At 44.0% G+C, this 144,179-nt stretch overlaps 3 protein-coding genes across 3 annotated transcripts; all 3 read right to left on the minus strand.

Moving 5' to 3' along the window:
- Positions 1-14,255: 14,255 nt before the first annotated feature.
- LOC126017559 (vomeromodulin-like) lies at positions 14,256-24,250 on the minus strand. Its single transcript, XM_049779496.1, has 12 exons — positions 23,682-24,250; positions 23,262-23,363; positions 22,171-22,329; positions 21,121-21,211; positions 20,762-20,816; positions 19,963-20,036; positions 18,573-18,719; positions 17,685-17,807; positions 17,303-17,370; positions 16,959-16,992; positions 16,238-16,298; positions 14,256-14,260 (listed from the first exon to the last, which is right to left on the minus strand). The coding sequence occupies exons 1-12, from the start codon at positions 24,248-24,250 to the stop codon at positions 14,256-14,258; spliced, it is 1,488 nt and encodes a 495-aa protein (XP_049635453.1).
- Positions 24,251-25,477: 1,227 nt separating this feature from the next.
- Positions 25,478-69,218, minus strand: LOC126017560 (uncharacterized). Its single transcript, XM_049779497.1, has 22 exons — positions 69,107-69,218; positions 67,766-67,970; positions 66,840-66,944; positions 65,488-65,619; positions 64,535-64,619; positions 64,381-64,444; positions 63,907-63,992; positions 63,239-63,415; positions 60,666-60,719; positions 59,406-59,558; positions 58,083-58,153; positions 57,603-57,648; positions 55,107-55,170; positions 53,220-53,299; positions 51,337-51,535; positions 50,729-50,809; positions 33,479-33,546; positions 28,044-28,144; positions 27,732-27,840; positions 26,596-26,674; positions 26,210-26,485; positions 25,478-25,656 (listed from the first exon to the last, which is right to left on the minus strand). Exons 1-22 carry the CDS (start codon positions 69,216-69,218, stop codon positions 25,478-25,480), a joined length of 2,526 nt encoding a protein of 841 aa, XP_049635454.1.
- Positions 69,219-74,221: 5,003 nt separating this feature from the next.
- BPIFB1 (BPI fold containing family B member 1) lies at positions 74,222-90,959 on the minus strand. Its single transcript, XM_049779498.1, has 15 exons — positions 90,845-90,959; positions 89,852-89,993; positions 89,198-89,305; positions 88,131-88,277; positions 87,119-87,200; positions 85,212-85,275; positions 83,990-84,075; positions 82,754-82,933; positions 81,841-81,894; positions 81,079-81,237; positions 79,949-80,016; positions 79,013-79,058; positions 77,943-78,006; positions 76,983-77,059; positions 74,222-74,254 (listed from the first exon to the last, which is right to left on the minus strand). Exons 1-15 carry the CDS (start codon positions 90,957-90,959, stop codon positions 74,222-74,224), a joined length of 1,425 nt encoding a protein of 474 aa, XP_049635455.1.
- Between the last annotated feature and the right edge of the window lie 53,220 nt (positions 90,960-144,179).

Genomic DNA, 144,179 nt, shown 5'->3' on the forward strand with positions numbered 1-144,179 from the left:
GAAGGGGGGAGATGTAAATAGAGGCCTTTGAATTTTCATTTGTATCTTAATTAGTTTCCATTGGTCTTGTTTCCCCATTGCCTTTTTATTTGGATTTTTCCCCTTCCCTTGGGGGCAGGGGCTTTGTTTTTGATCTCAATACATTATATATTTATATTATATTATATTATATTATATCTATATATTATATATTTTGTATCTCAATACAGGAGGCCTTAGCTGGGAGCTGCCATCTGGGCTTATGGATCCACGTGGTAGAGTGACTAGCTTGTGGGTAAACAGCTTGCAGTGTGAGTTTCTAGCCTGCTAAAACCTCCATATCTGTGTGGATTATTTATTTTGGGGAAATCCTACTGGACTAGCTTCTCCTATCTTACACAGATAGGAGGTATAGTATTTCCCTTTCCCTACTGGGGATTGTGGAACATTCAACCCGACATTCAACTGGGGTAGATATTTTGTACCTAAGACTCTGATTGCTTAGTAACATTGCTTAGTAATGTTGGCTTAGTGATTAGTAACATTGACTTCTTGGGAGGAAACCATGTCTTCAGAAATCCCTGTGACTTTTGTCTAGTTACACATCCCTGCCATGTGGATATGTCTCTCCCAACCACACCAATAAATGCAAGAAAACATGGGTAAACCGAGGAGGACCCTAACAGCTGGAGAGAAACCCTAGTAAGTTCTCAAGTCCACCAAAACGCACAGATCCAACAAAGATTTAAAAGCAGCCATGAGAAAGGAAATGCAAGTCATGATAAATCACTAGCAACTGAGTACAAGAAATCCATGGAAGAACAAATTAGCCAAATTAAAGAAGATCTGATACAGAATATGAGAGACTCCATACAAAAGGAATTCAAGAAATTAACAGATACCGTAAAAAGCCATACGAGCAGAATCACAGAGTTGAAGCACATAGAACAGGGGTCTCAAACTCACAGCTCGCGGGCCGTTTGCGGACCTCTGTACACATTTTGTGGCCCATGGCTGGCCTTCAAATATTGCAGCATTCGCGATTATTTGCTTACTAAATAATTGTAATAAAAATTGCATTGGTAAAAAAAATCACATTAAACATTTGCATACCCCGAGCAGTTCCGTTCAGGGTATGCAAATGTTTAATGCGATTTTTTTGCGATTTTTTTCACTAATGCAATATTTTATTGCAAATATTTGGTAAGTGAATAATCGTGAATACTTTGCGTCTACCGCAGACATCATTTCCGCTGCTCCTGTCCTCTGTCCCTTGCATTATCCGAGGCCTAAGCGAGAGAAGTTTATTACAGAATTAGTTTTTGTCATACCTTCATCATTACTTCATCAAAGCCTGCAGTGAAGAGAAAGATTGGTGATGAGCACAGACAATTTCAGGAAATGTGGGAGATGCAGTATTTCTTTATTGAGCACAGGGGCATCCCCACATGTCTTATTTGCTCAGAGAAAGTTGCAGTGCACAAGGAATACAACTTGAAATGCCATTATTCAACTAAACATGCTGAGGAATGTGCAAAATATCAAGAAAATGAGAAAGCCAAGCGGGTTGCTAGTCTTAAAGCATGTCTAATGAGACAAGATTTCTTCAAGAAAGCAACCAAAGAGAATGTTGTCTCAGTCGAAGCTAGTTACATGGTTAGTGAGATGATTGCTAAGGCAGGGAAACCATTCACAGAAGGAGAGTTTGTTAAAAAATGCATTTTACAGGCTGCAAGTATTATCTGTCCAGAAAAGAAAGGTCAGTTTAGCAAAATCAGCCTTTCTGCCAACATGTGGCAGAGAACATTTCTGACATGTCAAGTGACATTTATCATTAACTGTGTGAGAAAGCCAAATGTTTTGATGCATACTCAGTTGCTCTTGACGAGGGCACAGATATAACAGACACTGTGCAGCTCACAATTTATGTCCATGGTATTGATTCCAATTTTGAATTGACAGAGGAGCTGCTCACAATAATTCCGAAGCATGGCCAGACCACCGCTAATGAGCTATTTCGGCATCTGTGTGATGCCATTGAGAATGCAGGTTTGCCATGGAAGAGGTTTGCTGGAATAATAACCAATGGAGCGCCATCCATGACAGGGAGGAAAAATGGATTGGTGGCACTTGTTCAAAAAACTTGAAGAGGTGGGTGTAGAGAAGGCCATTGCTCTTCACTGCATTATCCATCAACAGGCCCTTTGCAGTAAATGCCTGCCGTGTGACAATGTGATGTCTGTTGTTGTGAAATGCATCAATCAAATCAGATCCAGGGGCTTAAAGCACAGGAGGACAGGAGGTTCCAAGCTTTTTTTTTTAATAGAAAATGGAGTCAGAATATGGAGATGTGGTCTATTTCACCGAGGTATGTTGGCTTAGCAGGGGAAATGTCCTGAAAAGATTTTTTGAGTTGAGAGAAGAAGTGAAAGCCTTCATGGAGAAGGATAGGAATGCTGTTTCTGAGTTGAGTGATCACAAATGGCTCATGGACTTAGCTTTTCTTGTTGACATCACACATAAGCTGAATGTACTAAACAAGATGTTATAAGGCCTGGGACAGCTTATCAGTGCTGCCTATGACAACGTGAGAGCATTCTCCACAAAACTTGTGTTATGGAAATTCCAGCTCTCTCAGAAACCTTTGCCATTTCCCAGCATGCAAGGAACTTGTGGATGCAGACATACCATTCAGTGGTGAGAAATATGTTGATGTATTTTTAAGCTAGAGAAGAAATTTGATCACAGATTTGCAGACTTCAAAAAGCACAGAACCACTTTCCAAATTTTTGTGGACCCCTTTTCCTTTGATGTGCTAGATGCCCTTCCTGTGCTTCAAATGGAGCTCATTGACCTTCAATGCAACTCTGATCTCAAAGCCAAGTTCAGGGAGATTAGTGGAAAATCAGACATGCATGGGTAATTTTTGAGAGAATTGCCCCCCAGCTTCCCTGAGCTTTCCCGAATGTTCAAGTGCACCATGTGCCTTTTTGGGAGCACATATTTGTGTGAAAAGTAATTTTCCACATTAAACTTCAGTAAGTCAAAGTACAGGTCTAGAGTTATGATGATCATCTTCCAGCCATACTGAGGGTATCAACTGCTTCCTCTCTAAAGCCAAATGTGGTTCAGATTTGTGAGAAATGCTGTCAAGTCTCTGGCAGCAAAGAATAGGCAAAAGATGCCATGTTCAGAAGAACTGTTCATGATCTTCACTCAATGCTCTATTCATGTTCAGAAGAAATAATTAAAACTGTTAATAATGACGGGTTTTTTGTGTGTGTTTGGGCCTCACCCGGTGGTGCTCAGGAGTTACTCCTGGCTGTCTGTTCAGAAATAGCTTCTGGCAGGCACGGGGGACCATATGGGACACCGGGATTCGAACCAACCACCTTTGGTCCTGAATGGGCTGCTTGCAAGGCAAACGCCGCTGTGCTATCTCTCCAGGCCCTAATAATGACGTTTGAGGACTTTTTTTTTTTTGTGAAATCCCTTATGCGGCCCTGCCTCACCCTGACTTTGCCTCCTGCGGCCCCCAGGTAAATTGAGTTTGAGACCCCTGACATAGAAGCACTTGAAGAAAAACTGCATACAAAAACGACAGGAAACCAACAAGGAATTAAGAGGCAAAGCACTGGAAGAAAAAGTCCAGTACTTAATGAACAAAGACAAAAGAAATAATATGAGAATTGTAGGTATACCAGAAGGGGAGGAAACAGGGAAAGGGGAAGAACAAGTAGTTAGGGAAATAATAGCAGAAAACTTCCCCACCTTTGGAAAGAGGACTCTGCAAATCCAGGAAGTGAAAAGAGTCCCTAATAAAATAGACCCTAATAAACCAACACCACGACATATAGTAATCCAAATGGCAAAAAAAGAGAGAGAAAGATGAACTCCTTAAAGCAATAAGGGAAAATAAGAACCTCAAGTAAAAATTACAAAGGAAGGAACATAAGAATCAAATCAGATCTCTCATTTGAAACAATTCAAGCAAGAAGACAGTGGAATGAAATATTTAAATGACTGAATGAAAGAAATTTTCAGCCTAGGGTACAATACTCAGCAAAACTGTCATTTATATGGCATGGTAGCCTAAAGACACTCTCAAACAAAAACGATCTTGTATTATTTGTGCAAACAAAACCGATCCTAAATGACCTACTCAGAGATGAACTACACAATCCAAACCCCCAATTGTAACAACAACTACCCTACACAACACAACTGCACAACTGCCCTCTCAGTCAATAATCTCCCTAAATGTTAATGAACTAAACTCTCCCATTAAAAGACACATAGTAGAGAACTGGATTAGAAAACATAAACTGGACTTTTGCTGCCTGCAAGAAACACACCTACAAGTACAGGACAGGCATAGGCTTAGAATAGAAGGATGGAAATCAATTTTACAGGCCAATGGAAAACAAAAAAGAGCAGGGACAGCCATTTTCATATCAGACCAATTCTATTCAACCTTGAGAAAGTGATCAGAAACAAAGAGGGTCACTACATACTAATCAGGGGAACACTAGATCAAGAGGTACTAACCCTGATCAATATTTATGCACCTAATGTAGAGTCAGCTAAATATGTGAGGCATTTGCTCACTAACCTGGAGAAACACATGAAGGGAAATGTGATAATAGTAGGAGATCTCAATGCTCCACTGTCACCACCAAACAGAAAAGTAGTAAAGAAATAAGAGCCCTAAATAAAAAATTATAAGATCTAGGGCTAATAGACTTATACAGGGCCCTCCACCCCCAGAAAACAGAATACACATTCTTCTCAAGCCCTCATGGAACCTTCTCCAGAATAGATCATGTCTTAGGACACAAATATAACCTATCTAAGACCACAATTGTAAGGATCATTAGGAGCACCCTATCAGATCACTATGCAACAGAGTTCAAAATTGACTACAAGAAGAAGCAATGGAAAAAAACTAATACCTGGAGATTAAACAACATGCTGCTCAACAACAGCTTGATCAAAGAGCAACTCAAGGAAGAAATAAAAAGATTCTTGAGACAAACAATAATGAAGAGACAACTTGTCAAAATTTGTGGGACACAGCAAAAGCAATAATTAGGGGAAAACTCATAGCAATACAGGCCTATGTCAAGAAAGAGGAAAATGACAAAATTAACAGTTTAAAGGACCATCTCAAGAAATTGGAACAACAGCAGCAAAGAAATCCAACCACAACCAGAAGGCAAGAAATAATAAAAACCAGAGCAGAAATAAACAACATAGAAACTAAGAAAACAATACCAAAAAATCAATGAGACCAGGAGTTGGTTTTTCGAAAAAATAAACAAGATCAACCACTGGCAAACTCACCAAAAAAGAGGGAAAACATCCGAATCAGTAGGATCACAAATGAAAGAGGAGAGATTACAACAGAACCCCAAGAAATACAACATATTATGAGATCACATTATGAACAACTATACTCAGTTAGGCTAGAGAACCCAGTAGAAATTGACAAATTCCTGGAAAGTTACCATCTTCTGAGACTGGAAAAGGAAGCCCTAGAAAGCCTAAACAGACCAATCACTTCAGAGGAAATTGAAGATATAATTAAGAAACTCCCTAAGAACAAAAGTTCAAGTCCAGATAGATTTTCAGGTGAATTCTATCAAACATTTCTTTTTATTTTTATTTAAACACCTTGATTACATACATGATTGTGTTTGGGTTTCAGTCATGTAAAGAACACCACCCATCACCAGTGCAACATTCCCACCACCAATGTCCCAAGTCTCCCTCCTCCCCGCTCGACCCCCGCCTATACTCTAAACAGGCTCTATCAAACATTTCGAGAAGACTTACTACCACTTTTCCACAGGCTCTTCCAAACCATCGAGAAAACAGGAATCCTCCCCAACTCCTTCTATGAGGCTAATATCACACTCATTCCCAAAGATGGCAAAGAAAACTACAGACCAATCTCACTAATGAACATAGATGCAAAGATACTCAACAAAATCTTAGCAAACCGAATCCAGCACTTCATCAAAAAGATCATACACCATGACAAGTGGGTTTTATTCCAGGAATGCAAGGTTGGTTCAACATACGCAAATCAATTAACATCATACATCACATCAACAAGAAGAAAGACAAAAACCACATGGTCATATCAATTGATGCAGAGAAGGCGTTTGACAAAATCCAACACCTTTTTATGTTGAAGACACTCAGCAAAATAGGGTTAGAAGGAACCTTCCTCAAGATAGTTACAGCTATCTATGAAAAGCCCACAGTCAACATTCTCCTCAATGGTGAAAAACTAGAAGCATTTACACTAAGGTCAGGAACTAGACAAGGCTGTCCACTCTCTCCACTTTTACTCAATATAATCTTAGAAGTCCTTGCAATAGCAATCCGACAAGAGAAGGGAATCAAAGGAATCCAAATTGGGAAAGAGGAACTCAAACTGTCTCTTTTTGAGGACAATATGATGATATACATTGAAAACCCTAAAGAGTCCACAGTAAAACTCCTAGAAACAATTAACCATTATAGCAAAGTGGCTGGATACAAAGTCAATACACAAAAGACAGTAGTGTTTCTATATACAAACAACGAAGTCGAGGAGAGAGAGATTAAAAATACAATTCCATTTAAAATAGTATCAAAAATAGTAAGTACCTAGGAATCAACCTTACAAGGGAAGTGAAGGATATATACCAGGGGAATTTCAAAACAATTCAGAAAGAAATTGAAGAGAATCTAAGGAAATGGAAGAACATCTCATGCTCATGGGTAGGTAGAATCAACATAAACAAAATGACTATCCTACCCAAACTTCTATATAGATTCAATGCAATCTCCATTCAAATCCAGGCATCATTCTTTCAAGACTTAGAACAATCAATCATAAAATTCACCTGGAACCACAAAAGGCCCAGGATAGCCAAACAGATACTAAAAAACAAGAAGCTGGGTGGCATCTCTTTACCTAACCTGAAGCTATACTATAAAGCCATAGTGATCAAAACAGCATGGTACTGGAACAAAAACAGAGCCTCAGACCAGTGGGTTGGAACAGAATTTCCAGACATAAATCTCCAGATATATAATCAACTAATATTTGACAATGGAGCCAAGAATTTGAAATGGAACAAAGAAAGTCTCTTCAACAAATGGTGTTGGTACAACTGTAAAACCATCTGTAAGAAACTGAAAATTGACACATACCTCACTCCTTATACAAAAGTCAACTCAAAATGGATTAAAGACCTTAATATTAGATCAGAATTTATAAAGTTTATTGAGGAAAAAATAGGCAGAACACTCAAAGACCTATATATTAAAAATATCTTCGAGGATGGAACACCAATGGCAAGGACTCTAGCATCAAACATAAACAAATGGGATTACATTAAACTAAGAAGCTTCTGCATGGCGAAGGAAATGCAACTTAAAACAAGAAGACAGATAACTGAATGGGAAAAAATTTTTGCACTCAACACATCAGATAAAGGATTGATAACCAGAATATACAAAGCACTCAGAAAGCTGAGTCCCCCAAAACCAAATAAAGCCATAAAAATGGGGAGATAAAATGAATAGACACTTCTCCGAGGAAGATCGAAAGATGGCCAACAAACACATGAAAACATGCTCACCCTTCACTCATCATTAGGGAAATCCAAATCAAGACAACAATGAGGTACAACCTTACACCAGTGAGGATGGCTCACATCAAAAATAATGGGAACAATCTCTGTTGGTGGGGATGCGGTATGAAAGGCATTTTTATCCACTGCTGGTGGGAATGCCCCCTAGTCCAACACCTATGGAGAACAGTCTGGAGAGTGCTCAAGGAACTCAGAATTGAGCTGCCATTTGACCCATCAATTGCTCTCCTAGGTATCTACCCCCAAGTTGGAAGGACATTCATCCCAAAGTATGTGTACACCCCACTATTTATTGCAGCATTCAGTATAATAGCCAAGTCTTGGAACCAACCTCGATGTCCAACAACAGATGAGTGGATCATTACGATGTGATATCTATACACAATGGAATACTACATGGCAGTCAGAAATGATACAATCACAGACTTTGCAGCAACGTGGATGGATCTAGAACATATTATGTTAAACAAAGCAAGCCAGAAGACGAAAGATAAACACAGAATGATAGCACTATTCTGAAGTACCTAGAATATACTCCAGATATACAACCAATACCCCGCGATTAAATAACAGGATGTAACAGGATAGAAACCTCAAACACTGTAATAATCACCATATACTAGGGAGTAGAGCCCAAAAACAAAGGGAAGAAAAACAACACAAAGCCCGACTACACATTATATCATAAAGAAACCAGCAACAGCAAAAACAGCAGCATAGAGAGAACAGGCATGTAATCATCGTTTTACTACAAAGGCCCATAATAATTTACTAGGGATCTTATACAGGATTACAGGTAAAGATTATGATGGGAAATTACTGAGTCCAATGGAAACATTTCAAAACATTATGTTTGAGTGCCTTAACCTTACCACATTTAAAATAACCTCTCAGTTTTTCTGTCCATAGGGGTTCCTGGAGACAAAGGGTGAACATACTATAGAGGAACCTCAGTGCTCAGTCACACGAGGCACCATACTCAGCTTGAATCATGAAAATGGCCGGATAAAACTCTTTAATATATCCTTTATCTTTAGATTATGCCTTCGTTTAGGACCTGAAGCACATGACCAGCCAGATCACTGAAGTAACAACCGTGATCTACAGATTTTTACTACAGGGCCTAAGTATTGAACATGTTCAAGCAAACTAACAGGCTCTTGCTCTTGTACCCTCTGTTCTCATTACTTCGTATTTTTGTTGTTGTTGTTGTTTGATTGTTGGTTTGTTTTGTTTTGTTTTTCCTTCTCTCACTTCTTGTCTCCCTCTTCTTCCACCTTCTCCTCCTCCTCACTATCATCAATTCAATCTATGTCAAATAAAAACCACACGGTTACCTCCTCTATAGGAAAGAAAAGCTGACTTATAGGGTGCTGTGGACAATACTGCAAAGGGTAAACACCTATACAGATAGACCGCACTAACACAGCGGTCAGTACTTGAGACACAAAACTTATACATATCCAAAAGTTGATCTTTTAGTTTTCTTTCCTTGCAAGTACTATACTTACCTATCTTTCTGTACTCAGCACACCTCTTGCCCTCCCCACCTCTCTACATTAATATACACCTAAGCTAACCTCTATATGTTTATATGCGGGCAGGAGCACACAGAGATAGGAATCCTCTTTAAGAGACAAACCTAAACCACAAACAACCCATACCTATACCCCATATAATCCCTCCCATATATTATTCCTTCCCCCTCCTCCAGAAATCCAACTATCCCTTCACCCCTCAATCCCAAGCCCGATATCCCCACCACATTGTAACTCTTCATCCTCAGTTCTTAATCCATTAGGCATCAAGACCGACCTCCTACCCCAACGAACCAGTACCCACTACCCAAGTAAAGAGACACCCACTCAAGCTCTCACCTCATTCCCGGCAAGAAATAACAACTAACACCCTGACTGACTCATGCAGTGTGGCCCTCCTATTCACCTCTCCCTAACAGGGACTGTAGCTTGATACCAGAACTAGCTACAAGAACACCACTGCAAGAACTCTACCCAAGATCTCCCTGCCTGGACTGCACACCTCACAAGGAAATCTCAAAAGACAATGGGGAAGCCTATACTTTCATCATAAGTATAGACCTATATAACACTATCTCCCCAAATGTAAAATAATCTTCTGTTTCACTTCCTCCCTTTTTGGTTTTTTCTTTCTTTTTCTTTTCTTTTTATTCTTTTATTTTATTTTATTTTTTATTAATTTTTTTATTTTTCATTATGAGAACAAGGATGCAGAGAAAGAGGACAAGGTAAAGTTACAGTGGAAAGACAATCACCCATAACATAATTCTCAGAAGTCCCCTTGCTGATATCTTAACTTTGAAATTTCAGCCAAAGAACATTAAGATAAATAAGACAGAATCCATGTACAATTACTTTGTCCCTCAAGTCCCCAGATTGTAACACATTATAATATTTCTTAACAGCACACAAGGCAATCTAAAGCCATAAAACATACGTAACTCCTTAAACATTATAGGTATAGTATTTTTTTACATTTCCATATACATGCATATTAGCTTAAGTTAACCTCAAATTTTAAGTGGGTTCTTTTTAAGGATTAGAGTCAAAGGAGCACAGTAAAAATGGTGTTAGAGTGGCAATTGTTGTTTGCATAGGCCCACCAAAATATGAGGGACATGAAAAGAAATAACCTTGGCCTAAATACAAAGAGACCCGACCCCTGAAGTTTCCTGGCACAAGACCAACTCTAGGCTCCAAGCAAGCTAGATCGTCCAATCCAAGACACTGTCTGTAGTGCCAACACACTTTTATTTTTCACACAGTCTCTGTTGTTGGTATCATGTTTCTGTATTAAAGATCCTGGAATCTTCATATCCTACATTGAGGTCAGGATGTGGAGCGTCCTCTCGTTTCACCTCACAATCAAAGGGCAATGCAGGGAGCCCTGTCCTGTAAGCAGGTCGTTGTTGTTGTTAAGTCTTCTCAGTGTTAAGGGAAGTCTATTTTGAGCAGGTCAATGTCTGAGCAGTGTAGGGTCTTCCGTGGTACAGGATTGGTTCCAGGTGATGTTATAGACTAGCCTGGATGTTTCGTGGATGGCTTCCCTGGTTCAGGGGTGAATGGAAAATACCCTTTCTTCAGAGGTCTGTGCCAGGTCGTTATGTCAATGTTCAGGGTGTAAGGTCCCTTTGCACTACAAGATTTGTGTGTTCCAATCTCTATTAGATAGGATCTTATTTGTATGTATAGTATTTTCCCATTTTAATGTGCCTATGCAAAAAAGGAGCAATGCCACATGGTGTTATTGGTGCGTATGGGGGCCATAAGAACAATTCCAACGATTCCCATGATATGGTTCAATCATAAGCATTAAACTGGGGGACTCTTTCACCAAAATTCCTTGTTAAACAGCTCAAAAAGAGAAGATAAAAAGTGGTTAGAATCGTCACTGCATAAGACAGCATTTAGTAAGAATTATAGCTGTCAGAGAAAGAACACAAAATATTCTAAAGAAATACGTGTCCATTTTATGTATCATGAAACAGTTTGGGGTTGTTACACACAATGCATGGATTTGGTCTGTGATTAGGATTGTATACTACTGAAGTTAAAAAGAGTAATGTAGGTTAGTGAAGTTTGGGGGGGGGTTAGAGACTTAAGGAGTAAAAAAGAGCTTTGTAGGGGTGTGTGAAAGGGCAGAATAAAAAATGAATATTCTGGATATGCAAAACATAACATAAGAATAAGGAATACTCTCAATACATGAAGTATGCGCGGTCTTTTTTATTCTTGTCCATTTTTTGTTTTGCTTTTGTTTTGTTTTGTTTTAGTTTTTGTTTTTTGATTTGATTTGTTTTTGCTTTTTTTTTTTTTGGGTAACTCCAGGCAGTGCTCAGAGGGTGCTCCTGGCTTTATGCTCGGAGATCACCCCTGGTGGGCACGGGGACCATGTGGAATGCTGGGATTTGAGCCACCGTCCTTCTGCAGGAAGGACAGACACCTTGTCTCCATGCTATCTCCTGGACTCACTTTATTCCTTTAATTACGTCTTTTATTTAATCATTTTTTAAAAGAAACTTTTTTTTAGATATGTGTGAGCATATATATTTTTAGTTTTTGGCGTGTGTCTGTTTTCTTCTCTCTCCACCCTCAAAAACCCACCAGCAATATAATGTAGCACCACTTCTTCCTGCAAAGGCATATTAAACAAAGGGGAAATTTTATGTGTAAAAACAAGCTTTTATCTACTAGGGATAAGAACTCATACTTCTTTACAACACAGGGACATCTCCCACCCTGAACATATGTCATGTGGAACCAACTTAGATTCCAGGGAACTAGACACCAACTGTCCAGCCCTGACTCCTGGATCCCAGACATAGAAATGACAGAGTTCTTCACAACAGCTCCAGGAACAAAATCCCCTCCAGGGCATTCATAATGCTGCTCTGATGCCAACATGTGCCAGTTCTAAATTTATAACCTGACAACGAGGAAATGGGAAAAACTTGATCTAAGAGCAAGTTGTCCTTCCTCATCAGCTAACGATAAGACGAAATCAGAAAACATGTCACCTTTTGACCTGAGCAAAAACCAAGATCGCTATATATAGATGACTGGTTGTTACAACCAGGACTCGACAGTATGCATCCCGGGACCAACAACAACAACAACAACAACAACAACAGCAACGAAAAGCTCTAGCCTAGCTTTTGGTCTACGATCTGTTCAACAAACAAGATCTCCAACTCCAGAGGTCTGACTGAGACAACTGCACTGAATGGATCTTCCGGAAACATTATGGAAGACTTTATCCCAGGCTCCATCCTAGGAGCAACATAATGACCAAGACCACCAATTACAGAAGATGGATTAGATTGACACTGAAGAAGCAGAAATCCTAGAACCACAAAGAAAGACTCCATCATAAGCTCCATTCCTTGAGCTGCACAGTCACCAAGATCTCTAGATACAGAGGTCTGATTTCACCATCTAAGATGAAGCGGAAGTCTTCCATACACCACAAAAGCACCGAGGGGAGTGTATATGATCATGCAAGGAGTCTACAATTAATCCCATGACAGTATACTTCAGGGGTGGAGAAACCCTATAACTCCTAGGCCAAGGGAATTCCATCTATAATATCCCCAATACTTAATGTGCCTATGCAGGGGGAAAAAGAAAAAAAACACAAAATAATCATCTTTCCACACATTTTTTTATTGATTGATCAATTTTTTGACTTCTTTATTTTGGTGTAGATATTGAAGTTGATCTCCAATTTTATTTTATTTCATTTTATTTGATCTTACCTTTTTCTTTTTTGCACTCTGGCATGATTTGATTTCAGAACCGAGACTATTGTGTGGTGCTTGTCTTTATTGCTGTAGTGCTCACTGGATATTTAATTTGATATTTCTTTCTGTATTGTTGTGGTGTTTCAATTACTTTTTTCATGTCCTCTCTCAAACTGAGGTTGAAAGCCTCTAGAAGGTCTCCACCCATTTTCAAAGTATTTGACTTCTTTTATTTATTTTTTATTTTTTCTTATTTTGTACCCCATTCTATAGCTTTTCTTTCCTTCAAACAAAACCACATAACTCGATTTATCTAGCTCCGCCTCTTAAATAGAGGGGGAAACAAGGGAGGGTACCAGGACCAAATAGATATATGACCACTAATAGTAAGCTAGACAAAGAGGGGTCCACCTACTCTAGCAGCCTGAGGGGTGATGGTGGGGTATATGGGTTGCAGAAAGGGAACTGGGATGGGGAGGGGACAAATTTGGTGATGGGTATTCCCCTGATTCAATGTTATTATGTACCTAAAATACTACTGTGAAAGATATGTAAGCCATTATGATCACAATAAAAATGTAAAAAAAAATCACAGTTGTATTTTTAATCTAATACTTGAAGTTTTTATGTGTTTTCTATTATCCTAACCCTAGAATTTATTATTCTATTTTCCTTCTGGGTTTTCTCTAGGGCCCTTGTCATGGCCTGTGGTCAAAGTGCAGGGAACTAACTTCTTCATGACTCTCTCTGCACTGTGCTCTAGGTTCTATACCCTGTGTCCTGTTTCAGACACTTGGATGATGCCCCTCACTACCCATGGGGAAGAGAACATCTGGCCTCTGTGTTTGTGTTTTTGTGTTGGACCATGATGCAAAAGAAAGCATTTGGAGACATAGAGGAGAGGGTGAAAGTTATAATCCCTGTCTTGTGATGCACACCAGCCTTTACACAAGTCTTCCTAGGTATCCTTACCTTAGTATTCTTAGGATTAATTTGATGTCCTTAGGAAGGAGTGCTTTCACTTAGCTTAGACCTATGCCACAGCTCTTGTTTGTAGGAAATAAAGACAGTGACTCATGCAAGTTTTTCATGAAAGAGGTTAATTATTACAGAAGCGATTACAAAATGCCCCAAATCAAAGGATGCATGTCTTTCTTGCACTTATTAATTCAAGGTCAGGCTGGTAGAATGCAAAAGAAGAGTTGAAAACATATTTAGAACTTTATTCTAGTTGCTACTTTAATCAGAAGGACAGCTTGGCTCAAAATTTGTTGAAGAAATTTCAAAGTGACTTGATTCTGGAAAAATCTCTGGCCACTGGCTGCTGAGTTTATTTTCCTGCATGCAGATCATCCTGTAAGGAGACAAAGCACAGCTGAAATTTGTCAGATCACTATAGTCTGGGCTGTCGTGATAAGCCACTGTGCTCCATTCTGCTGAGTACTACATTCCTTTCAAGGATGAGGCTAGTGAGCAGGTCATGTGGAGGAAACCCCAGAAGTCACTCTGGGGACAATAGCAACTGGAGTATTTCTGAAAAGTTCTCATGGGTGAAGCTTCAAGGATGTTGGGAGCCTTCATGCAGAGCCTAAGCAGAACCCATTTGGAAATGGTTAGAACCCAGAGATGGAACCTGGGATTCCTGCTGGGACTGGAGTCAAGTCCTTATAGAAGCTCATTTCATCCCTTGATATGAGTCCCTATGAACTTCTTGCTGAGTATTTTTGTCCTATGTAGCTAAAAATTTGTCGCTGGTCTCAGGGACAAATTGGGGGAGGGTATGGATATCAAAAAATGAGCCCACTTAGGAGGTGTGAGACAGAAGATAGTCAACTAACACTGATGCACAAATGATGGTTTTCCCACTAGATGCTTTTGTCATAGGTTTGGCAGAGATTTGGGTGCACTTGGGGGTTATTTCAAACAGATGTATATGACCTCTGAGATATGAGTTGCTTTCCAGGCATATATTGTGTATACTTTTAAGGTATATTTCTCCAAGAATGTACACATAAGGGCCTTGAAGTCCGTTTCTATCTCATGAAACTCTCACTCATTTCACCTATCTACCTCTATTCCCCTCCTCTCCCCCATCGCACTCCACCATTCCTCATCCCACCTCAGTTTACCTCACTTCACCCCACTCTCACTTCACCCCACCCCACCCCACCCAATCCCATCTCATTCCACCCTACCCCACCCCATCCCATATCATCCCATCCCATCCCATCCCATCCCATTCCATTCCATCCCTTTCATCCCATTCTGCCCCAGTGTGACCCTTTTTGATTTATTAGTGGTGTGTGTAATTGAAATTTCCATCCCTTGAACCCATTTTTTTGAACCAAGTTCTCTCAAAAGATCTTTGGGTTCTGGGACCAAAAGATGGGAAGAACGAATAAGGAGAGTCTGGGTTAATGTGGCAATGCCTAAAAGTAAAAATCTTGGCAGGTATCAGTGAGTGTTGATAGATTGGACATATGGAGGTGGGGAGAGGTAAGTAGGGAGATGGTATATGTCCCAACAGTTTTGTAGCATGTTAAAATACTTGTGTGAAGCAAGGAACCATATTTTGATTTCTTATGAAAACACTTTCTTCTCTGGGATGAGTCTTGTGTGTTAGTATTTATCTGCTAAGGGAGATGTGGGGGAGAGAGAGAATATAAGGGTTGGTGTTGGATAGAGGAGGAAACATTGTCCTGAAGGACAGAAATAATGGCGCCTCTGTACCCCATTCTCTGCTCTGAAGGTTTAAGCAATCAGTGTGTGCATTGGTAGCACAGAAACTATTTGCTTATCTCCATCTTACCGTCTTAAGTACTGTAATCTTGGCAGAAGACACAGGATGTGAGCTTAGTCCAGTTGGAAAGTTCCATTTTCCCAAACATTCTGAAAATAAAGGGAGCATCTTGTGGAAGGAATTGAAAGAAAGCATGAGCAAACTGGATCATTTCAGCCACCAGTGACAAGAGCACCTTTGGCAGGCCATGGATCAAGGAGCTCATTCTCTTGCCCGTCTTAGGGCATATTCCAACAAAGATCTAGCCTCTCAGCATTCTCAAAGTCTGCCATGTTAGATTTCAAGGCTCAAAGGTGATCCTAGGTCAAATGTGAAGAGGCTGCGCATAGAATCTGTGTTAGGAGGTAGAAGGGCATGTCTGGCTTCACTAGGCATAAGAACACTGGAAATAGGCCCTATGTTTTGTTGTGCTTTGCGTCCCTTTAGAGCTCAATGTGTTTATTATCCAGAGTGTCGGGAAGAGAGTTTGTTCAGTGATTCAACACTTTTCTTGTAACTATGTCTCAACTAGAGGGGAACAAAGTCACATACCAGTTACAGAAGAAACTGTTTTATCAACCACTGGTTTCATTGCTTCTGTCATATCACCCACCTGGAAGAGAGAGAACAAAATAAGTGTTATATCTAGTTGACGCATCAGGGAGCAAGAACTTGTACTCTATAGACTTGGAGTATATTCACAGCATCTGTACTGAAATCCCTTCCCAAATGTAAAACTGTGCCACAGAAACTCAAATAACACCACAATGTAAAAGGAGTAAAGGTAGAGAGTAGACTTTTCTCTAAAGCAGACAAAGCAACTTGCTAACACATATTGGTCACAGTAGAGTTTGCCTTACACCTGCCTCAGGAAGGCTAAGGAGGACGGGTAAGTGTATGGAAACAAAAGAACCCTTCCTGCTGATGGTGGGAATGCAAAGTGGTTCTGTTTCTATAGGAAGCAGAATGGGAAGTGTCCAGATGCTCCTAAAGAATTAGCTGTTAGCAAGAATTGTATCCTAGGAAACTTTCTGATGAATGCAAGACACAAATTGAAAATGACACCAGAACTCCTGCATCATTTCTAGCATTGTTCACAGTAATTCTGATGTAGAAACTTCCCAAGTGTCCAGTAACAGAGAATAGGACAGAGAATAAGGAACCTGGAGCTACAAAGAGCTCAAGGCTTGGAGCACACACTTTGCCTGTAGGAACACAACAAAAAAGAATTTCCCATCTTTAAAGAAGCATTTTGAAAATGAAATCAACTTACAGTCTCAGGAATTGTGCTGCTTTTCAGAGAGGTGCTGTTGAGGAAACAGAAAAAGGAAATATTATTTTCCAATATAAAATATGAGCTAAGTGTAAGATAAAGATTGTTACCCCAGTCTCCCCTGAGACTAATCAAACAATACTGAAATGAGTTTGAACAAGACAATTTCAGCCAAAAAGTTTATATTGCTTTCCTGGAAGTTTTTCTGAAGATATCCAGAAGGCCATTTCTGTGACAATTTTTGATGTCATTTTATGAAGAAATTCTTGATATTGGCCCTCTCAATGCCCAGTGTCAGTAAGGTGTGTATGAGAGAGAAATAGAGAGTGACAGAGAGAAAGTACCTTTGCAACTTGATGTCTGCCACCAATTTACCATTTTCAATTCTGCATTTATGGGAGAACCGGGCACCCTAAATCAAAGAGAAATAGTATGAGTGACCAATACTAACTTGACTAACTTGACAATACTAACTTGTGCATCAGGCTGTGATCAGACTCTGGGGCCAATGTCAGATCAGGAGCAGACACCAGCTGGTTTTACCCTGCCCCAACTCTGGTGGCTTCCCTTAGAGCTCCACAGTATGTCCATTCTCTTCCTCTGAGACACTTAGTCTTCGGGTTGGACAGTGATTCTTTCCGGAGAGCATACTATCCCCTTCTTTTTAGGGTGCCTCTGCCCCCATCACCCTCCTGAAAACCAGCCTCCTCAGTAGTCAGTACTCACTAACACCACGATGCCAGAGTCCATGCCATTCATCTTCAACTGAAACTTGAACAATGCTTCTACAATACCAGCTGAAGGGTACTTGTAGGAGAGTTTGAGGATGAAGGCCTCCATGTTCCCTTCCTGTCACGAGAGAGGGCAGAAAGGATGAAGAATTGTTCCCTGGTTGTATTAGAAAACACCTTTTCACCCATAGACTATGTATCTAAGAGGTGTCACCTTTTGGAGTGAGTGGGTAAGCAGAGCAGTTGCTGGAATGCTGCTCACCATAGTAGTTAGGACCTAAAGCCCAGACATTGCCTCAGAGACTATTTTCTTTCCTGAAGAGCAGTGGGGCTCAGGCTCAATCATAGAAAACCTGACTTTTCTCCCTCACCCTATTCAAGGCCCTTTTGTATGACCTTGTGTCACTCTGTTGTGCCTGTGTTTTCCTGGGTAGCATTCAAGGGCAGATGGTGTATGCTGCTTAAGCCCTGGGGAGGAGTGAGGAACATAACTAGGTCATAGCTATCCTGTGGCATTGCTTACAAGTGTGCTGCTTTCACCTGGATGTAGCTCTGTCTTCTCCCCACACACTTGTGTATGCTTCATGGGAGAGAAGCCCAAATGCCTGCTCCTGTAGCACTCTTAGTCCTTGATTTCCCTCACAGATGATTTTCCCTCATCTCTCAAGTGAGGACTGCATTCTTCCCCCTGGTACAAACCCACTTCTGTGGTGCTTGCGGAAAGCAAGCACTACACACCCCAATCTATAGCATTTCCTCCTATTGATTGCTCTTGGGAAGAATGTTCCAGCATCCACTGGGGTTCAACACACCTCCTGTTGAGTTTGAGTAGGCTGAAGCTAGTAGGGACTGATTGCAGGGGGCCCATATAGACAACTCTCACCTTGATATCGACCTGTGCAACACACCGAGTGACATGTTCTCTGACAGCTTTGTGGGACACGATGACGGAAACACTGTCATTTTTAGGGTGGTCCGCAAGTTTACTTCCAGAAACCCAGCTCGAGTTATTTATCCCAGAACATTTGGCCTATAAAAGCAGAAAATTCTCTGTCATGGGGAGACACTCAGCAATGATAACCCCTTGGATACCCTAACTGAGAGGTTGAGAAGGGGTGTGCCCAAGGGAGTTGGTGGTGACCATGAAAAGAATAATCACTGATTATTCTTCACTGGGTAGCCTCCCAGTGGGGAGGGTGGGCAGGGTCAGCTGTTTGGGGGCTGCAGAGCCAAAGCCCCATGAAGGGTGTTTCCAGTTCACCCACCCAGAGGTTGTATCTTGTGCCCAGAACCCTGGGCATCCAAGGCAGCCTCTTCAGGTGGATCCTGCTATTTCCTTTGTACTTCATGTGAGGCGGACTGTTGCCTGACAGACACAGCTCACACACTTACCTTTCTGACATGTTCTGGACCTGGAATAACCCTGGTCAAGCTTGGGCCCTAATTGGCAGGAAAATGTTTGATAACTTTTGTCCTCCATGAAGAACTGCCCTTCAGGTCTAGTACCTGCCATCTCTGACCTTAAAATGTAAATGCCATGTGGCAGGGAAAGGGGAACACTAGAAAGACAATAATGGGGGACCTGGAATTTCCAGGACATCTCTGCAATGTCCAATTCTTTAAATTGTCTTTAGTTTTGGTCCAAAAAAGTGAATGTTCTCATCCTTTTTGTTTCTCATAGCACCCCAACATCTACAGGCATTTCTGTCCTTCTCTGTCCATCTCATTCCTCTTTGACTTACTCATTTCCTTCTTTTTATATTCTGATTAATTCTTCTCCCTTTGTTGACAGGTGATAGTTGTATTTCTTTGTTCATGAATACATCTATACTTAGCACATGTTTAATGACGGAGTCTTCAGGCAAATTGAGGGGTTCCCTGACCTGTAGCCTGCCTGAGCTGCATTCCCTAGTTAGGACAATAGAGAGGAAATGGGAGGGAGGTAGGGTGGGGATAAACCCTGTATGTTTGCTGTATTTGTTATGGAGCATCTAGACCTGGGCTGCACTTGCTGCTACTCAGAAAATGGTGGCCACGGTTGGAAAGGCTCCATGGCCATATGTACTGGAAGTAAGTGGATGGGAGGAAGAGATCATAGGTCTGATGCAGGAGCTCAGGAAGGCCAATTCTAGAGGAATTCCCCTGTCAGGTATAAGAAGTGGGGGTGAGACATGAAGTAAAGCTGTCTGTTCTTACTGAATGTGTATGTGGCGGGCAAGTTTGGACATCTAGGGGCTACACAGCACGGCTGCAAACATGCAGAGAACACTTACACAATAGTAGACGGACAGGCCTTTAGCAGACATCTCGGTATAGGCAATGGTGTAAAGGCACATCACACCAGTCTCTGAAGAATGGAGAAACAACATGCACACCCATCCAGGTCAAAACTCCCAACCCTGGTGATCCTAGTGATTCGGCAGTGTGCCCCCAGATGGAGAGTGAGAGTATACACTAGTCTCACTCTGTATCCCACCTAGAAAGCACCTACCTCACAGATTCTTCCTGTGCATCTGCCTGAGGGCAGCAGGAAGAAGAAATGGGAAAACTATGCCCTGAGCCAATGAAGCCAAACCTCCAGAGGGAAGAAGAGACTTGCTGTTATCCCCCATCCCAGCTGCTCCAGAAGCAGAAAATGTCCCCAAATCTCTTTGCTGGGCCATCTCTGCAGCTGCAGTGCCCGCATTTCCCTCTCTCCTGAAGGTGAGAGGTTTGGAGGTTTGAGAGGCAGGGAATGGGGCTCTGGGGCCTCTTTCCTGAGAACCCATAACTCCTCCTTCATGGCCCCTGCCAAATGACCCCGGCAAGCTATTGGGGTCTGGGAGTTCAACAGAGACCCCTAGTGGGGTGAAAGGCCCATCTCTTCTGGACAGAGTCACACTGGCCAAAGAAGTGGACCTATTTCTGGGCTTCTGTGCAAAGTGTGTGGAGAGCTGGTGGCAGGTGATTGGTGGTCCCAGGTATTTCAGCCAACCCTTGCTGCCCACCTAGTGTTGCCAGGATGAGCTACTGGGGGCCTTGGTCTCCTTCTCAGGGGATCCTCAGCCCAGGGAGATCAGAGGCTGGACTCACCATTCTTGGCCGAATCGATCTCGGAAAGTAGGATGCTACAAGATGATTCTTTGGCCTGTGAATTCAGAACTCTGAGCTGTGCAGGGCAGGAAGAGCCCGTCCTTCCCACCTCCTCTGCTCCCTTAGTCTCCCAGTCCTCTTTCCTCACTGCCTTTGTGGCAGACCTTCTAGGCTCCCCTCCTAGGCTGAGGCATTGTCCTGTTCTGCAGTGGGGACTCGGGCTGCTCTGTGCTGGCTCCATGAGACCTCAGGTCCCCTCCAGCTCTCAGCAGCACCTCTAATGTGTCTCATCCTTGTCCCTGCCTCCCCCAGGGCCTTCCACAGAGCTTGGATCGGGCCTTGCCTTTCTCAGGACTTACATTATCACTCAGTTTCACAGACAGGGCCATCAGCACAACACTGTCCAAGGGCACAGGCACGGGCACAGGCAGAGGCAAAGCACTCGTGATCCTGGAAAGACAGTGCAGGCCGGTCTGAGCCTTGCTTGTGTGTTTTGAGAGCACTATGGGACCAAAGCACTTAGGGGACAGACAGGCTGCACCATGGGCCTCCTGAGGCCTTTGTCTGCCCTACTCACATTCACCCAGATCCTGCAGCATGTGGAAGGTCAGGAGGCATTGCCTACCCACTGAGTTTATCTTCCTGCACAGGGACTCTCAGATGCTTCAGATTTCATGCACCCAGATTGGCCTGGGGCCAGACCCATGCCAGAGGGGACAAGTCTGCTCACTGGATCAAATCACCATCCCTGCATGGGACTGCTGATATTTGTCACTGTGCTCTTTCTGTGGACTTCAGGGTCAGACAAAACAGGCAATCATCTGATCACTGTCCAGATAGGGCATCAAAGATCCTCAATATTTTGAGCATGCATGTGTGCGCATGCGCACGCGTGTGTGTGTGTGTGTGTGTGTGTGTATGTGTGTGTGTGTATGTGTGTGTGTGTATGTGTGTGTGTGTGTGTGTGTATGCGTGCCTGCGTGCACGCACTTGCCATCAGGCAGTTACTTACAGGGGCATATCAGTTCTTCCTGAAAACTATTGTGGAAGTAGATCAGTGGGTGAAAGAGGGCTGGGTTATTCTCTAGCTGCTGTGTGTGGAGGACTGGATGGTTTTTTTTTTTTTTTTTTTTGTCTCTGACATGTGGATGAGGCAAAGTTGTTGCCTCAGCAAACTAGTGAAAGGAAATGGCAAAAGTAACTATAGGAGACTGGGTAAAGAGAGAGAGAGAGTGAAGGAAGGTGTCAAGAGGGTCAGTGTCATTGCAAGAAAGATCCCTCTTTGGGGCCTCTATTTATTTCCCATCTGAGTTTTGGGGATCCCCCTCGCTCATCTCTAATGGTAGAGAACAAGGGACTTGGTGGCTGTCAGGAGAGTGGGGGCAATAAATAAAGAAGGTTTCACATACGTTTCCACCAGCTTGATGGTCACTTTTTTGACCTCCATGGTCTTCTGCTCGACTTCGAGTTGGACAGTATTGTTGGTGTGGTCATGTGTACTGGTGATCATCATTGTTAGGTCGAGTTCTACCTGGAACCCAACTGCAGTGATCACAGCTCCAGCGACTCTGTGGAGAGAGATGCAAATGAAATTAGATGGTCTCCTTGGTGTCCTGCTCAGGTGAAGTGACAGATAAAGGGGAAGAGGAATGTTCTCGAGGTAAACTGAGGTAGATCAGGAACGAATTGCTGGCTGGGTGTCTATGGTAAACTCACTCTTCTCCCCATATCAAGAAATGCCTGTTCCAGGGTTCCAACACCCCTGCTGAATGGGGTGAGTACAGGACAGGAACCCCTCCATGGACAGTGCCAGTTCTGATTCCTCTGGGACACGAGGGACAGACCTGAGGTTCTTCAGACCCAGCTAACTGTGGGGCTTTGCCAGGCCTGTGAAGTGAAGTTGGGGTCCCTCATGCTATGTGTCTCTCTGGGAAAGGCATCATGCCTCAGAGGGCAGGTGCTGTCCTTGCTAGTGTGTGTCCTGGGCTCGCCTGTTCTCTGTCCCTCCTGCACATGATTCACACTATGTGTGGGTCTTTCCATGTCTTCTCTCTGGGCCTGGCCCTGTGTCTGACACAGCAGGGCTTTCCCTCAGCCTGGGTCCGAGGGCAGGTGCATGCATTTGCCTATACTCGTGCTTCTGAGATGGCTTCACCACTGTCTCCCCGGCCTGCCTGAGGATACAGTGGGCTGAATTCATGGGGATGTTGCCATACTGGCCAAGTAGACATCCACAGGAGACATGTTCTTGGTGGTTTGTCTAGAGTCTACCTCTCTGCTCGTTTGGGCAGGACTCACTGCAAAGTTGCCATTCTGCCTGGCTGTCACTGCCTGCGAACTGGCTGCTGGTCTTCCAACCTGCAGTCAGAGAGCTGTGGCCTCACGCAGGCTGAGGGTGCCCATTCTAGGAGACTTTACCCCTTGGCTTCTTCCTGGCTCTGCTACTCAGGCTTCGAGGTCAGTCTCAGCCATCCCAGGTGGGGAAGGGGAACCTGCTCACCCTTCAGACTGCACATCAGCGGTGGCTGTGGCCTGGACTTCCACCCCGTCGTTTGTCATCGAGTACTGGATGTTCTCTACGGTGACTTTCCCCACTTTGAGTCTGCAAAGGGACAGCATGAGAGGTCGGTGCTTGTGCCAGAAACTGGCCTGGGCAACAATAGACGCTTTGGAGCAGCCAGAGAACAAATCAATCTGCCCCCCCCCCCCCACCCTGGCACACCCCAGCACACTCTATCCCCTATTGAGCAATCATGGCCTGAGGTCTCTGCAAGGAGACCCCACTGGAACACAGAGCCAAAAGATGCTTTTAGGAAATGGGGTACCCTGTCCCTGGGATTGTCATGCCAGAAACTCAGCGTCCACAATAGCAGTTTTCCTTGTGTGGGAGGGATCCAGCCACACTCAGGGAGAAACTTACGCCAACAATAAGCCGCTCACATCCAGGCCTCCCTGGCCACCTGAGGCCTCAGTGGGGTTGTCGGATGGCAACACGTTGCTGACGAGGTCAGTGGACGTTTTAGTCAGGCCCTTGACTTGGGAAACCACATTGCCCAGGTTCTTGCTACCTGCACTCTTCAGCAAATCTCCAACGGAGCCTGTGAGCTTGGAAGTCACACCGGACACACCATTACTCAGCACACTTTTAACGGGTCCTGGTCCTGGGATGTCGTTGACCTTTGAACTCACTTGTCCTGTGAGTTCGGAGACAGGCTCGGCAGCAGCCGCACCAGGAAGGAAACTAGATACAGGGCTGGCCAGGGCCTCTGTTTCTACAGGTGCAGGAGCTTCAGGGGCATCTGCGTTGCCCTTGGGCTTGGCGGCATCCCCCTTGCCCAGGACATTATCCAGGATTTTCAGGTTCGTGAGGGCGTCCAGGGGCACCAGGCTCGGGATGTCGAGGCCAGTCGCTGTGTTCAACACCGAGCCCAGGACCCCAGCCAAGTTCACGTCTGAACACTGGACCAGCTCCTCGATCTTCTGGGGCATGGTGCTGTTCAAGTCTGCAGAGATTCAGGAGATGCATGACCTCTGGCCTGTGCAGGCGGAAGACAGAAGACCCTCCCTGCCCCTGGGGATGGTGGATCTAGGCTTTGTATAGCTTCTCTTCTAGCACAGTGACCCTTTACCACCTTCCACTAGTACAGCCTGCTTTGACAGAAATCTTTACTCCCTAGGGCAGGCCCCCCAGCAGCACCTTCCTTACAGTACTTTCCATGGAAGTGCTGAGCAAAAGCAGTAGGTCCTAGACTGGGTTTTCCCTCTGAGGCTATAAACCTATGTTGTCAAAACTCTGTCCCTAGAGTCCAGTAACCTGGGCCAGGCTCTATCATCTAAAGATCAGGTCTCTACTTATGCAGGACTGAAAGTAGGTCTGAGCCCAGTCTGAGCCCCATAGAATCCCAAGGCTGTAGTACCTTTTTCACTGTTTCCAAGGCCTGCAAAAGGGCCTGGAATGATGTGGTCACTGAAGGATGACAGGAGAGGGGCAGAACACAGGTGAGAAGGAGGGTACAGAGGCACAAAGCAGATTCTGGCAGGGGAGGCCCTTGCTCCCTGTCTTTTTTTTTTGGGGGGGGGGGCCACACCCAGCTGTGCTCAGGGGTTCCTCCTGGCTGTTTGCTCAGAAATAGCTCCTGGCAGGCACGGGGAACCATATGGGACGCCGGGATTCGAACCAACCACCTTAGGTCCTGGATCAGCTGCTTGCAAGGCAAACACCGTTGTGCTACCTCTCTGGCTCTATGCTCCCTGTCTTGACACCCATTTGGACACAAAGAAAATGATACGGACAGGGCACACCAGGAGATTTCTTTATACATACAAGCAGAGGGAACAGAAATGGAAAATCATTTTTCAGAACTGCATAAGCCATCCCAGAAGGTATAAAAATGGGTCTGTGGGGAAATAGGGAGCCCAGGACTTGGATTCAAAAGAGGAGGATCCATCTCAGCTGAGAGGCTGTGGCCCCTTGCATTCAGATCTGTGACTGGGCTTTCCTGCCCACTCTCCATTCTGCCATGCCCATGGGACTGATCTTTGTCCTCTTACAAGGTCTCTTCTCTGTGTAAATAGGGAAAGAACCTTATCCCACCTACTCTCTCCCCCTAGGATGTGATGGGGACACAGCTGCTGCTGTTTGAGACCCTGCTTAAACTTCTCTATGTGTGGCCCAGTTTGAAAAGGTAGGGGAGGGCAGAAGAATCTTGCTAGAAGCTAATCAGCACTGTAGGCTGTGCATGCCAAGGTGAGTTCAAAGGAAGGTGGGAGTTCTGTGCCCCCATCCTGATATTCTCGGAGATCCAGGTCGTGGCTGCTGAAGCCTTTCATCGAGCTCTGTGGGCCTGTCTGCATCTGTGCTGGCTGACTGCTCCTTTCCCACTCTCCTAGATGCCCTTCTCAGAGAATCATGACATCGGGGACAAAGTGGAAAGGACATGGAAGGAGATGGACACGGACACCAAGAGAGGGTCTTGATATGTCTTGCAAGGGACTGGGTGGTGACTTTAATTTCCTGTTCTCCACTCATGGCCCAGCAGGATAAGCTGACCTACTGTGGATTTCAGGGACACAGCAATGAAAATCTGTGATCCCTTCTGGCACAGGGGCCTGGTGGTTGGTGACAGGATATCATGGGTCCCTCATGACCAGGCAGGTTATTCTGGCAAAAAGCTCCTTTCTCCACATACTGTTACACCATGTCTGAGCATATCGGGGACCACAGACCAAGGCACAGTAGCACTGTGGAGCTGGTCAGAAATGCAGGGTCTCATATCCCTCTTGTCCTGCTGTGTAAACAGTCAGGAGTGGGCCTGAGCAGCTGTCACCAGGCTCCCACTTCCCACTTTAGAAGTGTTTGTCTAGAGATGGTGCAGCTGATGTATGGCTTGGCTATGAGATGTGCTTTTGGAGGGAGATGTTGGGGATGAAAGGTCAGAAGGTACTCACATTCTTGTAACTTTTCAGCTGACAACAAGTAGGAGGCCATGACAGGACATTTGCCTCTTGCACTCCCAGCAGGATGCCCTTTGGGAGGCTGCCCTGTTGGGCTGGAAGGCTTTGTAACAGGAACATTGTGGGGCGGATCGAGAGCAGCTACAACGGTATCTACTGGAGGTTGGTTGACAGGAAGATTGTTAAGCACTGATTGTGGCTCTATCACTCCTGCCAGGAAGGCCAGGGTGAGGACCGTGGCCCCGAGGGTCAGCATCCTGGTGGCAATGTCTGCAAAAGAAATCTTGTCACACACCACCCTCACCTCTCACCATCCAGGGTCACTATACTATGGTGGCTGTGGTCAGTCATGGGTCTTTGCTTCTAAGCAAAGATGTTACCACTACTTGGTGATTCCAGCCCCCAAATCATTTCAAGGGTCCAAATTTCCACCCATTGCCATGGCTTTTTCTGTTCAGCCTAAAGATGTCCAGAGTTTTGAGGCACCTGCATGAGAGCTGTTCTGGGCCTACCTTGTACAGAGGTCTATCTCAAGGGTCCACATCCACCTACCAAGTTTCCTTTCTTGTAGTTGCCTGGAACTGACTCAGTAACTCTTGGAGATCTGGATTATTGTGACTGGTAGGAACATGAAGGGTCTTTCCCAAGCTTCAGCAGGGGCCCAGGTAGAACTGTCCAGTCCACATAATTATCTGTAACTGGCATTCAGGGATCTCTCCTGTGTGGATACATGTTTGGGGCCAGCCTTTCTTTGCTCCCTAGAGTCCCTTCCTGTGTTGGGCACATGTAGTTCCCCTGTGGGGAACATGTGGTATCTTTCCCTTGGGCAGGTTTCCCCAGAAACATAGTTGAGTCATGATCCTTTAAGTGATGATTCTTTGAGTATTGAGCTAAGCCACAATCCTTTGAGTGATGATCCAGTGACGAGCCTTTTAGTCTCATCACTGGCATGTGCCCATCTGTCACTACTAGGAATCTAGCACTGCACACATTGCAGTGTTTCTCTCATTGCTGTATCTTCTGTTCTATCTTCCTGTGGGCTACACTGGGGGTGATCTTCCACCCTGTATCATGAGGAATCTGAGCTTTAGAGGAAAGGCCATGAAGGCCATTACCCAGGCAGGAAGGTGCCTTTGACTTCTGTTCCTGCTGTGAAATTCTCTGGCCTCACTTTCCTCCTCAGCAGCTGAGTCCTTCCTTCCCAGGATTCTCTTCATTTTTGTCTGACTAATTTTGGGATTTGGGTAGGGCATGGGGTTTGTATCTTAGTCCATATTTCCAGAGGAAGCAAGTAGGCTCTGGAGTTTCTAGGTGTTTGCCACATGAGGACCTAGAACCTTGTCCCCTTCTCTTTTACCTTGGTCTGCAGCCCAGACTCACCTACCTGCCGTGTGCAGCTTCTGAAGAACCAGGATTGTGGAAAGGGTGAGAGAGTAACTGGCAGCTGTGGTGGACTATTTGACTTTTTACTCCTATTCTCTTCTATTTAACCTCAGCTCAATAGCCATGCCTTTACCCAGTCAGTCTCATCTGTGAGACTTGGATTTTTTGTCTCAAGGGATGCATCTGTCAGGAGCCCTGCCAGGAATACCTGGTACAAAGCTGGGTCTGGGTCTGAGCAGAACCTGTGGAAGATGCAGGTCCACATGTCTGCCAAATTTTTATATCCTGGACTTGGGGCTGCTGGTGGGCACCGCTGGTGTCAGTCACGTTAACTCTCGGGAGGTCCCAGGCCAGGGAATACTCCAACATCCCTACTCTGGGGTGCCCTATGCTTGCTCCTCCTACACTTTCTTTTCTTTGTGGATTTGCTTCAGGGGGTTCTTACCTTGCCCTCTGGTGAGAGTTTGGTGTGAAAGGTGAAGTCTTCCCTGCTCCTGTCTGGCTGGGAACTATTGGAGGGAAGGCTTTGTCCCATTTTATAGGCCACTGTTTCAGGGGAGAGGCGTCAGATGTGCAGAGACGAGGTCCAAGGCTGCTGATAAGGGGAGGGCGTGACATAGGCCAACTTCCAAGATCAGCACCTACTAATGGCTGTGACATTTGTCTCTGAAGTTCATGTTAGAATGTTGGAGCTCCTTCTGAAGAACTGCCGGGCCATCTCTGTCCTATTCTTAGAAAAATATCTTCCCAGATATGTCAGCCTTTAGCTGTGTGGGTTTCTTTGTGGGAGGCAGCAGGGAGGGGTCTGATTGATTGTGCTAATCTTTGGAACATCCTCTGTGGTTTCCAATTCCCGGACCCTTTCTAATGTCAGCACTACAAATCCCTTTTGTGATGCCACATTTTATGCCAGATGCCATTGATTAGTTAGTTTGCCCAGACTCAGTATGGGGAACAAGTCAGGGGTACAGAACCATTTGTGGCAGGTAGATGCGTAGTGAGAGGGTCAGGCATGAAAGCAGCTTGAGGTTTTGGTGAGGGTTCTCACTTTCTCCAACCCCCATTGATCTTTCTGAAGGTCCATGGTCCAGTGCCTAAATAGTCTTGCAGGCTGCCATGTGCTCATTGGTGCTCCAAAATTTTATCTAATCTCGCTTCCCTCTTGTTCTCCATAATTCTAGAGCCTAGTGTTTGGACCATCATCTTCTCCTTTGGTTTAGGAAAGGCTTTATTATTTCTAGATTTCCTATCTCAAGTTTGTGATTATTATTATTATTATTATTATTATTTTGATTTTTGGGCCACACTTGGCAGTGCTCAGAGGTTACTCTTGGCTCTCTGCTCAGAAATCACTCCTGGCAGGCACGGGCGACCATATGGATGCTGGGATTCGAACCAACATTGGTCTTAGGTCAGCCACTTGCAAGACAAGTGCCCTACCACTGTACTATCTATCCAATCCCAATTTTGTGATTATTTGTGCCATGTTTATGCTATGTGTGTTTATCTCAGTTATACAGGCAAGAGAGGGAGAGCTAGAAGATCATGAACACAGATGCCTTTTCCTCTTCCACCTCTTCCTCCTCATTCTTGTCCTCTTTCACCTTCTCCTCCTTTTCTTCTTCTCTTCCTCTCTTCCTCCTCCTCCTCTTCTCTTCCTGCTTATTCTCTATTCTCTTGTTCAGCAGGGATTGGGCTGCAACCCTTTGTGTTGGCCTGAGGGCTCTCTTGAACCCTGACCCTTAAAACACTATGAACTCAAACTCAGTTGCCAAAGGACACATTTGGGGTTCTGCTGAAATATCAGGTGCATAGAACAAATGGCAGTTGACCTTTTCACCAAGGCAGAATCTAGAGTTTTAGGTATCATGATAAATTGATGACAAAACCCAAGTGTCCCGGATTTTGTTTTCCTTGGATATTTGAGGGAAAAGAGTCACCTCTATAAAAAAAAATGGTGACACCTGCTAGAGATTCTGCTTGGGTTTGGTGTCTCAGTAGTTCTTTGGAACCAAAGAAAAAACTTGGCTTCAGAGGTTTTGACAGATACATCTGGTTGCCACTTTCTGGTCATTTGTCTTTCAGTCTTTATTGTCATCAGAGGTGGGCAGCCATGCATCTACTGATCCAGGATGCACACGTATGAGTCTCCTGCAGTTGAAGAACAGCTGAAGGCCTAGACACAGGGACTATCTGTTGCCAAGCTCTTAGTACTTTGTTCTGCTGACTTTTCAAAGACTGGGATGTTCAAGATTTTACTTCAATCACAATATCTGATGATAAGACAGGTACCAAATTTTAATGGTCTTACTGAATATGTTCCAACAGGATCAGGATTTTGACATTTCCTGGAATCTTTTGATGACATGCACACAGCTGTGTACACATTCATATTTTTCATCTCAGTATGCTTTTCTGTGTCTCTCTTATCTTCTGGAACTTCCCATTGATTTCCAACTTGCCTTCCTTTTCAATTATGACTTTAGTTCATCTCTGACTTTCCAGTAATAGAAAATACCTGTATCTCTGGCCATTTCCCTTCCTAAATATTCTCACTTACTGGGACAATTTAGATTAAGTTTGCATTTCTAAGCCTTTGATGGTTCTATCTGCAACTTTTCAAAAGTAGTTTGTAACAGGAGACCAATATTCTGTGCAGGTTTCATGATCAGACACAGATGGAGATGAGTCCTGGTTCAGTTATCTACTGATGCATGTCCTTGTGATGTTTAATTTTCTGCATCCTAGTTAATTACTCTTGTAACAGGGATATTACTGTGTTGAGCACAAGGCTTCTATGGGGATGAAATGAGTTAAATCATGTCACTTGATTCACAGCAAGCATGACAAATGCAAACAATCCATTTTTACTGTCCTTAGAATTGTCACAATGTTTATAATAGCTACTTTCAATGTTCTCTCTCATCTTTTGGCCAGCTTTTATCTCATTTTCCAAGATTATTACTACATTTTGGGAACTAGTCACATCTTTTTATGCAAGAAGAAAATATGGGGGTTTTGGTTACATTCTTTATTCAAAAATAAATAATTTACTCTAAATAATCCTACCAGAATGAAGGCAAAAATGAAGGCAAAATGTAATGTTACTCTAAAAAGTTTTATTTTTAATGAGAAAACTGATGTTTTTCAACATGTTCTACTGTAATTAAACATGTGAATGAACATGGATTCCCAGGTTTCAAAAGTTCACTGATTTGCTATAAGACAAGTTTTCTGATGTCTCTGCTTCTTATCTACCCAAAGGTCCCAGAGATGTTGATCCAGTGTTCCCCCTTTATCCTCTGCTTTGTATGTCAAAGCTGAATATCTATATGTGAAGAGGAGCTGTTTGTTCCTTTTTAGAGGGACAAGAGAACAGTGTGTGCGGTTTTTCCTTTGCCTCATGCCACTAGCCTTCCACGGTCATGCATTGTTACTGGAGAGGAGTATCATTTAGAGATTCAAATAGCTGGATTCATAGATCCAGATATTACTATTGTAGTATTTGCCTAACGATCCAGCCAAACTATGTTTCTTATAGGAGAAAAATAACTGTGCCTGATATGGGCACAAGAGTAGTGTTATGGAAATCAAGATAAAACTTGACTCATAGGACTGCAAAAAGTTACCAAATACCTATCAATTAATGCTTAGAAAATATTTCTCCACCCCTTACAATTATCTGCTGTGAGCCAATTCTGTTGCAGTTTTCAGTGCCTGCAAACAGATCCTTCGTGGAGTTCGGGAAAAAATTCCACGGGGAGAGAGTGGGCACACAGAATGGTGAATGACGGAACAATATTGTAGAAATGAATGAGACCACACAGATTGCATGGGGACTTACGTCTGAAAAGACGAAGACAAATTTATTTTTTGAGCCGGCTGCTTTTAAAAGGCTGAGGCTTGGAATGTAGGGTGCAAATTCTTGACATCAAAGAAACTGGGAAAAGAATGGAGGACCCTGGCTTAAATTAGCATATTAAAGAACCAATACTGAAGGTGAAAAGGCAGTTTGTGTTGGGTTTGCTTTGTTTTTGGGTAAGCAAAAGGGAAACAGGTAATTTTCAGGGAAGTGGGAAGAGAGAGAAATGTTTTAGAGTTTTGGGGGAAAACTGAAAATTACCTTGTTTTGAGTAAACAGGGGAAAACTGAAAATTGCTTTACTATGAGCTAAGTTTTGGGAAAAACCTGATCTTGGTGCCAAAGTAGCAAAAATCACAGGGAGCTGTTAAGTGGGAGACTTTTGGCGGGATTTGTACTGTCCTCCTTTGTTAGAAAGAATTTACTAAGGCCTGATTTTTAATATTGGTTAAATATAAAGAGAGAGATAGTTACAGCCACTATTGGAATTATGGCCAAACAATCCACGCAAAAGGTCAAGTGATTTTGACTGCTCTAAGCGGGTCTTTTTGGCAATTAATTCCTTTTCAGGAGAGCACTATACCTTTTGGGTATGTGCCCCTCCTGAGTGGGATGTGGCAATTATCTATCATAAACTTCAAAGCTGAAGCATCCCCATTCTTATCATCTATGTTTCAAAGAAGAGATGAAACAACTGTGGTTCAGAGAGCTAAAGTGACTCTCTAAACATGGCAATACCAGGATTTAAGATCCAATATGTCCAACCCAAACTTCTTTTTTTTTTTTTTTTTTTGGTTTTTGGGCCACAACCAGCAGTGCTCAGGGGTTACTCCTGGCTGTCTGCTCAGAAATAGCTCCTGGCAGGCACAGGGGACCATATGGGACTCCGGGATTCGAACCAACCACCTTTGGTCCTGGATGGGCTGTTTGTAAGGCAAACGCCACTGTGCTATCTCTCTGGGCCCCCAACCCAAACTTCTAACTTAGCCCATGACATCTGTCTTCTTTTTTGTCAGTCAATGAGATTTCTTTTAGGATTAGGCCACATTAAACTTGTTTTGTTCATCCTTGTCTGCACTTAATGTACAATTACTATTGAACAAGTAAATAAATAGAATGTGGATAGCTTAACCTGAGTTTTAATTTTTCTGTTAAATAGGCTAGCCTGCTTCTCCTTCATAGGGTATAGGGGAAACAGATACAGTAGTAACTGTAAGAGCCTAGGGATCATGAGAAAGCAGAATATAGTCCTGTCAAAAGGGATGAGATTTTTGAATTGAAAACCAGTGCCCACCTTTGCTGACTGAATCTGGAAGCAATACTAAATCAGGCAAACTATTCTGCTTTGGCACTGACAGAGGGTAAACACAAGTTCTAGCAGGCAGCACAATTCTGAGCCATTTTGGAATGAGAAGCAGACTACAGATAAATCCTACCATTCTCAAGCCAAGGATGCAGCATAGCCTGAGTGGTATATGCCTGCCTGAGACTAAAAAAAACCAACCCCCTCCTAACCTAATCTGGTAGTTGAGGTAGTGGAGGAATGAAACCATGCAATTAGAAAGAGGTTTCAGAGTCTAAAGAAAGCAGGTAACAGACTTATCATTGTCTGTTGTGCCCATGTTGAGTCTTTGTTTGAGCCAAGACTTTTTGTTTGGAGCTTAGGTCTGGTTCTATAGATCTGATTTTAGAGGAGGTCTATTGGATACTTCCAAGGTTGTCTTGAGTAAGGTCATGTCCCAGCCAATATAAGGTCCTAGCAGATACTTGGTCTGCTTGGTGTTATAGGTGCCATTGAATGTTCCTGACCACAAACTTCCTATACTCTGGTCAAATCTGTTGGACACTGACATTATAGCCACTGTTAGATACCAGAAACTTGGAACTCAAAGATGTTGTACTAGTCTGCTGTTCTTGGGTATGATATGGAACTATAAATTTCCAGAAGTAGTCTAGAGTGACACAAAGTTGGAACCACATTTTTTAGGAGAAAGTAGTGTGAATCATAGGTTGTCAGACCTGCATAAAAAGATCCTCATCCTTATTCTCATATTTCATCAGACACAACAAGAAGCAGATGGATTCACCTGTAAAAATAGACAAATCAAAAGAACTCCAGCACACAAGAACACTTTTAACTCCCTGACAGAGGATTCAACGTGACATGACTGTAATAATGATATTTGTTGTGTGCCAAAGTGATAGTACAGCAGGTAGGGCAATTCTTTGTGTGGAGCCAACCTGGGTTTGATCCCCGGCACCCCTAGAATCCTCTGTGAATGTCAGGAGTGATTCTGAATATAGAGACAAGAATAAACCCTGAGCATTGACAGATATGGACCCCCCCAAAAAAAACAAACAAAAAAAGATGTTTGTGCTATCAAAAGCTCAGAATCATGATTAGGAGCTGACATCTTCTGTTGTTAAGAGGCCATGAAACCATCTGAAAGGGAATCGTGACCTAGATGTTTCTATCTGAATACTGCTGGTGGTTTGGCATTTAAGTTTCTGAAATTGATTTTTGTGTTCACTGAAAAACATTCTTTTTTTTTTTTTTTTGGTTTTTGGGTCACACCCGGCAGTGCTCAGGGGTTACTCCTGGCTGTCTGCTCAGAAATAGCTCCTGGCAGGCACAGGGGACCATATGGGACACCGGGATTCGAACCAACCACCTTTGGTCCTGGATCGGCTGCTTGCAAGGCAAACGCCGCTGTGCTATCTCTCCGGGCCCTGAAAAACATTCTTATAGATCTTTTTAATGTTCTTCCTTGCTCATTAAACTCAAAGAGAAAGGACACCTTTAAAATGCCAATTTTTATGGTAATAACATCCAAAGACAAAAGAGACAAGGGCTAGGAGTAACATCCATGATAGGAAGCAGCTTACCTACCATGAAGGGACCCTATGACAATGCCAGTTGAAAAAGACCATTCTGGACAAGAACTGGTGCTGAAAGATAAAGTGATATTCTGATACCCCTTCAGTAATAATATTGTAGACCACAGTTTATAAAATGGAAAAAGGGAAGGAGAGAGTTGTGGGGAAGGAAGGAACAAAGGAAAGAGAGTAGGAAGGAAGAAAGGGAGGAAGGAGAAAAGGAAGGAAGGGAAAGAGAGGTTAGGGTTAGAGAGAAAGAGATAGAGAGAGAAGGAAAATATTCGCCACTGACTACGGGTTTAATTCTCAGATATTCAAGATATGGGTGTGGGCCAGCACTGTATACCCCATATACCCTGGTCTTTCCCCTCTGCCACATGAAAACCCAGCAGCTTCTGCCCACATCTGCCATCTTCTCAGCAGAAAAAACGGCCCAACTCTTCTACTAAGCTCCAAAGAAAATAATGTCCTTCAATTGTTTTTTTTTTTTTTTTTTTTTTTTTTTTTTTTGGGTCACACCCGGCAGTGCTCAGGGGTTATTCCTGGCTCCAGGCTCATAAATTGCTCCTGGCAGGCACGGGGGACCATATGGGACGCCGGGATTCGAACCGATGACCTCCTGCATGAAAGGCAAACGCTTTACCTCCATGCTATCTCTCCGGCCCCCTTCAATTGTTTTTTATAGAGTCTGGTCGATGCTGAAGGCTGTGTGTAGCCTTCACAAAATATTGTGGAGGCAGATTCTTCTTTCTAATCGACTTCTTAGCAGTCCACAGTACACTCGACATTCTCTGACAGAAACAGCCCAGCTCCACAACTTAACCTTATCACACTGCCAAGTCACCAATTCGTTCCAGATCTATAGATTCTGCTCAAGTGGCTGCACGACTCCTCAAAATTTTATGGTAGTGTCAGCCTAGTCAAATCGCAGCACCCCTTTAGGGGAAAAGTCACACAGAAGACCAGAAAGCTCAGTGAGTCTAACCAGAAACACAGAAGGCTCTCAAGTAGCACCAGCCACAGCCCAGTAAATCCTCCGATGATGATCAGTAACAATATTGAGTGATATAGCAATTATTTTAAATTGATCCTTACTGATCTAAGTTTTGATCATTCCATTTGCTTTTGTTTGTAACAAATAATATAAAGTAAATTTGTTGGTGCCGGCAAGGGCATAGGCTATTGTGGTGAGTGGAGAACTTGGGGACACTGGGACACTGGATGAAAGAAGGTCACCCTGGGGGTGGGATTGATGGTTTTTTAATTATCTTTATTTAAACACCGTGATTACAAATATAATTGTAGTTGTATGATTACAGTCATGTAAAGAACACCTCCCTTCACCAGTGCAGGATTCCCACCACCAATTTCCCAGATCTACCTACTCCCCACCCCACCCACACCTGTACTCGAGACAGGCTTTCTTTTTCCCTCATTCATTCACATTGTTACGATAGTTTTCAGTGTAGTTATTTCTCTAACTGCACTTATCATTCTATGTGGTGAGCTTCATGTCATTAGCTGCACCTACATGGGAGGATGGGGGGAAGTAAGGGTTGGGACTGAGGCAGTAAAAGATTAGAAATGAGCTTTGTAGGGCAGTATTATGGTCCCAATACAAGATGGATATTATGGATATATAGAATATATGCACACAATACTATCAATATGAAAACAAAGAGAAAAAATTTCCACTGACTGTCCCAATTTAAACCAGTGCTAGAACAGCCTGCCCTCCTCCCAGAGTGCATTCCCATTAATGTAGGGAGAGATAGGGGGAAAGCCTGTTGACCCCTATAGAGTCCACCTAGACCTGTGCCCAGGGAAAGACTGAAGTCTAGGGGAGAAAAACCCTATACCTGGCAAGAGCTGGTCTCCAGAATCAAAGACGAAATTGGAAGCCAGATGTCTGCCCGCCCTCCTCCCCATGCACCTCCCCCCTGGAGTATGGAGGGAGGGGGGAACCTGAGGAGCACTAAGAGTCCACCTGAACCCACTTCTGGCCATCTGAGCTGGCACCCAGGGAAGTCCTGGAGTCAGGAGAAAAAGACAAGGATGGCTGGGGGCCTGCCAAGCCTCCCAGCACTCCCCAGGCTAGGGAGAAAGGCTAGGGATTGATGTTTTAACAGTTAATGCCTGAAACAACTGTATAATGAACAACTTGATAAATCACGGTGTTATAATAGCAAATTCAACAAAGAAAATAAAAATGCCATAGAGGCAGGCAGGGGGTGGGGGAAAGAAAACTGGGAACATTAGTGATGGGAAATGTATACTGGTAAAGGAAAGGGTGCTGGAAAGTTATATGACTGAAACTCAGTCATGAACAACTTTGAAATAGAATGTTATGGTGATTCAATTAATCTTTTTTTAAAGTGTATGACTTTCCTCTTTTTTTTTTTTTTTTTTTTTGTAATTTAATGTAGTGTGAGGGCCATCAGGGCCACACCTGGTAGTACTGGGTCTTGTGATACTGTGGTCATGGGGAACTCAGTGTCTCGTGAAGGCCAGATTGTAGCTGCAGTTCTTTGAATTATCTTCCCTGCTCCATTCAATTTCTTTTATTATAGACTAGAAACTCTGGAAAACATGTAAATTAATCAACAAACGCAGATGAAGGGGCCAGACAGATAGCATGGAAGTAGTGTGCGTTCCTTGCATGCAGAAAGATGGTGGTTCAAAACCCTGTATCCCATATAGTTCCCTGAGCCTGCCAGGAGCCATTTCTGAGCGTAGAGCCAGGAGTAACCCCTGAGCACTGCCGGGTATGACCCCAAAACAAACAATCAAACAGACAAAAATGCAAAAACAAACAAACAAACAAAAAACCAGATAGATATTGTTTCCTCTAATTTTATTTTATTTTTATAATAATTTTTATTTTGATCAAGTGGATTACATATCTTTCACAATATTTTAGGTACATATTAACATTGAATCAGGGGAATTCCCCTTACCAAAGTTGTCCTCCCTCCATCCCCGTTCCTAGCTAGCATCCCAATTCCCCCACCCTAACCCCCCCCCCCCCCCCCGAGCTGCTAGTATGAGTTGTCCCCTCTGTGTCTAGCTTACTACTTAATGATCATACAACTGTTTGGTCTTGGTACCCTCCATTATTTTTCCCTCAATTTGAGAGGCAGAACTAGATGGTTCAAGTTATGTGATTCTGTTTGAAGAAAAGAAAAGCAATAAAATGGGGTAAAAATCAAATAAGCTGAAAATGGGCAGAGTCCTTCTAGAGGCTGTCAACATCAGTTTGAGAGAAGAAAGGAAAAAAGGAAGAGAAACACCACAATACAAAAAGAAATATCAAACAAAAATCCAATGAGCACTACAGCAATAAAGACAAGAACCACATAATAGCCACAGTCCTGAAATAAAAACAAAACAGAGCACAAAAAAGATGGAAACAACAATACCAACCCCCCCAAAAGAGATAAATAAAAAAGATTACTTTGTGCTGTTTTTTGTTTGTTTGTTTTTCTGCACAGGCACAATAAATATTGGGGACCTAGAAAGAGAATTCCCTTGGTCTAAGAGATACAAGGTTTCTCCACTCTTGAAGTATACTGTCATGGGAATAACTACAGACTCCTTGCATGTTCATTTACTCTCCCCTAGGTACTTTTGTGGTGTATGGAAGACTTCTGCTCCGTCATGGGTGATAAAATCAGACCTCTGTATCTAGAGATCTTGGTATCTGCACAGGTCAAGGAATGGAGCTTATGGTGAAGTCTTTCTTTGTGGTTCTAGAAGTTCTGTTCCTTCACTGTCATTTTAATCGGTCTTCTGTATTTGGTGGTCTTGGTCATTGCGCTGATCCTAGGATGAAGTCTGGGATAGAATTTTTTGCTATGTTTCCAGAAGACCCATTCAGTTGCAGTTTTCTCAGTCAGATCTCTGGAATTAGAGATCTTGGTTGTTGTACAGATCATAGACCAAAACCTAGACTAGGGCTTTTTATTGGTCGCAGGATACATTCTGGCCCAGTCATGGTTGTCACAGTCAATCATCTGTAGATAGCAATCTTGGTACAGATCAAAGAATGATAAGTCTTCTGATTTTGTCTTATCATTAGATGGTGAGTTAAGACAACCTGCTCTTCAATCAAGTTGTTCCCATTTCCTTGTTGTCAGGATATCATATTAAAACTGGCACATGTTGGTGCCAGAGCAGTATTAAGGATGTCCTGGAGGAGGTTTGGTTCCCGGATCTGTTGTGGAGAACTGTGTCATTTCTATACTTGGGATCCAGGGTTCAAGGTTGGACAGTTGGTGTCTAATCACCTGGGGTCTAAGTTGGGTCTACATGACATATGTTCAAGGTGGGAGGTGCCCCTGTATTGTAAAAAGTCTGAGTTCTTATCCCTAGTAGATAAGAGCTTGTTTTTATAAGTAAGATTTCCCCATTTTTTAGTATGCCTTTGCAGAAAGAAATGGTGCTACATTATATTGCTGGTGTATTTGGAGGTGGAAAGAGAAGAAAACAAAAACTAGACAAAAAATAAAAAATATATACTCACATATATATAAAGAAAAAAAGAATTTTTTAATTAATTAAAAAAGTAATTAAAGGAACAAAGTGATGCAGGAGACTACCTTACATTTGAGAATATATATACCATAATTCTTTTTGAGATTTTTTAAATTATCTTTATTTAAACACCATGATTACAAATATGATTGTAGTTGTATGATAACAGTCATATAAAAAACACCCCCCCCTGAGACTTCAACACAGCCCTATCAACACTTGATAGGTCAACCAGACTGAAACCCAACAAAAACATACTAGCCCTGAAAAGTGTTATGGAAGAAAGAGGACTAGTAGATATATACAGGACACTCCATCCCAAAAAACCTGGATACACATTCTTTTCCAATGTACATGGGTCATTCTCCAGAATAGACTACATGCTGACACATAAAACATACCTCCATAAAATCAAGAGGATAGAAATCTTGCAGGCTACCTTTGCTGACCACAAGGCTCTGAAATTAGATGTGAACTACAAAGCCACACAGAAGAAAAACTTTAACAATTGGAAATTAAACACCCTGCTACTGAACAACCAGTGGGTCCGAGATGAAATCAAAAAGGAAATCAAAACTTTCCTGGAAACAAATGATAATGAAGACACAAACTGCCAGAATCTATGGGACACAGCAAAAGCAGTCCTGAGAGGAAAATTTATAGCTCTACAAGCACACATCAGGAAGGAAGAAGGAGCATACCTGAATAACTTAATGGCGCAGCTTAAACAATTAGAAAAATGACCAACAGAATGAACCAAAAATAGGGAGACAGAAGGAAATAATAAAGCTGAAAGCGGAACTCAATGAAGTGGAAAACCAAAAAGCAATCCGAAAGATCAACGAAAGCAGAAGCTGGTTCTTTGAAAAAAATAAACAAGATTGATAGACCATTGGCAAAACTCACAAAGAAAGAGAGAGAGAGAGAAATCTGATAACCCGTATTAGAAATGAAAAGGGGGAGATCACAACAGAAATTGCAGAGATCCAAAGGATAATCAGAGGCTACTTTGAGAAACTTTATGCTACAAAACATGAGAACCTAGAAGAAATGGAAAAATTCTTGGACACTTATAACCTTCCACATTTAAGTAAGGAGGATGTAGCATATCTAAACACCCCCATCACTACTGAGGAAATTGAAACTGTAATCAAACATCTACCAAAAAAGAAAAGCCCAGGCCCAGATGGTTTTCCTAATGAATTTTTTCAAATCTTTCAAGAGGAGCTACTACCAATCCTAGCCAGACTCTTCTATGAAATTGAAAAAAAGGGAACTCTCCCAAACAGCTTTTATGAAGCCAACATTACCTTGATACCAAAACCAGACAGAGACGCTGCCAAAAAAGAAAATTACAGACCAATATCCCTGATGAATGCTTATGCAAAGATCTTCAACAAAATCCTGGCAAATAGGATCCAATGCATCATCAAGAAGATCATACACTACGACCAAGTAGGCTTCATCCCAGGAATGCAAGGATGGTTTAACATCCGTAAATCTATTAACATCATACACAACATCAACAACAAGAAAAATAAAAATCACATGATCATATCAATAGATGCAGAGAAAGCATTTGATAAGGTCCAACACCCATTCTTGATCAAAACTCTCAGCAAGATGGGAATGGAAAGAACCTTTCTCAATCTAGTTGAAGCCATCTACCACAAGCCAATGGCAAATATTATCCTCAATGGAGAAAAACTAAAAGCCTTTCCTCTAAATTCGGGTACAAGACAAGGCTGTCCTCTCTCACCACTCCTCTTCAATATAGTACTGGAAGTTCTTGCTATAGCGATCAGGCAAGAAAAAGATATCAAGGGAATTCAGATAGGAAAGGAAGAAGTCAAACTCATTGTTTGCAGATGACATGATACTCTACTTAGAAAACACTAAAGACTCTACCAAAAAGCTTCTAGAAATAATAGATTCATATAGCAAGGTGGCAGGCTACAAAATCAACCTACAGAAATCAATGGCCTTTTTATACACCAATAATAATAGGGAAGAGATGGAAGTCAGGAAAGCAATCCCATTCACAATAGTGCCACACAAACTCAAATATCTTGGAGTCAACTTGACCAAAGACGTGAAGGACGTATACAAAGAAAACTATAAAGCCCTGCTCCAAGAAATAAGAGAGGACACACGGAAATGGAAACACTTACCCTGCTCATGGCTTGGCAGGATTAACATCATTAAAATGGCAATACTCCCCAAAGCATTATACAGATTTAATGCGATCCCCTTAAAAATACCCATGACATTCTTCAAAGAAGTGGATCAAACACTTATGAAGTTCATCTGGAACAATAAACATCCTCGAATAGCTAAAGCACTCCTAGGGAAAAGGAAAATGGGAGGCATTACTTTCCCCAACTTTAAACTGTACTACAAAGCAATAGTTATTAAAACAGCATGGTATTGGAATAAAGACAGACCCTCAGATCAGTGGAATAGGCTTGAGTTCTCAGAGAACATTCCCCAGGCATACAATTACCTAATTTTTGACAAAGGAGCAAGAAATCCTAAGTGGAGCAGAGAAAATCTCTTCAACAAGTGGTGCTGGCAGAACTGGTTAGTGACTTGCAAAAAAGCGAACATAGACCCCCAGTTAACATCATGTACGAAGGTAAAATCCAAATGGATTAAAGACCTTGATATCAGACCAGATACCATAAGGTATATAGAACAACATGTCGGTAAAACACTCCATGACATTGAGACTAAAGGTATCTTCAAGGAGGAAACTGCACTTTCCAAACAAGTGGAAGCAGAGATTAACAGATGGGAATACATTAAACTGAAAAGCTTCTGCACCTCAAAAGAAATAGTGCCCAGGATACAAGAGTCACCCACTGAGTGGGAGAAACTATTCACCCAACATCCTTCAGATAAGGGGCTAATATCCAAAATATACAGGGCACTGACAGAACTTTACAAAAAAAAAAACATCTAATCCCATCAAAAAATGGGGAGAAGAAATGAACAGACACTTTGATAAAAAAGAAATACAAATGGCCAAAAGACACATGAAAAATGCTCCTCGTCACTAATCATCAGAGAGATGCAAATCAAAACAACGATGAGATACCACCTCACACCACAGAGATTGGCGCACATCACAAAGAATGAGAACAATCAGTGCTGGCGGGGATGTGGAGAGAAAGGAACCCTTATCCACTGCTGGTGGGAATGCAGTCTAGTACAGCCTCTATGGAAAGCGATATGGAGGTTTCTTCAAAAACTGGAAATTGAGCTCCCATTCGACCCAGCTATTCCACTCCTAGGGATATACCCTAGGAGCACAAGAATACAATACAAAAACCCCTTCCTCACACCTATATTTATTGCAGCACTATTCACAATAGCCAGGCTCTGGAAACAACCAAGATGCCCTTCAACAGACGAATGGCTAAAGAAACTGTGGTACATATACACAATGGAATATTATGCAGCCGTCAGGAGAGATGAAGTCATGAAATTTTCCTATACATGGATGTACATGGAATCTATCATGCTCAGTGAAATAAGTCAGAGGGAGAGAGAGAGACGCAGAATAGTCTCACTCATCTATGGGTTTTAAGAAAAATAAAAGTCATTTTTGTAACAATCCTCAGAGACAATTAGAGGAGAGCTGGAACACCAGCTCACTCCATGAAGCTCACCACAAGAGTGGTGAGCACAGTTATAGAAATAACTACATTGAGAACTACCATAATCAAGTGAATGAATGAGGGAACTGGAAAGCCTGTCTGGAGTACAGGTGGGGGTGGGGTGGGATGGAGGGAGATTTGGGACTTTGGTGGCGGGAATGTTGCACTGGTGAAGAGGGGTGATCTTTATATGACTGAAACCTTATCACAATCATTTATGTAATCAAGATATTCAAATAAAGAGAAAAAAAAACACCCCCCCTTCACCAGTGCAAGATTCCCACCACCAATTTCCCAGATCTCCCTCCTCCCCACCCCATCCACACCTGTACTCAAGACAGGCTTTCTATTTACCTCATTCATTCACATTGTTATGATAGTTTTCACTGTAGTTATTTCTCTAACTGCATTCATCACTCTATGTGTTGAGCTTCATGTCATGAGCTGCACCAACATGGGATGATGGGGGAAAATAAGGGTTAGGACTGAGGCAGTAAAAGATTAGATATGAGCTTTGTAGGGCAGTATCAAGGTCACAATACAAGTTGGATATTATGCATATATAAACTATATGCATACAATACTGTCAATAGGAGACCAAGGAAAAAAAATTTCCAGTGACTGTCCCAACATAAACCAGTGCTAGAACAACCCGCCCTCCTCCCAAAGCACATTCTCATTACTGTAGAGAGAGGTAGGGGGAAAGCCTGATGACCCCTATAGAGCCCACCTGGACCGGCGCTCAGGGAAGGCCTGGAGTCAGGGGAAAAAGAGAGGGATGGATGGGGGCCTGCCAAGCCTCCCAGCACTCCGAAGGCTAGGGAGAAGGCCTCCGGCATGGGGCCTCCCTAAACCCTATACCTGGCATGAGCTGGCCTCCAGAATCAAAGAGGAAACCGGAAGCCAGATATCTGGCCGTCCTCCTCCCCATGCACCTCCCCCCTGGAGTATGGAGGGAGGGGGGAAGCCTGGGGACCCCAAAGAGTCCACCTGAACCCACATCTGGCCATCTGAGCCGGCACCCAGGGAAGGCCTGGAGTCCAGGGAAAAAAGGGGATGGCTGGGGGCCTGCCAAGCCTCCCAGCACTCCCCAGTCTAGGGAGAAGGCCTCTGGCATGGGTCCTCCCCAAACTCCATACCTGGCATGAGCTGGCCTCCAGAATCAAAGAGGAAACTGGAAGCCAGATATCTGGCTGCCCTCCTCCCCATGCAACCCCCCCTAGAGTACGGAGGGAAGGGGGAAACCTGAGGACCCCAAAGAATCCACCTGAACCCACTTCTGGCCATCTGAGCTGGCACCCAGGGAAGGCCTGGAGTCAGGGGAAATAGACTTTTTGAGATTTTAACAAATGTTTTATTGTTCCAATATTTAAGATTTTACACTTCAACATTTTTTATTTTCTTTAGAAAATCAAGAACAAATTTCTCTTAATATTTGTTGCTTATACTCCTCAAAGCATTGTACAGATTTAATGCAATCCCTCTAAGGATACCCATGACATTATTCAAAGAAGTGGATCAAACACTCCTTAAATTCATGTGGAACAATAGACACCCACCCATGAATAGCTAGAGCAACCCTTGGGAAAAGGAGTATGGGAGGCATCACTTTCCCAAACTTTAAATTGTATTACAAAGCTATAGTCATTAAAACAGCTTTGTATTGGAATAAAGACAGATCCTTAGATCAGTGGAATAGATTTGAGTATTCAGAGAATGTGCCCAAGATATACAATCAATTAATCTTTGATAAAAGGGCAAGAAATGCAAAATGAAGCAAGGAAAGCCTCTTCAACAAGTGTTGTTGTCTGGTCAGCTGTTTGCAAAAAAAGCAAACTCAGACCTTCATCTAACACCATGCACAAAGGTCAAATTCAAATGGATTAAAGACCTGGATATCAGACCTGTAACCATAAGGTATATTGAACAACACGTAGGTAAAACACGCCATGATGTTGAGACTAAAGGCATCTTTAAGGTAGAAACAGCACTCTCCATACAAGTGGAAAAATAAATAAACAGACGGGGCTATTTTAAGCTGAGAAGCTTCTACATCTCAAAGGAAATAGTGCCCAGGATACAAGAACCACCCACTGAGTGGAAGAAACTATTCACCCAACATCTGTCAGACAAGGTATATCTAAGATATACAAGTTACTGACAGAACTTAACAAGATAAAAAACATTTAACCCCATCAAAAAATGGTGAGAAGAAATGAACAATTTCTCAAACAAGAAATACAAATGGCCAAAAGGCACATGAAAAAATGCTCCAGATCACTAATTATCAGGGAAATGCAAATCAAAACAACAATGAGGTATTATTTCATGCCAAAGAGACTGGCACACATCACAAAGATCAAGAACAATAAGTGCTGCAGAGATTTGGTTGCAGAGATTGCTGTTGGGAATGCCTGTCTAGTCCAGCACTTATGGAAAACAATATGAAGATTCCTCAAAAAACTGGAAATTGAGCTCCCATATGATTCAGCTATACCACTCCTAGGGATATACCCTAGGAACACAAAAATGAAATACAAAAATACCTTCCTCACATCTATATTCATTGCAGCACTATTTACAATAGACAGACTCAGGAAACAACCAAGATGCTCTTCAACAGACAAATGGCTAAAGAAACGGTAGTACATATACACAATGAAATATTATGCAGCTGTCAGGAGAGATGAAGTCATGACATTTTTCTATACATGGATGGACATGGAAATTATTATGCTGAGTGAAATAAGTCAGAGGGAGAGAGTGACACACAAAATAGTCTCACTTATCTATGGGTTTTAAGAAAAATAAAAGACATTATTGTAATAATGCCCAGAGATGAGGGCCGGAAGGACTGGCTCATGATAAGAAGCTCACCTCAAGGAGGGGTGAGTGCAGTTAGAACACTAACAACTACCATGACAATGTTAATGAGTGAGAGAAGTAGAATGCCTGTCTTGAATACAGGCAGGGGTTGTGGGTGGAGGGACATGGGGAGCCCTGGTGGTGGGAATGTTGCACTGGTGAAGGGGAGTGTTCTTTTTGTGACTAAAACCCAACTACAGTCATGTTTGTAATCATGGTGTTTAAAAAAAGATAAAAAATAAATAAAATATTTGTTGCTTATTTTAGCAATATTTGAGATTTTAAAGAACTTTTGTATTTTTTAAAAAATGAAAATTTATGATAATTTACTCTTTTTATTTTCAATTGTATTTTATTGAAATCATTGTGATTTACAAAGTCCTTCATAGTTGGAAAATGAATCAGGGTCAATCCCACTACCATTGTCTTTGTCCCTCCCTTCACCAATGTTCCTTAAATGCAGCCCACTCCCCTCACCCCCACTGCCTGCCAGTGTAACAGGCCTGCTTTAATTCTAAATTGTTAAAGTGTGGGTCTCTTGTTTCCATTGTTGTTGCCTTTGGCTTAGATATTTAATTCTGTCCTTTTTTTTTTAACACTAACAATGCACATGAGACTTATTTTCCCCTAGCTCCCATCCTTTCATATTTGCTTTTCTCCTCTACCATTCAGTATTTTTCCTTTTATTTACTATACTTTGAGGTCAAGGGTGTTCAAGACAACTCCCATTTAAACCACTGCATTTCTTTGTGCAGTTATTCTAAATACCACATACAAGTGATATTATTATATATTATCTTTCTTCTTCAGGCTTACTTAACCCTTCCAGTTCCATCCATGTTGCATGATTGCATTATTCCTTACAGCTATGTAGTATTCCATTGCATATATGTGGCAAATCTTCATGATCCACCCGTCTATTGTTGGATATCTAGGTTGATTCCAAGTCAGTTGTTGTACTGAGTGCTGCAATGAATAGCAGTGCACAGACATCCATTTGGATGAATGTTTTTTTGTCTTTAGGATAGTTACCCAATTGCTGGGTCATATGGCAGCCCAATTTTGAGTTTACCGAGAGGAACTTCCCTACTGTTTCCTATAGGGGTTGGACCAGGCAGCATTCTTATCAGCAATGGATGAGTTCCTTCTTCATCACATCCCCACCAACAGAGATCGTTCCCATTTTTTTTTTCATATGTGCTATCCTCACTGGTGCACTGATGTAAAATGATCTCTCATTATTGTATTGATTTGGATTCCTCTAATAATCAGTGATGATGAACATTTTTTGTCTGTTGGCCATCTGTTGTTCTGCCTCACAGAAGTGTCCGTTCATTTTCTCTCCCCATTTTTGGATGGAGTTTTTAGGTTCTGTGGAGTTAACCTTTGTGAGTACTTTGTATATCTTAGATATCAAACTTTTATCTGATGTGTTGAATGCAAAATTTTTCTCCCATCCAGTTAGCTATCTTCTAATCTTAGCCCATGTTCCAGTGGCCATACAGAAACCTTTTAGTTTGATGTAGTCTCACTTATTCAGATGAGATGCAACAGTCCTTGCCATTGATCACTGAAGACTTCTTTGAGATCTAAATCTTGGAGTGTTCTGCCTATGCTTTCCTCAGTGACATTTATGGATTTGGGTCTAATCTCAAGATCTTTAATCCACTTTGACTTGACTTTCGTGTAAGGTGTTAGATATGAATCAATCTTTACTTTCTTATGTGTAGATATCTAATAGTTACAACACTATTTGTTGGAGAGACTGTCTTTGTTCCATTTTAAGTTCTTGGCTTTTTTTTGTCAAAGATTAATTGACTGTGTACTTGGGGATTTGTCATTGGACATTTTATTCCGACCCATTGTTCTCAAGTTCTGTCTTTGTTCCAATACTATGCTGTTTTGGTCACTATGGTTTTATAGTAGAGTTTCAAATTAGGTAATGATATGGCTCTTGTTTCTTGTTTTGTCAGTATGGATTTAGCTATACTTAGTCTTTTCTAGTTCCACAAAAACTTTATAATTAATGATTCTAAGCCTATGAAGAATGTTACCTAAATTTGAATAGGGATTGCATTGAACCTATATAGTAGTTTAAGTAGATGTTTATTTGATGATATTGATTCTTTCAATCCATGAGCATGGAATGTTCATAATTTCCTTGTGTCTTCTTCAATTGCTTTCTTGAGTGTTTTTTGAAGTTTTTGTAGTATAGTTCTCTCACCTCTCTTGATAGCTTGATACCTAGGTACTTGGTAATTTTGGACACATTTTCAATGGGATAGACTCTTTGATCTCTTTCTCCTCTGAGTGATGATTTATATAAAGTAATGCAAATGTCTTTTGTGTACCAACTTTATAGTCAGTCACTTTGCTGTATTGGTTTGTTGTTTCTAGGAGCTTTTTTTTTTTCGTGAACTCTTTAGGGTCTTTGATGTATATCATCATGTTATCTGCAAATAGATATAGTTTGACTTTCTCTTTTTCAATTCAATCATTTCTTTGATTTATTTTTCTTGTCTGATTGTGATTGCTAGGACTTTTTTTTTAAATTTGTTTTTGGGTTACACCTGGCAAGGGGTTACTCCTGGCTCTACACTCAGAAATCGCTCCTGGCAGGCTCGGGGGACCATATGGATGCCGGGATTCGAACCACTGTCCTTCTGCATACAAGGCAAACACTTTACCTCCATGCTATCTCTCTGGCCCATGCTAGGACTTCTAATACTATGTTGAATAAGAGTGGAGACAGTGGACATCTTTGCCTAATGCCTGGCCTAGTGGAAATGCTTTTGATTTTTTGCCATTAAGAATAATGTTGGTGGACGTACATGGAATCTATTATGCTGAGTGAAATAAGTCAGAGAGAGAGAGAGAGAGAGAGAGAGAAAAAGATGCAGAATGGTCTCACTCATCTATGAATTTTAAGAAAAATGAAAGACATTTCTCAACAATTTTCAGAGACAAAGGAGAGAAGGTCTGGACATTACAGCCACCTCATGAACCTCACCACAAAGAGTGATGAGTTTAGTTAGAGAAATAACTACATTGCGAACTATCCTAACAATGAGAATGTATGAGGGAAATAGAAAGCCTGTCTAGAGTACAGGTGGGGGTGGGGAGGAGAGGAGGGATATTTGGGACATTGGTGGTGGGAATGTTGCACTGGTGATGAGGGGTGCCCTCTTATATGACTGAAACCCAACCACAATCATGTTTGTAACCAAGGTGTTTAAATAAAAAATATTAAAAAAAAGAATAATGTTGGCTGTGGGCTTCTTATAGTTAACTGTTACTATCTTGAGAAAGGTTCCTTTCACACTTACTTGGCTTATAAAATTGATCTGTGAGTAGTTCATTTAGAACTAGTTTGGACAATTTACTCTTAAAGATAAATAAAAATACACAGCACCTTTTGGTAAACTTCAGATGTATTTTCTCCCAATCCTTACAGTCTATTTCTCGCTGCTAACCTCAGTTTGTGTAAAAGTGCACTCATTTATTTTTAAAATGTATTTAAAAATTAAAAAATTTAATTAAGGATTAAATTAATTGAATTTTGATTCCAAAATTGTTGATAGCTTGTCTTTAAGCATATGATACTTAAACACTAACCCCACCATAAGTGCCAACTTCCTTCCCCCAGTATCCCCGTCTTCCTTCTGCCTCCTATATATTCTGCTCCTTGACTCTCACCCTCACCTCCACCACCTTGAAATTACAAAGTTCAGTGGCCATCGAGTAGATCTCACCTCTCAAGTATTTTTGAGTCTGTGCTTTGGATATGCAGCTATAGCACTTTCCCAAATCACCAGTATAACTGAAGCCCTGATCCCTGGTTCCCCATTACTTTCCTTTCTAATCTTGTTTGTCTTTTTGTTTTGTTTTGTTTTTGGGTCACACCTGGCAACGCTCAGGGGTTCCTCCTGGCTTTACACTCAGAAATCGCTCCTGGCAGCTCGGTGGACCATATGGGATGCTGGGATTCGAACTACCATCCTTCTGCATGCAAGGCAAATGCCCTACCTCCATGCTATCTCTCCAGCCCCACTTTCCTTTCTAATCTTTCTATCCCCACCTTCTCTTTTGATTTCTTTCCTTCTCTGTCCTCCCTAATCTCTAGGATTTCCTCATTCTCTTACGTTAAATACTGCAAATAAGTGAGATCATTCTGTGTTTGTCTTTCTTTTTCTGGCTTACTTCACATAATTTAATATCTTCTGATTCTAACCAAGTTACAGCAAATTACACAATTTCATCATTTCTTGCAATTGCCTCATATCTATTGTGACCTATACCACAATGTCTTGATTTATCTGCTCTGTGATTTTTAAGTCATTACCTAGCCCTGGTTACTAGTAATGGGCTCATCCAACTCTCTCTTAACTTCCCATTCTTTCATCAGTTCATTCTTCTCAAATACTTATTTTTGAATAAATTATAATTTATCAAATATTTACTTATTTTAAAACAATAATTTTATTTAAGCACCATGATTACAAACATGATTGTTGTTGGGTTTCAGTCATAAAAAGAACACCCTCCTTCACCAGTGCAGCATTCCCATCACCAATGTCCTCATCTTCCTCCTCTCCAACTGCCTGTACTCGAGACAGGCATTCTACTATCTCACTCATGGGAGCTCAAGTTCCAGTTTTTTTTAATCTTCATATTGCTTTCCATAAAGGCTGGACTAGACATTCCCACCAGCAGTGAATGAGAGTTCCTTTCTCTCCACATCCCCACCAGCACTTATTGTTCTTGTTCTTTGTGATGTGTGCCATTCTCTGTGACATGAGATGGTACCTAATGTTGTTTTTGATGATCAAATATTTATTAAGCATCTACTACATACCAGAAACCAGGAATGCACTAGTAAGTCAGGTTCTCTTGCCTCACAACTGATATTGATAGACAGGAGCAATAGAGTTGAATAATAAGAAATGATTGTTATGTGAAACATTTTCACTTTTAAAGTTACATTTATTAATTTTAATTGTGAGCTCATAATTACAATATGAAGTTTTTTTTATTTAGAGTTGGAGAATACTACACCAATGCCTCCCCTGGAGTTTCTACATCCCTTCACCATTTTCCCATGGTTGTCCCTTCCCCTCCCTATTCAATTCCCAGTTGTAGTGATATCTCAGGATTTATTTCTATTGGGGATTGTCTAATGACTTTCCTTGATTTGTCATTTTCTGTGTATGAGTGAGATCATCTATCTGGTATTTATCTTATTTTATCTATCAGGTTTCTTTCCCAGCACCCTTTAGAAAACTCAGAGCCAGATTTATGTCAGCCAAATTCAGCTTTATTGTGACAGAGATTTTACACAGTTCTGGCAGCTGTTTATGGGCTGGGGGAGGCACAGCCTTGGAGGCTACATCTCTGGAACAGTCATCATTAGGTAATCCTAGGGAAGGAAGCAGAAAAACATGCCCCTTGTCTTTCACCTGTCCCCCAGAGAACCAGCTCTGCCTGGGGGTGGGGGGTTTCACCAGGAAGGGCCCTGTGGGTCCCAAAGACCCAGCTCCTTCAGTTGGTGGGAGGCAACCTGGGACTTAGTGTACAAGGGAAGCAGAGATTATGGAGAGAAAGTACAGTGGGCAAGGCACTTGCTTTGTACACTGCTGACCAAGTTTCATTTCAGCACCCCATAGAGTCCCCAGAGCCCTATCAGCAGTGATCTCTGAGCACAGAGCCAGGACTAAACCCTGAGCACTTCCAGGTAGGACCCTGAAACAAACAAATAACAACAAAAAGGAGAGGTCATTTATGGGGCCTTTCTGAAAGCCTATCATGGGACCTGTAGCATTCTGGTGCTTTGGGGTTCATCCTACTTTAGTTGTCCTGAGATGAGTTGCCTCCACCCCAACCAGAGAGTCCTGCAGGCTCTCCAGCAGCTCCTAATCCACTCCCCTCCAATCCAGATCCCTTTACTGGAATCCCTGGACTCCTTCCTGTATTTGACTTCTCCACCAGAAAGGAAGCTTCTGCAGGACAGGTTGTGGCGGTGAAGGAGGTGCACTGTGTCCCGCCCAGCTCCAGGTGGCGCTGTTCGAACAGGGCGGTAAGTGAGCTGCAACAATGCCAGGCAGCCTTGAGGAGAATCAGCCGGTGAGCTACCAGCCAGCGATGGCTATGAAAGAGCCACTGGGACTGGTTCAAGGCATTGACTGAGAGTTTTGCTCTCTGACATTCAGAACCACAGGGCAGCTCCTAACGCCCTAGGTCCATCTCCCCAGATTTTGTTGTCACTTTGGAGCACTACCAGCCCCAGTACTACTTTAGGTACCCTTCCAATTCCACCTCCCCTGAGGGGTGCCCTGAGGGGAGGACTCAGGACCGAAGGTCCAGGAATTGGAGTTTCATGAGACAAATGGCTGCTTTCCCCTCAACCCCCATCTCCTGCTCAGTCACTTTTGGTTCCTGAAAGTACACCTTCAGGAAACTGAGAGCACTGGACACAGCTGGACGTTCAAGACTAGCTACATCTGTCGACATCCTGACAAATGCTGAGTGGAACTAGGGGCCTTGGCTTGACTGTTCATGGGAGATCTGTCTTCATCACCATTTTACAAATGAGGAAAGATTCAAAGAGGGACGGTGGCTTGTCCATGGTCACACAGCTGAGGGTTTTTGTTTGTTTGTTTTTGTTTTTGTTTGCCTCGCCCTCCAAAGCTTCTCCCTGGGCTGCTGTTTAAGAGTAGGATGATTTTGTTGGTTTGTTTTGGGACCATATCTGGCAGTGCTCAGAGCTTACTTTTTTGCTCTGTACTCAGGGGTCATTCTTGGCTGTGTTCAAGAGGTGGGATGGAACCTAAGTTGGCCACATGGAAGGCAAGTGCCTTAACCACTAAACTATCTCTATTGCCCCAAGGGTAGGAAGATTTTAAAACAAGAAAATTGTTGAGGTCTGCTTTGGAGAATATTTGGGTAAGTGTTGTTATCTCTGTGCACCTCTCACCACTTTCCCTGTCCCTATCAGTCTCTTCTTAAATTGACCCAACGAAGGAAGGGAGAGATGGCTCAACAACAGATTTGGAGCGGGTCAACTCTGGGCTTCTCTGCACTTCTCCTACCAGCTACCTGCCTGGTATCTGGCCACAGGACCCGTACAGGATTTATCCAGCCTAGGTCTGCCCTAGCTGTCATCTCTGAGGACTCACAGAGGCATACACAGGTCACAGACCTGTTCTGAGTGTTGGGCGCCCAAATTTTGGGTGATCTGGAGTCAGAATACTTTTTTTCCCCTTTGTTTTTGTGTCACACCTAGTGACTCTCAGGGATTACTCCTGGCTCTGTGCTCAGGAATCGCTCCTGGTGGGCTTGGGGACCATATGCGATGCTGGGATCAAACCATGGTCAGATGCTTGCAAGCAAATGCCTTCTCTGCTGGGCTATTGCTACAGCCCAGGACAGAGATTTTTAATAGCATAAACCCAACTAGATGAACTGGCTCTGCTGTGCTCTGTCAAGATGTTCTGTCGTTGAACTTTAGTCCTCTTGTTTGCAAAGTGGGGCCAATAACAGCACCTACCTCATGTTGCTACAAGTGATGATCCCCTTGATAAGGAATGGAAGCCCTTGTGGTGTCTCCTTAGGTCCAGTATTTGGGGCACTCAGGTAGTGCATCAGAGAAAACACTGCTCCATTTGGGAGCTAGGGCATTCGGGAAGGTTACTAGGAGGTGGTGGGAGATCAAAGAAGGACTTGTCCCTGGAATCTCCCCAGCTAACAGAGTCTCAGCTCCTGCCCTTGTTGGAAAGAACAGATTTTCTCCTCTCACTGGGTCCTCAGAAGTTTCTTCCCACAGTACCTACCTGGGAAAACTTCCTCTGGGCCTCGCCGAAGGACAAGCCTTTAATGTTGGGCATTGGGAGGCCTTGTGTTTTGAGCAGTTCTGCAAGAGTCAAGGGGCAAAGGGGTTAGGGCTCTGGTTGGCATCAGGGTCTGGGTGGAGGGAGACCAGCTGGGCTGTTCCACTGCTCAGTGAAGCATCAGCCCAGGATTTCTCCTTTTCTTCTCTCCTTTGATGGGAAACCCTGCCTATAACCCATAAGCAACCCTCTTCCAGAAACCGAACCTCTAAGGGTTGATTCTACCACTTATTAAAACTGTTTCTTGAGGGGGAGGCAAAAAACAAAACAACAAACAAAAACAAACAAACAAAAAAACCCCAAAAAACCATGCAGGAGCCTTGGCTCAATCATAAGCATTCCTTGGTATGGCCCAAAAGCCAAAACTCTAAACCAAAAATCTAAACCCCTCAAACAAAAACACTCCTGTTCTCGCCAAAAGCCATTTCTTTTTTTTTTTTTTTGTTTTTTTTTTGGGCCACACCCGTTGACGCTCAGGGGTTACTCCTGGCTATGCGCTCAGAAGTCACTCCTGGCTTGGGGGACCATATGGGACACCGGGGGATCTAACCGCGGTCTGTCCAAGGCTAGCGCAGGCAAGGCAGGCACCTTACCTTTAGCGCCACCGCCCGGCCCCCCAAAAAAGCCATTTCTTAATTCCTCTTCAAAAATATTCAGAAGCTATGACCACACTCCTATGAAGATTTTCTTCTTAAAAACTTCAAGTATTCTTTAGTTGGCTGAAGTCTTCTTACAAAATTATTCATTTTACACTTTTGGTTGGCAAAAATGTCTGAGAATGTTGTTTGTACCTAAAAACACTAAGATGTTTAAAATGTTGGCAGACCCAGATATATCTCAAGAAATAAATTGGAAGTCAGTAAATGCTAAAAATATAATTTTGAAACAACAAAAGTTTTTTAGAGTAAGAAAATATACATCATTTCCAAAAAGGATTTCTTTGTATGGTGGAGGAACACTTTTTTCTTTTATCAAACCATAAACAATAAAAATTCTTATTGGGCCAGAACAATACACAGTGGGTAGGATGCTTGCCTTGCATGTGGCAACTCAGATTCAATCCCCAACATCCCTAGTCCACCTAGCACTGCCTGAAATGATCCCAGGAGTAATTCCTGAGCACCACTGGGTGTGACTCAGAAAAACAAACAAAAAATCCTTAAAGCAAAAGTTTTTGTTGTTGAATTGTAAATATGGTAAACTTGAAGGTAAAAGTATTGGGGAGATCCCACCAGCTGAAGGCCTAGCCAGGACTAACCCCTGCCTATCTCTCTCTGTTCCTCTGGCTTCATGGACCTCCACCCCCCACCCCAAACACCTTCAGAGGTCTGCTTTGGAGAATATTTGGGTAAATGTGACTTTGTTGCCAACATTGACAGAGGGAAGTTCTGTTTCCCAGGTTCTACTTCCTAATACTTCTCCAAGATGAATAATTTCCTCCTGCTGGCTGAGCAGGAAAAATTTATGTTAAGAGAGGGATGCTTCCCATGGCATATTGCCTCATTGTCTTGGGAATGGCAGACCCTGAGTAGAACCCCTCCTGGGCCCTACCTGTTTTCACTTGGCAAAATGTCAATCTCTCCTTCCCCTGGGAATAGCTACTTGCCTCATTCTATTAACCACTCTTGCTTGTGGAAGTACAGAGGTAAACAAGTAGGTAAATAAGAGGTAAACAAGTGTTCGCCTTTACTCCCAGAAATGAGTTCCTCCCTTGGTCTTCTCTAGCTAGCCTGAGGATGATCATCCACCTCTAGGGACAAGAGAGACACTGGCCATGAGGGCAGACATGGTGGCTTGTGGGGGCCTGAGGAGAAAGGTCAGGAGGCTCACCGTTGAAATAAGGCATGAAAACCCTCTTCAGAATTTCCAAGACAGTGGCAACCAGTTTCTTCTTCTGCTCCGAATAAAAGAGACAGGTCATTATAGCTGGTAGGCATTTGGGGGACACCCCACTGTTGGTGAAGGGCCCTCAGAAGATCAGAGGTAGCCCTGGAATCTACACTTAGACATTTGTATTGATGAGCAGAATAGTGAGGGGATTGGCAAAATCCGAGGGGCTTGAGTGAAAGGTCCTTCTCAGTGTGTTTTGAATATGGTTGGTCAGAAGGACCTCAGGGCTCAGGAATTCATTTTGTTTTCTCTCAAGAAAGAGAAATAAGCCAGCAAACACTGATAATGGGGGAAAAAAGAAGTCTCTTTAAAATAGCCAGTCTTCTGACACCAGGAGGCTCAAAAAGTATTTATAAGGACTGCCCTAACCATTAAGGCTGATTGGAAATCAACTCTCTTTCTCTTTCTCTCTTCTTCCTCCCTCTCATTCTCTCCTTATCTGTAGAAAAATGTCACACACCTCTCCATAGCCCAATATCTGTACATGATGTGATGTCTGGAATGGTATCCAACCTAGACAACCGTAAATGGCTACATGGCAGCCTACATGGCAGAATATATGGCAGCCAGATGCCTGGGCTCTGAGGATATCACTAAAGAGTTTCCCCAACCTGGAAGATGGGCTTTAAGACCTTGTGCCCCTGAGGTTCTGAAGAAGTGAGGTTAGAGCAAGGCCTGATGGAAGGAAAAGGATGATTTTTTCAAAGTGTCTCATTCGAACTTTTGTTTGGCTATTTCTCCATCTTGCTGCCTATGACCCATGAGAATGACATCCCCAGCAGTTCACTGTCTGGGAAAGGGGAGGTTGTGGGATGTGATCAGGATGGCCTCACAGGAAGCAATGGGGGAAGGGGAGAGAAATGGCTGAGGGGAGTCATGCATGGCTTTCAAATTTGATCCTCAGCACCACAGGCATGAATAAAGAATGGTCAATACCAGTATCGGAGTATCACCAGGAGCTGCCCCTCATGCCCCAAACTCCAGTGGGGACTTCGAACATCTGCCAAGGAAGTGGAGTTGGGAGTAATGCCTCCTGCATGTGGGGGCAGTGTTGGGGTAGCAGCTTTCCAGGTGGGAGCAAGAACATGTTCTCTTGCATGAGAGTGAGAGAGGAGAGACTATGAGCTTTATTCTCCTGCACTTTCCTCTGGGGACTGGTGATGGGGGGTGCTCTTTACATGACAGAAACCCAACCACAATCATGTTTGAAATCAAGGTGTTTAAATAAAATATTATTATTAAAAAAAAAAAAAAGCTTTCCTCTGGGGAACAGAAACTCTACACTGCAGAAGTGGCCTGGGCACCCTGCTGGAAAGTTCAGACATAGGGCCTCTGGTGAGGGGACATGCAACTGATGAGGTGTAATATAGGGGACATTCTCCCCAAAGAGAAACTTTTCAACCTGGAAAGAAGGTGATCCCTTAAAACGCAGGACATCATCCTGGTATTGTATTCCTGCTGGGACCCTAGGGAGGTTCCTTTCAGCCCAGGCCGCAGCTGGCCACACTCCTCACTCCTCCCAATCTCCTCCAGAGGCTCCCAAACTTATTTGGCCATTACCCCCTTTTCAGTCACAAATTTATTCAATGCCTCCATGAAATTCTACAGAAAAGCAGAAAAGTGCCCACCCGTTTTCACCCAAGGGTACCAATACCCTTCTCAGTATGGTCCAGCACCTCTTGGGGGCAGTGCCAGCCACTGGGAAACATTCCCTCTAAGCTGCCTCAATCCTCTGCCCTTCTCCCACTGCTCCCTGTTAGATTTTTCATATGTCCTCTGTGGCAAAGCCTGTCCACTCTCAAATGTTCTTCTCAGCCTGGCTCCAGACCTACTGACCCCCCAAGTGCTCTCAGAACTGGGGGGGGGGGAGTCCTGGCACATGGTCCAGTCCTGGCACTGGGGCTCTAGTCCCTTCTTGTCCTTTCCCCCGTTCCTCTCTAGGCTTTGTTCAGATGTTCCCAGTTCTTGGAGAGAGATCTTCACTTTTCTGAACCCCACCGCCAACGTTTTCCTGTAGATTGTCACCAGCCTAGAATCTTCCTAGCTGATCTCAATCCTCTGGTGTGTAAGTTCCATGTGGGCAATGAATGATCTTTCTTTCATTCACAGGAAATCCCTAGTAGCTGGGACAAGCTCAGCACACAATGAGCTAAATGTATGCAATTAGCTAAATGTTCTAACAATCTAGATGCACACACAAGCTATACATATGCAATGAACTATAATCACGCAATGAGCTAGATGTACTAAAGGATGAAACACACCTACTGGGGGTGTCTCTCTTTCCAGTGGGTATGGGGATCCAAGGAGCAATGGCAACAAGGATTGAGAGTCAGGGAGGCTTTACACCCCTGAAATGAATGATGCAGGGCTCCCAGAAAGTCCCCCATCCCCACCTACTCTGGGGAGTCAGAGTAAAAAAGGAAAAAGACTTACCTTCTCCAAGAGATCAGGGGGGTAGTGGACCAGGGTGAGACTGGCACTGCAAGAGAAAGCAGATCATCTTTTTCCCATATCACAGCAACTTCGGGGGACAGTGAATCACCCAGCCCTCTTTCCTTTCCTCTCTCCTCCCTTCCTTCCCTTTCAACCCAAGGCATGAATGAGGATCTACCATTAATGACCCATTCTTTTTTTTTTTTGTGTGTGTTTTTTGGGTCACACCCGGCAGTGCTCATGGGTTATTCCTGGCTCCATGCTCAAAAATTGCTCCTGGCAGGCACGGGGGACCATATGGGGTGCCGGGATTCGAACCGATGACCTCCTGCATGAAGGGCAAACGCCTTACCTCCATGCTATCTCTCCGGCCCCTAATGACCCATTCTTTCATCACTTGCTCCCAAGTCATTTTTTTCCCCTGAACATTACTCCTCCTTTTCCCTCCACCTCCAAAACAAAACAAAAAGAATGAATTACCTTTCTGGATTCATCTGGAGTATTAACTTCTCATGGATAATTTGGGGAAATTCAGCCTCTGCTGAGAGATTCTAGGAGGGATTGATGTTGCCTTAGATTGGGGGGTATTCTGTGTCCCACCAGAGGGGTCTCATTCTCCTGCCTGCCTCTCAGGAGTTCTTAATTAGCACTGGCCCCTCACACCAGCACCAATGCTGTTCCCATTCCAGAGCAGAAATGTGGGGTGCAACGATAGAAGCTGAGTGCTCAGATAGGAGGGGCAGGTAGGAAGGGTGTGCAAGAGAAAGCCTTTTTCAGTGATCCTCTGACATGGGAGGCCAGAACCCTTCACGCCATCATGGAATTCTCAAGGTGGCTGGCTGCTTGGTCCCAGAATCATGCTAATCAAGAGCCTAGGAACTGATGTATTTGCCAGTGCCACTGGCTCACTTAACGTGGGGTGTCCTCCCTCCCCCCCCTCTCTTATCTGAGTGGTATGTGAGATAAAGAATGGGAACCCTAAGGGATTTAGGGAAGTTGAGTTTTGTGTCTATAATGGGGGATTGAAGTGCCCCAGAATGCCAAAGGGTTCAGACCTCCTGCTTGGCTGCCCTAGTCTTTCAGGAAGGTAAAACACAGAGGACCCTTCACAAATGATTCCCTTTTCTTGGTTTGTGGTTAATATTTGGGCTCACCCTGGAAGACATTGAGATAAGAATCCCAGAGACAAAACCTTTTGCAGTTGAGGTAGTTCTTGGTGGGGTGGTGGCGTGAAATCAGGAGACCCAGAGCTCAAATGCTTTTTAAAACAAAACATTTTTTTTTATTTCAGAGGGGAATTTTGTTTTGTTTTTGTTTGGGGGCCACACCCAGTGACACTAAGAAGTTACTCCTGGCTATGCACTCAGAAATCGCTCCTGGCTTGGGAGACTATCTGGGATGCCAGGGAATCGAACCATGGTCCATACTAGGTCAGCCATGTGCAAGGCAAATGCTCTACCACTGCGCCACCACTCCGGCCTCATCAGAGGGAAATTTTGGCTATAATTCTGTGGTATTCAAGGACTATTACTGGCTCTGAGTGCAGGACTGACCCTGGCAGTGCTTAGTAGTACTGGACTTAAACCTGGGTCCCTGCCTCATGACTTCATGCAGGGTCCACCATTATCTTTCTGGCCCTGTTAGTGCATCTTAATGCTTCAACCCAGCATTTAGGATGAGGGGATATAGATACTGGCGATGGCCAGATGGCAAGGTTAAAGTGGCTCCATTGCCCTGCAGTCAGTCAGAGTCTCCAGAGGACACAGGCTCCCCATCAGGCAACGGACTTTGTGGCTTACTCACCCAGAGAATGGTGACATCGGAATTGTTGCTAGGTAAGATCAGCACCAGTGAGCCTGACTGTGTGACGGTGGCTGTCTGACCATCAAGGTGCACCCTGGGAGGCTGAGGGGATCTGAGGACCAGCTTTATGGCCTCGCTGGAGGGCTCAGTAACCTGGGTAAGAAGATAGCAGGAGAGATGCCAGTAGAGTCCTAAGCTGTCATTCCTTTCTCCCAGATCAAAGAGTGGGCACAAAACCTGCTGGTGATGCCTTAGACTCTGAGTCTTTTGCTTAAGTTGGGATATAACACCTGAGGGTCCCAGAGAAGGACCCTTCCCTTCCTAGAGCTCATGTGGAGAGAGATGATGGCCTCCCATATGCATGTAGCACAGGACAGAATACAGGGTTTGGAACTAGAGTCCTGGCTCCACTACCTGTCAATTGTGTGAACTGAGACAAGATTCTTGGGCTTTCTTTGTCTCCATTTCAATACTCGCAAGATGTGATCAACCCGATATAGGGCTTATGTTAGTATCCTCAACGGAGGATGGAGCATGGCCCTGTGGGTGCTCTCTCCTTACTTGCTTACCACTGTGGTTACCTTGTGAAGGTTTGTCTGTCAGGTGCAGTATGAGAGAGGACAGGGAGTCTGGAATGAGAGTCTGGCCTTGGGTTCAAAGCTTGGTGCTGTCCTTTAGTAAGTAACAGGTGTTCAAGCAAGTGAAAATGTTTGGCTAAGCCTCTTCCTCCTTGCATCTGGTTCAAACAAGGGTCAGCGTGCAGGATGCTAAGGATTGCCCGGACAGAGTGGTAGGACTTGGTACAACTGCTATTCTAAACTGCCCTGACTTGGGGACATGAACAGGGCCAGGGGCTTGTTTAGTAGTGAATAATAAAGATAAGTACGCTCCTTGGCCAGGGTTACTCGATCCCGAGACCTTGCTTGAATTGCCTCCTTTAATCCTCTCGAGAATTAAAGCAGGTTTGATGATTTTCAGAGTCACAGTGGGAAGCTTGGGTTGAGAGGTGTGAAATCATAGATTGAGTACTCCACAATCCCCAGTGAGGGAGAGGGATTCTCATGTCCCCAATCTGGGTAGGACAAGAGGCGCAAATTTGGTAGCAATTCCAACAAAGGAAATAATCCACAGAGAGTCATGTGCCTTCACAGCTCTACCCCACACAGTGCAGCCTCCTCCTTCCCTCCTGATATCTTTCCTGAGATCCCAGCCAGATGCGACCTCCCTTCTAGAAAGAAGAGATGATGGTGAGACACTTACCTGAGGCCCGACCTCCGTATCTCTCTGCAGCAGCATCTGTGTGAGCTCAGTGAACTGGAAAAGAGAAAAAGCAGGTCCTTCCCTTTAGAATCCTGTTATCTGTGTGCTCTAGCTCAGGGCATGAGTAAGAGACACAACTGGGAACCCCACTATGTACATCACTCAGGTAAGAGGTAATATTCCTTGGGATCCACCTTTTTTTGGGTGCAATGCCTTTTCTCTCAAGAAAATTTTTGTTTCTGGGCCACATTCAGTGCTGCTTGGGGCTTACTGTCAACTCTGTGCTTGGGAATCATTTTTGGTGGGGAACAGGGACCATGTGTTGCCAGGGATCAAACTTGGGCCTCCTATATACAAAATACATGCTCAATTCTTTGAGCTGCCTCTTTGCAATCTATTTTCCACATTTTTTGTGACTATGTCCACACAGCACCAAAGCACAAAATGTTTCTTCATTCATTACCTAGATTTTTTAATTGTGTTTTTCTTTGTTTGACCATATTTCTACCCACCTATATTCTGTGATTAAAAAACAAACAGAGGGGCCGGGCGGTGGCGCTAGAGGTAAGGTGCCTGCCTTGCCTGTGCTAGCTAGGCTTGGACGGACCACAGTTCGATCCCCCGGCATCCCATAAGGTCCCCCAAGCCAGGAGCAACTTCTGAGCGCATAGCCAGGAGTAACCCCTGAGCGTCACCGGGTGTGACCTAAAAACCAAAAAAAAAAAAAAAAACCAAAAAACAAAAAACAGAATCATTATAGAAAACACAACAAAATATATAAAGTAAAAATACCACTTCTTCCCCTGTTTTCATGAATCCTATGTCCAGGGCAAAAACTATTGACATGTTGAAGCATATCTAGACAGACACCTGTAAATACAGGTGAGCAGGAAAAAACAGGAGCACCCTGACACCATTGTCTGACACATACTGTTTATTATTTATTATTATTGTTTATTATTTATGACACACACCTTATTTTCCCAAACTCTTACTAACAGGCTCCTGCGCATAAAGGCTTTTCTGTAGAAGTTGAATTGGAAGTGGATGTGAGAGTTCACTCATGACTATCTTAAAGTGGCCCTCTTTAGTGGGATGGAAGGATCAGCAAGAATGAGAAGGTAGGATCTAATTCCTGTTCTGACTCCTACCTATTGGCTGACTTTGGATGTCACTTTTCTTACTTTGAGGACACACTCTTCTCATATAAAACAGAGTAATAATAGCAACATTTTCCTACACAGATATTTTAAGATTTCATACCTCAACAGTTATTGAGTTACTATGGTGTATCCTGAGTATATTACCCTTAGTTCCTGTTCTCAAAATGGGCAAGGTAAGTACACAGAAATATGCACCTGGGGGGTGGGGTGGGACAGAGAGATAGTGCAGTAGGTAGAGTGCTTGCCTTGCATGTAGCTGACTTGGTTTTGATCCTTAGCAGCCCATATGATTCACCAAGGCTGCCAGGAGTGGCTCCTAAGGGTAAAGTTAGGCATAACCTATGAACAGAAGTGAGTAAGGCCCAAATCTCCTCAAATTAGGCTCACATGTTCACATGTGTATATTAGACTTTGCATCTATAACAGTATGGCCAGTGTTTTTTAAAGAGAAAAGGAGATAGAGATATTACATTAGATATTTAGATGCAATGATCAAACAGGGATTCTCTGAGGAGAGTACTTTGTCAATGAGACCAACAGTAAAAGAGGAAGTGTTGCAGATGAAGAGACCAGCATGTGCAAAAGTCCTGAGTAGGGACCTGCTAAACCTAAGTGGCTGGAGTAGATGGGAGGCTCTAGAGAGGTGAGCTGGACCAGCTCATATAGGGCCTGGGAGCTTGGGGAAGAGACTGGACTTTGTTCACAGTGTCATGACAACAGGCTGTGGACTCCTTGAGCAGTGAGAGATGTGGGTTACAGACTCATTTCATTTTTCTACAAACCTAGAGACCTGCTTTTCTTCCAAACCTTGATGTGTGTGCTTCGCTACCACTTTGTGGCCCCCTCTAGAGATTTCTGCACTGACTGCAGCATCCAGGGGAGCCCTTTCACCCATGTCATCCACTCACAGGCCCATGGCTCTGTGTATTATGAATCAGTGACTTTCTTAATCTAACTGTTTTTGTATTTATTGTTTAGACTGTTTAGTTCCCTGCAAGGAGGGGGATTCCACTTTCACAGGGCCTGGCACATAGTCCACCTTCAACAGATATTTGTAGCATGGTTTTATAAAGAAAGGAATAATAGGGATGGGGATAGGGCTCAATGAACTGGATTGTCGAGCCAGGAGTTTTGAGTTTTATTTTTGGCATGTTACCTGTGAATCTAAGGTAGGAATAATCCTGGAGCACTGATGGGTATACACCCAGCACAAAACAAACAAAAAAGACTAGGAAAAGAAAGGAACAACAGAGATATCTGTGTGTTTAAGAAACCCTTCCCAGAGAATGGGGTTTCTATGTGGGTCCTGAGGGTTGAATAGGAGATGTCCAGGTTCACTTAGAGAGGAGAGAGATGTAAGAAGTTTATCCAGAAAGGAACCCAACCCGATGCCCTTTCTCAATCACTCACAGTGGAGTCCTGGGGATCCACGTAGATCTCCTTGCTGGTATAGAGGCAGAACAGGATGTCGTTGTAGGTTTCCAGCTGAAAGATCAAGTCTGCTATGCTGTCCTGATCTAATTTTGGAAGGGGCTTGCTGTCCTGGTGTTTAGGGGGTCTCTGACCTGAGCCACAGGGTGTAATGAGCTTCAAGGGAAATAAAGAGGAAGAAGTTTAGAGGTAACAGTCCTTCTCTGGCTAATGACTGGCTCCAACTAATAAATCAAGGGATCCCCTGTCAGAAGCCCAGTGCTGATCTCAAGGCATAGATCAGGGTGGAGGTGGGAGTTCCCCCAGATCCATATGAGATATGAGTGAGGGTGCATTGCAACTTCTTTCTAATCTTCCACTTCTCTCTCTTCTCTGTTGTTTAATTTTTTAGGGTCACGCCCAGTTCTGTGGACCTGATGTTCAGTGGTTAGAGAAAGTTCTAGGGCCCATCAGGTCCCTCTCAGTAGGATGCCAGCTCCTTGCTTGTGCATTGCCACTCTGTGCTCTCCTGCACCTTGGTCATCTTTTCTAGCATCTATTCTCCTTTTCCTGCCCCTGTACATTTTTGCATCCTCTCAGAGGACCCTCATCTTTACCCCCCTTGATTCAACCACTCAGTGAGTAGAGAATTCTTGGATGCTGCTCACCAAGACATGCATCAGGATGGCATCCTCAGTGAACTCTGTGGTGGTCACATGGTACTGGAAGTTCTCTGGGCCCTTGTACATGGGGGCTACAGAGGAAAGACAAGGGTTCAGAATACTTCGGGGGGTATATGCTGAAAGGTTTAGAGTGGCAGAACAGAATGACTTCTCTGCTTCACTGCTCTGAGTACGTAGTGGGGCTGGCTTGTGTATCTTATAACCAAACACATTCACTGGGCAATAATGGGCCCAATTAGGGGTATTATTGCTATGTCTTACTCAGAGGGCCTATGGCTAATCTAGTTTTACAAATTTGGGGAAAGGAGACTCAGGGACACAATGACCTTCCCAGGTCCGAAGACTGAGAACCTTTCTTCCCCTGCCCTCTTTCAAACATTGGCCTCTTGGAGGCTAGTCTCTGATTTCTTCCTGGAGCTTTAAGGGTCCAGTTCTGGGTCTGAGGACAGAGACACCTACGCAGAGTGAGGTGCAACAGGTCCTCTAGCAGCAGGTTTAAGAGGATCTCAGCCTCGGGGCACACCTGGAGAAAGGGAAGGCAGAAGGGGTTCTCAGTGCCACCAGAAGAGGTGGGTGGATCCTCTCCCTAGGGCAGGGTAAGTGGGCAACACACTATTTTCTGTAGCAGGAAAGGCAGTGCCTCATCCAGGAGACTTGTCACCAACAGCAGAGCCTTGTTGGCCAGGAGAGGGTTCAGCCTAGAGGAGGGGAGAACAGGTGGATAGTGAGACCACAAAAGGGAGACCGAGGGATACAGGGAGCTCAGAGCAAGATGAGGGAGACCCCTTTGAAGTCTCAGCAGCTTGAAGTTAAGAAGGGTGGGAGACATTTCCTCTATGGTCTAAAATGTACTTTTTCCCCTCTCCTATTTTCTTCCCTCCATTTCTCTTCTCTCTTCCTTCTTGCTTTCTTACTTTCTTTCTTTCTCTGATTCCTCCTTCTATTTATCTCTTCCTGATTTACTCTCCTTGCCTAGATGATATTTCTTCTCTCTGACAAAGATCTCTGGGACTTTACCTTGGCAGTAAAAGTCAAAAAAAGTTCCCTGGAAGAGGCAGTTTTTTGGTACCTAATTGTAAGACTCACAGATGATAAGCGGTAAGTTGTGTGGTAAGTGGGTTCACTCTTCTCTTACTCCCCAACCTCCCATCAGGCTAGGTCTTGTGAGAGATCCCATCCCACTGAAGAAGAAAGCAGGAGCCTGGAAGTCATACAGCTTGAGGTAGCGACAACACTGAGATCTAGCCATGGAAGCACACACAGTCCTGGCCTGGGCACTTCACATGGAGATGGTAGACACACAAGGATGATGTGTGCAGCCTAGAGGCTTGTTTGTTTGTGTGTTTGGTGCCACTGATGAAAGCCACATCCCCACAGATACAAGGCAAGTGTTCTACCACTGACTCACATTCCTATTCTTGCAATTGGTAGCCTGGGATATGACCCTTCCTTTGGCCAGTTTAAAGAAATTGAATTCCAATTGGATTGGGTAGAGGCAGCCCTCACTTTGATTTTCAGTGAGGAAAAGTGTGGACACCAGGTGGAAGCCTGCAAATGGGTACTCACTCCTCCAAAACCTTGATGCTCAGGTATCCAGGGGGCGTGTGGCACTCCTCAAAGACCACCTTGGTCTTATTCCCCTTCTGATCCAACCGAGCTCCGATGCGGATATTCTTGATGACTTCCAGTCGCAAGACCCTGTGGGGGCAGCATGTCTGGGTAGGCTCTAGGCCACATCCCAAGGTGGATATCAGAAAGAACAGGTCTGTGTCCTTGAACTGAAAGGCTCAAATGATAAACTACAGGAGTCCATTCAAAACACAGGATTTAAAGATCAGACAACACCAGGCCAATGACCTCACAGAATAACCCTGGCTTGGGACTGACTGGTGAGCTTGAGAAGGATCATGTGATTCCTGGTTTGGAGCCTCCATCAGGCCAAAGCCCAGTGCAATTGTACATTGGTTCTAGGGTGATGGTCTTTACTCCATAGCTGGGAGAAGTTTCCTAGCCTCCATCAAAAAAGTTTTCTTCTTTCGGAGTTCATGCCTGTTCAGAAAGAGAGGCTAGACCAAGGAATCTGCAGTTAGCAAGAAACAAAAAGGGCATTAAAGAATATACAGGCTTTGAAATAAGGTACTTTCCTTGTACATAGGCAACCCATATATGGTTTCCAAAGTGCCATCAGGAGTACAGTGCTAGGAAGAACTCTGAAGCACTGCTGGATATAGACCAAAAACTAAATTAGAAATTAAAACCAAGCAATATGCTATAAAGAATAACTTTTCAGGCCAGAAGCTAGTTCAAAGGGATGAATGCATGCTTTGCATGTAGGTGTCCTAGAATCCAGTTTCCAGAACCTGAAGATCTTTTGAGCACTGCTGAACACAAGAGTCAGCAATAGCCCTCAAATGTGGTCCTAAACCTCTCCCTCTTCTCTCACCCCCACACACAGAAGACGCTTCTTTCACATGCGGACATCACCTTGCACCAACTACTGGCTGTTGCTTTGCAGCTTGGTGAGGGAGCAACAAACTCAACCACCAATCAAGGCTGAATGCTCCTGCATTTGCCCATTTTGTAGTTGGGGAAACAGATCCAGAGAATAGGCATGCTCACTCCAACTTCAGTGAGAGTGAAGTGCTGGACAACAAGGCAAGCTTGTCAGATCAGATCCTCCTAAATACAACCTAAGATACTAGCATTTCCCCCCCTGTTGGGTGCAATGCTCCTTGACAGGGTTTTTTTTTTCTTTCCTCTTTTTGCTGCTTATTCACTAAGTGAACATGGGCCTTCCCCTGCCTTGGTTTTCCCATCTGTGAAAATGACTTTGAAGCAAGTTCAAGTAGGACGGATTATCATAAAGACTTTTCCTAGGCTGAGACCATGGTGGGTAGGAGGCAGCCCTGTGTACTCACTTGGGGAGCTTGATGTATAATTTGTTTCGCAGGGTGACTTGTATCACAGTGTCTGTCAGGAGCTCCACACTGACCTCCAGTCCTTTGGAATCTTCAATGACCAGCCTGTGAGAGGGATGAGAGGCCACTGATTCTTGGTGGAGGGGGTTCATGCCTATGTTAGCTAGAGCCAGGGCACAGCGGGGGGGGGGGGAGTGAACAGCTTTGGGGTGAGCCCGAAAGCTGATGCATGCCACTCTTCAGCACACTGGGGTCCAGTTCTAACCTCCCAGCCTGGAAAGCCTTGGGTGAGTTTCTCGCCTTCAGTAGCCCTTGGAGGAAGCTTTCCGGGGATAAGACAAGAACCAGGGAGGAACCATAGGCTCCCAAACACTACTGGCTCTAAAACCAATAAAATAACGATGTTAAAGCAAAAGACAATGGGGGCTGGAGACAGTGTACAGCAGGTAGGGCACAAGCCATGCTGGCAGCTGATGGAGGTTTATTTCCTGCCACCCCAGAGGGTCCCATAGCCCCATAAAGAGTGAGCCCTGAATGTAGAGCCAGGAGTAAGCCCTGAGCACCACTGGTTATAGGCCTCTAAGACAAAACAAACAAAAACAAAACAAAACAAAAATGCCCAAACATTTATTCGTGACTTTATAATAGCAGATGTAGGCTGATAAGATCGAGTTGGGATGGGGGTGAGGTGCTTGCCTTGTACACTGCTGGCCCAGGTTTTATTGAGCACCTCCAAGAGGGGCCCCTGAGCACAGAGCTAGGAGAGTAAGACCTGTGAAGAGCCTGACATAACCCCCCCAAAGAAACAGAAACCCACAAAATAAAATGCACTCAAGCAGTTGTATGCTCCCAAATTCAAAGGCCTGGAGAACTCCTAAGACCTCTCCTGTTTCCATTGCAGGGAAATGCTGGCTCTATCCACTCACCCTGAAGTCTGCAGCACCTCACCAAGAAGGCTCTCCTTTGACATCAGGCTCCCCAGTGACAAGAAAAGTCCATTTTTCTCTTTGGACAAACGTTTTTTCACGAGAGGTAGGTCGTCCAATATGGCGACACTGTTGTCCCCAGTCCCCGCCAGTGGGATGTTGGTCAGGCGTTCCAGTACACGGTGTTCAAACAGGTCTGAAATGTCTGAGGACAAAGACCCACACCTTTGTTCAGTCAGCAGAGGACATCAGTATCCGCAAAGACATTAACTTTTAGGACATCCAGGACATCTAAGCCACAAGTACTTATTAAACCTTACTTTGTCCCAGGCTTACATCAATGGGGCTTTTACACCCCAGTGAATATGCATTCTGGTCAAGGAGATAGAGGACAATTGAGCTATCAGATTAGAAAACAAGGCACTTGAGGAAAGTGATGTGTGCTATCAAGAAAATAAGATGGAGATACCTTTGAACATGTGTGTGTGTGTGTGTGTGTGTGTGTGTGTGTGTGTGTGTAGGGCAGAGTTATCTATTTCAGATGGATAGGTAGGAAGTACCTCTTGCACTGAGATGCTAATGATATTGCATAATATGGGGGAGGGCAGGAAAGATAGGTCAAAAAACTGGAGCTCATGCTTTGCATACAGGAGACCTGAATTCCATGCCTAGCACCATCCAGTCCCACAAGTCATGATCTAGGAGTAGCTTCTGAGCACTACTGGGTGTGGAGATTGAGAACTATGCAAAGGTTCAGAGGTACCAAAGAGTCTGGTGAGTTTATGGAACTGACAGCCCAGTGAGGTGGTGAGTAGTGAGTGGGAAGGGGGAGTAGATGGACAGTAAAGACCCCTAAACAAGAGGGAGAGACACAAGAACAAACAAGGAAGGTATAATGCACTGGGATAAGGTTCTAGAAGATTTCAACACAGGAATGAAGGAGACCCGAGGAGATCCTTTAGGTCTCAAAAATTGTGGGTGGGAATGCCCATCAGGGAGCTTTTAAAGAATGAGAAAACTTGCTGAACTGGGAAGGAAGGTAAGAATATGGTTGGTAGAAAGAAGGAATAAGAGCTCCTGGTGGTGTCAGGGCAGGTGGTGGGTGAGAGTGGAGAGGAAGGATCTGGCATGCCAAGACAAGGAGCCTGCAAGTCTGGGTGGAGGGGGCACAAGAAGTGTTAGTGTAGGGGAAGGGCAGGGTTAGTCTGTCCAAAGGCAGGCAAGTGGGGATTGTATGTGGGGTCAGATGCAGGGTCATCTTGTGGAAGAAGGTGTCTCAGTCTTCCTCCCCCAAAACTTTCTGGGAAACCTGCCTCCTGCAGCCCACCCCATACACATTACCTGCTTCAAACTGCTTCTTGCTGATCATCAGATAGAGCTGGTGCTGGGCCCGCCCTTGAGCCTGAGGCAGCAGTCCCCAGCATAGTAGTGACCCCCAGAACAGCAGCAGCATTCTGGGCAGGAGCTGTGGACACAGAGCTGGAAAGTCTAGTGGCCCCTCAATGTCCTTCCCCAAGTCGAGGCTTGGCACATGCCAGCTCTATCTTTCAGAGAAGCACAATTACACCTGCCCCCCCCCCCAGCTCTAGTGAGAAGTCCGGAGATCATTTCAGGGCACCCGTACCCACCTATGGGTTGGATGACCACTGGACTATGCCACTTCCTGACCATGTGATCTTAAGCAGTTTCTTGACCTCTTTCTGCTTCAGTTTTTTGTTGTTTCTTGGGAGCTACACTCTCCTGTAATCAGGGCTTACACCCAGCTCTGTGCTCAGAAATTACTTCTATTGGGGCTTGGAGGAACATATAGGTCTGAGAATTGAACCCAAGCAAGGCAAGTGCTCTGCCTGCTGAACTTTCTCTTTGGCCCCTGCCTCAGCTTTCCTGTCTGTCTAATAGGGACAGTCAATGGTTTAGAGAAAGACATTTAAGCCTATGAGTTGAGAACAGGCCTCAATGGGTCCCTCCTCTATTAATAGAACTAGGGACCAGTTGTAGCATCCCCTTTCAACCATGGAATCTTCTGGATCTTGGGGAAGAGAAAACATGGTGTCCCAGAGGAAGTACCATGTGGAGGTACTTCCACTAAAGGGCTTGAATCCCATGATATTTACCATATAGCAGAGAAATATTTCAGTATATTGTTGAGTTTGCTTGCACTGTTTTGCTCAGGTGGCCAAAAGTCTAGGGGGCACATTTGGACCCCAGAGCCTTCAGTCAGATGGTTTCCAGATAGAAAGAGGAGGGCCACTGGGAGCGGTGTTCTCTAAAGATGCCAGGATATCCACATCTCCAGAGAGCACGCTCACAGAGGTAGTGTCCATGTGGCTGCCTACATCCCTTTACCCAGAAATGCTTTACCCAGAAAGAGGTTGCCCTGAGGATAGATGTAACCCCTCCCCAAATGAGGATAAGAAACCCCCAACTCACTAAGCTGATCTGGAATGCCAGAGAATATTCTGGAAGTATCTAGTTTGTTCCACTGCTGAATGACCTAGGAACTGAAAAGGGTAATTAAGTTGGGTAAACAGGGCTGGAGGAATAGTACATGAAGAAGGCACTTGCTTTATATGTGGTGACCTCTGGGTGACCCTAGTTCAATCCCTGACTCTGCCTGGGCTCAATAATCTCCTCTTTAATAAAAATTTAATTTTCAGAAATTAAAAAAGAAAGTTTTGTTTGCTTGCATGTATGAAATGTGGGCTGGGAAATTTCTGCTTGAGGCATTATCTATTCCTATTTTGCCTATTCGTATTTATCTCAGCAGCTGCTAGGTGCCACTGCCCTCATCCCAGCAGCTCATAGGCCCTCTGCTGGCCACTGCCTAATGCCAGCTCACCAGTGCCAGGTCTCTCCTTCCTACCTTCATACTTCCTGTCTTCCAGCCCTCTCCATATTATGCCTAAAAACAATCCGGAATAGGACTTTACTCTGTGGCAGCTTCTATCTTGAGGATTTTGCCAACTTCATGATTTATCGCTACGATGGAACGCGGGTCGTGGGCAGCAGACCCATTTCGCAGAACACAAAATGGAGGTTCAGTGGGGAAAAAGGATTTGATCAAGATCTCACAGACAGTAGGTGACATGGCCTGGATTTATATCCAAAATAGCCTGGTGCTAAGGGTCCATATTCCTACTGTTCCTTTTTCCCTTTCTGAAGTTGCTCAGAAATATTTAGGAATCAACCCGGTTTACTTTCTTGTCCTTACCTCTCGAAAAGTTGTTCTCTCCCACAATGTCTCCCTGGTTTGGCTCTGTCTCGGGTTTCCAGAAAGACGCAACTTTTATAGCCCAAGTGAGCACAGAGTCTGGGTGGGTGGGCATGTGGGCGGACAGTGAGGCCCCCAGCCAGGATTTATACTCGAAGATGCAAGTGCTTCAGAACTGGGAGGGGGTCGTCTTGGCACTGGCTGGATAGGAGCTCTGGCCAAAACTAATAGGACCTGGCACTGGACAGGTTGTGTGCCCAGGGCCAACAGACCCCAAGGAGGAAGTGGGAGGGGTCCCTGTGCTTTGAGGGTGGGTCCTTTCTGGGGAACTTTAGAGGCACACAGCCTGGGGCAGGGCTTCCAGCTCTAGGGTGGAGCTCAGGTCTCTGATTACAGGATGTGGTTGTCACAGAACCCAAGAGCAAAGGTGAGTTGAGTGTATGGAGGAGGGCTACTAGGCAGAGGCAGGACCAGGAGGTGTGGGTTCTGACCATATATTTCATCCCTGCCCAACTTCTGCAGCCAGATAGGCCTCAGTTTGTATCTCCAGTGCCCCACACTAACTGCAATGGTGGACAAACTATTTCCTTAAGTCTCACTTTTCATGCCTGCAAAATGGGAACAAACCAGTCTGCATGTCTTATTTTTGGATCTGCAGAATATTCACTGGGACATATCCTGTGAGGTCTCAGCACAAAGCCTGTGATTAAGAAGGATTTTAGGGGGCTGGAGAGACTGCACAGCGGTATGGCATTTGCCTTACAAGCGGCCGATCCAGGACCAACGTTGGTTCGAATCCCGGCATCCCATATGGTCCCTCGGGCCTGCCAGGAGTGATTTCTGAGTGCAGAGCCAGGAGTAACCTCTGAGCACTGCCAGGTGTGACCTCCCCCCAAATAAACAAAAACAAAAAAAAAAAAAAAGAGAAGGGTTTTAGGAAAATCCCCTTTCCCGTTGTGTTGAGGAGAAAATTGAGCCTGGATAGAATTGGGTGGGGATAGTTTAGGTGCTTTGCTCCAAGTCACAGAGTATGTCTATGGTAAGTCTGGGTTCTTTTGTTGGTGGGGGGGGGGGGTACACCTGGTGGTGCTCATGGCTTACCCTTGGCTGTGCACTCAGGAATCATTCTTGGTGGACTCAAGGGACTGCATGGAATGCTGGGAATCAAACCTGGGTCAGCCACATGTAAAGCAAGTACTCTACCCATTGTACTATCTCACAGACTACAATTAGGATGGAAAGGAGACTAAATGTCTAGCTTGGATCTGGCACAAAAATGTGCTGATCCTCCTATGTGGCACCCTGGTACCATCCTGGGATTGTTCATAGTTTGCCAAGTAGGCACAGATGTTTACTTCATGCTGCCCAGGTGGATAAGGCCCCTCTCTAGGTGCTGTTTTTAGCATCTGATAAGACTCAGAGGGATGCAGAGGGCTTTCTCTGCTTCTAACTCCTGAAGGTGGTGGAATGGGCAGTTCTGGATTGGGATTCCTGACGAGAAGTTGCGTGCATGGCAGTTGCATTCTTATCTGGTCCCAAACTGAAAGCGAGGAAGACAGACAGGTAGTACATTGGCAGAAAATTTCAGGAGATATTAAAAAAAAAGCATTAAAAGAAACAAGGTCTATTTGGAAAAACAAGACAGATTCTAAAATGAGGGTTCCCTGTCTGAGGGGAAGGCTGGGCACACACTTGTTGGTATTACTCTGGGTTTCTGAGACAGGATCTGAGGGGAGGTAGCAGATTTGGGAGTTGAGTCCAGGAGATAGGGGAGAAGTAGAGGGAGGTAACCTATAAAGGCGTGCTATCTAGACCAAGAACCTGGGCTCAGCCCCATTGAACAGATGTGAGGACCAGTGTGCAACTGGACCTAAGCCAGGGGGTGAGGAAATCTAGAGGCTGTGGGGTTCAGGGAAGAACCCTTCATTATACAGGGGAACCACAAGTGACCAGATGAAATAACCCCCCAGTGTGGGAGAGGGACAGAGTTCCCCTCGTGGGGACCAAATGAAACAAAAACCCTGTCCTCCAACTTCTGTAAATCCTCAGCCCAGCACTCAGATGAGCTGGGGGCCCCAGAAGAGAACACCAGCCTAACCTTGGAGCAGAGCTCCTCTTGCAAACGAGGTTCACTCCACATCAACAAAGTTTAGAAACACAGGGAGTGGGACTTGTGGAGATGAGACAAAGCGGTCACGGACAGTGAGCGAGTTTGTGGGCCTGGGTTCAGGGGCTGCTTGCACTGGTGTGTTTTTTTGGCTCTGCACTAAAGCTGCTTAGACTCTTGCTATCCAGTACCCCTTCCCCACCTCTACTTCCTGCTGAGCAGCTCTGCCCTGCAGACAGTGATTTACCTCCCACAGTCTCATTAGGTGATAAGATTGTCATTGGGAAGGGGGTGTCTGACAATGCCTTTCCCCAGATGCACACCCCATCCTCTGTGTGGATCCCTCCTGTGAATCAGGACTTTGTGTGCTGAGCCCAGCAAGGAGCACAGGAAACAGGGGCCTCATTGTAGTCATGGGTATGGTGGCCTGGGGAGCCCAGGGAGACAATGGCTGTCACCTTCCAAGAGGAAGGGCTCTGAGTGAAAGGTCCAACATCCTGGAGGCTGGTCACAGTAGGAGGGTGCAGGGGACTCAGCATTGTCTGTGTGTCTTGGGCACCAGCCACCATCTCTTCTGCCCCCTCACAGCCTACCAAGATGTAGGAGTGGTTCTCTTTGTACTGAGAAGAAAACTGAGAGGGAAGCCACTTCCCAGATCCACCATACATTGTGAGGTCCTGGCCAGAATCTAGGGTGCCTATAGGGTATTGGTACCTCTAGGGTACTGTTCCATGCAACCTGGATTCATCACACCAACTAGAAGCAGGAAATGTGTACCCCAAATTTTAGGTGGCTTCAGGGTCTATAGGGAAGGCAGGAGCGTCAACAGAACTTTTTGTCCTGAAACCTGTCAGGGGCCAGGCCCAAGATATGTGTTCAGTATTGCTGATGAGGTTGGTACAAGGCTCAGACACAGCCCAGGTGATCTCAGGCTCAGCTGGCCTCAGGGGTCCTTGTCTGAGCCTCCAAATCTTGTGCCCCAACACAGAAGTGCAGGCAGACAGAAGATGTCACAGACTGATTTTTTTTTTTTATTGCAGAGGGACAGGTGACAGAGTGGCCACTTTCACTTTCACAAGAAGTTCCTGCCTGCCGTGGATCATCCCATCCAGTGGCCACTGAGCAAGGAGTCCAGGGTTCATGAGGAGGAGGGTGTGATGATGAGGGAATCCTGAAATGAAAGAGAAGAGTCAAAGGAGATTTTCACCTCAAGACTTTGTGTGGGAGGCCAGAGTGATAGTACAGAGGGTAGGGTGTTTGCCTTGCATGAGGCTGACCTAGGTTCCATCCCCAGCATCACATATTGTCCCTCAAGCCTACCAGGAGTGATTTTCTGAGTGCAGAGCCAGGAGTCAGCCCTGAGCATTGCCAAAAACCAAAATGAAAACCAGAACAAAACAATAAAAGACTGTGAGTGGATGGTGCAACTTTGTCTTCCACAAAGTGGTCCCTAGCGTTGGGCACAGTGTTCCTGACTCTTGGAGGTTTCTGACTCTCACAGACTCTTGGAGGTAGAAAGGGTGGGATGTGTGGGAACCTTGGAACTATGCAATGTCACAGCAAAGGAGTTTAGGTAAGAATGTGGGACTCAGCAAGACTGTTTTCCTCAAGCTTAGCAGATCACCACAATTTTGCCATTTTTGTAAAATGCAGATTCATTGCATCTGCTGAATGCTTTTTGTTGTGGGGCGTAGGCTTTTGTGTTACACCCAGCAGTGCACAGGGGCTACTTTTGGCTCATGAGTGGTTCTAACAATTGACCAGAAATATGGTTACAAGTAAGCAAGCAAGTACCCTTACCCGTGTATTATCTATTTGGTCCTAGACAGCTAAATTTTAATTAAAACTTTTTGTTGGTAGGGGGCTGGGGGAAGTTTTAATTTAAATTATTTTGTTGTTGTTGTTGTTGGAAGAAGGCTGGGGGAAATACTAAGGGCTTGCTCCTGTCTTTTATTTTAGGGATTATTGCTGGGACCATATGTGGTACTGAATATGCCTAGGTTGATAACATGTAAGGCAAGTGCCTGCCCCCTTTATGATCTCTCTAGCTCCTACAGCTGATTTTTTAACACCAGTTTGTCTCTTTTTATGAGTTCACATATGTGTTATGAGGTGTAACCTGCTGAATTTCCCCCAACATTTGATTATGGTAATTTTTCAAACACACAGCAAAAAAATAAAATTTTTAGTGAAAGCTAAGTGATCCTCATTTAGGTTTTTCCATGAACTTTTTATAAAAACCATTCTTCTCTTATGTTTAATGTCCATCTTATATTATCTATTAGGAAGTATGTTATATTTAAAACCACAAAACAATACTAATTAAAAAAACTATTAAGCCTATAGAAATGATCTTACTGCTAGTTTCAAGAAATTAATAGATAAAATAAGAAATTTAGGAATAGGGCTGGAGAAATGACTCAGTGACCCAGAGCACAAAGCCAGAATAGGTTTTGCATGCAGGATCCTCAGATTGGATCACTGGTCCTACATGGTCTCCTGAGCACTTCCTGTGGACTCAGACCTGTGCTGGGACTGGGGGCAGGAATGAGTCGGGCTTAGGGAGGGGAAAGGCCCTGACTGAGTCCAGGGCTAGTGAGGAGGAGTGTGGGCTTCAGCCTGCTGCTTTGTCCTGAGGTTGAATTCCCTGTGCACTCCTCGCTTCTGTTCTTGTACTTTCCCATCATGTGAAACCAAAAATTTATGTGGGGTTCTGTATGGGAAGACACTTGCTTGTCAAATGTCTACTGAAGTTTGAAGCCAGTTAACCAAGCTTACTACCTTCCCCCAAATGAGACCCCACAGGGGGCATTTTCAAAAATTCTTACCTCTGGGGTTTCTCCAAAAGAGAATAACATAAGAAACGAGGACTCATGAGAGTTCTGGGATGGGTGGAAATCTCCACTGGCTTTGGGTTGAGCACCTTGGCCATTGATGGTAGCTGTTACCTGTGAGTTTCTAAATTTATTATAATTCTGCTTTCAATGAACCCCCTATGGAGTGTATTGAAAATGGTAGGGTTCCTGTAGGTTTGGTCACTATGCCCCCCCAGTAGGTACTTATCTGAAGGGAAAATGATGACCCAACCCTCTTTCATGGGCTCCCTTAGAGGTTAGGTAAGGGAATCAGGGCAGGTCCTGAGTGCAAGATTGGGTTCTAGCACCTCTGGAGTTATGGCCTTGGAGAGGGACTATCTTCTTCTACTCTCAGTCTCCTTATCTGAAAGGCAAATTATCTAGGATCTTCCACCTGCCATGGGTGAAGAAAAAGTAGTTTTGCCTATACCTCGGCACCTGACACAAAATGAGCAGAGACTGTAAAGTGAAGCTTAGTGGTCCATTAGTTGGAATGATAATACTGAGGAAGGAGGAATGCTGTTGCATCTCCCCTCAGCAGCAGCTACTGGAAGGATCATTGTCTCACAATTGTTCTGGAGTATCTTTTGTGACCCAGGCCTGACTGACTGACTGAAATATAGACAGATAGATGGATGGTTTAATTAATGTTTGGATGGATGAATTGGTGGATGAATGGGGATGATGAAGAGCTGAATGGAAGAAAGAATAGATGGAGAGGTCAATGGACAACGGATGAAGGGTTAAACAGATGGTTAGATGGATTGGTGCATGAATTGGTGATGAGTAGTTAAATGGTAGATGTATGGGTGGCTTGATGAATGGGATGGATGAATAGATGGGTGAATAGGTGACAGAGAATAAAGAAGGAGACATCTTGACCATAGTCTATAACAGTCATATGTTACTGTTACAGGTGAGGTAATAGATCCTTGAGAAAAGGACTTCTGAGTAGAGGAATTAGGATTGCATGCAACCTTCATCTTCCAGCCTCATGTTCTCCCAGCTGCTCTGTCTTCCCTGAGCATTCCTTCACCCACTCACCTTGGTCAGAGCTACGGAAGCTGCTTTAAATCCTAAGGCTTTCACCAATGACAGTGGGATTCCAGTTCTTAATTTGCCTGAAATAACAAATGTAATGTGGTGAGAGATGGGGTGGAGGGAGACAGGGTAGATTGGGCAACTGTGGGCAGTCTCAAATTTCAGGGGGGAATTTAAGGACTGCACAACTCTCCAACTTGCCTCAACTAATCTGCCCTTAAGCCCTGGTATTCACCCTCTCTCATTTCCCCACCCTCTGCCTTCAGAGGGTGGATTCTGGCTGCTCTAAAGGATGCTCCCTACAACTTCTCTTTATTTCTTTAAACGCTCCCCACCAATCACACTGATATGTACTTTGAGATTTTTGTTGAATGAAATAATGAAATAGAAAGGTGGAATTTTGCCCAGGGTACCATATATTTTTACCCCCTTACCTGAGGGAATTTGAGTAATTGCTTTCTCTTGGTTTCCTCCACTAGTAACACAATGTAATACCAGCAATGGCTCACAAGTGCAAGCACCATCACTCTGCCCTGTGCCAAAACTATCTCCTTTGTGACTCTGATGTTGATATTCCTCTATTCATTTTACAGATTACAACTTTGAGACTCCAGATTAAAAAGCATCCCTCCACAGTTAAGAAGGCCAATAGGAGAGGGAACTAAGGCTTGTCTTACGTACGTATGGTGCATCTGGACATCTGTGTTTTCACCCTTTTCTATCTCTGCTGTTCAGAAAGAACCCTGGAAGCTAGATGGTACCAAGCTCATCTTTCTATGATTAGATTTTGGCACTAAGTCTGGGTTGAGAAGTGGGAGACTGGAGAGCTCATTTTCATTCTGGCAGAGGTGGCATTTGACCTTGGGTTAGGCATGACTGGTTGAAAATGAATGAGAGTATCCCCACATGGAACTGTAAGAGAAGGAAAGCCTCAGGGAGTGAGCATTGAAGAAAGAGACACACCGTTCTCATTTGGCAGCAGGATGGCATCCAGGAGTTCAGTGATGATGGGTTTCAGTAGTTCAGGCTGTGAAAGAGAAGGGCACTGTCACTGTCTGAGCACCATAAGGTTTTCTAGTCCTCCTAGTCCCAGGATGAGGCAGTAGGTAGAAAAGTGAGTACTCCAGGTCTCTTGCAGGTCAGAGCCTCAAGGGCTCCAGGGAGCAGCAAGGATGGGGTAGTTTAACTCATCTGGTTTGGACACAGTATGTGTTAGTAGAATACATTTCCTATCCCCACTCTTAGGGTTCCCCTACGTTTCTCTTAGGGCATTTAATACTGTGGTTGTTGAGTTTCTGATTTTTCCCGTGAAGGCAGAAACTTTGATTTGCATGGAAACCTCCTCATTGAAGAGTATAGATCAAAAGTATTTAAACATAAAAAATAAAACACAAAGAAAGTATCTGGGACCAGAATGATAATACAGCTAGGTAGGCATTTGCCTTGTAAGCGACTGACCTGGATTCAGTACCCAGCACTCTATATGGTCCCCTGAGCCCTCCAGGAATGATTCCTGAGCAGTCAGGAGTGACTGCTGAACACCTCTGAGTATAGCCTCAAAACCAACCAACCAACTAATCAACCAACCAATCAAACAACAACAGCAACAACAACAACAAAAGAATCCACCCCCCCAAAAAAACATAAAACAAAAACCAACTCAAGCAAACACTCTATCAAATACCAGGGAAGAAGATAGTATTCAATCCATTGGAGAACTCAGATGGGAAACTGATATGTAGGGAGAAGGGGATTTCCAAAGTCATTGAAGTAAATCTCCTTGACCAAAATGTAATTATGAAGAGCAGTCTCATTTTTGCTTAGATTTTTGCAGGACTCTGAGGATGTGTCTGTGGGTTAGTCTGCAGGCAGATGGTGCCTCTCTGGCTGATAGCATGAAGTCTGGTCAGCCCCCACCCATCTCCTCAGAGTTGCCCCAGGGAACCCTGTACTAAGCAAAACAGGGCCATATATCCTTCCAAAGTCATACATCTTGGGTTCCCCGAGTCCCTGATGACAACCTGTTAACTCACATTGAATAGGCCAATCCCTGAGTTCATCAGGTGAATCCGATCAGAGCTGCAAAGAGAGATGCTCATGAAAATGGCTGTTTGGAGTCTCATATTCATTCAGTAAGTGTTCATTTGCATAGTAGGTCCACAGCAAACAGTACAGGCTCTGATAAAGCATTGAAGCCAACATAGTCTACGCTTCATGGAACTTACATTGTAATAGGTTATGGTGGATATAGTGAGTCAAAGAACAAATAGCTGCTCAGGGAGAAAAACCAAACCAAACAGAACCAAAAACCAAAAATCAAAAAACACCCCCAATAATGTAGATGCAGTGATCTGGGGGCTTAGCCTTCTAAAAAGACATCTAACTCATGGCTTGAGTGTTTTTTCCATGTGGACGAATTCAGGACTATGCAGTAAGGCATTTGGATTTTTATACTTTGGTGACTACTTTATGTTAGAAAAATAAACCAAAGCCTGTGGGCTGATCAAAATAAACCTTCCGATTGATTAATTTATCCCAACTTGTATCCCTGCCCTCTCTATGGGACTGAGGATGGGGTACAATGTGGAGTGGGAGGATCCCAGGTCCGAGGGCTCCACAGATTCAGTATCTGGACTTGGCTGAAAACACCACTGGTCTGGGACAGATCCAGGTGCTTGAAGCTGAGCAGGTGGGGCAGGAAAGGTGGTAGCTATGCCAAGGCTTCACTTCTGTCCTTCACTTCTGCTCACTCCCAGTCCTCAGCTTGCCTTGGAGCAGTCCACATTAAGTGATCACACCTCAGTAGCTCAAAATTTTGGATATTTAACACATTGATGCTGCCTTGTACCCTTGGTGGCTCACCCTCAAAAGTGGTTCAGTTATAACAAATTGTAGCACCAATAGCCCATAACAATAGCCCAGACACATAACTCCTTTATCAGTAGAATCCTTGTGATTTGCAAATTTACCTGATTTCAGCGAGGTTGGTTATAAGCTGGTCACCTTCAGTATAAAACTGTACATCAGAGTTGGCTTCCTGCAACAAGAGAAGAAATCACTGTGGGACAAGCCTCATTGAAAGCTCGAGGCCAGGTGGACCTGGTATAAACTTCTGCTTCAGGCTCCATGGCTGGGTGGAAAGGGTACACCTCTATTTGACTCAGGTTCTTAATCTACTACAAAATATCCTACAGGAAGGAAAAGGAGGAGCAGGAGGATAATGATCTAAGTAACCAACCATGTGTGGTCACTACTTGCCTAGTTCAATAACTTTATTGAACGGAATAAAAGGAAGATGTCCATGAGAATGACCATAGCAACTAGAACAGTGAGAAGAAAAGCCAGGACTCAACCAGACTGATTGAGACATGTGTGCTGGCATCAACTTGACCTGTGGGCTGTGGAAGCCCAGGGCTAGTGTGACAGGCTTCATCTCTGCTGCATTTAGAGAAGAATTTTGTCCTGCAGACCTTGGCTGGGTGGCCTTTGGAAAAGTGCCTGCATTGACATGGAGAAGCCAGACCTCTGAGGAGTGGGGCAGTGCATTCTCAGCAGAGGCTAGTGGACCTTATCTCCTTCAATACTGGAAGCCTGGCCAGGGCCTTCTGGGGCCCTTGCGAATGAATGATGTCCCTGAAATCATGTGTGGACAATTATATAGTCACATACAATGACATTGTGATTAGTGTCACCATGAACCCTGCTAATGACCAGGTGCTGGCCAGACTCCCTGGCACGCCTGGCTCGCCTGCCCATGGATTCTGACTCTCTTCTCTCTCTTTGGTGCCTCTGCTAAGGAGATGGTGAGTGTCCCCCTTTGACTTCCTTTTATAGCAGGGTGTATCCATCTCTCAGATGCTCTAGTGGGGGTAGAGTTTATACTTTCCTGCTCATGAGTCTGCCTTGACAATGAATGACTGACCCAAAGGGACAAACATAAAATTCACTGATAAAACCCAGATTCGAACTGGGCAATAAAAACTCTAAATATTATTTGAGGATCCTCCCTGCATCCTAATTGAGTAGCCCAAGCAAGAAGGGGTAGCCAAAAGCAACCAAACCCTAAAGTCTCTGCCAATGACATAGCTATGGAACTCACAATGCCCAGGGTGAAGAACGGACGGCGGACTTCATTGGTGGCAAACACTTCCAAGACGACCATTTGGGCCACCTTGGCATGACCCTGCTCCAGGAAGAACGTTGGGGGTTCCTGCAGTAGGACTTTCACAATTTTCGTGGCCCCCATTTGTTCTGCAGCCTGTAAGGACATTAGATCCACAAGTGACTCTCCCAGATGCCTCCCTATACTCCAAGTCCCCATGAGCACTGCCTTTCCAGTTTGCTCTGTACTGCAACTTCATGCCTGTTTCTTAGTCCCTGGAACAGATGATTGCTCTTTCCCTCTTTCTGTCTTTCTTCTTGTTACTTTCCCTCCAGGAAGCCCTCCCTGATCTAATGAACTCTATCTGCAATGTTCTCATTATCCCTAGTTGCATGGATTATGTCCTTGGTTTCAGCACTAGAAATGGGAGGAGTATTAGTATTATTAAGTATTTGAGGGGCTGGAGCAATAGCACAGTGGGTAGGGTGTTTGATTTGCATGCAGCCAACCCATGTTGAATCCCCAGCATTCCATATGGTCTCTTGAGCCTTCCAAGAGTAACCCCTAAGCACTGTTGGGTGTGGCCCCAAAACAAACAAACAAAAAAGTATTTGAATCAGGTCCAATGTGATGTCAGATAGAAATTTCCATAGGGATTGGGGACCTGATCTAAAAGTGCTGGAAGGAAAAGAGTAGAACCCCATATATTTCATTCCCCAGAGGCCAGTAGGCAGACCAGAAATCACAGACAGAACCTACCTTTTCACTGATCACCTTGATGCTTTCCTTCAGCTTGTGGGACAGCTCAGGCAGCTGATGAGGAGAGGAAGCCAGAAGGTGAGCCACAGTGGATAAGGGAGACCTGCCTCCAGGAACTCCCCAGCCACATGGATCCCCAGAACCCTGTAAAAATCTGGGAGGGCTGGTAGCCCAACCACATGTCTTGTGTGTAGGAGCAGACCCATGCCAGCTGCTACAGGGCACAGGTACTGCTGATGTACTTTTCCTGGGGGTTGGTGGTTGTGGATCTTTGGGCACGAGAAAGTCCAGAGGACATGGAAAAGGGATCCAGCAGCTCTCACTGTGTGAATGTGGCCACAGCTTCACTCTCATCTTCCCACTGTCAGCCTCTGAACGTGAGCTCCAATACACTAGAATTTGTCAATGGATGACCTGCAGTTCTGATTCCCATTGTCACTGAATGCCAGCCTTTCCCCTGTCCAGGTATCAGTTTCTCCATCAGTTACCCTGCAGGAACAGGGAGTATCTGCCCTGCTAGCAATGAGAATCTCACTGTTGCATGAGCATAGAGATCTGTGAGTGCCATCTGCTCATGCCGTGGTGGCAAGGGCAGCATACCTCTGCACCATACAAGACCTGTGATGCTTGGCTTGAAGGGATATTTATTGGATGGAGAAATAGGGTGTCAAGCTCCAGGGGCAGAGCAAGGCCAGGGGCTACATGTCATTGCACAGGATTTTCTCTGGGGGAATTGAGTGCTCCCTCCAGTGCTTCCATTTCAGGAGAGGGAGTGAACGCTTTGTCAGTAGAGTGGTTCAAACCAGGGATCATGCTTAAGACCTAGGACCTCATTCACCTGGATTTGGAACTTTCTCACATTGTAGCTGCAGCAGCAACACCCCCCCCCCCCCGACCCACCAGAGATTCTTACCACATAGTCCAGCAGGACCATGAGCTCCTCAGGGGGAAGCATGGCGGCTATGACAGCATTCACCACGTCCTGCCTCACAGCGAAGCAGAAGGGGGCGCCATTCAGCATGGGCATTGTCAGAGAGGCCATGGACTCATTGAACCACTTGGTCACCTTCTTCTGTGAGTCCAACAGCTTGGCCTAAGGAAATCAGAAGAGAGAGATCTTAATTCTATAGCTCGTAACTCTATAGCTCACCTAGAGCCCTCAGGAAGGCGAGGACGAGTGCCATCAGCCTGTTTTTCTTGTTTCATTTGCCACTGGGATGCTCTGCTTAGAATCCAGGTGATGAGAGGTCTCTGCCTCCTAACAGCATTTTCTCCATCAACACATCTCAGATCATCTCAGACTTTTGTCTGCAGGAATGTGGGCTACACCCAGCTGTGCTCAGGCCTACTCATGGCTCTCCTCAGAGGTCAGTCCTGGTGGTGCTCAGAGGACCTTGTGAAGCAAGTGCCTTCACACACACACTCCATACTGTCTTTCTGACACTCTGTGTTTAAACTGCTATGTCATAGCTGGCATTTAAGTAGAGACTGCTCAGATACCTTACAAACCTTCTAGATAGGGAAAATGAGGACAGATGAAAATGTCCAATCCTGTAGTTTTCCGGGGGATCCACAGGAACTAGCCTGGGTATTAGACCAAGACCTTGGCCTTTCTGCCCTTCAGCCCCCAACAGGGAGTGGTTTCTCAATTTAGACAATTATTATGGGCTTCTCCCATCTGCCAGGATTCATTCATGCAATGTCATTTCATCTTCTCCTTGATGACAATTATTATCTACATTTTACACAAGATGAAGCAGAAGTCCAGAAGACACTTGCCCAGTTTCAACACTGGGGGATATGGAGTTGGGAAAGATGCTGAGATCTATGTGACCCTTAGTGGCATGTATTGATTCTGGGCTTTGGGTTCAAGGGAGTTAGATATTCAGGGCCCTGTTGGAACTTTCTGGAGAGCAAAGCCCCAATGTACCCTGCTGGGATTCCAGAAAGAGACAGAATGGGGGAAGGGCTGGCAACATGGCCCTTTCCATTACTCCTTCCCCATTACAATGGTCTGCCCGAGGGTCTTGGGGGCTTGCTTAGAGTTTTCCAAAGCAACCTCTCTGTGCTAGTTAACAAAACTGTGGCATCTGGTCCTGACACATCAGACATGGCAGAGGTCTCACTCCCTAGGGCTCAGGACACTCACCCCTAGGTGTAGCTGGATGGTTTTCTCCTCAATGGCAGTGGACAGAAGGTGGAACTCCAGGTACTCAGAGCCAAGGGATACAGGTGCTGCTCAGAAACAAGGAGAAAGTTCCAGGAGGGGAGGTTAAGTTTAGTTGAGGCAAGCGGGAGAGTAATGGCAGCATGACCCAAGACCATTCTTCTCTGACATGTATTAGTTTCCATAATGCTTGAGAGAGCCTAAAATGGCAGGTCCTGTTAGGACCCTCACTTTACAGGTTGAAAAATGGAGGCAAATTAAATTACTCGTTCCAGGTCTATGGGGACAAGATTGGACCCAGTTGATTCTATGGAAAATTCTGGGTTTAGTTGATTTTTGCTGTTGTTTTTGAGTCACACTCCGCAGTGCTCAGGGCATCCTTGCTACGCTCAGGGATCACACCTGATGGTACTGGGAATCTAATCTGGGTCAGAGGAGTGCAAAGCAAATATCCTACCTGATAGTATGATTGCTCTAGACCCTTGTTGTGGAATAACACTGAAGAATGACTTGTAACTCTTCCACTGCTTCTGTCAGACTGGATGAACACCGCAAACCCAAGCACAGTGATCTACCCCCCGATTGCTCACCGCTTATGGCTGGCAATGGTTTATCATGGGTCTGGGACGGATAATAAGAAGGCCAGCCCATGGACCAGGAGTAGGCAAGGAGTGGTTCTCTGGTCAATCTGGTCCCTGCATCCCTCTTGCCTGCTCTTGAGCAGTGAGGACCCCCTGGGGTGGAGGAAGTACTAGGCCCCTTTTCCGGGAGAGGAAGTGAGGATGAGAAGTGGGAGCTGGAACTGCTTTTCTCAGAGCCATTGACAAGTCTGGGCTTATTTGTGACTCGGTTCTGGGGTCACTCCTGGAAGTACTCAGGGTGCATATGTGGTGCCAGAAATTGAACCCAAATCTGCCCTAATCCAGGCTGGTGTCTTAGATCCTCTGGCCCCCAGAGTTGGGATTTGATGCTGGGTTTTGGGGGCACCTGCTGGCTCACAAAGAAACTTGTGCTTTGTGGAGAGGTTCATGAAGCCAGAGCTGAGAGGAATTTTCAGCTGCTCATCTGAGAGAGGAATATCAGCAGAGGTTTGTCTCATTCCCAGAACCTGCTCATTCCTAAGAGGCCAGACTATCTAGGCCGAGCCTGGCTTGGAAGTCCCCTTGGCCAGGAAAGAAAAGGGTAGGCGAGATAGGTTACATACCCTTAACCAGACCCAAGAGATCGGTACGCAGATCTTCAAAGGATGCCTTCATCACAGGACAGAGCTGCAATGATACGAGCAGGGAATGGGGAAGGAACCATTAACAGGGAAAGAACAGCCCCAAGAACCTTACGCCTACTTGCATGGCCAAGTCAGGCCAATGTGTCCATTGACAGTCTAATTTTTTGTCCCAAGGTTGAGGACTCAGAGGGTGTCACATACCTTCTGTCCTGCTATCCAGAGCACCACACTATGTAACCTAATATTTGCCTTTGGACTAAGGTGCGCCCCTTTGATGCCCATACTCTGTCCTGGTTCTTAAGAGCCTACATTTCCCAGAAGGAAATGGGAATGCCATTTTCTCAACTTCTTCACCTCATGTTGCTTTTCACCTTAAAGGTGGATGTTATGCAAAAAGTATTTGGTAATACCATATTTTTTTTGTCATTTTTTTCTAGCAAGGAAACACCTTTTTAGACATTTATGTATGACACTAGTTAAAATTATGACTTTTTTTTTGGAATCTAGGAAACAATTTCTGTGTCCAGCTTTGAGAGCCTATTATCTTAAAATAATAAAAAAAATGCAGTACTTTTTTTAAGTCCTGTGCTCAGGGCTTACTTATGGCAGGACGCAGGGGACTATCTGGGATGCTGGGAATCAAGCCTGAGTTAACTGTGCAAGACAAGTGCCCTTCATACTGTACTATTGCTCTGGCTCCTCAAGAAATATTCTGAAAGGAAAAGATTATCTCACAAAAGAAAAGTCAAGCTGAGAATCTCAGCCCATCATGGGTTCAATTGATCTCCAGGATGTTCTGCTGTATTGACCCCTCACAGCATCTTTTAAATGAAAGATGTTTTTATAAAAATTTTTCACTGTCACAGATACTCTGATTCCCAGTAGATCTATTGTTATGACCACATATTGAAATTTGCCATGGAAATGGAGGATCACAGTGGGTAAATCCAACTGAGAGAGTTTCTCTACTTATGGCATGCAATATGAGGCTGGCTCATGTTGAAGCTTTAGAAAAAACAATTTAACCTGATGGGGACAGTGATAGGGCTGGGATGGGATGAGACACCATATAGAGATGCCTAGAGTGACTGTACTAATTTGTGAGAGCTACTTGCTAAATTTTTGGAAACTTCAGCCAGCAGAAAAACCCAGACATCATCAGGATTGCATGGTTTTTGTACAGAAAGTTGTACTAAAAGTAAAGCGATTGAAAATTCAAAACATGTTATAATTGACTTTAAATAATTTAGGGATGTGAACATTGACCCTTCTCTATCCAAATTTGGCTCTTGACTCCCCCTAAACAGAACTACCTACAAGCTGTTGTTCACTAAAGGCTTTACTGATTAGTCTATGAAGACCTATTTTGTATAGCTAATGTTATAGTGTTCTTAAGTTCAATCAGTCTTTTTTTTTTTTTTGCAAGATAAACCCTGAATCACGGGCACTCTAAAAGTTCAGTGCTGCTCAACTGTGTTGTTGTTAACTCTGTGATGTTTGATTAGTACATTTGCTCATAATTCTATTTGCATGGAGATGGTACTATGCAAAAGTGTGCTACTGTGCCTGTCTTTCCAATTCAGTTCAGGAACAACCCATTTGGAACCTAAAATTGGCCCTGGAGGGGTTTTAGCTTGGGAAATTAGTAAATGCTTCAGATCAGGCCTCAGCCCCTCTAGAATCAATTCTAACATTAAGCAGTGCATCCTTGTTCAGGGTCTCCTTGCTGACTGTTGGCAATTCCATTTAACCAGTGTTTCTTTGCTAAAGAATGACCGAGGCCCACAAAAAAGAAGTAGGTTGCAGAGCACCATCCTGCAGTTTCACCGCAACCCTTCAGGGGGTGCAAGTGTGACAGAACTCAAGGGTCTGAGGAATCCACTCACCTCACTCTTCACCAGCTTGGGCAGGGCTGGCACCAAGAGACCTATGATCTTGTTGCCTAAGGTGTTAACCATGAAGGAGAAGCTTTTCAAGAGAGAACAGAAGATATCAGGAACATCAGTGACAAATGCCCCCCCCCCTTTTAATTAGGAGAAACCCGGGGTGGAGGGGGTGAAACTTGACAGACATTCAAAGGAGGGTGACCTCTGAGTCAAGGTTCAGAGCTGGGCCCTGTCTTTAGAAATGTCTGTTGGATCCTGGAGTGATGTTGTATACCTTCCCCTCCATTTCTTTTAATGTAACTTTTTTTGGTTTGGTTTTGGGACACACTCAGCTGTGCTCAATGTTTACTCCTGACTCTGCACTCAAAAATTATTTCTGGAAGCTCAAGGGGCCATATGGGATGTCAGAGATCAAACCCAGTCAACCGTGTGCAAGGCAAACTCCTTTCCCTTGTGCTATTGCTCCAGCCCCAGCCCTTCCATTTCTCAATGCAGAAACATAGCACCTGCTGTGTCAAGCCCTCTTAGATTACCTCTGGTAAACCAGGTCTGTTTTGGTTGTTATTATGGGGGCCACAGTTGGCAGGGTTTGGGGATAGATCCAGTGGTGTTTGCTAGGGATAAACATGCATGGGTTTACATGCATGTAGACACTTCATGTAGGACCTCCTGCAAAGCCATACCCAGAGCTGCGGATGGATTTAATCCTGCCACTGTGTCTAGGATGTGAGACCAGGAGGGTACTTGGTCTGTGTCACCTGAACAATCAGTGAAGGAATTAACTTCTGACTCCAGAGACTTTTTTTTAAAGGTTAGGAGCTTGGGAGGAGATTTTAGAATTTTGATATCTGTTCCACTTTTGGGGTTGGGCAGTACCTGAAACCGAGTATTCCTGCTTCTGCCTTAGTGCTTTTAACTCTCTTTGGCATCAGGTTTCAGGAGGGAGCCCCACATCTTGTGTACTTCCCTCCCCACCACCTGTGAGTCTGGGGTGGGGGAGGCCAACTCTCACCTCTTCAGCAGGCTGATGCGCAGGCTTCCTTGACTGCTGCCACAATCCCTCAGAACCAGGCGGCTTTGGCCCTTGACTGTCTCCACTCCGATGGTGGCTTGAACCTCAGACTCCATGTGCATCTCCACGATGGTCTTGACCAGTGGCCTGGAAGAGGAGGCCCTAAGATGTGAGCATGTGTGACCCCAACTGGTCCTGCACCCTCTTCTCTCACAGTCTCCCTGCTGGATTTCAAGGCTTTATCCTAATGACCAAACCTCCCCTGGTTCAAATCCTCTGCCAAGAGCTTCTAAAAATTTTCCACCAAACACTTCACTCAGACGCCACAAACATCACATAAGTCAAATGAACTCTGACCCTTCCCCAAATTGCTCATCTCATGAGCCCCCACCTTGTTTTCTGTAGTCCCATTCTGCGCTTGACATCATTGCATTCTCTCTCTCTCTCTCTCTCTCTCTCTCTCTCTCTCTCTCTCTCTCTCTCTCTCTCTCTCTCTCTCTCTCTCTCTCCCACCATCCCACACAATCAATCCATATTGTTTCTATCTCTCTCCTTAGACATTTCCAGAATTCTACCATTTCTCACACCTTCCTGCCTCCTGCACTCTGCCCAAGCTTCCATTGTCTCCTGAGTTCTCCAGGTAATCTCAGTATGATCTCCTCAGTCACCCCAGCACAGCAAACAGGACTTTCCTCCCTGCTCCCCCTCCGCTCACAGCCATCCATGGCACCCATCTCACCTGTTGTCCAGGGGCTCATCTTGTCCTATGAGATTTTTGGACACCCCAACACCAGACCTTACCTACCCCCTCTTGGTCATTCTTTGAACCAGGCAAGGCACACATTTGCTTTGGAATCTCTGCACTGATTTTCCTCTTTAGCTCTCATGTGCAGAGGGTGTGTGGGTAAAATGGGGGGGGGGTGATGTGGATGAACAAGGCAGGGGAAGTTAATGAAAGAGGGTATGACTGAATGGGAGAAATGTGAATGAACGTGGTGGGTGGTAAGCGAATGAAGGAGGGTACATGAATTAATGTGTCTGCTAAGGCCAATGGTGGAGACACTCACGTGTTAAATCCAGCCACCATGTCCAGGGGGACCCTGACCACGAACTCCTGGCTGCTCTTGGAGGGCAGCACCTGCAGCTGGAGGATGCTGGCCGAGGTCACTTTTAGCCTGTGTGGGGCAGAGAGATGAGATTGAGGCTGGATCACCAATTCTGCTTACCTTGGCATTTTCTTCTTCTACCTGATCTTCTCCCCTGAACACCAGTGTTCATGTTCCCATCACGAACACTTAACTCTTCCCAGCAGGGCCTTGCATGTCATGCAAGGTGCATCCCTGACGCATCCAGGGAACTCTTCACTAAGGAGAAAAATGTCAGAGTTCTGGAGGCCCCTAGAATCCTCTGAGACATGCCCTGGCTCTTTCGAGGATGGTGGTTGGGCACCAACCTCATTTCCTGCTGAACATATCCACTCCCAGGCTAACTTAGATCCTCCATTTGGGCAGATCCCCTAATCTCTTTGCTCTATTCCAGGAACTTTCCTCTGAGGCCACCCCCACTCCAGCCCTTCACTTTCTCCTGGTTATTGTTTCGGAGGGAAGGACTGTGTGACCAATGATGTTGACTGATCAACTTGAACATACAAAGTACTTCCTGGCCATAATGTGAGCTCCAGCTTCCCTGAACAGTGCCTATCACAGAATGACTCCACTTACCAGACAATGTACTTGAGGATGGAGTTCACCAAGCTGCCTATTAAGGGGATGCCCCCGGCTGGCTCTTCCTGCATGGCATTGAGCAAGGGTAGCTGTTTGAGGATGTTGACAGCATTATGGTCCTTCAGTTCCTGTGTGAACCCTAGGAACAGATTCCAGGAATGAGGGTCCAGCAAGAGGGGTGTGTAGCAGGGACTTTGCATCAGGTGTTGGGGGAGAGGAGGTACATTAGGGCTCAAGGATCTGGACGTGGGGAACACCATGACTAGCTCTGGAGTCATGTGCTATGAGAACATGGGTTCTTAAATCCTGAACACCTTCTCCTCTACAACTCACCCCTCAATCCTCCTTGACTGGAGTTCCCCTTGCCCTACATGCCTCAGACTATGCTTGGTTGGCTATCCTGTTTCTCCATGCCCATAGGTGTTGCTTTATTTTCCTTCTTTTTATCTGGCCCATGCCCAGTGCAGCTGGGGACTCTGAGGCGATTAGCATGCTGACCTGATGGTTCATTGCTGGAACCTAGTGATGCTCCAGATTCCCCAGGACTGTATACAGACCCAAGTTGAGCTGGGGATGGATGTATGGAGGTAGTTTGGGGAGTCTATCTGTGGGCAGTGAAGCAGTGAACATGCCAGATACGAACTTTATTCCTGTTCCAAGACTCAGCTAGCTTTTCAAGGACCACATCTATGGGGTTCAGGAGTCATCCTCGAAAGTGTTCAGGGTACCCTATTGGATGAATCAGTGATGGTCACATGTAATGCAAACATTGTATACCCTATACTAGCATTCAGGCTCAAGTCTTTCTTTTGGTTGGGGGGGGGGGGAGTATTTTTGAGCCAAACCTGACTTGCTCAGAAATTACTCCTGGCTCTGCACTCCAGGATCACTCTTGGAGGTGCTTGGAAGACCATATGGGATGCTGAGGATCAAACCGGGTCAGCTGTGTCCCTACTTGCTGTGCTATTGCTCTGCCCTGTCAAAACTTACTTTCTTTAATGACTTCCGGGCTGAGGCTGAAGGCTGCAGGAGGGCTGAGATGGGCTCCTGCCAAGCTGGCTGCCAGCAGCACAGAGAGGAGAGTGAGGATCCACGGGCGGGCCATCTTCCTGGTGTCAGCGGCAGAACCTGGAGTAGCCATGGGATGCGGTTCACCAGCAAAGAAGCCAGGACTAGCCCACTCTGACCTGGGGGGCCTCCCAAGCAGCTAGTTCATGCAGTGGTTAGGCCACAGGCTCAGCAGTCTAGCATTTGGGTCTGGGTCTTGTCTCTACCTGGGTGAGTGCTCTCAGTGGGTTCCTCAACAATGAATAGACTTTCAATACCAGTGTCTCCTGCAGCATTGGGCAGAATGGCCACTTCTGATGGATGAAGCAAATTACTCTCCAGAAAGTACTCAGCACAGGGAATGCTTGGGAACACCAGCTTTTCTGGCTGGTCAGGAGCCCCCAGCACCTGACTTTGATTCTCCTTTGCATTGTGATCCATAACTTTCTCTGTGTCTCCAGGGCCCACTCGCAGGCAGAGTCTGGGCACCCCTCTGATCTATATTATCCTGAGGGCTGGATATTTGAAGCTGAGGGAGAGGAGAATCAGGTTGACTCAAAGTGGGGATGGGAAGAGGGAAAGCTGTTTGTGTACTCATAGCCCTGCAGACCTGAGGCAGGAACAGGTATCTGCTGAGCACCGACACCAGAGAGAGTGGGTGCAGAGAGGAGAGGTCTTTGGGGGCCCAGGAGTAGAGGGCCTGGTGTTCCTGTGTCCTTGCCTGCTTTGTAGGGGCATCAGCACTTGTAACTGTCTCAAGCACTCTCATCTTCTAAAGTATCCCTGCAGCTTCTGCCTTCTTGGGATGTCCTACTGGAGAGAAGAAAGGCCCAACCTGGTCCTTGCTTTGGTCAGATGTGGGGCTCTTGGTTTCAGAGACCTAAACAGTATCTATGACATCTGAGTCTGTGGAGCCGTGCATAGAGGCACAACAGAACTTTGCAGTAGTAATTTTACACCCACAGCCTGCACTGGGGAGGAAAGGTTGGGGTGATCTGCTCTACACAGTTTCCAGCAGGCAGTAAGCAGCAGGCAGCCTGGCACACTGAGGACTCCTAACAAGCAGCAGTTGCTGAAAGAATGAGCGATTTCTTGGTGCCTACGGTACAGGGATCCGGGCTGGGAAACAGAAGGAATACAGATCCCTGTCACGTCACCAATGCCCATCCTAGAACCAAGAGACCCAGGGGTGGGGGGGACCAAAGCACATGCCCAGGCCCCACATATTTTGGTTAGCTGTTTTCTGTTGTGTGATCTTGGGCAGGAGACTTACCTCTCTGAAGCTTAGTTTTATATGAGACATGGAATAGTAATAATCTTTTTATTTCAGGTTGGCAGAATCTGTTTGAAGCTGCATGACTCTTGGTCCTAGAATATAAGTTGCTGCTCGAATTGGACCATTGTTCTTGCTAATACCAGGGAGGGAAAGTTCCCTGCATTCCAGTCAGTAGCTAAGTGACCTCCTACACTCTGCCCGGGATTCCCCTTTTGACTCCATACTCTTTTCTATGTGTGTCTTGAGCTTGCTTTCTCTTCTCCATCTTTATATCCCCAGGGAAGCAAGTAGGTGGCAACACCCATTTCTGTGGAATCGATTCTCTACCCAAATCAAGCATCTCCGTGTTTACGAGCATGTATACACACATGCATGTACATACATGTACCACATTTCTTACCTGAACCTTTCACTCCTTCTGTTTCCTTTACCTGTGATGACTTTCTTTTTGTCTTGCTACTTATTTTTTATTCTCAGCTCAGACCTTTTCCAGAGGAATTCACCTCCTTACCCACTCCACCACCATGGCCCTGGTCTTTCTTGAGCACAGCATGTATCACAAAGGCCTATACTGCATTATCATGAAGGCTAAGTTTGTTTGATCTCTTGCACCAAAAATTACTAGAATAAAGGCAGAGCCCAGAGCCACTGAGGTTTATTGGGTAGATTATGGCAGCAGGATGAGCTAGAAAAGCCTCTGCCAGCTAATTCCTACATCCCCGCTCTTTGTTTGCTGGGGGATGGAGGTGACAGCCAGTAACCAAGAATTTATCAACTAGGGGCCTTATGACCTCCCTTCCCCCTCAAAGTATCCCAAAGGGACCACAGGTGAGAATAATTGCCTGAAATCAGAGATCAACATCATGGTTAGGAGACCCACAGCCCCTTCCCCACAACTTTACCTGGTCACGTTAGATTGTGTTTGGTGCTCTCCTTCCCTGGTCAGTGGGGCCAGAGCCTTATATCCTGTATGCCCGCCCTGGGCGGCTCCTCTGCATCTGGGCTGAGGTCTCCAAGGTAAATATTTGTGGCTTCCAGTAACCCACAAGTCTGCCAGAGGTAGCTGGGGACTCTTACTTCATGAGGAAGGAGGGTCCTTCCTTCCTTGTGAGGTCTGGACTGGACTCCAGCTGGGCTCGTGAGGGGCTTTGGGACTAGGCACAGTATGAAAATCCCTGCTGGCCTTGCTCCCCAGGCTGATGATGAGTGCCAAAGCATTGAGCCTGCCATGAGTCCTTTCAGGAAGGCAGGTCCAGTTCAGGTCCCCTCTCTATGGGTGGAGCCCTATTCCCACTGGGCTGGCTTGCTCCCTGATATTGCCCAGGGAAACTTGACAGGCAGTAGGGGACCAGAATGGGGTTTCTTGATTTCTCACTGCATGAGAGGGGAGAAATGGGGACATGGGTATCCCTGAGCAGATCTAGTATCAGTCCTAGGCAACAATTTCCATGAGTGACTTGGGGCACATCCCCAATCTCTCAGAGTCTCTGGTTTCAGAACTCTAGTGAGGGCAAGGTCTGTAGCCCAGTCTGAGGCACAACATCTCCAAGGGGAGGACAGACAAACACATGTTTTGTTTTTGTTTGGGAAGCACCTGATGATGTTCAGGGGTTACTCCTGGCTCTGTGCTCAGGAATTCCTCCAGAAATTTCTCCAGGGGGATCATATGAGATTCCGGGTATAGAACTCGGATCAGCCTTATGGAAGGCAATATAAACTCTGGCCCCCAAAAAGGAGGCACATGTCTTTATTCCCGATTCCATCTGAGAGGTGGGGGGGGGGCTGATTGGTCAGGGAGAAAGGGAAGATCTGTCTGTCTTTCTTGTTCACACACCACCCTTTCTCTCTTCCTCTAACCATCCAGAGAAGGGACACAGGAAAGTTGGAGAGGCAAAGAGCCAGTATAAGCTCACTTGCCTTATCCTATCATGAGAGGACTCTCCATGCTCCAGGAAACCAAATCATGTTTCATATTGAGACTCTATGACATGTTCATGGGAGGGATTTTACACTCTCTCTGTTGGGCCATGGAAGAGGGTTAAGCTTGTCATGGCAAATCTGTTCTCTTGTCGTTTTTTGCAAGGAGCTCCCTCCCCCCAGCTCTCCATATACATGTCTGTGTAGTAGGATGAAGGAAAACATGTTCCTCTGAAGCTGTGGAGTGTGGAAGCCTAGCTGAGGGGTGCCGACCCATTCCTGTTGCATCTTCAGGAATCTCTCAGGAGTTGTGGCAGTTTATCAATCACCAAAGAGGCAAATGCATAGTCTCATGGGACACCGATGAGCAACCACTGGAATCCTTTAATGTCTCTCCATGACCCTCTGGGGTGCACGGCACTTCTTTGCCTTCACTGAGGGCTTGAGACTCAGAGAGGTGGTTGCAGATTTTGGGGCCCTCAGCCTGCCTGAGGTAGCACTGTCTGCCCAAAATGCCACAATCGTCACCTCCATGAGCTTTCTTCCCAGGGGTCCCAAGTTAGCATGGTGGGCATTGATGAGCTCCATCTCTTAGGAAGGTGAACAGGGAGTGCCTGAAGACCAGATGGGAGTGAACTGTCCTGTTTAGACTGTCAAGTGGAATCAGCTGGGAGCTTTACCCTCCTATGGTGTTGGCAAAGGTACCAAGGCCTTTGCTCATTTCATGGGATGTTTTAGAAACCAGGAAACCTCCTGGAAGGGCCTTGTTAGTCAGTCCCTTGGGCATATCTCCAGAGAAGCAAATGTCCCCAGTGGGGGCCCTGTCCTGCCTTTGCCCGTGTACAATGTCCCTCTGTGGGAGCCTGAGCCTAGTGCCAATGCCTGCTCCTGCATCAGCTCCACTTCCTGCCAGGAGTCTTCAATCACTCATGGGGGTCAGCATGCTGGCTGCTCCTCTATAGTGTTGGCATAGCCTGAGCCCTAAGGGCCCCAAGCTCTGCCCTCAGTGCCACTCAGCCCTGACTCCTGGGGCATCACTGTCCTGCTTCATTTCTCTCTAATCCCTGGCCTTTGTTCATGCTGCATCTTCCCCAAAGCTTCCTCCATTCCCCAGGTTCCAAGGGACACCTTGTAAACAACAGCATGGGCCAGACCAATGGAGTGCAGCAGATAAGGCTCATTTCTGCTCTTCACCCATCATCCCGGTGGTTGTGAGAAAGCTGCTTCCTCTATGGGAGCCTCTGTGTCCTCACCTGAAAACTGGGATATTTGGGGAAGCCATAAAAGAGAATGTAAACTGACTGGAAGCCAGATAATTTTGTCAATGACAACTGTAATTTTATTAAATATAAATATTACCTGTAAGACCCAATTCAAAATTAAGTATCTGCATAAAGCTGCTTGTGTCTTGACTCTCATTTGTTTTCTCTTGAGATCCTGGAAAGCACTAACTGTTTAATTTACTGAACTTGTATCCTGCCTAGCATGGGTGATGTTCAATCATTTATCTGTCCAAATATTCAGCAATCAACATAACCATGCATTTATCTATGAATCCATGCATCCATCTATGAATCCTTCCATCCATCCATCCATCCATCCCTCCCTCCATCCATCCATCCATCCATCCCTCCCTCCATCCATCCATCCATCCATCCATCCATCCATCCATCCATCCATCCATCCATCCATCCATCCATCCATCCATCAATATATTCATCCATCCATCCATCCATCCATCCATCCATCCATCCATTTATCCATCCATCCATCCACACACCAATTCATCCACACATTCATTATTTAACTTTTCACTTATCTCTGATTTCTCTCTTTTCCGTTTTTAGTCCCCTTGACCAAATTCCACTACTATCCTAAGTTAACCTTTTAAAACAGTTGTCAGACCTTGTCACTTTCCTACTCATTAAATTTCTTGGAAACTTCTGGAGCTCCTGGATGGAAATTCATACTGCTAGGTGCCCCCTCTATCTCTCATGCAAGTAGGAGCCACGAGCCTACAGTACAATTCTTGGGCCTAGGAGACTAAGACAGACTAAGACAATTAGAGGGTAGTAAAGGAAAGAAAGGTGTGAAGCTAATTGTTGCAGCTGGTTGTGGTCCTGCCACCTTTCTTCCAGTGAGGATAACATAGGCTTCCCCTCAAAAGGATATGGAGAAAAGGTTTTTTTAGGGATCAAAAAGAGATCAAGAGGAAAATCCCCGCAATGGACTGGGTGCCTCTTTTACAAGGGAAACACGTGATTAATGAAGTCTAATTTGGCAGAATGGTGTCTGTGAAAGATTCTCCTCAAAAGGCCACTTTTTTAATTTTAGTAATATTTTTATTTAAACACCATGATTACAAACATGATTGTACTTGGATTTCAGTCATGAAAAGAACACCCTCCCTGCACCAGTGCAACATTCCCATCACCAATGCCCCCATCTCCCACCTTCCACTTGTATTTGAGGCAGGCTTTCTACTTCCCTCACTCATTAACATTGTTATGATAGTTCTCAGTGTAGTTATTTCTCCAACTGCACTCACCACTCTTTAAGGTGAGCTTAATGTTGTAAGCCGGTCCTTCTGGCTCTCATCTCTAGGAATTATTTCAATAATATCTTTTATTTTTCTTAAAATTCAATAGATGAGTGAAACTATTCTGTGTGTATGTCTCTCTCTCTCCCTGACTTATTTTACTCAGCATAATAGATTCCATGTACATCCATGTATAGGAAAATTTCATGATTTTATATCTCTTGACGATTGCATAATACTCCATTGTGTATATGTACCACAGTTTTTTAGGCATTCATCTGTTGAAGGGCATCTTGGTTCTTTCCAGAGTCTGGCTATTGTAAATAGCGCTTCAATGAATATAGGTGTGAGGAAGGCATTTTTGTATTGCATCTTTTTGTTCCTGGGGTATAACCTTAGGAGTGGTATAGCTGGATCATAGGGGATCTCAATTTCCAGTGTTTTGAGGAATCTCTGTAGTTTTCCATAAGGGCTGGACTAGACAGCATTCCCACCGGCAGTGAATGAGAGTTCCTTTTTTTTCCACATCCCCGCCAGCACTGATTGTTCTTGTTCTTTGTGAAGTGTGCCATTCTCTGCAGTGTGAAATGGTACTTCATTGTTGTTTTGATTTGCATCTCCCTGATGATTATCGATGTGGAATATTTTTTCATGTGCTTTTTGAAAAGGCCATTGCTTAGGTGGGTGTAGAGCCTGCAGGAAGAGACGTACTGGGAAATAGTATCATCTCCTGGGCAGGCAGATCTAAAGGTGCAGAAACCAGCCTGCAAGGTTGTTAGCCAGCACAGAAGCTCTGCCCTTGGTCTTCAGTTGAAGCTTGAGAGGCCCAGAAGGGAGGATGGAAAAATACCCCATGAACATGCCCAGAGACTCAACATTAAACATGCTTTGGCTTCCTGTAGCATAGGAAACTCTCCCACTCCCATGATAGGACACATCAAGTTAACTTTAACTTCTACTGGGTCTTTTCTACTTTCCTACTTGCGTGTGCATTGTTAGAAGGACAAAGAAAGGTGTGTGTGTGTGTGTGAGAGAGAGAGAGAGAGAGAGAGAGAGAGAGAAGAAAGAAAGAAAGGAAAGAAAGAAAGAAAGGAAAGAAAGAAAGAAAGGAAAGAAAGAAGAAAGAAAGAAAAAGAAAGAAAGAAAGAGGAAAGAAAAAGAAAGAAAGAAAAGAAAGAAAGAAAGAAAGAAAGAAAGAAAGAAAGAAAGAAAGAAAGAAAGAAAGAAAGAAAGAAAGAAAGAAACTGGATCTACATAAGAGCCTTAGTCAAGGGTGGGAAGAGTTTGAAACTCAAAACAAAGCTCAACACTTCAGCATAGTGGCAGAGGAACAATGACCATTTCCATACTGTGGATCAACAAATTGAGTGTTGATTATATTTTAAGGGAATTAGTCAATGAATCTTTAAGGGATGATGACCACCACCCCCATAATGGCAGTTGGACTAGGACCCTCTGTAATGGCAGTTGGACTGGGACATGCCTCCCTGCTGACAACTGCCTTTGAAATATAAAAGGAAGAGTCGGGCAGTTATTGGGGAGGGGCAGGGTAGAGCCTGGAGCAGAGCCTGCAGTTCATAAGGGGAAGGGCTGCAGATAAAGCATCAGAAGATGCTGCTCGCTCTGTCTCTATCTTTATTCTCTCTCTTGAATCCAGACCTACAGGGCTCCCCCTGCCTTCTCTGGCTACTAAATTACCTATCTCTCTCATAACTCCCCCCAAGTGGCAGACTTCAGGCTGGGAAGAAAAGGATATACATCACTTCTAACACCCCTCCCCTGGCAGCTCAGGCTGGCAGTTCCAGGCCTCTACATTTTGGCATCCTTGAGTGGGCACCTTACCCCAGCAGCCAAGTCTCTCAGTCCTTGTAGCCTTGCCATTTTTGCAGCTGGTGCCAGGCCTTTGCAATTGAGAACCAGAAAGGAGAAAGTAGGGATGCTAATACCCACACTTTCCTTATGCAGAATATATTTGGAGAAGGGAAGTGACTTACTCAAAGCTGCATAGTTACAAGACAAGGAATAGAATTTGGATTCAGTTGTAACTGATACTAGAGACCCCACTCTGTCCCTGACACCTTATTTTCTCCTCCTATTCTGATAACTCTATGGTCTGGGGAAGACAAAAAGAGTCTTTAAGGTCAGAGCAGGAGCAGGGAGATGGAAATAAGGACCTGGGCACCATAATTGTCTTGAGAGACCAGAAGGAAGTGTAGACTGGGATAGGCTCAAGCTGTTAGTTGAATGTAATTGAGTCAACGATGGCCTTCCATCTCTCATCAAGTACAGTAGCCAGGTCAAAGCTGCTAGAGAAGTTCTCAGCAGGAGACAATGGAGACCAACTCCCAGAGTGTTTCTGAGTACCTGACACTTCACATTGTGCTGGATCCACTGCACTTTGAAGGTTCTGAGAAGCCTTATTATCCTCACAGAAAACAGTTGGCAGGTCCCTAGAAATTGGAATTGGATAGGCCTTCAGACAAGCTATTTTCTCTGCATCTGCATGTCTTTGTGGAGAATCAGGACTTGGTGTCTAGGATGCTGTGGTTCAGGCCGGTTCTGATGACCTTTTTTTTAGAGGAGGGAGCAAAGAGAATTTGTACTTTCCATGAGACATTTGCTCTGAGAAAGGTTCATGCCCATTCACTCAATCTGTGCAAAGATGATTCAGGGAATCTATTTGCCCCATGGTGTGGTACTCCGAAAAGAAACATTTAAGACATGGATGGCCACATTGTGTCATACAATAGTGCAGTGGGATCCCTCCAATGTCCAGCATGAGGCACTTGAAGATGCTAATAGAACCACCTGATACCATAAAAAGTAAAGCAGATACACTTAAGACTTAGAGAAATTAAAAAAATAAGTCAAAACTTATTTTCATACAGGAAAATAAAATATCCTAAAACAAAGGCAACACACCAAAAAATGGTAGCAGTGCTTCTGTCCCATGGTGTGGTCCCATATGGCTTTTACCACTTTTCCTGTGTTTTCTGAATTGAAAAAAATGTACACATAATACACTTTTCTTTTTTATTTTCTTTCTTTTAAAATCAGCAAACAGTCCCATGGCTGGAAAAATGAGCAAATAAAAGTTGGGTGTAGGTCCAGGGAGTGGTGGGAGCCACTTTCTTTCTCCAGAGCACCCCCATCTGTAGCCACCTCAGAAGTCCATGGAAACTTGATTGGCTGAGAGCCCCGACAAAAGCCCAGTCACTCCCGGAACTACCAACATGTAAGAAAGGACTCAGAAGTGGAAACTTAAGGGCATAATCCCTCTTTTGTGGCACAGGAATAGATTAGGCACGAGGTAAACAAAGTTGGTTCACCTTGGCCTAGAGGTACAGCAGAGTTCACAGCCCAGCTCACACGCCTGATTCTTGGGCACACGTCAAGACCTGCTTTTGGGTCATGGCTCCTAAAAAGGCCTAAGCGTGGTGATCCCTGTCAGGCATGTGGCCATGATGGTTACCCCATAGGGCAGTGGGAAGTGGTGTATGGCAGAACCTGGACAGGCTGGGGGTGGCTTTGTGACTGCTACCATCCACATAGTGACTGTTTGGCCAGGACTAACAGTGTGTGTGTGTGTGTGTGTGTGTGTGTGTGTGTGTGTGTGTGTGTGTGTGTGTGTCTATGACAGGACAGAACAGAGCATTCATGAACCGGTGTGTGGTGATCTACGGTGGGCCGTGGGGTCTTTGCTGGGCTGGAGGGACTCATGATCTTTGTCCGTGGGACAGTTGCCTTCTAGGGAGTTTCTAGGGAGAGGCTGCTTCAGATGACCATAACTCTGGGCTTCAGGGGGATTGTTAGAGATGATGGGGAGTGAAGAATCGAAGCAGGTGGAGGAGCCAGAGGAGGCAGAACAAGTACAGAGCAAAGTGGACTCTAGTCCTGTAGAGGAAAGGAGCAACATGGATATAGTGCCCATTTTAGCCCCATACCCCCAATACCCAATAAATGCAGGACTGGGTCAGAGCTGCTAGGAGGGGCTTGGGGGGATTCAGAGCAGGTTTCTGGGCACAACCAGTTCTGATCCCTCCAAACTGGATATTCAACCTGCTTGTATGAATGTTCTGATGCCAGTTCTTTGGGGGCCCAATATTTCTGGAGTCCCCTTTTACTCTCTGTTTCTCTTCATCTGTCTCTCTCTGGATCTGTTTCTCCATTACTGTCTCTTCCTGTTCTCTATCGAGCATGTCTCTGTCCCTGTTCTTCTTCATTTCTCAGTTACCAACTTGGAGGCTCAGGAGGGATCTTGGGAACCCGCAAGGCACAGGAATTGGCACTTTGAGATATGATTCTTATACTGGGAATCCTTCAGACAGGCCCAGGCTTTGCCCTCTCACTGGATGCTGACCTGACCCAGATGCTATTCTAGAAGGGAAGTTCCCAGCCAGCCAAACATTTCCTCACTTTCCAGTCCCTCCTTCAAGTCCTTCAACACTGAGCTCTCCATGTCCATAGTGTCAGCCATAAAGGCTTTGCTCACAGCAGAGCTGGAGGCACAAAATAGCTTTACATGGTTGCTACAAGGCCCACAGCTGCCACCACTCTTGCATAGCTCTACCTATGTAGAAAAAAATAGGTTTTTCTTAAACACCTAAAGGTTTGTATGTTGCATAAAGGTTTTGCAACTTAGGGGAACTCTGAGGTAGGGACAATCTTCACCGTGAAATTCATACTCATCTTTTCCTGAATAGCCAATCTAAAGATGAATTGGACTTTGCAGATACCTCATCCCTACTCTTTCCAGGTCTAGAGGTTGGAGAAGGCCCCAGGTGGGAGTCACAGCAGGGAGCAAACACATCTCCTCTTCTTGGGACTCACGTTCTTTTGGGAGGCAGAAATGGGGCAGAAATGTAAGAGAAACAGAAACACAATTCAGTTATTTCAGCTTAGTGACAGAGAACAGACAACCCAGATCATCAGGAGGGCTTAGGTGGGTCCAGGGCCTTGGATTTGGGTAGCCCTTCCCCAACATACACGATTCCACCCCCACTCCCACATTCACATTCACACACAAACACATACACTTGCAGTCTCACACACATATAGAACAACTCTCCCATACACAGTCACAGACTCAGAGACATACTTATATCACCCTCAGTCACACACACTTGTATATCACAGCTTTTCCATACAGTCACACACACTTATACATATCAACTCTCCCATACATAGTCACACAGTCAGATACATGCAGACATGCTCGCACACACAGTCACACACACGTAGATATCAGCCCTTTCATACACACTCCGCAATCATGTTAAGTATTTAGAGGCTTTCATAATATTCCTTTGTTTTTTAAATAATATCTTTATTGAAACACCATGATGACAAACATGATTGTTGTTTGGTTTCAGTCATAAGAAGAACACCCCCCTTCCTCAGTGCCACATTCCAATCACCAATGTCCCCATCTTCTCCACACAGGCTGTTTCTATCACTCACTCAAGGACATTGTTAGGCCAGTTTTCAGCGTCATTTCTCTAACTGCACTCGCCGCTCTTTGTGGTGAGCTTCATATCTTGAGTAGGTCCTTCTAGTCCTAATCTCTGGGAATTATTTTGATGTCTTTAATTTTTATTAAAACCCATAGATGAGTGAGGCTAGAAACTCAAAAATGCAATACAAAAATCCCTTCCCCACACTTATATTCGTTGCAGCACTATTTACCATTGCCAGACTCTGGAAACAACCAAGATGCCCTTCAACAGATGAATGGCTAAAGAAACTGTGGTACATATACACAATGGAATATTATGCAGCCGCCAGGAGAGATGAAGTCATGAAATTTTTCTATACATGGATGTACATGGAATCTATTATGCTGAGTGAAGTAAGTCAGAGGGAGAGAAATATTTCTCTTTGGTATGTTTCCCTGCCTGCTTTCCTACCTACAACCTTTCAGGCAGAGTGCACTGTATAGATCTGAATAAACAGGAGTTAAGCTGGAGGTACAGGGCTCTTTTGCAGCTGGCTAGTGAGCTCTGGAGTTTTGGAGCAGCTGGCGGCTGGAAAAGGATTTGGTGTCCTACATTCTTGCCTCTTCTTACCCTCCTATCTGTGTGGATTATTTACCGTGGATCTATACAACTGGAACAGCTTTTCCTGTTCCTGGTGGACAGGGGAATGGGAAGTGCCTTCTTTCCTTGGGAGTTCTGTGGGAATCAAACTTCAGCCAGTCTCCTAGAAAATGTGACTCTACACTCTCTCTCTCTCTCTCTCTCTCTCTCTCTCTCTCTCTCTCTCTCTCTCTCTCTCTCTCTCTCTCATATGCATAGCAACTCTTCCATACGTAGCCACACACACATATGCTCCAAGGCTCCTTGATGGATGTCAACATTACTCAGGTTTGATACAACCACAATTTGGGGAGCTGTTTGTAAGAAATGAGGGTAGAGTAGGAAACGCCCTGCCTTTCTGAGGGCTCATTGGCCTGCTACATTGGGCCTCTTCTCTACCCAGCATTCTGGCCTCCTTGGAGGCAATCAGGAAGCTGAGATGCAAAAAAGTCTCATGACACACTCATAGGCCACTGGGACAAAAGGCAAGGCTGAAACTCTGGGTCATAGGACTTAAAACATGAACTCAGGATCTTTCAGACACTCACTCCCTGGAACCTCTGTGTGTGCCTGCCTTTCACCTGCCTGCCTTCACCTGCCCATTGCACCTGCCTCTCTGTTTGCGATCCCTGAACCCTTGGGTTATCATTCATTTACTCAACTGGTTTTTGGTAATGAAATCACATAAAAAAATTTCCAGACATTTTATTGTCTTTTTCTAACAGGACATTGTGTATCACCACAAAAGGCAAGAAAGTAAATTACATCTCATTAATAGAAGGTGACAACAGGTCTGCGTGAGGAAAATAAAAGCCCTAATTCAACTGCATGGGCACTTATAATGCCCTTTGATGGCCTCACCCACATTAGTGCCTGCTGGGGCACAGTTTTTAATATTTAATTTGCTCTTGTTTTGGGGCTATACGGAGGTTCATATGTTTACTACTGGAACTGTGCTTAGAGATCACTTCAGGTACGGTTTGGGGCGGGTACCATATAGGTTACTGGTGGTTGAATCGGGGTCAAGCATGTGCAAGGCAGATGTTCTACTGCCAGAGCCTACTGCCTGCCAGAAGAAGGAAGGATTTTTCTGGAGACTGGATTTAATAGGGGAATAGGCAGGGTAGGGAAGCCAGGGGCCTACAGTCAACCCCTAGGCAGAGAGTGGAAGAGAGCAAGAGCTTAGGATGTGACCAAGGTGAGAGGTCAGTCAGAGGGAGGACCAGAGGAGAGGGAAAGGCAGGAGGAGTTACAGGGTAGCAAAAACAGCAAATCCAGCCAACAGCTTTTCCAGGGAAGCCATTCTAGAAATGCACCCAATATCTGGGAAAATCAACCAGGAGAAATACCATTACCTATCACCACTGAAATGCAGGGGTATGGGGGATGGTGTGGAATGGGCTATATAGCCCCCACAACTGCCTCTAAACCGTTACCTGGGGGTCCTTTTTAGCTGATTTCTCCACTCTTAAAGGGACAGACCCCTTTTATGGCTGTCCAGGGGTCATAAAGTTTGTGTAATCTAAGACTCTACCTAGTATTCTATCTCTATAGATCACCTTTTATTCTTATTTTATTTTATTCCTATTTTATGAGTGGGATTGAGTGCCCCCTCTTCATTGAGATGAAACAATGTCTGTAAAGTTTCAGTCAACAAGAAGCATGTGCAGTTATCGGCTGGTAATGAGGCTGTTCAGGACTTATCCTGAGTCTATGTTGGTAGAACTGAAAAAGAATGGAAGACCCAGAACTCATGGAAGGCCAGGTCTGCAGCATCCCACCCCAACACACACACACACACACACACACACACACACACACACACACACACACACACACACACACACACACACACACACACTGAGTGAGTTCCTGCCTTCCTGCTCCTCTTTGCTTCTCTGGTCTTTCATGGGGGCAGGGAAGAGGAGGTACTCCTGGCACTTTCCTAGGAATTCCTGGCAGGCCATTAGGTCCCTGTGCCAATATTGACTCACTTTGTCATCTTTTGTCCAGGAGAGTAAATGGAGGGATTAGAGAGTGGAGTCAGGGCATTTCAGGGAATGTGTACATGGTTTTTCTTGGGGCTAGAAATGACCCCTCAATATCTGTGGCCATGCATCCCAGCTCCCTTCCACTGTGGTGTCTGCACCTTCCTCACAAAGGGTCTGACATATACTCTTCTTTCTCTCCTGATTCCTCCCCAGTCATCCTAGAGTTTCCTTGCAGTCAGTTTCTCTGATCTCATCCTCTCCAGCACACTGCCTAATTTAAGCAGCCCTTTCTTTCTTTCTCCTCATTTCTTCCATGATGACCTTACTGTGAGGTGTCTTTACTGCTGCCTGCATCAGGTCCCAGAAATAGATACTAAGACTACATTTAATGGAGTCCATTAGACTGTTCCTGCAATTTTGTATGTAATAATACTGTAGGCAGACAAACCAAGGATCCTGGGCATAGAATTTTCTCTTAGGAAGAATCAAAGTCAAGAATCAAAGTCGAGTCACTTTATTACAGTGAATCTAACCCAAATCATCCCAGAACCATAAAGGCCAGAGACCCACTGAGGTGCAGAAACAAGGAGAAGCTTTTCAAGGACTAGAGGCTAAGCTATGAAAGAACGTCATAAGTTCAAAGCTCCTCTCCTCCCTTGACAACATCATAAAAATAAGCATTATGTATAAGAAGCACCAAAGGGCAGTTTGTTAAAAATCTGTAAGTTATTCTACAGAGGCAAGAGACAGGCCTTCTGGACTTCTCAACTTGGGATTTGTCCCCTTCAGAGAAGCTTATGTTCCTTCTCAAATGTGCTTCTCTCTCCCCTTATGTTTCTAGAGTAAAGACATTTCTACTTTTGGTCTCATTTCTAAAATCTTCTTCTAGGAATCGACAATTAACCTGGGGACAAGGCAGAGGGTAAAAGTGACTCTCTCTTTCTTCCAAGGAATAGTTTCTCCCTCCAGCCTAAGGCTCTGAAAGCTCCATTGGTGGAAACTAGCTCTTCACTATGGGAATGAAGGGAAAGCTGCACATTGGGTTGGTGGGCTGTGAGCATTCATGCCTGCAGTGCTTGAAGCAGACTTTCCCAGTCCTAGCTCTCCCTTTACCCCCACACTTTCCCTGGGTTATCAAGGAGAGATGAGCAAGGAGGGAATAGCACTTTCTCCCAAGGCCACTGACTTCCCTACTAACTACTTTACCTAGCCACTTGTAACAGTATGGAAAAGAAATGGATCTTTTTATACATCTCCCCTGTATTTCTATGCAAATGAAACCAAACCTCACAGATCCTGACGCAAATTTCCCCTCTGTCTTTCTCCTGGCCCTTGATGGTTCGTACCAGCAGCATGATTCCTTCAAAAAATATTTTGATGTTAAGTTGGGTCAGTAACATTTCTTGAACATCCAATAGATATCAGGTCCTGTACACATTATTTTGTGTTTTCAGTAATGTCAGTAGAGGTGCTATTTATATGGTTTTACCTGACTGATAACTTGAGGCTTAAATAATTTGCTTGAAATGCTATTTAATTAAGATGTGGTGGGAATAAATAATAACAACAATACATGTTTCTTGGGCCCTGGGTTTGTGCCAGGCACTGTGATAGGAATATCTTTTATATGCTTTCTCTGATTTAATTCTCATCACTTCCCTCATAGATAGACTATTATTATTCCCCCTTTTTCAGATGAGAACACTGATGTAGAATGACTGGTCAGTGAAGTGAGAAGGTAGGGAAGCAGCCAGGTTTCTGCTTGCCTGACCCTTCATACCAACTGTCTGCCCTCATTGCCCTGTCTGGGTGTCTGTAGGAGATGGTAAAGCTCCCAGAGGGAACATAGTGACTCTGGAATAAAGAACTTCTATGTTGAGTTAAGGCCTCTAAGGTTTTTAGGTTTCTTTGTGATTATAGCCCATTTTTGCTCTGTTCTACTAATATGGTGAGACTTTAGATTCCAGATTATTTTTGTTATATTTTTTCTTTAAGTAAGCAAATTTAGAGGTGCTACTACTAAGTGTAATGACTCGAAGCAGGAAATGGGGAGTTGAGAACAGAAAATAGAATGAAAGCTGGTGTTAGGGAGACTTCTATGAAGAAACCTTTAGAGAAATGGAGCTTCAGAGACAAATTCCGGACCTTCCTATGAGTATAGCAGTCGGGGTGAATGTTGTGTCAGTGAAAGACATAGACAGTTGCTGAAATTTGAAGTTAATGACCAAATAGAGATCTGATGCACATGTTAGAGCAAGAACTCAAGCAGAAATCCTCTTTACTCTGGCTGACATTCAAGTCAAGTAAAGCTCTGAATAAATGGCTCTTTGTGACAGACCTGTCTTCCCTCTTCTCTTATCTGCTTAGCAGTACCCTGCATTTGCCTGCCCTCTAGTGGTCAAGAGATCTCATGGTCATGATCAGATCTGCAAATTTTACTTCCCTCTGGTGGAACCATACTAACTCCTGAACATGCTATTTGTCATGTGTTCCAGTCTTGAATGGCCTATGTAGAATATGAAAAAACCTGCTACTCCAAGAGCCCTTGTTCATGGGCACAGACTGGGAGAGGATGACAGAGATAAGATGGGTCTGCTGGAGTTGGACTGCTCCAGCCATGTTAAATCCATATCCTATTGGTTCTAGACTTTTCTTATATGGATGAAAGAGGCCCAGCTTCAGCTCTGCGAAAACTTAGTGCTCACCACAGGACATTGATTTTAATGATTTTATTCCCTTTTTGATCAGGTTCCACACTGCGAACTATGAGTAAACAAATATATATATATATCTGAATTACACATTTTTAGGGGTACAGATCTCCTACTGACACTTCCTTGAATCTTAGTTTCCTAATCTGATAGCATGATATCATAAATTCTTGAGAGAAATATTAAGACTATGTATCTAAAACAATATTAATATACAAATCTAGTTGTCAGACCTTGTTTTCCACCAGAATCACAACTCATTTTTCTGTCTAATTGGAAAGACACACATTGCAGTTTTTAATGGTAGAGTGGGACTATAAATGTAGGACTCTTGTACTTATGGATTTATGATGAGTACTTGAGAAATTGTGAGCAGCAGACACTGATTGTTACTAGGTTAATACATATTGATTTATTCATCATCCTCCATTCCTCAACACATCCAACTATCCATTAACATAACCCTCCCCGCTTGATGCATGCACCCTTCCATCAACCATTCATCATTCTACTTATCCATCTTATAGTTCCCATCTAAACCCTGCTTTGCCTCAGAAACTTGTTCTAATTGAACATGTTGATAATCTGAGTCATAGTGGTATGGTGGCACTTTTAGGCACAAGGTTGTCACACAAACAAATCTGGCCCTCTCAAACGAGGTGAAATTCCTTAATATTTTAAGTTTGCAATGAGTGATTTATTGTCTTTCTCTTATTGTAAATGAGCAAGATAGTTGTAGGTCTCATGGTAACAAATCACCACTTTTCTACTACACTGGCAACTATCTACCTGCGAATGAAACTGCTGATAACAGAACTAAGAAATGGACAAAATTCAGTTCTTCCTGGGATTTCTGGGTTGTTGTTCAGGCTAATCCAGGAGCTTTCCTTTACTATAGTTTTTGGTAATATAAAATAGAGTTTTTGTATGTTTGTTTAAGTAGGATTAAATTGATTTTATATTAATTGTAGCTAAGCACCTCAAGTGATACATAGAGGTGGTTGTGAGGGGTAATCATATTCACAGCTAAAAGACACTTTGCATGTACTTTCATTTATTTGATTTTTCAAAACTCTATATAAACTGAATCCATTATTGAGATGATTTCTGGATTTTTCCATTAAATATCAACATACCTGGGGAGTCTAAATGAAATGGAACATCTTTACTGCAAATCATAAATTCCAAGTCAAGGGGAAATGGGAGACACAGATTATCTAAGACCATTAAGAAACAGAAATTATAACTGAAGATTTTTTTCTTCATCACTTTGGGTGCTTTTTATTTTGTGGGGGCTTAGGGATCACTCTGGGTTGGACTTGGGGAACCATATGAGGTGTGGTGCAAGGCAAGCACAACAGCATTGTGGCTTTGATTCTTTCCATAGCTCTGCATATAGGTAATTTTATGGAAGAGTTTTACCAAACTTTCATGAAGAGGCAACTTTAGAAGAGAAGAAAAAATTTTAAAAAAGCCAAATTTATTTTATGAGGCTATAACAACTTGCCTAGGCTTAAGAATGGCATATAGAAACAATTATGCCATAATTTAAAAAATTGGATAAACTACAAATAATTTTTCAACATATTTAATAGTACACTATAAAAACAACATATTAGATTATAAAAATAATGATCCAGTAAAACATATTATAAATGTTATAGTACATCATAAAATTATATATTTATATACTTATAAAATTTAAATTATACAATTTTATTTAAATGCAAATTTATTTCACATATTGAATTATTATAATAATTTGTATTGTACTTATAAAATTAAGTCTATTTCACAGACAGGTGGGGGAAAGGAGGGTTATGGGGGCATTGGTGGTGGAAAGGTGAAGGGGGTGAACGGGTGTGAAGGGGGGTGTACTTTTTTATGACTGAAATCCAACTACAAACATGCTTGTAATCATGGTGCTTAAAACATACATCAATAAAAAATTAAATCTATTTCAGTAATACTAGGATGGGTTCAAGATCAGAGATTTATGACTGTAGTCTACTAAAGAAAATTTTTGATTAATTTTAGATCTATAAAAACATTTAAATCAATGTTGGTCAATGACCAAGGAAGGTTAGAAGAGTAGGAATATAAAGGAATATCTTTTTTTAGCATAAATAGTATATTCCAAGACCCAACAAAAATGTGAAGTTTAGTAGAGAATCTAATTTATTCTCATTCTTACAGGAGGTCATAGCTAAATTGATAGAGACACCAGAAGAGTAATGTTCGTGACAGAGATAAAACCACCACTAACTGCAGATGAAATAATCATCTAAATTAAAAAAGCCAACATATAAATAGAACAAATTATTGCAATTAATAAGAGTTCTAGAATTTTAGTCCAACCTTTATGGAAAGCGATATGGAGATTCCTCCAAAAACTGGAAATCTAACTCCCATATGATCCAGCTATACCACTCCTAGGGATATACCCGAGGAACACAAAAATACAATACAAAAATCCCTTTCTCACACCTATATTCATTGCAGCGCTATATACAATAGCCAGACTCTTGAAACAACCAAGATGCCCTTCAACAGATGAGTGGCTAAAGAAACTGTGGTACACATACACAATGGAATACTATGCAGCCGTCAGGAGAGATGAAGTCATGAAATTTTTCTATACATGGATATACATGGAATCTATTATGTTGAGTGAAGTAAGTCAGAGGGAGAGAGAAAGACGCAGAATGGTTTCACTCATCTATGGGTTTTAAACAATGAAAGACATTTTAAACAGTATCTCAGAGACAAGAGAGATGAGGGCTTGTAGGTGCAGCTCATAACATGAAGCTCATCACATAGTGATGAGTGCAGTTGGAGAGATGATTACACTGAAAACTATCATAACAATGTGAATGAATGAGGGAAGTAGAAAGCCTGTCTCGAGTACAGGTGTGGGGTGGGGTGGGGAGAAGGGAGATCTGGAAAATTGGTGGTAGGAATGTTGCACTGGTGAAGGGGGGTGTTCTTTACATGACTGTAATCATACAACTATAATCATATTTGTAACCATGGTGTTTAAATAAAGATAATTATAAAAAATATAATGGGTTCCCCAGCACTTGCTGCTAGAAATGCTGTTTCTTCTGAGGAAGGTATCCTACATCATCTCTTTATGTTGTCTCACAAATCTCTTCCACAGTTCACTATGGGTCACAACCCTGCTTCAAGTTAAGATCTTTTGGGGGGCAGAGAACTAGTACAATGGGGAAGGCACTTGCCTTGTGGGTTAAATCCCTGGCACCATATATGGTCCCCTAACCCCCACCAGGAATGATCTCTGAGCACAGAGCTAGGAATAAGTCTTGAGCACTACTGAGTAGAGCCAAACAAACAAACAAACAAACAAATAACCAATAAATCCTCCAGGGAAGCTAGAATCTTCACCAGGCCCCAACTAGCCTGATTGCCAAGGAATCTCTGGAAGGAACCCCACTATCCATTCTTTTTCATGCTTCCTGAGGGCATTGGTGTGCAGTTAGGGTAGTATCAACGTATTCACACCAGAGAAACATCCCCAGGGTCTAGATGGGCTCCTGCCAAACTTTGATATGCTGCACTTTCCCCTTCATGGCTAGATAAATATTTATGTGACCATCAGATCAAATCTAGTGCCTTGTGAACCACTAATGACAACTAATGGAGGCATTTTCTTATAGCATTCATAGTAGTTAATTTTTTTGCACTTAAAATCAGATGTTATGCGAAAAGCTAAGAGATACTGTGCCAAGTTTGTGCTATCCTTTCCAGAAGAAAATACATTTTTCATAGTTAAATGTAATGCCAGTTAAAATAGTATTCTGCTCAAGGGTAGTAAAAGCTTTTCAGCTCATCATTTAAGAAATTTCTACTTTTAAATAGAAAACAAATTAAAAAATAAAACAATCTCACTTTATAAAAGCTATATTTCATAAAATAGTTCACCTTCAGATTTCTTTAGAAGGTTCTCTTTAATGTCTAGCAAGGTATAAAGCATAATAATCACAGATATTGCACAGCAGCACAGAAAATAGATAAGATTTTTCCTTTTTTGCCCCTCCTTCTTGAGAAAATAGAGAAGATTTAAAGAACACTAGAACAATCTTTTAATAAGAAAGTGTTGGTTATTTGAGAAACTGTTTTGAAGTTTCAGTCCTACTTTTTTTAAACTGTGGGTTATAACCCTGTTTGAGGTTGTAGAATTAAATGCAGGGTTCACAAAAAGAATAATTTGTTTGGTTTTGGTTTTTTTGGGGGGAAGCGGTCACACCTGGCACTGCTCAGGAATTACTCCTGGCTCTATGCTCAGAAATTGCTCCTGGCAGGCTTGGGGAACCATATGGGATGCCGGGATTCGAACCACCATCCTTCTGCATACAAGGCAAATGCCCTGCCTCCATGCTTTCTCTCCGGCCCCAAGTAATTTGTTTTTAAGATTTATTATTTATTACGTGTGATTGTTAACGGTCTCATTTGTATGCCTATTTAAAAAAAAACCTATATACTCAGAGTTGCATAAATATTTCTTGAGCAAAAAGTGGTCATGATCAGAAAAAAGTTTAACCCCCTCTACCCTAGAAGGCTCATGGTTGTGATTACATCTTGGAATTACAGAGATATTGTTGGTTTCTTTCACGTCTGACATGTAGGGACACAAGAAATCAGACTGATAAATATAACTTTGCCTAGTGGGGGTCAGCTGTGAAGATCACAGCACTGAGACTGGTAACTAGAGTTAAACTTTAGATGATGGGGCTACTGTTGCAGCCACGGGGATTTCAAAGCAGAGAGGTAAACATTATCATAATAAATATGAGCTCAAGTGAAGCAGACAGAAGCAAAATTAGTAAAAAGGTAAAATGACTTCCTGCGGTGTTTGATTATTACAGTCGCTCATGAACCCATTGTTAGTTGTATCAACCCAGTGGCAGTACAGTACAGAAGTGTGCTGGGTGTGTGATATTTAAGGTCTGCTCAGGGGCAGCCCACTTGCAGCATAAAATTAGCCCTGGAAGAAAGTTTACTCCAGCAGAGTTCAGATCAAGTCTCAGGCCCTTCAGATTCAATTCTAATATGTTTTCAGCACATCTCTGTTCAATATCTCTTGAGTTACCTTTGATCTTGACCTTAAGGAGTCCCTTCCTGAAAGAAAGATCCTGGCCCCAAAGTTTGTAACGTAAAGATGCATCGGTCACTAACGTTAGCATGCAGTTCTAACCCAGTTCTGCAGGGGGCGCCATCTTCACAAGCCAGAGATGCCCTCATTCTACTCACCTGTCTTTCCACCAGCTTGGGCAGAGCTGGCGTCAGGAGACTTGTCACTTTGTTGACTACAGGAAGAACTAGAAATGAAACACTTCAAGAGAGGAGAAAGTGAGATATTTAGAATGATCTGAAATAATCACCTCCTCCTTGTTTTACAGAGGAAGAAACTCAGGGAAAGAAGGAACATGCTGAAGGTCACAAAGCCACTAGGAACAAACTTGGAGAAGGCAGATGGGTACCGGGTTCTCATCATCTGGTGCTGGATGGTGGCAACTGGCATTTCTTCTACTGCTCTTGATGCCACATCCTTCCCTCACTCCTTCATTCTTGTGTGCCATGCATTTTGCCTTGCTTTTATGCTTCTTGCCTAAATTAATCACTCTGAGAGGCCTGGAAGGTAAAGTGAAGAAATGACTTGCCTGTTTGGATATGACTTGGTGTGACACCAAGGTTTCTTTGTCCTTATAGCCCCAGGATAGTTTAAAGGGCCCCCCCAAAAAAAGGCACCTCTCTGTCTTCACTCTGTTCCACTTCCCAAGATGGTGCCTAAAATCTTCCCTCCACCCCCATCTCCTTTCTATTTTTACTCTGATGTCTTGAACATTGGATTCCCAGGTTCCCTGGAGGGAGGCCCAGACTCAGATTCCCAAAGGAAAGTTACTTTCTTCTCTGCCTTTGGTGTCCTCCATGGACTCCAGCAGGTGGCCACACTCGCTTGTGCTTGGGGCTAAAGAGCAGGTTCTCTTGACTGCTGGAGCAGGCGCTGAGGATGAGGCATTTTTCGCCACTGTCAGTGGTCTCTTCTTTGAGCGTGGCTTGGGCCTCCATGGCCACCTGGAGCTCGATTGTGCCCTTGACCAGGGGTCTGGGGGAGAGGAATCCAATTCTGTAAGCCCCATCCAGCCCCTGGCAGGAGTAACCTTTGTCCACGTGTTCCGGCGCTGCCAGTTTCCTCTCACTAATTTCCTGCTGTTTCTCCTCATCACCCTAAACCAATGTTTTGGTCTCACTGTGGCCTAGGCTCTTTTTTTTTTTAATTCATTTCCTGGTTTAAATCCTTGATATATGTCAATAGCTTCCAAACTTAGACCAAGCTCTTGACTCAGACTTACCACCATCTTAGAGGCACATGTATAAACATGAACATGTACAAACTGCTCTTTTCATGATCCCTGCCATCTTGTTTTGGTCGCTGCTGTTGGGTGCACATCAGACATTACACCCCTCTTTCTCTTTCTCTCTGTTTCTGTGTGCCTCTCTCCTCTTTCCCTTCTCTTCCCCTATTCAGCCCATCAGGGAATTTTGTTTTGATTGTTATTCAAAGCATATCCAGAACCAACAATCTAGCCATTTCTCAGCACTTCCTATTTTCACAGTGGCCTGGGCTTTTTCCGGCCCTTCTGAATTATTGACTGTTGGTCCCTCTGCCTTCATTCAAGTTTATGAATAATCACTGGAGAGTTTCCTTTAGGCAAATGAAGGGTGCCATGCTCCTCCTTTGCACCACCCTCTGTGCTTCCCAAAGTGTCCCACTGGGTGTCCCCAATGATGGTTCCAGAGCCTCTCTGCTCTCACTTCACCCCAGCTTCTTCTGCCTCTCCCTCCTCGTCATGCATTTTCTGGGGCTCTCTGCCCAAGGACCTGTGTTTGTACCCTTCCCCTTGGCTGCTGTTTGCTGATCAGGTATTTTCAGGAAGGAAATGGAAATGGAAGGGCACTGGGAACAATTTTTTCAGGGTCTTTGAGCCTCTTAGTGAGGACACTCACACATTGAATTCAGCCTCTACTTGCAGGGGGACCTTGACAGATAGCTCCAGGCTGTCAGCTGAGGGCAGTGCCTGGAGTTGGAGGAGTGGGCAGAGGTGATCTTAGTCCCGAAAGGGAAAGAGGAGACTCCTGATGGACTCGGCTGACCGAGGCACCTTCTTCCTCCACCTGGAGCCAGGTGGGCATGCAAGCCCACATCCAGCACACTCACCTCTTCCCAGTATGGTCCTACACCCTGACTGTGCCCTTGCTCACAGCACCCCGGAGCCCCTCTCATCTAACAGAGAGCTAAGCCCCAACATCTGAGACCTTCCGTGGTCATCCCTCCTGGAAATGGTTTGGGTACCAGTCTCTAGGTCTTAGTACCATTAACAACGGCTCCCTCTACTCGAGTGCCTTTTCTTCTCATCTCCTACTGTGCTTGGGATCTCCCACGCTCACCTGGTTTCTCCACTTGTGCGGTTCCTCTGCTCTCTTTTCTCTCCTTCCCCAGGAAGGTTTCTCTGGGGCCACCCCCACTCTACCCCTATCACTTCTGGTCATTGTCTACTTCCTTGGGAACTTCTGAGGGTTCCCTTATTCTCTGCCCAGTGCAGAGTGAGCCCCAGATGCTGTTACTGAGCATGCAAAGTGCGTCTGGCTAGATGCATCTGGTTAGCGCGTGAGACAGATGCCCTAACGTAGGCGCCACTGCTCAGGCGTCAACGGCTAGATGCATCTGGGCAGTGAGCTCTGAGCATGACTCCACCTACTGCAGCATTTTGCTCAGCACAGAGCACAGCAGCAGACTGACAACAGGCCCATCTTTGGCTGACTCTTCCAACATGGCGCCGAGCAGGGGCGGTTGCCGGAGGATGCTCTCTGCACCGTGGTCCTTCAGCTTCTCGGTGAGCCCTAGTGGGATAATTCAGGATTAAAGTTTGACAGGAAGGGGAGAGAGGTGGCAAGGGCGAGGGGGTGCAGGTTGGGAGGTTATTAGGATCTGGATTTCGGCTTCATCCTCATGTGGATACTGTGTATGTATGTCTCAAGTACCCACTCAGAGGCCTTGTTGGGACCATTCACCTCTGGAGTATTGTCATTCTGGCTGCAAGTGTTCAAGTCTGGACCCTGCCAATGAGAACCAATTTGGGACTCTTTTACTGCCCTATTTAAGCCCACTTGCTTCAATTCTTTGATCTCTCTCTACTAGGAGCTCCTAGTGTTGGGCAGAGAAACAGAGCTTGGACTGGGAGTCTGGACTGCTCAGTGTTGGACTGAGCTGGGTTTGCTCCTGGAAGCTGGTGCTGCTGTTGTGTGTAGAGCAAATTGAATTGTGGGGAAGTGACATACCTGGAAGCAGCCCTAAGCCAGCAGTGCTGACCCAACTCTCCCATGGTTGGGCAATGGACTCATGCATGCATCTCTCGCTCTGACCCGAGTCCTCACGTTACTTCTTAGGAGGAAAGCCTTGTGCCTACTTTCTGGTCATGGTGGGACCCTATAAATATTCTTTCCATACCAACCGGCTAGTGTATGCCCCCTCAGTAAGGGCTCTTATACCTTCCCTATAAGGCCAATGCAACTTCCTTCTACAAACATGTCCAGGATAATCCAGTTGGCAACCAAGTATCTTCACCACACTCCTCGCAGGAGTCCCAGGTGGTACCTTCTTCCCTTAGATAAAACAGCTATAGGGTGTCCTTTGGTGTCCTTTCATTTTCCCTTCACAGGGGAGACTCCCTTCTTGGTCCTGGGGTCTAATGAGTGCCTTGTCTTCTGTGGGATTCCAGCTTTTAGGGCAGCCCAAATAGATTCAGGCGCCTGGCAGGACTGAGCTCAGCCCAGCCCATTCACCAAGTATAAGCTTTTGGTGCTTCCTTAGTCCCCACAGCCCAGTTGGGTCGCAGCAGCTGCTGCCACCCAGAACAGAGAGCCGGGGGAAGGGCTGACTCAGGGATCATCGAGCTGTTGCCACTTCCTTGCTATAGGGGGACCCAGCCACGGAGGAGACAGATATCTCGGTTTCTGGGACAGGGAGTGGGGGTCAGAGTTGCTCAGGCACCAGAGCAGGGATGTGGCACAGCTGTGTGTGGCACCCAAGCTGTTAGGTCCTTAGTTGGGGTGTCTGACTCTGGGACGGGGTGCATGTGGTGGGACTTAGAGGTGATGTCTGTGGTGGTTCTGCAAGAGCAGAGGGTAAGGCTCTTGCGTCATCACCCCATGTGGGCCACAGAACCTTGGGCCATTTGCTGTGGGAAAGTGGACTCTTAAATCATGAACACCCCCTCCTCTCTTAACTCACCCCTCAGTCCCCTTGCCTGGGGTTCCCCCTGCCTGTGATGGGACTTACTCCCTACTCTCCCCCACATCTTAAAGGACTGGCCCAGGTCTCTATGCTGGGGAAGCTCGGCGGGTGACAAGGCTCACGTTCTTGGATGACTCCTGGGCTGAGGTAGGCTCTGATCAGAGTGGCTGCCGGCAGAAACCAGAGGAGACTGAGGATGCTTGGTTGACTCATCTTCGGGGATGAAGAACAACAGGTGTAACAGGTGTCAGGGCCAAGATGCAGGAAACGGAGGAAATTGATCTGCATCCCAAAGCCAGAAGATGGATAGTGAAACTCTGCTCACAGATCTTCCCAGGAACCCCTGCTCAGGACAGCACTTTTTTTCTATTTCAGTAGTTTGACTCTATTTCCTCCCCATATCTCATTGGCCCATTCTATTCTCTCAATCAGAAAATGAAGTAAATGGAGGCACTCTTTTCTATGGAGAAGCACCAAATCGTCCCCAAATTCAAGTCACATACACACACTGAGCCCAATATCTCTGACTTTCTGGACTTGCTTCTCTCTCCCCTGTTCAGTTTTCTAGTACCTAGTGTATAAACTAGTATGTCAGCACATGCAAGAAGCCTCTTCCGATTGCCCACTCACAACATGTTTCTGGTCTTTCCTGATACTCAGTATGTAATACATTGACCCATTCTGACATTTTTTGAGAGTCCTGTATCCAGAAATACTGCATCAGAGGTCTAGACATGGGTTTATTAGTGTGTGCAGAAAGAAAGATGTCAATGAGTTAATGTAGGAAGGACTCAGTTGTCTTGTTCCTATTCTATGGTCTGAGTTGAGGGGACAGCTCTTTCATCTTGGTGTGGACCTGCAGTATCCTTGTACCAAATAGATGGACTGAGATCATGCCTAAGGACCACCCTCCCTTCTCCCACTAAACTGACCTGACAGACACACAAGCTCAGAACATTTCTGGAGTCCTGGAGTGGTTCCTGTCTGTTCATTAGGCACATGTGCAAGGAAGTAAGTGTCCCCTGCTGGGTGCTTTGTCCTGTCACACCTCTGCCTGTGTACAATGCCTCTCTGTGGGAACCTGAGCCCAGTGCCAATGCCTGGTCCTGCATAGCTCCACTTCCTGCCAGGAGTCCCTGATCACTCGTGGGGGTCAGCATGCTGGCTGCTCCTCTATAGACTTGGCACAGTCTGAACAGAGCCCAAGCCTTGCCCTAAGTGCCACTCAGCCCTGACTTCTGGATCATCTCTGCCCTGCCTCACCCCTTCCCAATTCTTTGCCTTTGCTCATGCTATGGTCTTCCTGGAAGCCTCCTCCAGGCTTTGGGTTCCAGTGGGCCCCGTATGGGCAGCAGCATGGGCCAGTCTTATAGAATATAGCAGACAAGGCTCGTTTCTAGCTCTGTGCCTGGCAGCTGTGGGAAAGTTGCTTCCTCTCTGGGAAACTCTGTCCTCACCTACAAAATGGGGCTGTTTGGGGGTCAAACAAGTGACTGTGAAATGACTGAATAAAAATACATATAAATTAGTCAATGGCAACTAATCAGTATTAAATATAAATATTACCTTCTAGACCCATTTCAGAAGGGAATTTCTGTAATATGGTGCTTCATGTGATCTCATTTAAACTAGTTATTGCCTCACTCTGGTGAATCTCCAAAGCACTAACAACTAGCATTCTTAGGATTTGAATCCTACTGTCATGACAAATCTCCATTTGACTGTCCATCCATCCATCCATCCAACCATCCATCCATTAATTACTATTCCTTATTTACTTATTTCAATATCTTCTCTGGTTGATTCCTGTACTCTTTGTTTCCTCTATCAAAATCTAATTTTTCCACATAGTCCTAGTTAACATTTAAAATAACCTCTCCAGATCTTTTTGGATAGTCTTATGTACATTTAAGTATTCAAACGGTAAATGAAATATTCTAAATTTAGTTGCAAGATCATTTATATTTACTTTGCTGACAATATCTCATGAGCAACATCAATATCTGCAGGGTCCAATTTTATGTCCATTTCATATTAGGATTGGAGGACCCTGCTTCAGAGAGGTGAAAGAAGATAGAGGAGTAATGCATGGAGAAGCATGTGCAACAAGACTGCTGGGGGCTGGGCGTTTCCACACATCCATATTGACTAAGAAGTGGAAGGCTGGGCACTGAACCTTCTGAAAAATCCCACACCATACTGTTTACTCAAATGAGGATGTTACAGAACAATTTGTGAGTGAGCTGGAGCCAAGCCCCAAATCTCTTACCTGGTGGGCAAGTGGGTCCATAGGCACTACCCAACCCTCCAACACACACAGAGTGAGTGAGTGAGTTCCTTCCCCTTTTGGACCTTTTATAAATGCACAACTTATGGGACTGCAAGGGTCTGATTCTTTGTTCTCTGGATTTCCATGGGACAGAGAAGAGGAGACACCCATGGCACCTTTCTAGGAGTTACCACAGATGATTAGGTTCCTGTACTAAAACTAAAACTAACTCACTAACTCAGTGTCTAGGAAAGGAGGAGGACAATTTTTGGGCAAATTCAGAGACCCAGGTGATGGACAATAGCCCCACCTCTTTTCATGCCTTGAAGTTGGAATCCTGAAAGTCCTGCACTCCCTTCCTCTTGATCTATCGTGGGGACTAAATTGGCCTTCTGGAGTATTTTTCCAAAAATATTGGTGATGGCAATGCAGAAGACCCTGAACATTAAAAGTTATTAATTGATGATTAATAAAATAATTAAAATAATTAATAAAAGTTATTAAAAGTAGGTCAGCATATAGTGTAACTGACCACTCAGAATAGAGACCACATTAGTATCCACCCTAATGATCACAGCATTCAAAGAATCACAGAGAGAGAAGCAAAATGGTAATAGTGCCTTGGATGAGACTATAAATCCTGCATCTCAGATGTAAATCTGAATTTCTCCAGGGAACTATCTGGAGCTATTCAAGTGATCCTAGAAATTTCCCAGCCTGTAGATTATAAATGAAATGCACTTAAGTATATCATGAAAAGCACAACTTTTACATTCATGCTGAGAACTGACAAATCCATATACCTGTGTAACTTATACCTCTTTTGGGTATGTTATTTTCCCATCACCTTCCAAATGCTGAAGTATAAGTTCAATTTTTTCCATGATAGATTAGTGTTTTCATCATACATCCCAATGTGTTGGTTCTTCATTTGTAAATAGAATGTAAGACATGTTCACTATTGTGTTGGCTCCTTCCCTCATCTGAGTGTTTGCTTTAATTTAAATATGTTTGTGGGGGTGGAATCCTTGTGCTCCATGACTGTATGACTTTATAGCTGGGTGATATAGAGCTGGTCATGCTTTGTATGCATGGCTGGGCCACGTAGTGTCAAAGATTAAAGTTGGGATCTTATGTATGTTCATGTGCCCTCAGGAATTATGATATTGGTTGCATTATTGAATCAATTGGTAAGGTATTTTTGTTTGTTTTTTGGGCCATACTCAGTGGCTCTCAGGGGTTACTTCTGGCTCTGCACTTAGAAATTGCTCCTGGTAGGCTCAGGGAATCATATGGGATGCTGGAGATCAAACCCATGCTATCTCAAGCAAGGCAAACACTCTACCTGCTGTTGGTAATGTTTTAATTTTTGTAGTGCACAGTATTTTGTCCATTTTTCTTCCTCCTTGATGTATATTTAAGATGCTTACAGTTTGGAATTATAAGAAATATCCTTCAATGGAACATTATTTGGTATATCCTCTTGTCAATGAGTATTTTTATTTCTTTTGGAGTGGAATTATTATTCTTTTGGGTGGCAGAGTTAGTTTAATAGGAATTAGAACTTTTCCCAAGTGGTTTACCTATCTTGCATGAGACTTCTGAGTACTCCTCTCCCACACCAACAAGTTCTGTTGCCAGTCTATACATTTAGCCTTTCTCCCGAGAGCCATAAGGAGGCAAAGATGAGCATTACACTAACAGCATTGCACTGTTGCCATCAAGTTACAGTGGGATTGGTTTCCTCAAGTCCTTCAAAGGCCTTATTCTAATTCTTCTGCCATTCAACATCCAATCACCTCTCAAACATGAGATTCCCACTGTGCATTATGTATTGGCTTCTTGGTTCTTTACTGTCTCTGATTCCTAAATGGTTGTGGGATCAGGGCAGAAGCTAATGGAATACACAGAAAAACAGCAGAGATGGTGAGCATGAGTGACTGGGAGAAGTCAAGCAGCTATAAAGCAAGAAGACAGGACCCAGAGGAAACCAATCCCACTATAACTTGATTTTAGATTTCCAACCTCCCAAGAGCCCCATGAAAATAAATTTCTGTGGTGGAAGACACTCAGTTGTATCTTGATTATGCCACCTTAGTGATTAGAGATAGTCAACATTTCTGTGAAATCTGTAGCTCTAACTTTGTTGGTTGGGAGGTGATCACTTTTCTCCTCTTCTCTATTTGGAATCACCTGTTTCAATACCTGCTGCTCCAGCTTCAGGCCACCTGAAAAGACAAGAGCATATCAGGCAACCAATGCTCTTGATAAAATGTTGCAGAAACATCCAAAGTTGAAGACAGGTAAGCTCCCAAGGGCACTTTACTTTTTGTTTTATTTTTTAGTAGTTAACAAATTTATATGTTATACATTTCTGATAACTTTTCTTTCTCATACATAGGAAAACTTCTTCATACATTATTTTATTATATATATTTGTGGACTACACTGGCTATGCTCCATGCTCAGGTGGTGTCAAAGATCTAATCCAAGGGCATTTTCTTTTTGCTGCTCTCAGAAGTGGAAGAATTCCAAAGAGGAGTCAATAGTTAAATTACAAACATTTTGGTTTGTCAGTTCAGCTCATCTTCTTGGTCATTTCCCACACAAGGGGAACATGGCTGAGGGAAGAGATGCTCAATGGATTCAGAGCTCCTCTTTGATCAGACTATTTCTACAGCTCTCTGAGTTGAATGTGATGGAAGGGAATATTTCGGAAATAAGAAGCAAGAACAATCATGTTTTAAACGGTGAACACTAGACTGCAGCCTTTTCTATAGCCAGTGAGTCTGGAGAGTTCACTGAGAGGAAAATCTGTTTGTTTGGGGTCTCTGTTCATTAGTGTCACATCCAAAGTGATGTTCAGCATAGAGGACAGTGGAGCTGCTTTAAAATTCTCCGCCAGGGAGAGATAAGAAGGCAGGATCAACTGCTGGCATTGCATACAGTCAAACGGGGTTCTATCTTTAACACTGCAGTCCTCTTCAGACCTGCAAGGTGTGATCCCTGAGAATAGTGCCAGTAGCAAGCCCTCAGCACAGCAGGACATGGCCCCAAAACCAGAATAAAATAAAAATTCTCCATAAGTTCTTGAGGCTTTTCCAGGTTAGGGGCTAATTCTCTCCCAGTGCAAGAAATGGATCTGAGCGTAGAGCCAGGAGTAACCCCTGAGCGGTGCCAGGTGTGACCCAAAAACAAACAAACAAACAAACAAACAAAACAAAACAAAACAAAACAAAAACAGAAAATACAAAGGAGAGTTAAAAAGTCTTTATCAGAGGCTTTTACAACATATCTTCACTCAGGACAACATAAAGAAAGTCACAAATTAATGGATGACTGGAAAACTTGCATAACTGCTAAGTAAATGATTTACTAGCAAATTTAATAATAGCATAAATAGCATGCTGTATTGAAAATTATATATTTTACACACATATAGTATCATGTATATATATATTAAATATTATACATGTATAAATGCATAGTTTACTGGATTTTTAGGCCACACCCAGCAGTGCTCATAGTTACTTCTGGCTCTGCACTAAGGAATTACTTCTGATGTGCTCAGGAGACGACATGGGATGCCAGGGATCAAACACAGGTTGGTCACATGCAAGGCAAGAGCCCTATCCACAATATTATCTCTCCAGCCCCAAATGTCTGTATAGTATAAAGGCTAAACAAAGAAAAGGTGACTAAACATAGAAAATCCAACAAAATAATGAAGATAAAATGTTGGGAACGGGGATGGAGGGAGGACAACTTTGGTGATGGGAATCCCCTGATTCAATGTTAATATGTACCTAAAATATAACTGTGAAAGATATGTAATCCACTTTGGTCAAAATAAAAATTATTATTATAATAAAAATACTGAAAGTTATATACATATACTTGAATAATACTAAAGAATGTGAAAAATAAATCAGATATTATTTTAAAATGTTATAACTAATTCAAGAGCAGGAAGACTTTTGGATCACAGCACAATTTTACAAAATCATAGCTTTCCTCTTATCTGTTCCAGTAATTTTCACACCAAATATAATAGGAAATTAAGTGATTTTTATGGTGGTAAGAAAAATTAAACTTTTTAGGTATCAATTTAAGAAAAAAATTGAAAACATGCTCAATAAGAAAAGAAAACATGCTCAAGATACTTACAGAACTTTAAAATACTACAAAAATGTTAAATTAATCTGAGTAATTTAAAAAATTTACCAAGTTTGTGTTTTGGGTACCTGCCATGACAATATCCATTCTCTCTAGAATAATACACAACACAACCTCAAAATTTCAGGTAAGTTTCTTATCTTTTAAGGAAAAAGAGCATGCTATTATTTATTTATTTATTTGGGAAAGTTATAAAAGATTTATCTGAGAAAACAGCATTGTACAAAGATGTAGCATTTCAAAAGGAAATGTTTTAAGAAGGAATATATACTCCACATAAATAAACAGGAAAATATTTAAATAAACAATTAGCCTTATGCCCAAAAGTAATATAAAAGAGGAAAAAACAAAGCCAGAAATCAGGAGGAAGAAAGTAATACAAAGTAGAGCAAAAATAAATGAAATAGAAACAAAAAAATATACAAAAGGTCAATGAAACCAAGAGCAGATTCTTTGAAAGGATCAATAAAATGCTTCAAGAAATATTCCCTCAAGAAAAATCAATCCCTCCAAGAAAAATAGAAATGCTAATAAAATAATCTTTTTTGGGGCTGAAGAGGTAGCACAGCAGGTAAGGCGCTTGCCTTGCATGCCACCAATCCCAATCGGATCCACAAGCACCAATATGGTCCCCAAACCTGCCAGGAGTTTGAGCATTGCTTTGTGCGATTAAAACAAAACAAACCAATAATCTTTCTGATAGATATAGCACAGTGGCTAGTGAGAAAACTCAGCATGCACCTTACCTGAGTTTTATTCCCACTCTCTCTCCCTGAGTACCACTGAGTGTGGTTCTGGAAGCACCCAGCAGTGCTGGGGTATCCTAGGCACCTAAAGGCCTAACCAACATCACATCCTTGGCCCTTGCATCAAATCCCTAGCCTCATATCAGAGAATTGTCAAAGGGGGCCCCAGATCTTTTGAGCACAGCTTGAGAAACTTTTGCACTCTCTACCCCCACCAAAAATAGACCTGAAGGATACAAAGTCACCACGGATTCTTCAGAAATACAAAGGAGAATAAGAACATTCTTCCTTTTTGCAGCCATGGCTGAAATGCCAGCAGCCAAAATAAAGGTTAGTCCCATGTGGCTTCTGGCCAGAATAAGAACCATAGAGGCATTTCCTAAGATCATCTTTCTCCCTTTCCAAAGAGCTAAGACAAGAATAATGTTTCATCCATGGTCATCTGAAAAGATGATGACGTTCAGGTGGTGAGGAGATTGCAAAGGTCAGAAAAATTGGCAAGGCTGCCAGGAAGAATAAGGAAGAACAAGGCATTCTATCTAAAATGAATGTGAACAGCAGGAAATGGGAATGCACAACTGGTTGGGAGTATTTCCCCACCAGAGAGGTTGTCACTGAGCTATAACTAAAAAAAGACTGTAAGATCCTAGGATGCAAAGCCACATTTCACATAACGGGTGAGGAAAAGGGCAAATATAAGGGATAAAACAATTGGCGAGAGGCAGGAATAAAGTTATCCCCTATGTAACTTATATTAATAATGATTAAAATGGAATAAAAGTAAATCCCTGCTGCAAAGGATCACAAGATACTACTATGATCATCTACATGTAAACAAAATAACAGTTTAGAGAAAAATAGACTCGGTTTTAGAATTTTATAAGATAAATTAGGAAGAGATACCTTCAACACATAATTAGCACAGAAACTAAAACAATTATCAAAAGTCTTCCCATGAACAAGAGCTCAGGATAAGGGGACTTTATTAGGGAATACTAAAGTATTTGAAGATTGAATACCCAACCCGTGCAATCTCTTCCTAAAACCCCCAAAACACTAACCACTACATGCATACACTCATGAAACCTGTAACTTCTCATCATGAGTGAGTTTCTCATAATGAGTGATGTTAATATTCCCACCTACACATTATTAATCTATTGGCTCATTCCCCTCTCTACTTGGTTTCCCTCTTTCGATTATTAGTTTTCTCTACCAAATTTAAGTTCTGTCCATAGTCTTGCTTAACATTGAAAAACACTATTCCAGGGGCTGGAGTGGTGGCGCAAGTGGTAGGTTATTTTCCTTGAGCTCGTTAACCTAGGATGGACCACAGTTCAATCCCCTGGCATCTCATATGTTCCCCCAAGCCAGGAGCTATTTCTGGGCTCATAACTAGGAGTATCCCCTGAAATTCACTGGGTGTGGCCCAAAAAAACAAACAAAAAACAACAACAAAACAAAATAAAAACCAAAAAAACACTATTCCCAATATTTTGCTCCTTGTTTATTAAAATCTTTAGGCTGGAGTGATAGTTCAAGGGTTAATGTACTTGCCTTGTATGTGGCCAACCCTGATAACTATATGATTCCCCCAAGCCCTTCCAAGAGGGATCCCTTAGCATTAGAGCTAGGAGTAAAGTCCTGAGCACTTCAGATAAGTGCCCCCCCTCAAAGAAAAACAACAAGAAACACCAGTGAACAAACAAAAGTTGAAGTTAATGGTCAAATAGAGACCGAGTGCACCTGTAAGAGCAAGAACTCAAGCAGAAATCCTTTTTCTCAACCTAGAAGGACCCTGGGCTTGTCTGCCCCTAGTGGTAAGATCATTCATGGTCAAGGTCATACCTTCATGCTTCACACCCCCTGGTGGAACCACTCCATCTTCTGGACATTCTGATATTTGCCATGTGTGTTCCAGTATTGAGTGGTTTCTGTAGAGTATGAGAAAACTTACTACTTGACTAGACTCACAGGGCCTCAGATGATCAATACAGTATGGGAGAGGACTGACCCAAAGACAAGATCTAAGCTCTTAGAACAAGACAGCCTAGGCCTGAACTCTCTCCATGCCAGTGATTCTATCTCTTCATATTTTGGTTTTACCTCTGGGAACTGGGACAATAACAGCACTACAAGGAAACTGGAAGAATACGTCTAAAGTCTATCAAGAATTTTTGAAAATCTATTTGAAATACAACCCAGCCTGCTGCTTTGATTTCTGCTATTTCATTTTATAGTGCTTTTTTGGGGGAGTGAATTAAGGGTGGGAACAGGACTGTGTACTGTGGGATGAAGAATTTGATGAGAGGCTGCCTGCGATATAACCACTCAACTCCCTTGAGTGACTCTGCAAAGGACAAATGTCCTCTCTGCACGCCTCCAAAGGGAGCTTGGGAAGAACTGTGTCTGTCTCAAGGGCTTGTTAAAGATGTAAAGCTGCCATGACATGAGAGATGATGAACTAGAACTTCCTCCTGGACTACCTGAATGTCCCACCACCAGTCTTGTCCTCCCTCAACCCCTGTTCCTAGCATGCATCCCATATCCCCCTCCTTTGACTCATCTGGTCACTGCATGACTGGATAGACATTGACAATCATACAACTGCTCAAGAATTTAGTTCCTAGCTTACTCTCCAGGCTCTTCTACTTCTGTAAAAGAAATTTTCTTCCTCAACTCCTCTTGACACATGTGCTGCTTGGGAAGTTCTGGCAGCTCTCAGCTGTAGGAGTGTGCCACCTTGTTGGCTATAGCAACAGCAACACTGTGGAAATGGTGGTGGGTGCGACCTGATAAGTGTTGGCAGTTGCTGAGAAATCCCAGCCTGTTTTTTGTTGTTATGGCTTTGTTTTATTTGTTTTTGACCCACATCTGATGAGGTATTCAGGGCTTACTCCTGGCTCTACACATGATGATCACTCCTGGTGGGCTTGAGGAACCATATGGCATGGCAGGGATCAAACCCAGATCAGCTGTGTGCAAAGCAAATGGCCTACCTTTTGTACAATCACTTCCCATTATTTTTTACTCCATTCTAAATCTACTTATTGGCATAGCTCAGCTGAGTCTCCCAAAGAGCAAAGTTTCTGAAAGTCTGAATATTTTTGTTCTTGATAGATGTCCTTTTGTCACTTGGTGACTTTATATAATGTATGTATTTTTATATGGTTTGAGGGCCACACCTGGAAATGTTCAGTGGTTACTTCTGCATCTTCATTTCGAAATTACTCTTTGAATTGCTCGGGGGGGCATATGGGGTGTAGATAAAATTTATGAAACATTGGATGCAAGAGGAAGAATGGGGTCTCTCCTTGGATAGGAAAAGGTTGTTTCTTTAAATAAAAATAAACCAGGGTGGGAGGGGAAAGGTGGTGCAAGCAGTAAGGCACCTGCCTTGGACGAGCTAACCTAGGACAGACCACGATTCTATACCCTGGCATCCCATAGGTTTCCCCAAGCCAGTAGCTATATCTGAGCTCATAGCCAGGAGTAACCCCTGAGCATCGTCATCAAGTGTGACCCAGAAATCCAAACAAACAAACAAAAAACCAGGGACCAGAGCGATAGTACAACAGGTAGGACATTTATTTATCTTGTATGCAGCTATCCTGGATTTTATAATGACATCCCATATGGTCCCTTGAGCACAGGTATAATCTTACTGATGGAACAGATTCATAGTTTCCCTCACCCACACCCTTCCAAGTACACCCTCCAAACTACTCTCTCAGCTGCTATGTTCACTTACGTGGCAGCTTCCTGTGTCATCTTAGCCTACAATGGGACAGATATTCCCAGCTCCCTTGTCCAGTCTGACCAAGGAGATCAGAACACTGTCTCTAAAATCCAAACTCATCCAAACCTGTTAAAATTAAAACAAGACAATTAGAACCTCTGATGTAAGGTCTGAACTCTGCTATGACTCTAACCACCAGGGCCGTGCTCTTTCCAACTCATGAGTGTTCCAATGACGGTAAAGAATGACAAAGGTCTCATGCATAGGAAGAGCAGTTTTATTTCTTTCGGAAAATAGGATACTACATGCTTGGTGGGAAAGGGGAGGGAGTGGTTTTCTTGGGAAGAAGTCAGTTCTGGTTCCCAGAACTGTGTCATGTTCAGGACATAGCCAGTCTCTATGAGCCTTTAGAAAGTGGAGAGGGAGTAGACTGAACAGCAGGAAATGTTCTGTTGGGAAGAAATCACAATCATATGAGATCCAAGGGCACTGCCCATCAAAATGTGCCTTTAAGAAGAGGCTGAATGTCCAGGACTAGAGGTCTTAGCTCAGCCACAAGTAGCACAGACCTCCTTGGTGGTATGTGTGTATATGATTGTTTCAGTGTGTATGTTTACTTGTGTATAGTGCATTTGCATAAGTCTGCACATGCGTAAATGTGTGCTTCAGTGAGATGTGTGTATCCGTGTCTGTCTGGACAAGTGTTCATGTCTCCACGACTATGTGAGTTTCTCTTTGTCTCTGTCTTGTAATGCTGCCTCTGTCTCTTCTCCTCTGTGGCATTTCTGTAGATTTCTCTGTGTTTTCCTGTGCCCATCTGTGATTCTGTCTTTTTCTAGGTGTCATTGTCCCAAAACCGCTCATGCCTCCTTCTAGTAGAGAATAACTATTTCTCTGCCCTCTGGGGTTCCCAGTTTTGTCACCAGAGCAGCAATGGTTTTAAAGGCCTCTGCCACCTGGATACTGGCCGCCCCAGGGACTTGGCTTTGCTCGGGTCTTTCTTCTTTGCCTAGTATTCTGCCTTCTTTGGTTCCCAGGGCTTTTAACAGAGGAGCAATGGTTTGGGGGGCCTCTTCCACCCAGATACTGGCCACCCCTGGGTCTTGGCTTTGCTCAGCTTTTACATCTTTGTTTAGGTCTTTGCCTTTTGGGGTCCAGGGTTGTTAGCAGAGCAGCAATGTTTTTGGGGGCCTCTTCCACCTGGATACTTACGGCCCATTGGGCTTGGCTTTGCTCGGCATATTCTTCTTTGCCTAGGTCTATGCCTTCTGGGGTACACGTTTGTTATCAGAGCAGCAATGGTTTGGGGGGCCTTTTCAACCCAGATATCTGCCACTCCTAGGGTTTGTCTTGGTTGGATTTTTCTTCCTTGCCTAGGTCTCTGCCTTCTGGGGTTCCCAGGTTGTCAGCAGAACAGCAGTGGTTTCAGGGTCCTGTTCCACCTGGATACTGGCTGCTCCTGGGGCTTGGCCTTTCTCTGCTTTTTTCTTCTAGCCTAAGTCTGCCTTCTGACATTCCCAGGGTTGTCAGCAGAGCAGCAATGGTTTTGGGGGGTCTTTTCCTTCTGCATGATGTCAAGGCCACCTTGCTCGCCAATCTCAGCTGATGTCTTGCCTGGATCCAGGCTCAATTCAGCAGGAGAGTTCAACACTACAAACGAAGGATACACAGACACCTGTTAGTCACAGTCCAGGTGCCCCGCCTGGTGTCTCCTAGCAGTCAGAATCTGGCTTCCAGGCAGTCAAAGACAATCGTACAGGGACAATGCAGGGAGCCATGGAGACTGCTTGGACTGACCCAGAAATAAGCTGCAATTGCCCTTGAGCAGTGGGTCCTCTTCTCACCTGTCCATCCCAGGACCATCCTCCAGACTGCAGAACCAGGTGCTTATGGCCTCCACTGGCTTGATTTTATACTTTCCAGCAGCTCGCTGGAATACAGTTAAATCGTAGAGGATGTCATGCTCCTGGAATCAGAGGATGGGATATGAGACACAGCATAGATATGGGTGTGTATGTGTCCAATGCTACAGAATACTCTGAGAGGATAGCTGTGTACTGGCTCTGAGGATTTCCAAACATAACTAGCAAATTATCTGGGATACTGTCTTCTTTGAGGAGAAAATAATTGCTCATTCAGCAGCATTTTCTTGATACCTTTCTTTCTTGTGTGTCTACTGAATGTCTCTGGCCTTGCTCTGTTATAGTACTAAGTGATCTAGACAAAAACATGCCTGAATTCTCCTGACTTCCTGCTCTGACAGAATCCACAAGCACTTACCAAACATCTTCGCTCCCCATGGAAGGATGTTTTCTGGAAGAGAAGAGAAGGAAAAGGCAGGAATGAGAAGCCTGAGTCTGAGCAGCCATTTGCTCTTAGCTCTTCATGCTCAAGTCCCACGAGGTGCCAGGGAGGACAGGCTGAAAGAAAAGAGGTTCCTAGCCAGGCCACACGGGCCTGATGATCGCACAGATGGGCCATGAGACTGGATCTCAGTGGCATCAGGCAGCCAATGTCTCTGGGATCAATCAGGAGACTGAGATTTTACTCTCAGGGAACCTGAGCTCACAGATGTGATTCCCAACCTTCCTGCTCCCCACAAGGGTCCACAGGACAGCCAGGCTGAGTGGACACCACAGAAACTCAAGCCAACCCAGAGCCTGACAGTGCTCTAAATCACGAGTCCAGGAAGAAGAACAGACAGGCACATGGAGTGTCTGCTCATTCCTCCCAAGGATTCGCAGGAACTCCAGCTCACACAGGCAGTAGTTTTTTTCTGAGAGGAAGTGAGAGGGTCCTGAGAACTCAGTGATCTGGACAGACATTGGGGCAGCAATCTGTGCCCCCCCCTCACCCAAAATCAACCCTGTTCTCCCAGCCCTGGCCCACTCACAATCATGGCCAATTTCTCCAGGAAGTTCTTCAGTGGGGGGACAACACCCTGAGAAAATTGGGGATGTGCTAGTAGGAAATCGCTTTTGGTATCATCAGAATGTTCCCTGAACACACCTCTTCTGTTCCTAAGCTGCCCATTCTCCACATAGGCCCGGTCCTAGGGGCTTTGATGCTGTCACTCCTCTCCAATTCATTCTGGGACACCCTAAGGCAGCCCTCTTTCTGGCCACATACCAGGCAGGCTGCAAGTACAGTGTCAGTGGAGGAAGCTACCCTCCCATCATTTTCAACCTCCAGGATGTCTCCAGACCACACTCATCAGGGCCACGAACCTTTTTTTGCCACAGATACTGAGTTCTCTTGGATCTATTAAGGAGGATGGAGAACACGGAGATGTTTTCCTGCAGGTAAAGGACAGTCATGAATCCAAACATTCTTAACCCAGGTCTCCCCAGTTCTTTGTCTTTCCAAGGAAGCCTGCAACCCCCGAACATCACAGCTCCCAAACACCTACTGGTCAGTGGCTGCTACAAAACCAGAACCAATACCAGGCCTCAGTTGCCTTGCAGGAGCCCCTACATGCCCTCCAGAACCCCACTTTTATCCAAGTCGCTGAAATTTCAATGAAGATGTTGGTCCCTTTCTAAGATCATTTTCAAAGAAATGATGCTACAGGATACAGAATTCCCTGTGGACTCCTTGCCTCCAAGTTTCCTGCCTCCACTCTACCTTCAGGGATAGCTTTTGGATTGTAGCCAGATCTTTGTCCCAGATGTTGTTCACTTTCTTAAAGGTCTTCCTGTGGGGAGGGCAAAGGTGATAGAACATTAGGCATCCAGTGGTGCAAACCTCCTGAACAAGAGCAGCGGGGTCAGCTGTCTTGAGGAGAGTTTGCTCTGGGACCACATCACTAAGATCACTGAGACTGGGAGAAGGGTGTCTGACTGTAACTCCTCAGAGCTTTTGATGCCTTGGATCAAAAACTTCTCTTTCGGGGCAAGAGAGATAGCATAGAGGTAGGGTGATGGCCTTGCATGCAGAAGGACAGTGATTGAAATCCCAGCATCCCCTATGATCCCCCGAACCTCCAGGAGCCAGTCTGAGCTTAGAGCCAGGAATAAGCCCTGACCACTGCCTGGAGTAACCCAAAAACCAACCAACCAAACCAACAAACAAACAAAACCTCTCTTTCAGCCCTGGTGATTCAGTGGGTTAGATTTCTACAGCTATGAAATCAATGTTGGAAAGTTCCATCTCACCCCAGGATGTGATCCTGAGGGAAAATACCCTCAAGATCAGTCCCTGATTTTGGAGTGAGGTTGGCCCCAAGTGACTGGGAGGCCAGCAGGAGTCACAACCAAGATCCCTGGGAAACTTTGGACCCTATTAGTAGAGGCCGACACACACGATGACACTGTACCAATATTGTGGCAGTCCTCTGATGGAGGAATTGATGGGGAAACTCAGGAGAGTAGAGAAGATGACGTTCAGTGATGACAAGTTTCGAAGTCTCTGGCACTCCTGGGAAGAGAAGGGACATTGAGTTGGGAACTGGCGTCCTATTTGGTGACCTTCCCCTCCATGAGTAACCCCTTTCTAATAGGAGGTAGAAAACCATGGGTTTGTGGGGCTCTTTCCTGGTCACAACAACACAAGAGGGAAGAAAAATGTCTTCCAGGAAGTAGACAGGGAATGGAGACCAGTGGTTCCAATGCAGGAGAGTCTCGTGGGAAGGGCCCAGGGACCATGCCAAGCTATGTCCAGGAGCTTCCATTCTGACCAGGGTGCCCCAGGGGTGCATGACAAACCTCAGCCACCTTGGCCCAATGCTTGAGACATGCGCCTGCCATGTCCCCGACGCAGGTCATCACGATGGCCTTGGTGAGAAGCTGATTCTGATCCAGCACTGCCTGGACAGTGGAGGTTCTGTTGTTATTTGTGGGCAGAACGGATCTGAGGCATGTTTGGGGCACAACCTTCCGGAACAGCTCCTGAGGAAGGGAGACTCATCAGGAGTTGCCACCTCCCAGCAGTCACGTGCAGAGGACACAGGTGGAGCTGCCCCATGTGGAAGTGGCCAGAGGTAGCTGCTACCAGTAGGTGCCCACCCGGGAGCCACTGAGACCTCATGCTCCTGAGAAATGTCTTTCAACTGCCCCCTTTCACTATGACAGAATCAGCTTCGAACAGGATGAGCCCATGCCCTTCCACCGAGGGAGCCTCCAACTTGCCTGTCCCCTCTATTCCAGCCCATTAAGAGACACAGAGGCTGGGGGCAGGACATCATGTGCTTGGTCTCCCTGCCAGTGATGACCCCACAATGCCCCATCTAGGCGCTCAGGCTACCCTGACTCCTGACAGATGATGGGAAGCAGGGTATGGCTTGAACATGGGGACCCAGGGCTTGAACATGGGGTCCCAGGGCCCCCAACATTTAGCTACATCAGTGTCTCTCTAATGAGCTTTTCTTTATCTCTGACAGCCTCTGTGTTCACAATGTGGATCCATCCCGTCTTTCTGTCCTGTGGACACTGAAGGTGTTAGTGTTGGCATAATTGAGGGGTAGGATGCAAGTGAACCTCTAGGATAAGGGTCCTGTGGAGGAAATTGCAGGCCCAGTGGAGTTCTACCCATGGCGGCCACCAGAAGCCCTGTACTCACGGCGTCCAGCCGTGTGAGGTGTTGGGCCAACAGCCGGGGACGGAAGGCCAAGAAGTTGGCAATGAGGTCTGACTGCCTGTCCCTCCCATTACTCGGGGCGCAGGAAGGCTCTGGAGCTGGAGAAGAGAAGAGGAGAAGAGGCTGACAGCCTTTCTGCACCACTGAAGAGGCAAGAGGAGAGACGGGGTCCAGTTTCACAGCTTGAATTTTGGGGGAGGTCCTCAATGTAAGTCTTTTTTGGAAAGACCGAGGCTCTGGTGGCTCAGCAGGAGGCAGTGGAGCAAGAGCCAAAGGTCATGAGCCAGGGACTCCAGACAGGGAGCCCAGCAGCCCTTGCAGGAAGGAGCCCTGAAAGGACAGAAAGACCAGCCCTGCCTCCTCCCAGGTTGGGCCCAGGGCAACCTCCTTACACTGTGGCTTTGGCCTCCTGGGTTCCAGCTCTTTTAAATGGGCCACAATGCACACATTTCCTCCACACATGTTCGCCTGAGCCCAGGCCCTGGGAATCCTGATCTTACAGGTCCGCCAAAGACTTCCTGGATCTTTCACATATTTCTGGACCCAGGATCCCAGGTATGGGTATAACGAGCTGGGGGGCGTGAACGGAGGAGCCTCAGATGCCTGGACTTCCTCCATCACATACCCCGCACCCCAGCCAGACACACTCACCTATGCATTAGGGCATGCAGGTCCTGACTGGGGATGGTGATGGGCAGCCCATCGAAAATGTCTGAAAACATCGTGGAGAGGGTCCAAGCTGGTCTTCCAAACATTAGGTTCCCCAAAGTTTGGAGGGTCCCCCTCTTTACTGTCTCCATGCCACAAGTCTCAGCAGCCATCGGGCCTGACCTACATGCAGTCTGTGTGGAAGGAGACACACACAGTCAGGGAAAGGCCGTGAACCGCTGGGGGATCTGCCCAGGAATGCCAGCCCCTCAGAAACGTGGCAAAGGAAATGTGCCAGGTTGACAGGTGGTGGGACATTCTGAGGAAGGACAATAGGGAGCGTTTTCTCAGTGATGTTGATATAACTGAGAAATGTCCTCTCCTCTGGAAAAAAATTGTTGATGATGAAAATGTCCCCGTGAGAGGTTATGAGACATCTGAACTAAATATCTAAATACCAGCAGGAGGGCCAGAGCGACAGCTCAGCAGGTAGGGTTCTTCCTTGCTGATAGGACCTGGTTCATCCGCAGCATCCCAGACAGTCCTCTGAGCCTACAAGTCATGATTTCTGAGTACAGAGCCAAGAGTAAACCCTGATCACTGCCAGGTGTGGCCCACAAACCAAAATAATAATAATAATAATAATAATAATAATAATAATAATAACACAAGGAGAATCAATGATTTCAGGTGTCTACTCTGTCTGCCCGAGTAGGACCCGAGAACTGTCCAACCATAGGCTTGGGACAATGTCTCTGTGTTCCCTCCTAGTGGCTCTGCAAGTCTCCTGTCAGAAACACAATATTAAGGGCAACCCAACTTCAGAGAACCCTTTTGACTTAGGAGACATCACTTTTGATTGTGCCTCGTCTGGGAAGGCCCAGCCCTGCTCTCAATGTCCCTGTCCCAATGCCCACTGTGTTGGTGGCCTGGTGCTTTGGCCTTTTGCCTAGAAGGTAAAGGCTGAATCATTTGATCGACTCCTTCTGGGACAAGTCAAGATATCTGCAGACAATCTAGGGGCTGGGCCAGGAAGAAGCAGGGTCTTGAGAGCTTGTCTGCGGTTCTGATGTAGTCTGAGCAATGACTACCTTCAGCTATTTCTTTAGAGACTGACTTAATTTTCATCACTTCTTTAATGAATAATATAGTTATTTCTAAGGATCATAAAATATCTGCAGGTGCATTTGAGCTGAATAATCCTTGAGTTCTTGGTTTCACAGTTGAAACAAGAACATAAACATGGAGGTATTTGTTGTCGTGTTAACATCCAGAGTAGGAAATAGTTTCATGCCATCCCTATCCCTATGTGAACATTTCTTCCCTTCAACACCATTTCCATGGGTCTCCTGGGATGATAGATTCTTGAGTTATCTGTCCCCATTGCCATGATATTGGAAAGCCATTTTATGGCCCCAGGTGAGCATTTGCATGTGAGTCCACATATTGACCACTTCCAAGTCCTGATCCTGGCTATGGAGACCACCTACTCCCTCACTTGCCTTAGGCTGGTGCTCGAGGTGTTTGATGCTCTGCTTTAGAGTCTGGGTTTTTCGTTTGGTAGTAAAATGAAATTCATTCATGAATTCTTTAAGGACTGGCTCATTGGAGCTCTGTAAGAAATGGCAGTCACCAAGTCAGGAAGTTAGTCTGAGCCAAACATGGACACACCCTGCAAATGATATTCCCAAGTTAAGGTACCAACAGCGTTTCAAAGCCAAAGATCCACACAGCATTTTTTAGCACTCAGGGTTTCCCCCTGGGGATGTGATCTTCAACCCTGCCATGACCATTTCCCATTTAGGCAAGCTGGGATTCAAGAACAGACCCAGCTGGCTGGCTGTAATCTCCTTCCTCAGCTGGGAAAGCCCTTCAAAAACTTTCTTATTCAACTCTCTGTCTCTTGCTCTGTCTCCCTCATAACTTCTTTTTCTAAAACATACTCACAGCACACACACACACACACACACACACACACACACACACACACACACGAAAAATCTACACCGAAAAAAATATATCTGAGATTCCTTAGGTGGCATTCTGTCTATGAACTGGCAATGAATTCTAGTCTGCCCTGGGTTTCCACATTTACCTTGCGAAGGTTTTCACCATTTCTTCCATGGCTTTCACCTTCCTCCCTACTCATTTGGGCGTTAGGAACAGGAGGAGTCACATTCCTCATTCTCCTGGGCCTACCCCTTCTTTGGCAGGGAAAACACCAAGGAAACATCTCGTCTCTTGACAATCACTTGTCAAATGAATAGAAGGAATAGAATCTTTTCATTCTCTGGCTGAGGCTGTGAGGTCAGCTTCTATGACCTCATCTGCTTGATAACAGTCAGACCTGTCAACTAAGGAGGTCCCTGTTAACCTAGTAAAATAGCTTGGTCCCTTAGTTGAACAGAGCTCGATGGGTTCCTGAATTTTCTGTTCAGTCAGTGCTCTAAATATCTAATGGTGCCATTCAAATATTCCTCAGTTTCCCAACATATTGGAAGAAAACATAATGTACTTAACTCACAAAGACAAATAAAGAATATCCAAATTGTAGGAATCTCAGATGGGGAACAAAAAGGGCAAGTGGTTAAACATGTTAGGATGCCTGGAGCCCTTGGTTGTCTTATGGCTGGATGCTTAAAGGTAGGGTCTCCCTGATTTTGACCATAGGTTATCAGTTCTATTTTCCCCAGATTTTGCTAGCCTGTGCAAAAACAATCAACAGCAAAAACAAAAACAAAAAATATGCCATACATACAGTTCTTCCTTCTTTATTAATTTCTTATCTTCAGACATCAATGACTATGTTTTACCACATATTTCTGTATTTAGTTTTAGATCCCAATTGCTTCAATAAAATAAAATTTATAAAAAATGTATGGGGCCGGTGAGGTGGTGCTAGAGGTAAGGTGCGTGCCTTGCAAGGGCTAGCCAAGGAAGGGCCAGGGTTTGATCCCCCGGCGTTCCATATGTTCCCCCCAAGCCGGGGGCAATTTCTGAGTGCTTAGCCAGGAGTAACCCCTGAGCATTAAACTGGTGTGGCCCAAACATCCCCCCCCACAAAAAAAGCAAATATAGGGGCTAAAGAGATACCATGGAGGTAAGGCGTTTACCTTGCATGCAGAAGGTCGGTGGCTCAAATCCTGGCATCCCATATGGTCCTCTGAGTCTGCCTGAAGAGCAATTTCTGAGCATAGAGCCAGGAGTAACCTCTAAGCTCTGCCAGGTGTGACCCAAAAACAAACAAACAAACAAACAAGAAACAAAATATATGTAACTTCATTTTTGGAAAGGCTTTGTAATTGAATGGTAATGTAATTGAATGATAAACTATTTTGGACCACAAAATTAAACTGTTCTTTGCTAGCAAATTAAACTTTTAGATTTGAAAATACATTATTAGACACCCTCGTAGAGTCCAGAGATAATTTATATAGTCTGATAGTATACTGATTTTAGTGTATTTTACGTATTTTTACAGCTATATTTCCTATTTTATTTGTTATTCATTGTTTAGCATTAATTTAATATTACTTACCATTTAATATTCATAGTTTTGTTGTATGTTTTCTGCATTGAACAATTTTGATGTTCTACCAGTATTCTAGACTTAACGTTTAGTTCTTTTCTTCAGCTTGAGAAGTTCTTCAATTTTATTTTTTTCTAATAAGTTTTCTTTTTTCTTTTATATTTAACAATTTTAATAAAAATAATTTAATAAAAGACCCATGCTTTAAAGTTAATGATAGTTGATAGTTGAGGGTTAGGCATATACTATTTCAATACCAATCCAAGTAGCAGTGTCAACTCTCATCACCAGCACTTTTGTATTCCATCATCCCCTTTATACCTTTATCTCTCAATACATCCATTTATGTTTCCTTTTCCTAGGAAGATGAATAATTTGAATACCAATTTCTTATTTCTGTAAGATATGTGAAATATCTCTTTCTTTCTATATAGTGGCACAAGGTAGTTATAGACAGTATCCAGTGAACCTTTTTTCACTTCTGGGTATTGTCTGTGAACACAGACGTGTTACTTTTTATGTCATTAATCCCGTAACACTATTCTGTTCTTATGGATTTTTTTTTCATGGTCACAAAAGATTTAATAGTGTATAATTCCATATAGGAGAGTCACAAAACATTTAGTAGCCTATAATTCTATATAGGAGAGTCATTATTAAATGAAGAAACAAACTTGTGATTATCACAGTTAAGCGTTTAGAGAGATGATGCAAGAGATTTCTGTCTGGCTATAAAAATGCTCCATTGCTGTTAGAAATGGTTGAGCATTGTTTTTTTTCTTTTTTTATAATTATCTTTATTTAAACACTGTGATTACAAACATGATTATAGTTGTATGATTACAGTCATGTAAAGAACACCCCCCTTCACCAGTGCAACATTCCCACTCTTATGGATTTTTGAAGGGAATCACAAACTGTCCAGCTTACTTTCATTTCTATTCCCATTTGCTTAAACTACACCAGAGGCAGGTAGGTATTTTTCTTTTAAATCCTAGATCTCAGAGCATCCTTCAGAAGTTACACAAGAATAAAAACAGGTAACTCCAAGAAAATGAGTCTGCCTTTCAATCTCAATCTATCAACCGAGCTTAGCTATTTCAAAACTTAAAATACCCTATTTGATAAAATGATGCAAGGAGTCAGAGGTCATTCTATAGATATAGATATAGATATTTACTTTCATTGTTTAGGGGACTAAAAAGGAGTTTCAAGTGGCATTGTTTAGAAATGCCTTCTGGCTCTTGATTCAGGAATCACTCTTGGAACTGTCTGGAATGGAATGGAAGCAGGTTTGTTCACATGTAAAAAAAAACCACCTTAATACCTGTGCTGCTTCTCTGGCCACTCTAGACATATTTTTATTCTTTAATAAGAGATGAGAAATTCCATAGACGTTTAGCAGATGACTCTCTAAGTCATTAATGATCATTTCAATTAATAAATAAAAACAAACATTAAATGTCATTATATGTTTTTCAATCGTGTGTGTTTGGCAATAATACTAATCATGGACATTTTGGCCAGGGATGAGATTCAGGAGCAGAACTCTTTTTAGTTTTGTTTTGGTTGCTCCAGGTGACTGTGCTCAGGGCATACTCTTTTTTCTGTGGTCAGGGATCACCCTTAGCAAGGCTCTGAAGACCAAATGAATACTGAACTTCCAATCTAGGATGTTTCCATTAAAGTCCCATTAAGGTTTGACCCCTTGTACTCTCTAGCCCAGGGGTCTCAAACTCGCGGCCTGTGGGCCCTTTGTGGCCCTTCCCCTTCATACAACATTTTGCGGCCCTGCCCTAGAGGAATCTTCTTTTCTTTTGTTTTGTTTTATTTTATTTGTTTGGGTCACAACCCCCAATGTTCAAGGCTTACTACTGACTTTGCACTCAAGGATCACCCCGACTTTGCCTCCTGCGGCCCCCAGGTAAATTGAGTTTGAGACCCCTGCTAGCCCCAGCAGCAGAACTCTGGAATATAGGAAACCCTGAGTTCCATACATCCCTTCCTAAGTAGGGAATTAATACATTAACATTAGGAGACATTTGCATAGTTCATTAAAAAATTAAAGACGTAATTTTATTCAAATATGCTACCTGAAAAGCAGCCATCAATATATGAAATCATTGTTGACTCCAAAATCACAAACATTGTAAATATCAGAATCACACTTCTCAAGTAAATACACATTTTTAGTTTACTTTTGTATTTTATATTTTGCTATTGAGACAATGAATTATTTTATGTTTTTATTATAACTATTTTTAAGTATTGTAATTACAAGCAAGTTTGTAGTTGGGTTTTATTCTAAATATATAAAACACCCACCCCCCTTTACCAGTGCAATGTTCCCACCATCTCCCTCCTCCATCTCCCTCCATGCCTTCCATCTCCCACCATGCCCTTCATCTCCCTCCTTCCCCACCCCTTGCCTGTGTTCAGGGCAGGCATTTTACTTCTCTCATTTGCTACCATTGTCATGGTAGTTGTCAGTTAGTTATTTCCCTAACTGAACTCACTACTCTTTGTGGTCAGCTTCATATCATGGGACAGAACTTCCAGCCCTCATCTCTATTGTCTCTGTGTATTCCTACAATAATGTTCTTTCTTTTTCTGAAAACCCAGAGATGAATGAGACTATTCTGTGTCTATCTCTCTCCCTCTGACTTATTTCACTCAGCATCATAATTTCCATGTCCAAGGGTTTAAACATGTGTTTAGGAGAATGTCATGATTTTATTTTTTCTGATGCCTGCATAGTATTCCATCGTGTAGATGTACAATAGTTTCTTTTGCGATTCATCTGTTGAAGGGCATTAAGAGTTGTTTCCAGATTCTGGCTGTTGTAAATAGAGCTGCAATGAATATAGGTGTGTAGAAGGCCTTTTTGTGTTGTGTTCCTGTGTTCCTAGGGTATATCCCTACAATTGGTATTACTGGATCGTATAGAAGCCCAATTTCCAGTTTTTTTGAGGAAACACCATATAGTTTTCCATAAAGGCTGAACAAGGCAGCATTCCCACCAGCAGTGAATGAGAGTTCCATTCTCCCCACATCTCCATCTGCACTGATTGTTCTTTTTTTTTTTTTTTTTTTTTTTTTGGTTTTTTTGGGCCACACCCGGTAACGCTCAGGGGTTACTCCTGGCTATGCGCTCAGAAGTCGCTCCTGGCTTGGGGGACCATATGGGACGCCGGGGGATCGAACCTCGGTCCGTCTCCTAGGCTAGCGCAGGTAAGGCAGGCACCTTACCAGGCACCTTACCTCCAGCGCCACCGCCCGGCCCCGCACTGATTGTTCTTAATCTTTATTGTGTGTACCAGTCTCTGTGGCATGAGATGGTACCTCATTTTTTTTTTATTTGCATCTCCCTGGGAATTAATGATGTGGAGCATTTTCTTCATGTCTTTTGGCCATTCATCATTTCTTCTTTGAGTAGTTGTCTGTTCATTTCTTCTCCCCATTTTTGGATGAGATTAGATGTTTTTTCTTTTTCAGTTCTGTCAGTACCTTGTACATCTTAGATATTAACCCAGTACCACTTGATGAAGAGACTTTCCTTCCTCTATTTTGTATTTCTTGCCCTTATTAAAGATTAATTGGATGCATGTCTCTGAATACTCAAGTCTATTCCACTGGTCTGAGGGTTTATCTTTATTCCATACCATGCTGTTTTTTTTTTTTATAATTTTTTTTATTTAAACACCTTGATTACATACATGATTGTGTTTGGGTTTCAGTCATAAAAGGAACACCACCCATCACCAGTGCAACATTCCCATCACCCAAGTCCCAAATCTCCCTCCTCCCCACCCAACGCCCGCCTGTACCCTAAACAGGCTCTACATTTAACTCATACATTCTCAATATTAGGACAGTTCAAAATGTAGTTATTTCTCTAACTAAACTCATCACTCTTTGTGGTGAGCTTCCTGAGGTGAGCTGGAACTTCCAGCTCTTTTCTCTTTTGTGTCTGAAAATTATTATTACCAGGATGTCTTTCATTTTTCTTAAAACCCATAGATGAGTGAGACCATTCTGCGTTTTTCTCTCTCTCTCTGACTTATTTCACTCAGCATAATAGATTCCATGTACATCCATGTATAGGAAAATTTCATGACTTCATCTCTCCTGACAGCTGCATAATATTCCATTGTGTATATGTACCACAGTTTCTTTAGCCATTCGTCTGTTGAAGGGCATCTTGGTTGTTTCCAGAGTCTTGCTATGGTAAATAGAGCTGCAATGAATATAGGTGTAAGGAAGGGGTTTTTGTATTGTATTTTTGTGTTCCTAGGGTATATTCCTAGGAGTGGTATAGCTGGATCGTATGGGAGCTCGATTTCCAGTTTTTGGAGGAATCTCCATATCGCTTTCCATAAAGGTTGAACTAGACAGCATTCCCACCAGCAGTGGATAAGAGTTCCTTTCTCTCCACATCCCCGCCAACACTGTTTATTCTCATTCTTTGTGATGTGTGCCATTCTCTGGGGTGTGAGGTGGTATCTCATCGTTGTTTTGATTTGCATCTCCCTGATGATTAGTGATGTGGAACATTTTTTCATGTGTCTTTTGGCCATGTATATTTCTTCTTTGTCAAAGTGTCTGTTCATTTCTTCTCCCCATTTTTTGATGGGGTTAGATGTTTTTTTCTTGTAAAGTTCTGTCAGTGCCTTGTATATTTTGGAGATTAGCCCTTTATCTGATGGGTATTGGGTGAATAGTTTCTCTCACTCAGTGGCTCTTGTATCCTGGCACTATTTCCTTTGAGGTGCAGAAGCTTTTCAGCTTAATATATTCCCATCTGTTAATCTCTGCTTTCACTTGCTTGGAGAGTGCAGTTTCCTCCTTGAAGATGCCTGTAATGTCCTGGAGTGTTTTGCCTATGTGCTGTTCTATATATCTTATGGTTTTGGGGCTGATATCGAGGTCTTTAATCCATTTGGATTTTACCTTTGTACATGATGTTAGCTGGGGGTCTAAGTTTAATTTTTTGCAAGTGGCTATCCAATTGTGCCAACACCACTTGTTGAAGAGGCTTTCCCTGCTCCATTTAGGATTTCCTGCTCCTTTATCAAAAATTAGATGGTTGTATCTCTGGGGAACATTTTCTGAGTATTCAAGCCTATTCCACTGATCTGAGGACCTATCCTTATTCCAATACCATGCTGTTTTGATAACTGTTGCTTTGTAGTACAGTTTAAAGTTGGGAAAAGTAATTCCTCCCATATTCTTTTTCCCAATGATTGCTTTAGCTATTCGAGGGTGTTTATTGTTCCAAATGAATTTCAAAAGTGTCTGATCCACTTCTTTGAAGAATGTCATGGGTATCTTTAGAGGGATGGCATTAAATCTGTATAATGCCTTGGGGAGTATTGACATTTTGATGATGTTAATCCTGCCAATCCATGAGCAGGGTATGCGTTTCCATTTCCGTGTGTCCTCTCTTATTTCTTGGAGCAGAGTTTTATAGTTTTCTTTGTATAGGTCCTTCACATATTTAGTCAAGTTGATTCCAAGATATTTGAGTTTGTGTGGCACTATTGTGAATGGGGTTGTTTTCTTAATGTCCATTTCATCCTTATTACTATTGGTATATAGAAAGGCCATTGATTTTTGTGTGTTAATTTTGTAGCCTGACACCTTGCTATATGAGTCTATTGTTTCTAGAAGCGTTTTGATAGAGTCTTTAGGGTTTTCTAAGTAGAGTATCATGTCATCTGCAAAGAGTGAGAGCTTGACTTCTTCCTTTCCTATCTGGATTCCCTTGATATCCTTTTCTTGCCTAATCGCTATAGCAAGTACTTCCAGTGCTATGTTGAATAGGAGTGGTGAGAGAGGACAGCCTTGTCTTGTGCCAGAATTTAGAGGGAAGGCTTTCAGTTTTTCTCCATTGAGGATAATATTTGCCACTGGTTTGTGGTAGATGGCCTTCACTATATTGAGAAAGGTTCCCTCCATTCCCATCTTGCTGAGAGTTTTGATCAAGAATGGGTGTTGGACCTTATCAAATGCTTTCTCTGCATCTATTGATATGATCATGTGGTTTTTATTTTTCTTATTATTGATGTTGTGTATTATGTTGATAGATTTTCGGATGTTAAACCAGCCTTGCATTCCTGGGATGAAACCTACTTGATCGTAGTGGATGATCTTCTTAACGAGGCATTGAATCCTATTTGCCAGGATTTTGTTGAGGATCTTTGCATCTGCATTCATCAGTGATATTGGTCTGTAATTTTCTTTTTTGGTAGCGTCTCTGTCTGGTTTAGGTATCAAGGTGATGTTGGCTTCATAAAAGCTATTTGGAAGTGTTTCTGTTTGTTCAATTTCATGAAAGAGTCTTGCCAAGATTGGCAGTAGTTCCTCTTGGAAAGTTTGATAGAATTCATTAGTGAATCCATCTGGACCTGGGCTTTTGTTTTTCGGCAGACATTTGATTACTGTTTTAATTTCATCAATGGTGATGGGGGTGTTTAGATATGCTACATCCTCTTCCTTCAACCGTGGAAGATTATAAGAGTCCAAGAATTTATCCATTTCTTCCAGGTTCTCATTTTTAGTGGCGTAGAGTTTTTCAAAGTAGTTTCTGATTACCCTTTGAATCTCTGTCATATCAGTAGTGATCTCTCCTTTTTCATTCCTGATACGAGTTATCAAGTTTCTCTCTCTCTCCTTCTTTGTTAGGTTTGCCAGTGGTCTATCAATCTTGTTTATTTTTTCAAAGAACCAACTTCTGCTTTCGTTGATCTTTCGGATTGTTTTTTGAGTTTCCA

This window comes from Suncus etruscus, chromosome 9 (assembly GCF_024139225.1).
Source record: "Suncus etruscus isolate mSunEtr1 chromosome 9, mSunEtr1.pri.cur, whole genome shotgun sequence".
NCBI lineage: Eukaryota > Metazoa > Chordata > Mammalia > Eulipotyphla > Soricidae > Suncus > Suncus etruscus.

Coding starts and splice junctions, on each gene's coding strand:
- LOC126017559 (XM_049779496.1), bottom strand. CDS start 24,250: ATGCCCCAGAAGATCGAGGAGCTGGTCCAGTGTTCAGACGTGAACTTG. Junction 17,808..18,572: donor TTGCACAGGTCGATATCAAG/GTGAGAGTTGTC, acceptor CTCTCGTGACAG/GAAGGGAACATGGAGGCCTT. Junction 17,371..17,684: donor ACTCTGGCATCGTGGTGTTA/GTGAGTACTGAC, acceptor TCTTTGATTTAG/GGTGCCCGGTTCTCCCATAA.
- LOC126017560 (XM_049779497.1), bottom strand. CDS start 69,218: ATGCTGCTGCTGTTCTGGGGGTCACTACTATGCTGGGGACTGCTGCCT. Junction 67,971..69,106: donor CAAGAAGCAGTTTGAAGCAG/GTAATGTGTATG, acceptor CTTTGTCCTCAG/ACATTTCAGACCTGTTTGAA. Junction 63,416..63,906: donor CCATCCTGATGCATGTCTTG/GTGAGCAGCATC, acceptor TTTCCCTTGAAG/CTCATTACACCCTGTGGCTC.
- BPIFB1 (XM_049779498.1), bottom strand. CDS start 90,959: ATGGCCCGCCCGTGGATCCTCACTCTCCTCTCTGTGCTGCTGGCAGCC. Junction 89,994..90,844: donor CCCGGAAGTCATTAAAGAAA/GTAAGTTTTGAC, acceptor ATCTGTTCCTAG/GGTTCACACAGGAACTGAAG. Junction 89,306..89,851: donor ATCCTCAAGTACATTGTCTG/GTAAGTGGAGTC, acceptor TGCCCCACACAG/GCTAAAAGTGACCTCGGCCA.